Raw genomic sequence first — 144,179 nt, forward strand, 5'->3', positions numbered from 1 at the left:
TGTATCTACCCTTTGCAGGATATTAGTTACTGGTCTTTATTCTTCAGATATCCAGTGGGTTTGAGAAGTTGCAATGCATACAATTTTATTTATCATATAACTTCCCTTCATATCATGGAGATATACACTAGAGCTAAGAGTGGCTGTCATTTGCCAACAAAAGGCTGTTATTTTTGTTGTTATGTGTCTGCATGCTGTTTTGACAATAACTCTTCTGTTTCCTTGTTTCCTCTACTTAAACTTCATAGCACAAACTAGGTAATTTAGAAGATCTTCTGAAGACCACTACTTATCAATATCCCTGTTAGCTCCAACTTGTAACTCCCCTTTGAGGAAGGTGTCATTTGATTCATTCCTTTATTTGGATATTTACTACCCTATAACAGGAGCTCCCAGTCAATGCTCTGGGCTCCACTGACAACCTTTTCAAAATATGCATATAAATAAATAGAATTTCCAGTTGCCACAAGATCCATCAGAGAGTGCAGCAACAAAATAGATATAACAAAAATAATTTGTACCTACAAAGTGACTGATCGTTCCAATGACCCCAGTGGAACAGAACCTGTATATCATTACCACAGCACCATCACCAATCCTTTCCACCTCTATTGTTACGGGATAGGGAGAAAGAATGAGCTGAAGGTGAGAAAACATGATTTTACAAACTGAAGGAAGGCACCTTGTAACAGCTGTAAGAGGGATGCTTCTAGTATCCATAAGACAAAGCAAAAGAAAGGAATCTGGATGCAAGAGATCCTGATTACATTACTTTAATCATCAGTCTTAACCTGGTGCATCAATTTCTGTGGATTTCTCCATAATTTTATAGGTTTAAAAAGAACACAGCCAAGCTCATAATAGGCTTAGTTGGCATTATAGGAATATAACACAGCTACTTGCCAAACAGAATCACATACACACATGTGGTTTTGTGAAATCTGAATTCTGGTATTGTACCACAGTGGAATCCTACTTTTTTCATAAAGTCTGCAACAAAGCTGTAGAGCTCTTGAGAGAGGAACTTTTTTATACAGCCTTTGAATCACCTTCCTTTTAAAATGCTGCTAAGTGTGAAATTAGTGTTGTCCCTCGAAGTGCATGAGAATAATTGTCAGTAATTGAACACAGTTTGGGGGCTAATTATATAAAAATTGATATTAAAAGAATACTACAGGATTGATTGAGTTTTGCAGTTTATATTTAGTTTTCAAATTACTAGAGTTGAAAGGCTGTGGCAAGAAACAATAAAAATCCATTCCAAGCTGCTAAAGCAAATTAAAGTTTACTAGTCCTCTGAAAGGTGAATGATCCAAATGAGGTAATGCAGGGAGGACAGCTAAAATGTTCTTGACATTTACCATAGATTTAAAAAATCAGCTGGTTTAGGATGCCATATGTTGAACACATTTAATTGTTCCACTGAATTTCTGTTTAAATAGTTGGGATTTCTGTTTTGGTTTGTCTGTAAGAAGAGGAAAACTCACAATGTCATGGAAGAAATGCCTTCTTTAGGTGTATCAACTCCAGAATTTTGTGGAGGATCCAATAGAGTGAGTACACGCTGAGATGTGAGAGGAGCACAGCCCATCATGACCTTGATTTATACTTTTGAATGGGAGCAGCAAAATGAGTTTTGGGGAGAATTTTTAACCACCACTTGTTCTAATTATATAGTGTCAGAAATAAATGGGAACTTAACAAAAGTAAAGTAAAGGAACTTACCACTTTTCCTCAGGCTGGAAGGAATTTCGCAACCCCAGAAGCAGTTGAAGCACTTCCAAGTTTTTCTGGAAGAAGAACTGTGAAAAAATAAGACAGAAGGGAGAGAAATTATGTACATTGTATGTTGCTTCTCATAGGCTCAGAGGGTTTCAAAATCTACTGTATATTATGCAACCAGAAACAGCTGAAAATTGCTGAACAATTAAGGAAAAAAAGTCAAATAAACACTTATCTATCCTCAAAAGTTATTGGTACAGAAACATGTCCTTTTTCAATGAGCAGCATGGAGAGACCACTAAGTGATATTTCGAACATGCACATGACAGTGCAGAATGTTTTAGCTGTGAATAGCCAACTAACATTCAAAAGTCTAGACCAAAACAATTGTTTGTAAGGTTTGTAAGAATGATCACTGATGTTTTTCTATCAATGAAAATGGTATCTCTGGAAAAAAGTATTACAATAACAACTTGAGATAAACACAGGCTAGCTAAGTATAAAACAAATATTCTTGTGAAATATTTACAAAAAAATCATACATTTCAGTTTCCATGTAATTGTTTGGAATATCTCGCTATAACTAGTTATAATTTTACATTATTATTGTGTCATGCAATTGGGATGTTACAAAACCAGTGGATATTTACATTGATAACAAAAATATTTCTAAATGAAACAGCAAGTTTGGGAAAAATAACTGAAATGTATCTGAGTAAAAAAATTCAACAAAGACAAAGTTCAATACTAAACAATTAAAAAAATCCAAAGAAAATTAACTACACCAGGATGAACAGATACGAGGGAAGACTGAATATAATGTTTGCAACCTTTAAATGATCAAAAATAAGGAATCAGTGTTTGATGAATCATGAGATTATTTTGGGTGGTGAGGCACCGGCACAGGTTGCCCAAAGAAGAGATAAATGTTCCATCCCTGGCAGTGTTCAAGGCCAGGCTGGACAGAGCCTTGAGCAGCATGGTCTAGTGGAACGTGTTCCTGCCCAGGTTGGAACTGGCTGATCTTAAGGTCCTTTCCAAACCTAACTACTATGACTCTACCATGAAAGTCATTGCTTTAAGGAAAAAACTTCTCCTTCTGTTTTACTATTCGTATAGAGATCACAGACTTTGTGCTTCCAAGGCTCTGCTGAGAGCCACTATTGATTTAAGCTGCTCTCAGCAGCTGAGCCTTTTAAATAGTAGCCATGGTATCAAGTTAACATCTCCAAAACTCTCAGCTTTGGCTGGATATTAGTTATAGCACGAGAGCTTCCATGCTGCAAAAGGTTTATGTCCAGACAAAATGCAATATTTGCAAAACCAAATTACATGCCTGGGCATACGCACTCAAGAGAACAAAGTTTAGATAGTCATGAAGAAACTGAGTTAATTACTCTAGTTCTGTACAAATGTTCAAACCCAGCCTTTCTCAGTAATAGTTTATGGCACCAGAAATAAAGGCAACATGCAGGAGTTTCGCAAATTTTGTGAAATGTAATAGGGTAACAACATATGCAAAAAACCTAACAGCCACCCAATGCTCAAATGCTACTAAATATGATTCATTAGAGAGCAATTAAAACACTAAGCCAAACTGTTCTTTCTGCACAGGAGATGCCACTGGCTAAAGTTATAAGCAGTGGAAGAGGAAACATGCTCAGATATAACAGCCAACTACAAATGTACATGATTAAACAAATTTGTCCACTGAAATGAATGTACAAACTACACTTAATGAATCTGATGAAGTTTTTAATGAATTGGGATGCATTAAATACATATCACATTGCTATAGGCCCCAGTGTGCTTTCTGAAGTAGATGTGCCACATAAAACCCAATTAACTCTCAGAGACATAATACAAACTGAACTTCACCAGATGGCTGAATCATTTGGAGTTTATTCAGACATTACTGACTGGGTTAATAGTATGGTCACTGTACTAAAATAACAAAACAACTTATGAGAACTTTAGAGATAAAGTCATGAGTAAGGTAATCGACCTAACGTAGTTCCCTGGAAGAGCTGGTGAAGAGGTTACATCAAGACTTCAAAATGTAAGAGGACTTTCAGTTTGGGATGTCAGCCAAGGAGCCTGGTAAGTCTAACTCTACAAAGAATTTGTTCCTTCAAGACTTTTCAGAAGAGGTTTGCAAAAACGAATATGTTTCACAATTCCATCAGCACCTGATTTTTAGAAGTGTCTTGTCACAGATTTTGAAGGGTGTGGACAGCATGGAATCAAGTAATTACTACTGACCTGCTGGGAAGTCATGAAGATCAGCTCCCAGACAGAATGTTTAATTTCTATAAAGCTGAAAGAACATCAGACTGAACAGAAACACACTTCTTGGTCTGCCTGGAAGAATCTAGCTCTGTAGAAGAAAATAGCAACGAAAAGCCAGACTCGATCCTGTAAAAATGGATTTAAGTGAATGACTGGAATATCCCTAAACAAGGGGACCTGGCATATACTCGTGGGCTTGTTTCCATATGTGAACATACTCATAAATTCTTACGACTAAGTATTTCCTTCAAGCAATACATAATGACAGCAGGTTGAATGGCTGAAGAAAAGCCTTTGGAATACAGGAGACATTATCCTGCCAAGTACTGGAATATTTTGAGATGAAGCAAGGTCCACAATCTCAACTGTGATATGGACTATTTTATTATTTAGGGACATGTGCTTCTAACCCTATACAACATAATAGAATGCTCACACTTCTTTTAATTCAGAAACAGTCTCTTATCTAGTGCCTATGAAATCAGAATTATTTAGAAAACCATCCCATACACAAATGATTGTGTTCATAAATCCTGCTGCCTTTGCCAAAACTTTATTTTGTACTAACACCTCTGTTTTGAAAAACAGATGAATTATTTTGCTTTTTCTAACTATCATTGCCATTTTAAAACATGCATAAACAAGATTTGAATGTTCTATAGCTAGTAGGAATCTTCACTGCTGTGAATGTTGCCTTCTTTTTAGCTGCCTTCAAAATACAAGTCCAAGGTCAATCTGAAAAGAGATTTTCATTAAAAATAATTCTTCCTTACAAACAACTCACACATATTTCTGAGTAGTACAACATAACCAGAACATTACCCAGTTTCACCATAAAAAAATCTTTCAAGCTTTCAATAGCTTCAAGGCCACGTAGTTTGAAGAAGGAAACTTCAAAGCTCAGCCTCAAATCCTAGTTCTTCTATGACTGCACTCTTAGTAAAGCCTCTCCCTATTTTCTTTGTGATCTTTCATGACTTAATTAGAAACATCTTTCAAAGGCACTTCTTTTATTTTTTACTATAGTAGTATAACATCTGCATTTTCAGCAATATGCTATTTAATCACATTGGGTTATAAAGTGAAATTCTTAGTACTTAGTGTAATATCTTGTAGAACCCATACATTTGGTCTTTTAGTGTCCCTGACTCATCATCTTATATTCTTTCATCAACATTTTAATAGCCACTCTTAAAAATGTAATTTGATGGATAATTCTCTAAACCTGTTTCAGTTTTGTTGTTTCTTTAAAAAGAAACTTCTCTTGCACATGTTTTCTTTCTATGATTACTGCACCTGACACTAATTCCAAGCATTCAAACATACAGACTTAAAACTAGGGCCAGCAGACACTCAGAAGCTCACAAAACTCTGGTAGGTTGTGTTCTGCGGTATTATCATTCCTAGGTAAAAAAATTTTGACAGTGTGAAGACTGTGACTTCCAGTTTTGACTGAAACTTGTTTGTTATGCATCTAATGTAAGGTTTGCAATGTTGTTAGAGTTTAGATACCTAAATTCAGTTTTAACTCTGTTCAGTCCCTACGTACTTGCTGTGTTGGATCAAGCACTTACTGTCTGCAGTTAGTCCCCTTTTCCAGTGTAATTTAAGTCAGGGACTCTCAAAATCAACTGTCTGTGGCTGTTCTGTAGCAGACGAACTGGGCAGAGCATTCATCCAGTTACTTAATCTCCTTCTTGTTAATTTGATGAAAGTAAAACTCCATACGGTGAAGTGGGATATCTATGAATTTCAGGGAATTTTGGATCAAAGCTTCCCTGAGCATAGCACCTACTTAAAACCATACCTGACCAGGACAGCTCCAAAATACATATTTATGTCAAATGTGTAAATATTTTTTTGAATTACTCTTCTTTCTCAAATGTGTGGGTTGAATGGTCATGCTTACTTCAACTGGACTATTTACTGTAAGCAAGCTGCCTATGAGTCTATCTGCTCCTTTCTTCTATACCAATTCATAAGTAGTTAGTGTAGAAAAAAGGGACTAGACTGACTGCGAAAGCCCAAAAAAAAGGCTTCCACTGCAACATCCTTGGTGGTGTTCAAGGCCAGGCTGGACAGAGCCTTGGGTGACATAGTTTAGTGTGAGGTGTCCCTGCCCATGGCAGGGGGATTGAAACTGGATGATTTTAAGGTCCTGTCCAACCCTAACTACTCTATGATTCTATATTTTTCCTTTGACATATGTCTGCTAGCCTTTATAGTACTGGGAAACAGGAAAACTCAAACTTGAAAAGGTGTTTTAAGTTCTGGTTGGAACAGTAGCTGAGCAGTACTGGTGCTTGCTTATTCAATAGCTGTGTGCAGTGTGGAAGTTGTATGTGCCTACTTGGGTTTTAACCCACGTTCTGCACAGTGAGGAAAAAAGAGACTGTATTTTCCTCGTATGTGTTTTTAAAAAAAAGAAATAACTTGTGTACAAATATCTACTACATATTTAATGATGCACATGGAAAACTAATATGTTTCTATAGGAATAAGGGAATGTACTGGAAAAAAAAATTTGAATTTTGTCTATGGAGATTTGCTTCACTAAACTGCACTGGTCATTTCAAACAGACAGGTTCCTCTGGGGACCAATACAGAGCAAAACCCCAATTTTAAGTGCTTTGAATTGCTTTTGAAAAGGTTGAGTTCTTACTACGCAGATACTGCTTGACAACGATCAAGTCAGCATACGTGCACAGCCACTAAAGAATAAGATGGAAGTACTGAAACTCTAGGGCAATATCTCTAGTTTCAATCTGGATGTTGAAAATCAGCCTGCAGATATGTGGTCCTTGCAGATTCTTCGCAGCATACCTCCCTTGGGAGAATTCCACCAAACCTTGCAAACTGAAACCCATAAAAATTCTTAATACTTCTACAGCATGCACAGAAAGAAAACCAACCTTGCCAGTTACTCTGGATAAAGAAAACCCTTTTTGTACTTATATCTTACATCAAGTGACCAGTTCTTTTTTCCTGGGGTTGCCACTGAAGTCTTCATGTCTCAAAATGCCCACCTCTTACTTTCTTAAGCAGAATCTTTAAAGCACTTCAGTCCTTGAAGCACCATTGGACTGAATATAGGCTTTTTGACTCAGGAGTGGTAATTATGAAACCTTGTTTCAAAGGTGGAAGGACTCTGTATTGCAACTTATATTATTAGTTAATTCTTCGGCAAGTCATAATTGGAGCCATAGTACTCAGTTTCATTACCAATGAACAAATCTGGAATGAAGCTCCTGTAGTCAGGTTAAAGTCAATGAACTATATTAGATTTATACTGGCTCAACTGAGATCATAAATTGGTCCTGTAATTGGACCTTTAGTTTTAAATATAACATTTGCAATTGGCAGCTCTGCCCAGGGGACAGTCAACAGTATCTCGACAGAGTTCTGAACCTATTAGAATTAGTTGGGAGAGGGTGACTACATGATGAATGTCCTCTTTTTAGTTCTCTCTCTTTTAGAAAATTAGGTGGTGCTGAATTTGAAGTAGATTATCCTTGATTTTGCATCTGCAACATTTCTAGACCAGAAAGATTGCTAACTTAAAGCAGAACAGGGTGTGATGTCCATGTCAAACTTTTAATTTAAAAAAAGCTGTAGTTGGGTTCAATTGACTGAATGCCCATTTGCAGCTGGAGTGCATTAGATACATTCCAGCATTTTCCACTTCAGTTTAATCCAAAAGGAATTCAGTTCATGTGCTTCAATACCACATCTTGATGTGAATCAAAGCACAGACCATCAGGATAATCAGATTCACTTCAAAAGCACAATACTGATCTGAAGTAAAATGACACTAAAAAGAGAAGAACTCCCAAGTACAGAAAGGTGTTTGTAGGCTTTGCTGAAGACTGTTTATACACTCAGTGGAAATTGTCTTACAAAAAGGCCCTCAGTTGAATCTTATCTGCGTTCTTTCCTGAAGTAACCTTATCTAGGTGTTCCTGCTCTGGCAGGGGGATTGGACTAGATGATCTTTTGAGGTCCCTTCCAATCTCTAACATACTGTGATACTGTGTGATACTGTGAAGTGGGAAGTTAGGGCAAGAAGGCCTGTGAATGAAGTGCTTTTTAAAACAATGAGATAAAATGAACTTGTCAAGATCAAACTCTGATTGCTGTTTTTTAGCCAGCTAAAACTAATCATGTAATATAAGAATGGCATACAAGACATCTCTTAGGACTGAATTGTTCCTAAAAGAAGCTATTTGGAGAGGAGCAAGGACTTACTGAGATGAAATTAACTTTTCTGCTGACCTTTAAGAGATAACTTCAACTGTAGTGTAGACATTTTTAGCCCAAAACGGCGAACCTGGCTGGTTAAGGGCTGAGATACAGGCTTGCTCCCTTTTATATCACATCTTCCATTTTCAGTGCAGATGAAAGCCCTTACGTGTTGATAATCCTTTTAATGCCTTTTCCACAGCTCACCCTCATAAGCAAGACAGCCACCTTGGCTCTGGATTTCTGCTTCTGGATTTTCTGGAAAAGGCAACGTAATATGCTTCAATAGCCTTCATCAAATATTTAAATCAACCTGGATGGCTTTGCTAGAAGCAGGAGGATGTACTGTGCTCCCTCAGTTGGACTGAGCAGCTGAAGAAGCACTTCTTGGCACAGAAGGATCAGTCAGGTCAACAGTTTCTTCAGCATCTCCAAACAGTATTCATAAAAGTAGTATCTGTCCATGGCTTGACATTGGGGTACAAATCTGCAAGTTAACTGCATGCTGCAGACACAGCCTAAATGCAATTAGTTCTTTTGTTTAAGAATAAACTGACTCTAACTGCTTCTTGGGCATGTGGTTCCTTCAAGACAAAAAGGCAAATAACTCAGTTACATTTAGAAAAATGGCTTTAATGAACAGGAAAATGGCATTTAATCTTTTGGTGCATCCTGCATTTTATGAGTAAATTCCATGGGAAACTGTGTAAATGGAACATAATTATTTTTAAAATAGAATCTTTTGTTATTAGCTACATAACTGTCATGTGTACATAAAGCACCCTGCTGTACAGACAAAAGACTGGAAAAGTTTCCTGGAGAGTTTCTGCTATTGAAAGAATAAAAATTGAAGCAGTGGGGTGAACTTTTGGTTCAAACACTGAATGTTAAACCTGGCTGAGAGAAAATCGCTTTATTCTGATAACCGGATTAGTTAGAACAAAAATAGAGAAAATTAAGAACTGAAGAGCAGAAAATTAAGGTGGAATGCAATTTAAAGAGTAAGTAGATGATGTAGGCTTTCATTTTCATCCCCCCCCCAGTGTCCAGCTAATTAAAATTACAATCAAAGTGAAAGTCTAAACTTGTAAATATCTTTAGCTAATGATTTTGTCTTTTTAATCATCTTCACATTCAAAGACTTTATTTTATTCATTTAGAGCTTTACAATAAAATGAAATTGTTTTTCCTGTAGTAAAATCCTTTTAATTTTCGTTATCTGTTTCTTTTTACATCATATATTATGTATTTTTCTTTTTTCTTTCTAATTTCTGCACAGCATTCACTACTTTTATAGTCTGTGCTCCTCTGACGCATTTACTTAAAACTGGTATGAAGCTAAATGTAATAAAGTGCTATAACAAACTTTTTAGCTTAGAGTAAAATCACCAGAGTTGCAACTACTGGCTTGAAAACTGATCTAGACAAATCAGCTTTCTTCATAAGGTGTATGTGCAGAGATAATGAGGTTTTAAAGCCACTGAACACATACACCTTTAAGTTTAGACAGACCAGCAATTCATCTTCATAAGACAAAGAGTGGATGTGCCCCAGTTTATCGACTGCTACCCTTGAATGTCTGGTTTTGCTGTGAGTTTTGAGGCAATTCTTTTAAATGGATCAAGAGTTAAGTTAGACATTCTTAATGTACTGGGCAGCAATGACTCACCTTTCTGACCTTAGTGTTTGAAAATTAGTGTTTGCCGTGAATATACTCTGCACCTCCCACCAACCTGGGAATATGGAGTAATTTTATCATTTAAAGATGCATACAAATGTAGTTCTTTCTTGTTTCACATGCTTATGTCACCCTGAAGCTTATGAAAACATATTTGGGTTTCCTTCAGACTCTTTATTATATAAGCTTTCTAAACTGTGGCAAGGAAACAATGAAAACGTAGAGAAAATAATGCTCATTGCTATGGCTCTGTCTAAATGATTTTCCTCACTTTGGATAACACAGGCATTTTATGTTGTTTTGCTAGACAATATTGCCTTATAAAGGCATGAAGGTTGGAACTCAGCCAGTCATAAGCATATACTTTAACACCATGCAAATACAGCACTTATCTATTAACCAAGTGCATTTATTTCTACTTCAGTTACTTGCATGATCCAACTATGCTGTGAAATCTGAGGATTCTGAACTGGATATTGGGAGTTAGACTGCGCACTCTGAGCTGAGCTTGAGAAATGGTTTTGTATTCCTTCAGCATTTAGAAAATCACACAAGAAGACAGTATCAACACCCAAGTAAAATACCATAAGTTCAAAATACTCAGGTTCAGTGGCTGGCTGATGGACAAAAAAAATCGGTGTGAACACATCTAAAGGTGCTAACTTTAACTTCACAGAAACATTTTTCACATCTGTAATGATTGTCATAGATGCTACAAGTCCTGTGTATACAGGAGACTCCCTTCACATGCAAGCACAGACCAGGTGTTTGCAACTTTGAATAGTTTTCAACCTACCTGGGAAGATTTATACTGTCAGTCATGACTCTGGTATCTGAATTATCTATAGATAAAACTACTAGGAGCACACAAGAGACCCTAAAAGGTATCAGGAAATACCTGACAAATGGTTTATGGGTTATAAAAATTCTAGCTGGAACAAAACAATGTTTTCACTTGTTTGTTATCTTCACTTTGACTTTCTTAGGAATTAAGAGGAAGGAAGATGTTAGCATTATACTCTACCTTGTGAGATAACAATCACTTTCATATTGGTGTACACATCCACTGAAACAGTCTCATTTTACACTAGTAAAAACAAAGCCAGATTTTGGCCCAGCATCTTCTGGAATCTCTAACAACATACATTCCCTGGTTCTGAAAGGCAACCTTCATCTGGCTGCTTGGAAGATCTCCAAGAGTTTGTGCTGTGCAAGGTTTGAAAGGGATTAACTGTGTATTCTTGTGCATTTAGAATCAATATAACATATGGATTGGCTTCATCTTCTTGAGTTGCCACTGACCGCAAAGGGAGTATTTGTACAATTCAGACAGATGTAATTGGGCTCAAAGCCTCCGTGGTTTTTATGTGCAAAAGTTAATTTATGTGAATGTATTAATGTTAATACATCAGTCATTTCACTGGGTCATCTGCCAAAAAGAGTGCCAAGATTTTGCCTGTACATACAGAGATGAACAGGAGCTTTGAGACCCTCTACACCAGAGACATTTTAAAATATCCAATGCTTACTGAAACATTTTATGCTGTTAATAGATCAATCAGTGTTCTTGGTTTCAGTACCAGCATGTGTTCTCTAATATTAAAGTTCTTCAATACAGAAGAACAATTGCATTCCAAATCATCAAACCAGACACATTTGCTGCTTCAGACACTTTTGTTAACAGCTGTGCTGCTTTGTAGTGAGGTATTGTAATAGAGATATCCAGAGTCTACATCTGAGTTTGTGAATTGTTAATGACACAAAATGGTTTGCAAATAGCCAGAAGTAAAAGTACAGTGTAAAACAACTCTATGCAAATCACTAGAAGTATTTTGTAGCAAAAGTTCTTGGGTAAAACCAAGGAAGGGTTGCAGGAACAGGAGCAAGGTGAAGGGAACAGCACGACTGTCGCAGAACAACAGTGAGCCATTCAGTCGGAGCAACAGTACAGTAAAACCTTTTCCAGATGACAAATATGGCCTCTTGGTTTAGTCACAGAAAACTCCATCTAATCCCAACGGCTGTTAGTGTGTCTAAGCTGTCCTTTCAAACAGTGGAAAATTGAAGCTCAAGACAGAGAAACTCCTGAGGAGGTTTAAATGTTACCTTTTTGTCTAGGACCTCAGTTAAGTTTCACTGGCTTTCAGAATGTACTCCTTTGGTGTAGCTTTTAGGCACAAGCAAGCAAATTTACCTTTAGTAAAAAAAGGTACAATTCCATATTACTCAAAGAGTATTCTTTTGCAATATTGAATTTCATGTGCTTTTACCTTTAAGCAGTCATTAGGGCTGGAATTCTTAAACTGTGGTGTATGGTGCGTTTTGTAGAAGCCTGTGAAGTTGTTCTGTGTTTTTAGTTCTGCTTAAAAGACAGCTAAAAGATGCAGCATATTTTTCCTAGTGTGGCTTTCCATTAGATACATCTGCTTTTAACACCAGATTTTGTGGTTGCTAGGTACATGGCAAATCACCTCTGAAGAGGTGCTCTTTGAAATAGAGATGTTCTGTATTAAAAATAATCAACTATGAACATTTAAAACTACTTGATCGATGGGCTCTGAACTCTCAGTAACATTGACCTTCAGTGGCTTGAAATACTATTGTAATTTTTCAATTTGCTATTATAAAATCCAGATTTCATAAACATATTATCTTCCCATTTTGATTACTTATTCCCTTGAAGGTCTACAGTGCTTTTCTCTAACATCTAAATGGAAATGGGATTAGGATGAGATTCTGTCACTCAGGGGATTTTGTGGTGAAAAGGTGGAATATGCACAGAAAAGGTTATTTCTTAGGGGCGAGATGAATAAAATGACACTGAGTTATGAAGGAGGACAGCAATAACAATATTAGCAATTTTGCATGGTTTTAAATTGATTGCTTGTTGGAGATACTAATGTTGGGGAATAACACACTTATTTTCTTGCCTTTCATAATATCCTTAAATAAACTTAAAAATCAAGCTCTTAAGAAAGCTACATTATTTCAATAATGCAGGGTTTTTTTCAGTAACTGAGTGGATTCATGTGAATTGTTTTCTGTGACTGTACTTGCTGTCTGACTACTCATGGGATAATTTTACTAACAAATCTGTTGCTTTCCAGTGCTAGGTCTGCAAACGGTTTTGTCACTCATGACTTTTTTTCATTACTTAGCTGGTTAAATGTGATATTCAAATGGACAGATAATTAATAAGAAAGTCCATTATGATTTTTCTGGCAAACAATGATTGCAATTAAGTTGGCTTGTGGCCAAAAGATCAGGACTCCTTTCCCTTAAGAAGTATACCTGTCAAACCTCCTTGCTTTTACTTTGTTATTGTCCTGTCTTAAAGATGCTGAAGTCTGCTGCCAGATCAAAGTAACATGTTTCAGTTAAATGAATTTTTATACAAAGTTTAAAAGTGTGCAGTATGTACAGTGTAACATAGTGACTAATGTTCTCTGGGCCTCAGTACTAAAGTATTTTATGGTTCTGATATTGCAGTATTTTTATTTAGATAAATTACTCCATAAGGGCACTTGGCTAAAGTGATTTCACATTTATTTTACAGTCAGAGAGTAAGAGAAACACTTCTAAAAGAAGAAGAAAAACTGTCTTGAGTTCTGCATTTGATGTAATTAAAAAATAATCTCTGTACTTTACCAAGTATTTCACAATTCAGTAAGGTAATTTTGAATGTAATGCATATAGAGAGAAAACAGCTCAATAAATGTTTTGAGCAAAATGAAATTAATAGATACAAAGGACACAGTTTACTATGAAGCATTGGATTAACTGCTCAAGATGAGCCCTGATGGGTATTGAAATGCACACCAACAGCTTTAGAGGAGCAAGTCATGGCCATATGTGTTAAATATAGTGATATTTAAGCCCCTTTTGTGCATCTATTTAGAAAATATTTTTTGAACTGGTAACTGTCTTGCATTGTCCAAAGTTCTCTGGAGGACAAAAATGTGACAAGAGCAAAATTCTTGCAAAGACCTCAGCTGCCAGAACATGTCTTTCTCAGGTACACTGAAAATTTAAGTCTGGAAATCATCAGTGATATCTGCAAGGTGTAAAAAAAACCCCAAACAACTCGTTAGCCAGCACTGAGGATATATTGGGTTTTTTAGCATGTATTCCTGCAAATCTTCCTATGATTAAGTGGCAAATCTTAGGACTCCTTCACCTTCCTTTTGACTCTTGTTAGTGCATTGTATGCCAGATGCTTGGGCAAACCACTGGCAGAATTTAGATGCAGGACAGAGGAACTTTGGCAGCACTCAAAACAAGCAGAAAACACTAGAGACTAACACCAAGCTCAAACGAGCAAAGCTTCGTGTTCATTCCCTCATATAGCTGTATTTCTAATAGCCAATACCAAATTGCAAAGGGTTTGAGCCCTTTTGACTCCTATTTCCATGCAATTCCCATGTATAGGTGTCCCAAGCTAAGGGAAGAGGAGGTAGCTGCAGGTTGAAACATTTCATTGGGGTTTTTTGCTTCCCTATCAAGCCATCTCTTGTCTCACAGGTACTGAGCTGCTGTCGGCAGAAACAGTAGTTCTCCAACTGCCTTAAACTTGCAGCTGTTTCTCAGTTTCCTGGATTGGAACAACCGAGCTCCTGCTAATACTGCTTTGTCTATATTTTTCTGAGTCTTCTGCACTCAGTTCCACAATAAGAAGCACTGGTTTAAAGATATGGACAACTCAACAGGTGCTGGGAGGAACAACCTCCTCTGTTCCAAGAGATAATAAAAGTTGTCTAGATTTAGTCACTGCATTCATTCACACCACATCCAACAGCAGAGGCCTTATCAGACGACCTGCAAATATATGACCTTCTAGAACCTTCAGCAATACTGCATGTGTATTGCATCAGGCTGCATTTGTGCCCAAGGGAAGCAGCCTCAGGGTTTCTCTGAGGTTACTCCTCCAAAGCTAATGCAACACCCCAAGTAGGTGACTTTGGTAATCACCTATCACTTTGTAAAAGTTTTTTCTTTCTTAAACATATTTATTTAGGTAGAAGCTGCATCTTACTGTGCTTTATGTGATGCTTAGCCACAAAGTTATGCAAAGTCTTTAGTCCTCGTCAAACACATACCATAAACCCCAATGTTTTGTTTAAGTCCCCTCAGGCTTTCCCAAACACAGTGACTGTCATGGCAGGCCACCCAGAAAAGAGAGGAAGTTTTTCCTTCCAACGCTTTAGTAATAGGGCAGAAGAGCTCTTATTGCTCTAAATGTGTTGCAGCAGAGAACACTGTACGATTCATGGAATGGTTTGGGTTGGAAAGGACCTTAAAGCTCATCCATTCCAACCGCTGCCACAAGCAGGGACCCCTTCCACTGGAGCAGCTTGCTCCAAGACCCTGTGTCCAACCTGGCCTTGAACACTGCCAGGGATGGGGCAGCCACAGCTTCTCTGGGCACCTCAGCACCCTCACAAGGAAGAACTCTGTTATTCCTAGAACCCAGATCCCTAGCAAGCCACTGGACTGACCAAGCCAGCAGTACCCCCTTGCCTTGGCTGGGTGTTAAGGGCCTCGCTCGACGGTGTCCTCGTTACTCCATGGCGCCTGTTTCCTCGCCTCAGGTAACGGCCAGCACGCGCTCGCCCTAACGGCCGTCCCGCGCGACTCTCCCGTCCCCTCAGGCGCATGCGCTGGGAGGGGCGGGGCCTCAGCCGGAGGCGCGTCGGATTCGAACGGCGGTGCCGGGCGGAAAGGAGCCGAGCGGGGTCGGAGCGGCAATGGCGGGTCTGGCGGGGTTGCTACGGCAGTGCCCGCTGCTGCTGCCACAGAACCGCGAGCGGACCGTCTATGAGGGCTTCGTCACCGCGCAGGTACCGCCGGCGGCACTCACTCCGCGTCAGTTATCCCCCCCGCTTCCCTTCCTGCGGGACCGGGTCTGTGTGAGGGAGGGCGCGGAGCTGCCGGGGTTGTGAGGCAGGAGACGCCTCGCGGGGCACTTCAGCAGCACACGGGCCCCTGCTGTGTGGTGACGGTGCTGTGCAGGGAGGGTGCTGTACCAAGGCGCTCATGCCGGGGTCCTCCGGGTTCTCACTGTCTGTGCCCGCCGAACTGCTGCTCTTGTGGCAGCGCGGGCTGGCTGATGGCCTGTGTGCCGGGTTTGTTGTGCTGGCGTATGTGGTTTTTGGGCGGATTCAATGTGCCTGCACTCTAGGCCTAGGGTAAAGCTTGAAGCAAGTTACTGATTGTGTGTATTTTCCTTTCACTTTCTGTGTTTCTGAGGTTTAAGCTTAAGTAGCTGTGTCATCTCACTGAGGGTATAGTAAGTTTCAGTGTGGGGAGAACAGTACCTGCAATACGTTGAGAATGAATGCTCTAAAGCCAACTTTGCTATCAGAGGAATTACGCAGTGATGCTGCAGGCATGGCTTGTTAACATGTCACATATGTGCAGACAGACTACAGAAACAGCTCTTTCAGGTGTGTTTTTATTTAGAAATAGCATGGGATTTTCCTCCTGTAAAGCCAAAAGACATGGTCTGTGTCAAACTTGCATTTCCAAAAACGTAGTTTTTGCAGTCAAAATACAGGAAGGTTTCCTGTTTAACTTGCTCTGGGTGGCCTGCCTTGGCAGGTGGGTTGGACTGGGTGATCTCCAGAGGTCCCTGCCAACCCTAATGATTCTGTGACTCTTGCATCCAACTTTCACAAGACATTTACAAGTGAGTGTTTATGTTTGTATGACTCCAACAGATGCAACTTCCAAACTGCTCTGTGTGCTAGAATGCATCCTGGAGTTAATGGGAAGCTTGAGATGTGAGTGTGAGCATCTGTTCATAGATGTGATTACTTTATTAGAGCTGAGGCCATAGCATAGCCAAGTCTGAGGTTATGCACTTAACTTAAGAGTGCAGTAAACATCAGCTTTGGAGAAGATTGGAAGCAATTGATGTGCCAATGGGCTATATTCAGCTCAGAAACAGATATCTTAAAGTCCTTTCCAACCCTAACTATTCTATGGTTCTGTGATCTTGGTTTTGCTTGTGAGCATAGCAGGAACACTGAGGTTGAAAGGAATGTCTGGAGGTCCTCTAGCAGGATCAGCTGGAGCAGGTTACTCAAGATCATGTCCAGCTGGGTTTTGAATGTCTCCAAGCATGGATACTGCTAATGTCTTGGACAGCCTGTTCCAGTGTTTGACCACCCTCACTGTTACTGAGTTTTTTAAATTGCATTTAGGTAAAATTTCTTATATTTCAACCTGTATCTATTGCCTCTCACTTGGAGTCTTCACTTTCTTTAGTCATAGAATCTTGTTTTGGAATGATTAGGGTTGGAAGGGATCTTAAAGATCATCTAGTTCAAACCCCCTACCATGGGTAGGGACACCTTTTAGTAGAACAGGTTGCTCAAAGCCCCATCTCCAGCAGGTGTTTGTATGCACTGACAAGTTACCCTCTGTGCCTTCTTTTCTCCAGTCTAAGCAGTCTCTCGCCATATGACACGTTTCAAGTTCTTAATCACCCTCGTAGCTCTTTGCAGGTTTAACTCCAGTATAGTCCATGCCTTTCCTGTACTGGGGACCCAGCACCTCAGGTGTGCCTCACGTACACTAACCAGGGGTGAAGGATCACCTGACTCGACCTGTTTGAAATGCTCTGCCTAATCCAGCACGTGAGGCTGTTGGCAGTCTTTGCTGCAAGCATGCTGTTGGCACTTCAGGTCCATGAGGACCATCCGGTCCTTTTCTGAAGAGATTCTCTCTAGCTGATCAGACACCAGTATGTGCTGGTTCATGGTGTGAATTCTCTCCTGGTGCAGGACTTTCCACTCTAAGTTCATGAGGTTCCCATTTTGAGCCCATTTTGAGGTTCTTCTGACTCGTAGCACAGCCGCATAGGCTACCAACCATTCCTCACAGTGTTCTATCTGCCAACTTGCTGAGTGAGAGTCACTAACAAAGGGCGGTGTTGGCCCCAGGACTGACCCCTGGTGTGCACCATTAGTCAGGGACTTCCCGCTGGACTTTGTCCTGCTAACCGCAACCTTTTGAGCCCAGCTCTTTGGCAAGTTTTCAGCCCACCTCACTGTCAGCTTATCTAGTTCATCTTTTTTCAGTTTTGACATTGTGGGAAACAGAAATAAAAGCCTTTCTGAAATTGAGATAAAGCATCCACTCTGTCGGTCATCTAATCACAGGAGGAAATCTGGATTTGTTCTTCATTTCCTGCTGAAAAAATCTCACAATTTGTGGATATAATTGAGGGTATGCTGAGCTGGAAGAGAGTCTGGAATAAAAGTTTTGAGAGGAGTTAACTGCCCTCCTTGCATCAAGGAGGAGTTAAACCTGCTAGCAAACCTTCCTTATTTCAGTTTTATTTTGATCATCCCATAAGGAAATAAGAGTCTCACAAATAGGGACAGTTACTGAGAATACAAGTGGGTGGATTGCACTAACAAGAAAAAATTATTAGATTCATGTATTTGGGACTGGTTTTGTTTCCAGTTTCTAAAAACTTGCAGAATTGTGTTGTGGATCAATGCCCAGGTTCCTTTCAGTGAAGTACTTTTATGGTAAAAGTCTGCTTTGACTGTTACTTGAGTTGAAGACAGACTTTTATGTGCTTCAGTATAACTTGGATTAAATTATATTACTTGGTTTTGCCCAGGTTTAGATAATGTTTACTTTTCTTCTGAAAGGTGTTATTTTTGCTTTCTGAAAGGTGAGGCACTGAAAAGTTTTTGCTAGATACTCTGAGTTAGAGGTCAAGACTGCTTCAACTTCAAAATTAAAATCAGTTTTATTTCTACCTGTCACTCATGCTGGTGGTTTTTTTCCTGAATAAAGAAATCCTGAATAGTATTCCTGAAAGTCACATAAGACAAACTTATTTTCTTAGTAGCTGATCTTATGGGGAATATTTACTACAAGTGTCTACTTTTTTATAGTTTTCCTGACCTTCCTAGTAACTAAATGATTGTTTTCAAGGGTAGAGACTTCCATATCAGGATACTGTTACCAATGGATTTTCAACTGAAAAATGCAAGGTAAGATAGTTTTATGAAAGCAATTTGTAAATGTATGTAACAAAAGTTTATTCTGATAAAAGCAATGATATGAATATGATTAATATGCATACCCATATCAATGTTGGTAATTAATTCTTACTGATTTCAAGTTAACCTTGCAACAAAATTGTTCGGTGTTAGTAAAATCTTGACAATAAACATTGCTTATATCAAAATCTTTTCTTTAATTAACTTTAAAACCCGTTAATTAACTTTGAAACCTGTTGCAATTAATTGGATATATTTATATAGAAAGGGAGGAAAAATGGTCATTTAAATCAGATTATTTGTATCTCACCATTTGGAAAACAGAAAATTCAGTGCAAAGTTGTAAATTTAAGCAATTATGGACTTGATGAACTTTTATTTAAAAGCTCTGTTCTTATTGCTATGTTTATCACAGTAGTACATGGAGATGTGTGTGTGTTGTATGCACACTTTAACAGTCCATAGTTCTTCCTGGGCAAGCCTGCTCTGAATGTGAACAGATGTGGTATTCAAGAGCTTTATTACATTCTAGGTCAGATACTTAAAACCACATTATAGGTAACTTTGACATTTTCACGTTGTAATTTTTGTATATAGGTATATTTTATGAAGTCACACTAGCTTGCAAGAATTATGTTGTTGTTTTCAGCAAAGAACAGGCTTTTGTAGGTAAATGCTTAATTTTTAATGGGCTTTGGGATAGTGACATTTGAAAGTTTTAAATAACTTTGAATGTGAAACTCAAATAATTCTGAAGTATTATTTACTTCCTTTGTTATTTTATATTGCTGTCTGGCAGACTTTCTGATCTCTTATAAAAATCATTTACTGTGAATTTAAAACTTACACAACATACTGTTTGTCTAGGCTAGAGTGTAGCTGGCACCTAAAGAAGATACTGAATCAATATCAGCATATTTTAAAGCAGGTATACAACTTTTATACCCGTTGTTAAGTGCGTACTTGAAAAGCTTATATTCACACACCTATTCTAAAACTGCTAAAGAACTCTCCTTTCATTGTACAGCCAAGATTTATTCTTATGTACTTAAGGATTTGCAGGTCAGTCTAAGGACAGATGAAGAGAATTTAGTAAATACTTAGCTTTATTCAAGCTATTTTGTTTGTTTGAAGATTGAGGTAGAACATTTTAAAAATAAATGGTTGCTGACATTTTACTGGAATTTGTCTTTAATCTCTCAGAAACAGATTTTGTTTTCCACTTTTTATCATTTTTTTTGCAGTGTTCACAGTGCAATGAGAATTCACATTAATTATTGCTGGGTGTAGCACAAATTGTGTTGCAGTTAAAGAGTCTAAGTTAAACCCCTGTATCTAGAAGAAGCTTTCTAAGAAGGCATCTTTGCCAGGTGTGCTAGTTGAGAGACTGTCTTATGGACTGTGCACCCCTTTGTAGAACAGGGCTTATGAGTTGGGAGTAACCAAAAATACAGAGCTGAGGAAAGGGAAGTGTAAATAGGCACAGCATCTGAAGATAAACAGGGATCCTTAATCATGTACAGCATCTAAAAGCAAATGGGTCTGGAGACTAAAGAAAATGTACCCAACTGTGAAACTTTTTTGAGTGATTTTGAAGCTTCTGTTCTCATTGCTGAAGACTGAAGTCTTCATAAATGTCTTTATAAATACATAAAGTCTTTATAAACTATACAGACGTGTCATGTGACGAAGGTGATGGTTCATGTTCACCAGCAGTGATTTTCACTTTTTCAGGAAAGTTTCCTGTACTCTGGGACATTTGTTCTGTCATTGAAATATTTAAACATGTGTTATAAAGTTGGGACCTTTTTGTAAGAGTCAGTTTGACAACACTAGAAAAAGAATTAGACTGCAATTGTTTACCGCTGAAAGTTATGAGTTGAAGAACTCATGCCGTGTTCCCTCCAGAGGCTGCACAGCTGTCCAGATCTCAGCAGCTTTATGGTGGAGCTGAAAACTGTTTTGGTAAGTGACAGAGATGGGATGTTCTCAAAGCTTTGGTTTTCACTTTCAGTTTTTTACAGCTTACTGTTTGATAGATGGATTTCTGTGTTGGGTTTTATTTTTAAGAAAAGGTAATTTTGTATGTACAATGTTCATGTAATATTTGTGTAAATATCCTTTAGGATTTTGAGTGACTCTCAGGAAATTTGAGTGTCATGGGAAAATTAGAATCGAAGCAAGGGATTTCAGTATAGAGCCATCCTTTTTGCAATGATTTTCTTGGAATTCCTGTTATTGTCCAGATGGCAAAAAAAGTTTATAATCATACAAATGATTATACAATCACTGGATTGCTGAAGGTGCTTTCACCTGTGCAACAACTTGACCGGTAAATGCAGAAAGCTTTTTTTTTTTTTTATAGTTCAGAGACTGATTTATTATTACTTTTTTCTAATGTGGGATTGAAGAGTAGCAAAGTCTATGGTTAACTGACCATTTCTTGTCCGTTAGTGAAACGTCACTCTCTGAGGATTTTGGGCAAAGATTACTTGCATACAGCTTACTTAACTTAGATATGAAACACAGTAAGTATTCTTCAAAACAACAGCAAAATACCCTCCTGGTGTTACACTACTGCTCTACACTGGGAATGCCTTTTCTCAGTATTGGTTCAATTCCTGCCAAGCAGGATTACACTAAACCAGGCAAAGGCGCTTGGAATAGGACTGAGTAAGAATGTCTACATGTGGCTATTCTGAATATTTCACAATAGTTAGCCCCTAATCTCTGCCTGGATACACAAGCACTCAGAAGATGAGAATGTAGCCAAAGTATAATTAATTCAAAATAATAAAGTAGTGATCCTCAGTGCAGAGAGTAAAAACAACAGACACCTCAGGAGAACTGGGCAGAAATGACTGTTATACTGTTTTTATGATTAATTTTATTTATTCTTTCTTTTATTTAAATTTCCTTTATTTTCAATTATTAATAATTTTATTATCTGTTTCATTAATTCATGTATTTGTCCTGTAAGCAGGATTTCAACTGAAATAAACCTTTAACGACCAAGTAGCACAATAGAAATGTGGAACATCTGGTTTAGTTTTTCCTCTATAACGTGGCTTTACCTCTTTGATAAAAATCTCTTCTTGAGGCATTACGACATACTTGATGAGTGTCTGTACCAAAACTTACTCTCTGGGTTCCTATGATGCTAAAACTGAGAAACTGATTTTTTGATTTATATTTTTATTGCCATATAAAGTTGTATATAGCTACTTAAAAATAATATGAGGGATTTCATACATGTATCATCTTTTGTTGCTGCGGGGCCCAGGAGACAGCTGTGGGCTTAATAGAACCTTCTTTTGAAATGTTCTTTCAGTTGAGATGCTTGACTTCAAATTTATTAGCTGAAAAAGAGGCGCATTTGATATTTGCATCTGAAGACCAAGTTGTCAACATCTGTGGGGTTGTTTTTTTAAATTGCAGATGTTTTCATTACCAGTATCTGAAGTAATTTACCAGACAGCTTCTTTGTCTGCTTTAGCTGGAGGCTATAACAAAACAAATGCAGTGTACAGTTAATTTTACATAAGCTTAATATTTTTGAATGGATTGCAAAAATCACATGGCTAAATAGATGCAAAAATATTGAAATCTCTCTTAATGATGTTTTAAATGTTTTTTAAACAGGAAATTGCTTTAAAGAATACACAAGACCTGCATATACCACGGCCACCAGAATACTACTCCTGTCTTGTCAGAGATCTAGAAATACTAGGTTGGAATAAGTATGTTTATTTTATTTCTTAACAGACATCTTTAGAATATCTGTTCTTCTTTTGTATGTGTGAGTTGAACATATCAATGTGCTTGTTCTCTTAATTTATCCTGTTCAGAAACTGGCTTTGCTTTCAAATCTCTGCTGCTTTGTTTTTACTTAAAAAAACCCCAAACAAACCTGTATCAACTGAAGGTGTATTTTCAAGTCTCAAATAACTAAGCTGAAAGGTGAGATGCTACTACCAAGAAATCAATTCTTCTTTGACCTATAAACTATTGGCATTGCAACTGTATTTAATACAGCAGTTATAGCTCTCCTTTTTCTTCATTCTCTTTCCTACTTTGTACAGCTTTTCTTTTTTGACTGTTCACATATGCTATCGTTCATCTTCATGTACTTTTATGCTTTTATGAAAACAGTTCACGCATTTCTAGAATAATTGTTCTTAAAGAAACAGTTCTGTCTTGCTCTCCATAGCACAAGGATCTCCTTATACAAAGGAATAAGGTAGTTAATCCATAAAAAGGTAAATCTAGGAGAAAAAACATAAAAAAGTGAGTGAGGGAAGAATTTGGAAAGCTGTAAATCCGCTTCCAAACAGGCAGCAATTTGTGACACCACCTGCAGAGAGAAACTCATATGTATTTTGCTACCCAAATGCATTCAAATGGAGATAAGGGCTGTTGAAAAGCATTCCTTAGTCTCCAAAAACTGCAAGTAGACCATGTTTGGGGGAAAAGTGGGAAAATGTTGGTTACTGCACAAAGGGAGTATAAACTGTGTCACCTGAGGCTGGAGGCTTGGTGCACCTAAGAACTTTGTTTCATGGTGTGCTATAAACTGAGTATCTGTGGAAGAAGAGACAGTTCAATTCATCTTCTGGGAGAAGGAGAGCTGGAAGTGAGTCTTTTCACCCCAAAAAGGGGACATCTTGCTAGAAAACCTCTAAGTAGATAGTTTGTGATGAATAATACTGTAAAGGTGTTGTGGTGTTTAGCTTGAATAGTTATCTTCTACTAATAACTAGTTGTTGATGTCAAATAGAAGTCAGAAGAGTTGGCAGATTGGTTTAGATTGTAGTGGTGCTTCATAGCTGTGATGATCTGCATTTTTTTCCAGTGATTTCCAAGCTCAGTGAAAATTGTATTTGGAACTGGTTTTAAAAGATACTTTACATATGAATTCTGAAACTAAAAGTATGTTAAAAAACGAGTAAGGGACAGAACTTGAAAAATCACTTTATGATGTATCCTTCTATAGATAACTCAATGGGGAGCCATTATCGGTGCTGTCTGCACCTTTTCCAAATGCTTACCTTTTGCTTCTTAAACTTTGTCTAATTTACACTGTCAGTAAAACTGAATGTGAAGGTTTTTTACAAATACGGTTGAACATAATCATATTGTCACTATATTTTTATTATAAGGGTGTGCATATATTTATATTTAAAATCTGTAACTAGGTGCATACATGCATGTATGTTTCTTTTAGAGACTGTCAGGTTGTGAAAGTAATTGTAAAAGTACTAAACCCTTTAGGATTTCAGAAATAAATTTAAAGTTATGTATGTCCATCACTATTTAAGAAATTCACATAATATCTTAATCTTGTTTCCTCCCACCCAATATAGAGTAAGGGAATGAAAACATTATTTTTAAACTAAAATAATCCACACCTTTCTGGCACCTCCAGAGTGAGGTGGTCCAAACATTATGATTGTTGGAACAGATCATTTTAAATCCTAAACAGCTGGACAGCATCCCTTTATTTTTTCCATTCTCTTTTGCAATTTAACCTTTTAGTGCCCTGATGCAGGTGCCGGTTGTACTTTCATTTGGATACTGCTATGTGCTTTATCACAGTAACCGTTCCGTACCTTAGTTGCTGGTTTAGGATTTCCCCATTCTAGGCAACAATAGATGGAGAGGTGAGATATAGGTTTCTTATCTTTGTAAAACTTTGTGATATAATTTTAAGGTGAAGTTTGAACAAAGCAAGAGCAATGATTTTTCTTCCAGTTAGAGGCAGAATGCTCTCATTCTTTTTAAATAAATCGAGTTTAATTGACTACAGTTGAATTACACTTTTAGAAAGACTTGTATTTCTTTCAACTGTTGTGGAGAAAAAGAGTATCAAAGTATTACCAGGACTATTTAATATTGCATTAAAGTTAATCAGCATTAAACATGAAATAATAGATCTCTTTCCCTACTCACCATAAGCACTGCTTTTTCCGTCTGTATTTTTAAGTCCACTCATATTTAAGGCTATATCATTTATGTAGATCATATTCTTTTCGCTTCCTTCCTACGTGCACACCTTTTGCTGTATGTCTGCTTTTCCTTGTGCAGGCTTCTATAGCTCCACTGCTATTTTCACTTGGAAGAGAACGGTTTTTCCCAGCACACTGGCTCAAGAGACTGAACTAGTATGTAATGATTTGAAAAAATAAATGTTACTTAGGCCAGCAAGCAGATGCTTTCTTTGAACTCTGCTAAGGCCTTTCCATCAGTCAGAGGTGATAAGTTGTACAATAATCTTGGGCTGCTTTTTATCTTTCAACAAGAATGACATAGTAAAAATGCCAGAATATCCACGTGCCCAGTTCACTGGGAAATATATGGAGAAGTTTGAACCTTTTTGGCTGTTGTTGAAGCTATTCAGATGAACCTATTTCTAGAGAACAATGTGGTTTGCAATTGTATTCATCTTCATTTTGTGGGAAGTGCAAATCAGTGACGTCTTAAGCAAAGAGTCTGTGATTACGTTAGAAGTTTTAAGACTCATGTTTAGTGTGTACTTGCTACTTGGTTAGGTGCATGTATACTGTGTAAAACTCTCACGAAACAGAGGCAGATCATCATAAATAACTCATTTTGTACCTGTTTGGGTATTATTTTCTGCAGGAAATCAATTCTAGAATATGAGCTAATATCCACCGAATTTTCCACAGTAATAGTATTGATAATAAAAGAAAACTTCATTGAAGAGAAAAGCAAATCAAGGGCATAAAAGTCTCATACAGTAAAGAAACTGCAGAAATGGATCAAAGATTTGACAGGAAGTTTAATGTGTACATAAGTAGAGGCTGACAGGAACATGCTGTGTGTGTCAAAGGTTCCGGTGATGGAAAACTGAAACACAGTGCTCACTGACCACAGCATGAGCCTTGACACACATTGTAAATAACCCAAAGATATATGACTGCATTAAGCAGTTGACTGGTGTATTAACAGCAGTAAATCTAGAACAGCAGAAATGGTTGGCATACAGGGCTTCCTCTGATTAATATTTGTAACAGACTAATAAGAGTAATGCAGCCGTTTCAGACTGGACTTCTCCACAATGCTGTTAGAGTTTTCTTTTCTCTTTCAGAGTTGCATACATGGATACTGGTCTCACCACAATTAAGCTGAAAGCTGAAGAGTCTTGTGGTCGACAGCATCTCATCACTCTAAAGTTCAATGCAAAGGTGAGTTTATGGGGGAGAAAATATCTTAAGGCTTCCTTGTAATAAATGGATGTTTCTTAATTTGAAAGGGTTTTGCAGAGTTGGTTTCTTAGTATATCTGTTCTGCAAGATAATTGGGGGGGGGGGGGGAAGCTGGTGTTAATAGAAAGTAGAGTTTTCAGACTTTATATTTAAAATTAATATTGCATTATGGTTATATGTAAGAATCTTTTCATATGAAACTGTGCATCACATTTTATGCATCAAAGCACTTTATGATATTGCAGTTATTTTACTGGGTTACAGACAAAGCCTCCTGGGAGACTTTGATTCATTATCGCTCCATCCAGAGACCATACATATAACAAGAAAGAGAGGATGGTGGGTTGCTTGTTTAGGAAGTCTTACTGTTAAAGCTATAGATGTAAAGATGTATGAAAAACTGACTATAGAAGTGAACTTCTTACGTTAAAGTTACTTCTTTTTAGTCTAAACAATTGTTTGATTTTGCTAGCTTGCAAAGCTATCAATTGTCTGATTGTGATAGCTTGCAAAGCAAATCCATGGCATTTAGTTCTTCCTGGTACTTAAAACTGAACTCAAATTGCAGTGTTTCTTCATAGAATTTCTCATTTCAAGATCTCTTTATCAGGAGCTATAAATAGCCAGGTATGGTGACAATTGGGTGGTAATAGCTGTTGTCTTCAGAAAATCGGTCTAAGGGGCAAAAATAGATCCAAAAATGTCTAAATATTGTTGTTTGGACTATCCTTGAACTGTCCTCTAGACTAATAATCTTGAAGACATGAGGAGTGGACTGAAGGTTAAATTTCACCTCCACAGACATCCTATATTCCTTTAAATACCTGGAGTTTTGAGTTTATCATAAAGCAATCCAACTTTACCTTAGAGGAGAAAAGCCCATGGAAAAAGGGCTGGTTAGGAATTAAGGTTGCTAAAGTGGATATTAAAAAGAGTATAACTGTCCTACATGCACAGACTAATGGATGCACAATTAATTTGCTATTAAATACATTGATGGAAAAGATATATCCAGAAGTACAATTATGGCTTATTTAGCATGCAGGGAGAGTGACCAGACTGTGTTGTCGTGATTTATAATGGAGCTGCTACCCCAGACTTAGTATGACACAAGCAATTAAGTGCAGCCTGTTGCCCCTAAGTTTTGTCTTGATTTTTATGGTGATGCAAGGAAAGTATTTCAACTATTTGGAAATATAAAACTGTAGGAAAAGTACAGTGCAATAGCCATGTGTACCAAGCAGCAGCTGTGTTCAGGCACTGTTACACTTAAGCATTGGCTGATTCAGTTTAGCCGTAACATCACAGAGAATAGAGAACAGAGATTATAATTTTCTGGGCTTGTGGAAACTTGTGTGTTTTCCTTATAGTAAAGAAATATCTGAATTTGAGACTTCTAATAGCAGAAGAAAACACCATCTAAGGATATAGTGTAAAAAGCGACCAGATTATCCAACGTGTCTGTTGTAACAAGTAACCATCAATCTTTTTCCTTTTCTTTTGTTTTCTTCCCAAGCAACTGTTATGATGAAGGATCAATTGCTTGTCCTTTTTAAACCATGTCTGGCATTTAAACTTGTCACAAGAGAAAATTCCTGTGTGAAATGTGGTTTGGGTGACATGGGGATTTGATTTTCTTTAAAATACGTATCTAAATAATTTGAAAAGACTTTGCTGAAGTGTTTTTTTTCTTTTTTTGAAGGTATTTCTTTTGAGAACCTTCTTTAGTAAAACTACACCCCAAAACGCATCTATTTTTGTTATACTGTTTCTTTGATTAAGGTTAGTATGTGAGCTAAACCTTTCCTCCCTAGCATATATGGCTGGCTCCTGCCTATATTCTGGCAGATGGGTTTGTTCAGCCCTGTCCTCATGGATGCCATGGAGGTAAATGAGTTTCTAAGCCTGTCAACAATGTTTTGGGGAAGAAACTCTTCAGTGATTTAGGAAATTCTTTTTCATAAGCTTATCATGTGTACTGATATAATCCCCATAATATTCCTTTGCCATCATTCTTAGCAGTTTGGGTCTGGTTTGAGGACTTTTCTTGTGTGCATTGGCAATATTTCCACCTGCTATCCATGTCTGAAGGTGCTTTGTGTTAGGAACTATCCTTTCAAAACACTTGCTCTCTGTATACTGTTTGTGAAGTGTCTAGGAAACTTGGGGTCATAATTTAAACTTGGAAGACGTGAGAATGGTCATAGCTAGGTATGTTAGCCAAATCATCTCCTACCCAATTTTGACTTGTATAAGTGATTAAGGTTAAGTCTTGTAAGAGGATATATTGTTTAACGCTCAGATTACATTTTGTGAACTAGTTTTCTGATTTATTTGATCCAGAAATCTTTATCCATTCACAATTTACATACATGACTAGAGAAGATTTGTGAAAACAAAGCGTGCAACTTCAAAAGTGTAAACCCAAATGCAATGGGCCTTATTTCTCAGATTTCATATCAGATCCCAAGGATTCTAACAGACCATTGCAAGAATTTGCATGCCATGTAGTATTCAGGATACTCTGATATTTGTCTGAATGGTTTGGGTTATGGAAATCCTTTTTCTAGATAAAGTTAGATGCATGCTAAAAAATACAATATAAACATTTGGTCTCATAACTGCTTAAGTTCTAAAGAGTAGGATGATTGCCAACATATGCATTTGAATGTAACTGTAGGAAATAGGATGGCACTGATATGTTCTGGTATAGTATATTAAACCACAATAATCTCCTGGGGAATCACTCCCCTTACATAGGATTTCACACTGCAAGGACGAAAACCGTCATGTACATATGTACAGAATCATCACATGGTTCTTGGCACTTACCTGGTGCACAGCACAATATTGTGCTCTTGAAGAAAATGTGACTAAAAATGAAGGGAAAAAGGACTGTAGGTTTTTTGGTTTGGGTTGGTTTTAAAGTAATGCAGAGTTAGTAGAAGCTGTTTGCAAGCACTTGTTCAAAGGCACTCTACAAAAGGCTGCATAAAATGAACTCGCCAGGAAAGTAACCACATAATTGTCTTGTGCTGCTGGGATTTAAATGAGGTAGCCCTAAACCTAATCCTATGGAAAAAATGTTTGTTCTAGGCATACTTTTATACATTGAAAACAAGTGTATTTCTATGCAAGCATTGAAGTATTTAATGCAAAATAATGCCTACAATACAAAACCAGTAACACTGCAGTGCTTACAGTAACACTGCAATAAGAGAAACAGAGCTTTTGTGGCTGTACATCTGCAAGCTGTAACTGCCTCCCCTCCAAATCACTTGTTTCACTTCTCTTGCTCTGTCACTGTTAACTTGTCTGCTACGGATATGATAAAAGGGAAAGGCACAGGATATTGAGGTTTTAGGATGTGTCTTCAAGGAGGAGATACCTAATGCAAACCACAGAGGAAGGCAAATTAAAAAGCATTACTGTAGAATTACGTTTTACATAAAATAAAGACATTTGAAAACTTAGGATCAATTGATTGCCATGTGCCTGATAAATAAGAAAAATATCTATGTGTACACATTTACTTTGGATGGAGAATGATAATGGGAAGCAGCACAGCTGAACTTCACCTCCTTTGCCTTAACTCTCTTTAATTCTGACAGGAAGCTGTGACTTCTTTTCCTGTCTCCCCAGATAAGGTTCTCTGTAACATTTTCGTGTACTAACACGATATAAACCCCAATACAATTTCTGTAAACCTGCTGTGTAAATCATTGGTAGAATTTGAAAGGTTGCACAGGACTAAAGGAGGCAACTTCTCAGGTGAATAAAATTTGGGGTAGATGCTCTTAGCAAGGACACTATTTGTAATTAGAGATTTCATGCCTTTACCAGTTTCCCCCACAGATTTCATACTGGTTGCTGACCAGCAATAGATTTACTGGTGTAATGAATGGCTAAACTGGAGCACCTCCCATATGAAGAGAGGCTGAGAAGGTTGGGGCTGTTCAGCCTGGAGAAGAGAAGGCTGCATGGAGACTTCATAGCAGCTTCCAGTATCTGAAGGGGGGCTATAGGGTTGCTGGGGAAGGACTCTTCATTAGGGACTGTAGTGACAGGACAAGGGGTGATGGGTTCAAACTTAAACAGGGGAAGTTTAGATTGGATCTAAGGAAGAAATTCTTTACTGAGAGGGTGGTGAGGCACTGGAATGGGTTGCCCAGGGAGGTTGTGAATGCTCCATCCCTGGCAGTGTTCAAGGCCAGATTGAACAGAGCCTTGGGTGCCATGGTTTAGTGTGAGGTGTCCCTGCACATGGCAGGGGGGTTGGAACTGGATGATCTTAAGGTCCTTTCCAACCCTGACTATTCTATGATTCTATGGTTTATTGGTGTAATGAATGGTTATTTTTGGAGTTAGCAAACCTTTTATAGCTTTGGATTTTTTTAATACAGCTATTTTTAATCTTCCTCACTGATGCCTTTTAATTTTGGGGGGGGGGGGGGGGGCAGCAAGTTCTTTTAATTTGGAGTATATGTTCATTCATCTCTTTCTAAATAGTTATCAATTGTTAAGGTGGTTTGGGTTTTATTTGTTAACTTTCCAGTACAGGTAAATGAGGAGGAATTTTGAATATCTGATGTTTTTGTCTCAAGTTCTGTTTTAATGCCTTTGTGAACACTGAGCACAGCAAACTGCGATTCTCCTGCCCTTACTGCAAACTGATGTATAAAACCTGTTCACATGTATTTCTTCTTTAAATTACAATGAACATTCATTACTATTCCTGAAAATGCTTGCCATACTGTTTTCTCTAAAAGCCAAGTTCTCAAGGTGCTTGAAGTGCTCATATTTTGTTATCAAATTGGGCATCAGTGTATTGGGCTGATTTTCCATGTTCTTTCTCTCCCTCAGTATCCAGCAGAACCCCCAGATTGCCTTGTGGATTTTCCGGTTCCATTTGCTATTTCTTGGATGCCCCAGGTAAACTGCTGTACTACCCATCTCTTTTGAGTAACTGAGATATATACACAATATGTTGGTGGTAATGAGGGGTTGGACTTTATTATCGAACTCCAGCTTTTTTTCCCTGTGTGCATTTTCCTTTTATACATGCTTATGTGAATCTAATACTACTGAACTCCTTATTCCTTATGAGAGTGGTCTAAATATTTTCCTTGCCATATAGATACATCTTGCAGGCTGTATGCTTTACACTTATACTGGCTGGAGTTTTCTTAAGCTGTTCATAAGGCTGAAATCTCTTTAGGAATGAAATTGGAGAAATATAGGCATGAGAAACAATTGTCTGGTAGTAAAGAAGCACCCTCTAAAGTTGAGAGACATTAAAAAAAGGCAGTCCCACAATTTATCCTATATAGTATTCATAATAAAATAAAACTTTTCCAGTTAAAATCAAAAGAACAACAGGAAAGTACTTAATAGAATCCTGATTTCATAGTTTAACAGATACTGTTAATATAAAGAACCAAGGGCCACTGTCTTAGTCTCTCTTGCATTATTTCATGTATCTTTTTCCCTTAATAGAGCATGTGTACTTGATTAAATGGATTTAAATGTGGCCACTTAGATGTAAGTTAATTTGAATTATCTCTAGAAAATAGTTGATGTTTAATTTCATTTCATTCAGGAAAATAGATTTTACCTAAACGATTACATTTCATAACTCTAACTCTCGCGAGGATTCCTACCCATCCATAAAGCCTGTCTTGATGGCACTAAATCTACATAGATTTAGTAGGGAACATGGGAAAAGGTTGCAGCAGAAGGGTGTGCATATAATTGACTGCAATGCTTAAGGTTCTGCACCTCACCTCACGTCCTCTGAGAACTTTAACAGCAAGAGTGGCCATTGCAAATGAAATATATATATAAATGATATATATATATATATATATATATATATAAAAACCCTAAATATATATAAATAAACGTATAATTAGTTTCACATATAATAGTAGGGTTTGATTCTCTGGTACAGTTTGGAACAATATAAACGGATACTGTTTGTCCCTTAAATTCTACTGGATTTCATACACTACAGGCAGGATTTCAAGTACTGTTCCTAACCTCAAACTCCATCCATACTTTTAATAGTATTTTATTAATTTTACAGCCTTGCAACTTCTGTTGCCTCAAATTAACACCGTTTCAAATATCCTTGACAGCCCTTTCTGCTGTGTTTACTGTTAGTCCGTTGAAAGCTACTAACTGCCCTTATGTTTTAATGAAGTGCTCTCAGAAAACATGATACAAAGCAGCCTTTTTTGACAAGATAAGGATGGGAGTGAGTGTATTAATATTGACACTACAAGTAAAAACCTAATGTTAAAAATATGGCTTTCTAATGCTTGAAGTCTTTATACAGTTGAATTATCTATGGATTATTTCTAAACAGTAGATGTTTGTATGTGACTGAAGACCCTGCTTTGAAATCAAGAGGTCCTAATTCTGGCTGCAAGCAGCCTGTTACAAAACCGAACCAAATACCAGCAGCTTGTGCTTTGTGCTCATAGAAATGCTTTAGTTGCCTGCTCTTTCGGGGAAATCGACCTTATCAGTGTAGGTGGCACAAACCTAAAGCTTCTGCATCAAAATGGGTGTAAGCATTGTGCAAATTGGGTTTACTTTCAAAATGCATTGAAGTCATTGCAGGAAGCAGTCCGCACACCATGGTAAAGTGAGGGTTAAGCTTAGAGAATGCTGGAACACCCTTTGTAGCTGAAGTGCTTAAAAATTAGGTTCTTAAAATGGAAAAAGAACACACTATACCTCTTATGTAGTAAAATAACATGAAGTTTTGATACTGTTAAGTCTTAGTCTTTAATATTTATTGGTATGTAGTGTAAAAGCTGACCAGGCTTAACTAAAATGATGCAATTGCACTATTAGAATATAAGCTCCTATGAAAGAAAATAGAAATAGATTTCAGGTAATTGGTTTGAGCTTGGTTTTCCCCACTTCCCTGTGTGTGCTGTTGCCTATTTCAGGGTCTTTTCAGTGCTCGTGGACTTTAAACTTGAGGGGTTGTTGGGTGGTTGGTTGGGTTTTTTTCTCCCTTTTTTTTCCTCTTTCCCCTCTGTGTAATAATAGATGTGGCATTATGGCATCCATATTAAAAACGGGTAATTTTCCTTATGGTCCCTGTCTTCCTGCTGGGTTGATAATGTTTTGATGTATTTTTCTTTTGCTCTGATGAGAGGTCTGCTGCTGCTGCTCTGACATATTCATTTGGATGAATAATTATAACTTGCACAATGTCAAGCTGAAGATGGTAGGGTTTTGTGCGTCATGACAAGCCTAGTAGCCAGTGCAGGTGTCTCACAGCATGAGCAGCAACAGCCAGTGTATTCTGGCTCAGAGGAGACATTTTACAGTAGTAAGAAATCAGCACCAAGGGCAATGCTGCTGCTGCTGCTACTGTTATAAGTGCCAGATAAATGCAGAGTGCTTCTCAATAACAAGTGCAAGAACATCTACTTATTTCAGTTATATTCTTTTTCTAAATAACCACACAAATGTGCTGTGTCCACATTTCAGCCTCACTAAGTGGGGTTCTGCAGCCTCAGGGCATCTTTATTATGCTGCCCTCGCATCAGGGTGTTGTTTCTGTACTGACCACTGCCCACCTGGTTGGCTACATGAAGGTCATGAGAGTGGGGATTAATGACTAATGAGGTTATGCAGCCGGCCAGCGCTGAAACCAGGATACAAGATTCTGAGGTGTAGCGATGTGAATGGGATCATGCTTTGGTTATCTTGATGAAAGCACAATAAAATGCATCATAATTGTGCTTTTTCTTAGCAAAGGAGCTTCACAGGCTAATACAGAAAATGGAGGTGGGTGACGAGGCTTTAGAAAGGTTTTGGACTGTTGTGTCTCGGGGATTGTTAAACTACTGTTGGGGAGAAAGAAACAGCTCCCAAACAAATCCAAAGAATCATCCATTATGTAGGAGATCCCTTTTCCATGCAGGAACTGTTCCCTTTATTAAATTGCTTTCTGTCAATGAATTCATAAGGGCAAGAAGGTACCAGCACCTGCAGTTGTGGCTGTTTTCCCTTTTCCATTATGCTTTAATTGCTTTAATTTTGGATAAGCAAATTTTGTGTTAGGAAGAATTCTTAGCAAAAAACCCCTCAGAATAAAGACCACATTTCTATCTTTTTATAAAAATATAAACGTGAATCAGTTGTACTGTATTTACCTGGATTAGAACTTATTTAATGCCATTTGATTCAGGTTTAGTTCATCCAGGAGTTGGAGCAGGTGTTTGAAACTGGGCAGCATGGCCATACAGGCGTATAGCGCTTCTTAAAAGCTACTGAGAGGCATCATGGGCTTTATGTATGGCAGGTGCAGACTCAAGTCTTTCTCCTTATTCTCCCCATCTGCTATGGCTCTAGAGATAAGCACCAAGAGTACAGTGATTTTTTTCCCACTTCTTATTCCTTTAATTGAAGAAAACTGCCTGGGCAACAGGGTTGAACTTGGGAAAGTGTTTGAATTGGAATGAACTTAAAGAGGAAAGAATTGGCATGAGAAGCTACCAGTGATGAGATAGAGAATGCAGAGGATAGAAATGGAAACAGAAATGTTGCAAAACTACAGGGTAGAAGGTAGGTTCCCCTCAAACAGATGGGTCCAGAACATCTGATTGTCACTGACCAAAGGAGTGCTGTGCATCCTAGCAGTTGTTGAAGTGAGCAGGGGACACATGTAGTCTGATAGCACAGAGGTGACATTTGGCTCAAAGCTCTCTAAAACTGCTGGAGAATCATCAAAGCTGATGTGTTTGATGTCCTGTTTTCCTGTCAAATAACCATTTCAGCTCCGTCTCTTCAAATACCCATGGTCAGAAGTAAAGATCACAGAATCGCAGCCCTCAAATTCACACTGAATCACTGTTCTGTCCAAGGACTCTGTTGGTATAACTTGTACCAGTATCTATCAGATTCTTGCCTCATAGTGTCTTGAGTAACTAGGACTGAATATACACTTGTGGAGAGGGAAAGCTGTCTGCATGAGTCCCTCACAGTGCCTTTTCACATGGCATCACTGAATGTGTGCTTTGTTGTCTGCGCTCACAACTTGGAAGTTAAGAAATGTGGAGAAGTGTTGAATGGTTGACGCTGTGACTATGGTCACAGGAGGCGATGCTCTAATAGAAACAGTCTCTTAAAGCCAGGTGAAGGGATCTTGAGCCCAGTATTCCAACCGACCCTTATCTCAGTCTGTTCTTTTTCCATATGAAAGCTCAGAATGAGGCCATCTAATCTGAAAATGTGTTTTGTGGTAACCTCAGGAATGGTTTTGGGCTGCTCAGTTGCTGTGGTGGGCACCATAGAGAGCATAAAGGAACTGTTGAAAACTTACCAACCTCACACTTGAAAGTGCTGCAGTGTGTCCTGGGTCTGTAAGGCTTTCTGAGGACCTTGGTGCTGTAATGGAGGGGAAGCCAGCTCTAGGTGCTGATGCAAGGTTTAGATTGTACATTAAAAATGATAGAATCCCAGCCTGGTTTGTGTTGGAAGGGACCTTACAGCTCATCCAGCTCCAACCCTTGCCACGGGCAGGGACACCTTCCACTGGAGCAGCTTGCTCCAAGCCCCTGTGTCCAACCTGGCCTTGAACACTGCCAGGGATGGGGCAGCCACAGCTTCTCTGGGCACCCTGTGCCAGAGTCTCAGCACCCTCACGGAGAACAGCTTCTGCCTAAGAGCTCATCTCAGTCTCTCCTGTTCTGGCAGGTTCAAGCCATTCCCCTTGGCCTGTCCCTACAGGCCCTTGTCCCAAGCCCCTCTCCAGGTTTCCTGCAGCCCCTTTAGGCACTGGAGCTGCTCTAAGGTCTCCCCTTCAGGAGCCTTCTCTTCTCCAGGCTGCCCCAGCCCAGCTCTCTCAGCCTGGCTCCAGAGCAGAGCTGCTCCAGCCCTCGCAGCATCTCCATGGCCTCTCCTGTGTAGTGTCTTCATTTAGTTTTAAGTTGTTGTGAAAGACGAAACTCCATAATGTCCTTTTTCTGTAAGGGATGTTTTGCCCGATGAGCATGGAAACCCAGCAGATACAGAGGTTTGGGTTTGCTCGTGCTCTGTAGAGCCAGGGCAGCCACTGACGATATCTTGGGTGATGGATGCCTTATTTTCCAATCACCATCTGACTTATTTCCTACAAATTCTGATCCATTTATACAAAGGTGACGGAGGAACAAGGAGCTTGTGCTTTTTGACATCGTTCCTGACAACTGTCTTGGTGTAGTGTAGACAAAGAAAAAAGCCTGATGGTCTTTCCTAGAAGCATGGGGCAATGACCAAAAATTAGTTGGTTAATCAAATAAAAAAGGAATGTTAAGAGTTTTCATGGTTTGCATGACAAGCATGCAGTGTATTTAAATAGCTATAGATGCATTGATGTATATAGCAGGAGACAGCTGGCAACATCAATGAAGCATGCAAATAAGATCAAATGAACAGTGCGTTAAGAAAAAAAAAAGAGATTTAACTACCTTTTTAAGGAACATCATTGAAAAATTACAATTAGTATTAAAATTAATTGGATTTTAAAACTTATCTGTGGGTTCTAATCCCTTGATGTTTCTTTTTTCTAGTGAAACCCTTTGAATTCCCAGAAGATAAAGATAAAAATGATTATTAGAGGATTTATCTGGATGTGATAGAGAAAAATGTACAAAATCAAAATGGAAAGCAACTGTTGCAAGGACCAGAAAATTATGCTATTAATTTAAGTGTCATCAGAGCACAAAAGATCACATTTCAGGACTGTGTGAAAATTATTAAAATACTGGAAATAATAGTACTTAAGATGAAGATATTATACCCTAAGATGTGGTTAAGTGACTGACACTACGATATCACTTCAGGTATTATAAAAGTAACAAAATGCTTTTAAAGATAATAAGCGTTACAGTTGGAGATTGGCAGTGTTCACACTCTCCTGCTTAGGTGCTTCCCTACTTTAATATAATCTAATAACAGCAGGGCAAAAAAAAAAAGGAGCATTTTATTTCCAAGCTACGCTGTTTCCTTCTAAAATGTGTGCAGAAAAGCTAAAACCTTGTTCCATACAAAAATCATAGTTCCTCATTGGAGAATGTTCCTATAATTCACTGCTGTTTGTCCAGGTGAGAAAGGAAGAACATCGTCACTAGCGAGTAAGGGAAACCATTCTGTGTTTTGTGTTATTTATGGACAAATACCTCTTCATTACCTATTTAATTTCCTTTTTGTTTTTGACCCCAGCAATTGCTTTCCAGGCTAAAAAATACCTGAAATGTGGCCCTTGCTACCTCTTTTTCGCTTTCAAAGCTTACTTCGCTGTGTCTTTCTCCAAATTGCAGAGATCCTCTCAGTTCTCTCCCATCCTTCCTGCTTTTTTACTCATGTATTCATTTGCTCACTTGTATTCTGTGTAAACCGTTTCAAAACACCCATTGGTGCTCCCAAACAATTCCTCTTTTTCTACTCTCGAGTTTCCCAATCTCGAACAATCAGAGAAAACAAGTTATTGGGGAAGAGTTTGTTCCCAGAACTCTTCACCCCTCCTTGGTCTCCCTTCCCTGCTGCCTTTTCTCCTGTCATAGCTTCACCTCTCCCCACAGAGCCACAGCCTGTGGCTCCTCATTCTGCTGCTGCTCTCCCCATGGCACTTCCCAGCTCCTCCATTGATTCCAAACTGGACTCAAAGCCATATGGGTGTTACTCAAGCACAACTCCCCTTCCTTCTCCTCCTTTTGTGGTCTTCATCTCCCTTCGGTTCCCTAAATTCAGGTTTATACCCTGTGGTCCCTGCCTTTGGCAAGGTGTTAATTTGGCTGCCCAGCATTTGCTTTACTTGCAGAAGCCCTTCCCTGTAGGAACAGTTACTGCTTCTGTGCTCAGTGGTCGCCAGGACACCTCTTTGGCATTGCTGTTCTCTGTGTTGTCCTGTACAATGACAGATCTTTCTGATTCCATCTAATCCACTCTCAAATACTGAAATCCCTCGAGTGTAATCCTCTGATTAGGAGACAGTTTCTCCTTCTCTTACCCTATTTACATGGTTTAAAACCTAATGTTAAGTACCTGTTTCTGTACTGCTTAATTTTGAGCTAATTATGACACTGCTAAGCTGCATTTCAGAGTCTAAAAAATGAATCAGCTACTTTAGTTATGTGGGTATTTCTGTGTATTTATATATGGTACCACCACCCTGTTGCTCACCTGAAGCAGAGAGAGAAGGAGCTGAATGTGAGACGCTTAATAGTAGACAATGAGGATTTTTACTTTCATTTTACTGTAGTTTGTTACAAGTTACAATACAAATCGATAGCTACTGGTTTTCCAAGGAGTATAAACCACTGTCAGTTCCAGGTCTGGTGTATGTGCATCACATTACAACCACCTGGAGTACGTGTTTGTACTTGGAACACAGTATAGTTTCAATTAGAAAACCTGTGAGGTTCCAAGTTGTATGCTGCCACAATACAAATGGATACACCCCTGATCTTAACACTTCTTACATCACCTGCAGTTTGGTTTTCATGGATATAGAATCATGGAATCATAGAACGGTTTGGATGGGGAGGGACCTTAAAGATCACCTAGATCCATACCCATTATAGATATGGCTGTAGGTGAGAACCATATGAAATTAGTTTTAACTTCTTTTCTTAGAGTTCCTTACTGGACATTTATAATCAGTTCCTGGTGGCACTGGAATCACTGAAAGAATTCTGGGATGCCATGGATGAAATAGATGAGAAGACATGGGTGCTGGAGCCAGAAAATCCCACACGGAGTGCTACAAGAAGAAGAATCGCTATAGGTATGGAAAGCTTTAAAGGAATGTGATGGATTTGAGGGGTGAAGCTCGGGATGCTGTTTGCTTTACTGATCTAATCAGATGGTGTTTCTGGGAGTTAGGAAAATGAAAGGAAGCTCTGTCTTCTTTTGTGTGTTAAATGACCCTGCCACAGAATGGCCAACCTGGTTTAGGATATTAATTACAGCTTTATGGTGCTACAGAAAACCTAAGTTTCTACAGGAAAACAGTGTGTGTTTGTAAATTACAAACATGGACCTGTCAGAAACTGAGGCTGTGCAGGAGAACTCTAGAAAAACCTGTATTTGTAAGAAAAATCAGCTCAGATGAAGCCCTTATCTCATTCACAGACCATTGCTTTAGGTTGATCCTGTCCTGGAAGAGAGAAAAGAGTGTCAGAGTGCAGTCAAAAGGGAGAAAAGGGGGTTAAAAGAGGCAAGTGAAAAGGACAAAGAAGTGGGAGAAGAGAGGAGATTGGAGGCTTACACTGTTAACTGTTCGATTCAGATGCTGATGACTGGCATTTAAGGTCTGAGTATCTATGGGATAAGGAGGCTTCTAATGGCAAAGGCGAAGCTTGCTACTGTCAGAGGGTAGAGATGGGAGGGAAATGTTACTTTTGAAAGAAGAGTTCTGATTTTTAGCTTAAATCCAAAACACCAAGAGGATATTGGAGAAATCTGAGAACACACAATGGGCCGAAGCAGACCTGAGCTGTGAGGAAGGAACGGAGCCAACGGGGTGCTGAAGCTGCTCCATCCCCAGGGACAGAAGAAGGGATAGGAAAGGAAAGGTTCAGCAGCCATGGGTTGGACACCGCTTTTCTGTGCCTGGCTTTGTCTTGGATCCATTGTATCTTGACACAGACTAAGGAAAAGCCTCAGGAGGCACCTCAGAGGAATTCAGGAGAGGGCACTATGGACTCTGGGAGCCCTTTGTCATCAGTCACACAGTCTTTGGTTAGGACTGAGCTTGGATTTCATTCATTCCAGTGTCTTCAGGGAGGGGAAGCCTCACGTACCTCTTAATGATAAAAGAACATTGGCCTTCACCTGGTTTTATTGAGAGGAGAATTTGCCGTGAGGTTTTGAACCTGGATCCAGACCATTTTTGAGCTGTTTACCCCTTAGGAATAACAGCCCTTCCGAGGGTGAGGGGACACCTTGTGCAAGAACATTTGCCATTTCAGAAGTAAGCCATTGTTCACTCCATCAATGAGTGCATCACTGAGTGTGTGTGCTGCAGAGGGGACTGACTTCTACTGCTTAAAATTGGTTTTAGGCTTCTCTTTTTGCCTGTAAAAGATAATGAATTAATAACAATTACATCTCTACCAAGATTTCAACAGGATTCTCATCTAGCTTGAGTTTGATCAGTCAGAAACAGGTCAAAGTGCTAAGGTTAAGACCTAAAGAATTTCAAGACTGGCAGGTTTTTTTTTTTTTTGATCGGTTGCTATTTTTAATTACAGCTCATTGAAATGTAAATATCTCCTATAGAGACTGATACTTTGTACAGTTAACTGAGATACCTACCAACTGTTATTATTTAGTGTAACGAAAATGAGTCTGAATTAAAACAATCATAGAATCACAGAATAGTTTGGGTTGAAGGGACCTTACAGCTCATCCAGCTCCAACCCCTGCCACGGGCAGGGACACCTTCTGCTAGAGCAGCTTGCTCCAAGCCCCTGTGTCCAACCTGGCCTTAAACACTGCCAGGGATGGGGCAGCCACAGCTTCTCTGGGCACCCTGTGCCAGCGTCTCAGCACCCTCACAGGGAAGAGCTTCTTCCTTATATCTAACATGAACTTCCCATTTCAGTTTGAACCCATTAAATGAAGCCATTTAAAACTGCTCCTAAAGAAAGGTTATGTTCCCATTTTTGACACGAACACTTGCCTGTCAAGCAAAGCACCCAGTGACTCTTGTGCTGTCTGTAGGGAACAACGTCTCTGTGAGTGTGGAGGTGGATCCTCGGCACCCAGCCATGCTCCCGGAGTGCTACTTCCTCGGAGCAGATCACGGTAAGAACACAGACCTGCACTGCTGGTTTCTCTTCCAGAATCCCATCTCTGCTGAGCACGCACTGGTCTAAGCTGTGGCAGACTCCTGGGGTAGACTGTACTTACACAGAGCTGGGAATTGAGCTGAATGGGTGTGGAGAAGGGTTTTACACAGTGGATGCTGGGGGTTTAACAGCCTAAATCCACAGCACGCTGGTTTGCTCTGCAGGTGATGCTGGTTTTCCAGTGCTTTCCAAGCACAGTTCCCTGTGTCCTACAGATTACCCATCATGTTCATATTGTAACAGCACTGCATATGCCCTAATAGTGTTTGAAAATACTTCAGTCTTTTACTCTGTGTCCCACAGCTTTTTGCCACTTTTAAAGGTAATGCAACCCTATCTTCAGCAGTGTGATATTTAAAATGATAGCGCAATGAATTCCCCAAACTAAAAGCAGTCACTGACTTATGTAGTTTAAGTGATTAAACCCCAGCCCATGCTTTCCCTTCCAGTGCTGGTATCTGAGGGAGGGAAGCAAAAGGGATGCTAAAGGTATGTAATGAGTTATGTATTGTGTTGCAGCGGTTAACCCCTTGAGAACCAAGCTGAACGACAACATGCACTTGTGGTAAGTACTTTTAAATAGCACAGCTTTGAAACCGAAATGGAATTTGCTGTTCCTTGTGTTGACTTTTCTCTCTCTCAATCCTACCTGCAGGGATCCAGAAATCAGTTTATTACAAAACTTGAAAGACCTCTTAGAAATCGATTTCCCCTCTCGTGCTGTGTTAGAGAAAAGTGTAAGTTGCTTTTTGGTAATGATCAGTCGCTATTCCTGAATAGGTAACAGTTAAATGGTCACTTTACAACTGCCAGCAAAAAGAAGAGACTTAAAGGAGAGGTAATTGCATTAATATATTGTCATAAGGACTTCTGGACTTCAAGCAACAACTGTCAGTGCTTGTTAACCTGTGATTAGAGGTGCTCACTTCCCTGTGGCCTTCCTAGCAGTGAGGCCATTAATAACAGGCTTCACTATTAAAAGGGAAGGAGGAAGTTCCAGAGTAGCTAATGAGATGTGGAAAACCCAAACATTCTGTTATGGATGCTGATGACTTAAGTTCTAATGAGGTGGAGCTGCTCAGGGGGGACAAGAGGCCATCCAAATAGCACTGCAACACTGGATTATCAGCTTCACTTCCACTTGTGGAATTCTGACATTAATATCTGACTGAGGGTTATGCCTGATGCTCACATGTAATGACAAATCATTGTGTGTGAGGAAAAAGAAACAACAGAGTATGAAAATGCCTGTCAAAGTAGATGTAATTCAGTGAGGGGATAAAATACAACCTGGCTTTAGATGCACAAGGCTTCAATAGTCTCAGTTTATGCCATAAGGGTATAAACATACCGATTGACAGCAAAATTTGCAAAAGCAGAGACCAATAGATGAACGTGTTGGCTGTGTTACCAGCTCTGTTTCTTCCTTTGGGGGGGCCTGTAAGCTAAACTATGTTGTATTGTAAGGATTTTGCCAAGGACTGTGGAATCTGCTATGCTTATCGCCTCAACGGCACTACTCCAGATCAAGTGTGTGATGACCCCCGCTGTGGACAACCCTTCCACCAGGCTTGTCTGTATGAGGTACAGTAACAGGACAGACTTTGTTCATTGACTGTCAGACTCTGGAAAGCAAGTGTTGCCCACTTGAATTTCAGAAGCAGCAACGTCCTTGAATGAGCGTTACAACCATCACAGCCTCTTTGAATCACAGAGCCACAGAATGGTTTGGGTTGGGACACCTTCCACTAGAGCAGGATGCTCCAAGCCTCATCCAACTTTGCCTTGAGCACTGCCAGGGATGGGGCAGCCACAGCTTCTCTGGGCACCCTGTGCCAGCGCCTCAGCCCCCTCACAGGGAAGAGCTTCTGCCTAGGAGCTCATCTCAGTCTCCCCTCTGTCAGGTTAAAGCCATTTCCCCTTGGCCTGTCCCTACAGGCCCTTGTCCAAAGCCTCTCTCTCATCTTGTAACCCACACATCAGGCATAAGCTGTCTGTGGAGGGGAACCTGCCTCACTTTGTGCTCACACAGACTCTGCCTTGACACACACCATGAACTCTGTTTGGGAGAAATCCCCAGTAATAGGTAGTTCTTAAATTTGATAAGAAACAAATGTGAATTTTAATCCACTTACTTGTGTTGCAGTGGCTACAAGGTCTTCCTTCAAGCAGACAGAGCTTTAATGTCATCTTTGGTGAATGTCCATATTGTAATAAGGTAAGGAAAGCCAAAAAATGAGTGACTGAACTAAACCACGAGTGGTAGCTCAGATACAGGCAAAACCAGTAACAAAGATTTTTCTAAAATGGAATTTGTGGCTATGATCTTCCCTTTATACTGTGGAATAAAGAGAGGAAAACTAAATTCCCACACATTTAATGCATCAGGATTTAACCAAAGGTTTGCTGAAACAGTACAAGTTACCAACACACCGGTGTCAGTAACTGAGCCTCACACCCCGTTGTATTTCATGATACATTTCTAATATTGCTGTAGCAAAGGTCCAGTTTCAAAAATAAAGCAAAAAGGAATCCTACCACTTGTAACACAGAGGAGCCTTGTTCAAATGGTTCAGTGTATGTGTAACTATGGAGTGCAGAACTTACCCGGGAAGGATCTGTATTGACAGGGTTATTTAAACATCTTTTTCAAGCCACTGACATTGAAATCTTCAATGAAGAAACTCTGAGAAGAAACTGTGTGATGGGAGCACCACCACTCGTGCACTGAAGCCCCCAAGATCTTGCCATCAAAGAAAATACAAGGAAAGTACTATCAGTAGCAGGAGTACAAGTATTGCTGTAGCGTAATGGTACGTTCTGTCAGTAAATGCAAGCCTAAATACAGTAGGAAGAGAAGGACAAGTGAAGTCAGAACCAGTTTCTTGCCATGGCAGTGGGTAATCCACAGTTAAGAGTTGATCGTGTTCCTTTCTGGACTCTGAGAATAGTGCTTGGGGGGTGAATGGGGGCAATTCTCTTGCAGGGTCTTTCTGCAGGGAAAAAATAGTAATAATTACATATGATATCAAGATGTGAATCAGAAAAACAAGGATATCAAAGAGGACATCCAGTTATCCTAAAGGAAGCAATACCAGTCTTACAAAGCCTCAGCTCTGGCATTTCTAGGTAGAAGTATATTGTATATTAAGTGTATAACATCAGGTATGATTGAACACCTTCTCCAGAGCCATCCTCTATATTTTACTGAAGTCAACAGCTGAAATCCTTCTCTAACTTGTTCCCAAAACAGTGAATATTTAAGTCTTTAGTGTTTAAATATGTAATGTAAAACTACACTTTTTATTAGTGTTCCTGCCTAATAAAGCTTTAGCCTGGAAACCTTCAACCTGAGTTTGAAGTCTGATTTGCTGTTTTAGTTTGTGTAGGTTTTGCCTTTCATGGTGAAGCCAAGCCTGTGATTTATACAGACAGCATGACTATGTAGTATTTATGTGGGGTCAGTTCTAGTTGGTTGAGGGGCGGCTGGGGGATTTTAGGTCTCCAGAAGTAATGTCATCCTTAGCTTACCCTTTTAGATCTCCTTTCTGGGAGGAAAGGAAATCTACCAGAAAGGAATGTGTCCCTCACACATCCCAGACTTAACCATTTTTTCCTCTGTCCCTCAGCAAAACTTTCAGCTTTGATTTCCTTTCCCATTCACAATAGGGTATTTTTTAGCAATACAGCCCACAATTTCAACCTCAGCAATAGGATTTTCTTCAATTCATAACCTAAATTGCATCTTTCTAATATAAAATTTCCTGCCTTCCTGTTTTATTCCTCTTTCAAATTACTGACAGACATATCTGTTCTTTTTCTTTTAATTAAATATGGGCCCCATCTGATAGACACTAGTACACCCACCGTAAAGGCAGCTCATAGGTTATTTTTCTTCTCTGCTTTATGTTGTTTCCATATTGTTTTAATTAATAGATGTTAATTATAAAGATATATCATTATAATAGATATTACTTGTCTTCCTCATTCTGTCTTTCCCAGTTCATCTCACAAGTGTCCTACCCTTCTTGTCCTCCTCCTCCTCGCAGTCAAGTGTTCCCCTTCCAGAAACAATATTTCTTGTTTTAATTTATACCTAGACTATAACTGCTTTCCAGCAGCCCCAGCTATGTGGAATTTGCCTGTTCTTCCCCAGAGATAAACCAGGGAGGAAGAGAACTCCCCCTCCACGTTCTCTATTCATACCTTTAGTTGCACCAGGGGCACCATCCCATCTTGGTGTCTGAGTCAGAGCATGGTAGCTACAGTTACCTGCTCCACAGCTGCCTGGCAGAGGTGTGTGGCATTGCTCTCTGCAGGACACTTGTCAGCTTCACCCTCCAGCTCCTGCATGAACTGGTGGGTTTTTCCCTGCTTTGTAGCTGAATCCTGAATTTTCCCAACCTCAGTTCTCTACACTGTCCTATATAGCCCTGCTTTACCAATCTCCTCAATTATGAAAGGAAGGGAGAGGAGTCTGCAAAACATAACTAATGCAATCCTGCCTTTTTTCCTTCCCCATTTGAATATCTTAAATGTTACCTGACATCCATTTTAACTCTCCTATCTTATTCATAATATTCAGTACCACAGAACGGCTCTACACAGATGCAGCTTTATTAATCAGATTGGAACAGCAGCTTTTCCTTCATAAAGACTAAATAAAGCTACAAATACAATATAAATACCAAACCCTATGGGGGAAACCCAAAGCCTGGAGTTACTCATTGGAGTCAAGATCTACAACCCATACTTACTATATGCTTGCTATTGTACTGAACAGGGGAAGTTACACCAGCTCTTTTTCTTCCCTATGTCATGCTGGAAACCTAGATCTGGCTCCTTTTCCGTATCTACATCTTTCTTAGGACTATAGTCCACTTGAGGACTGGGAAGTAGCACTGGAATATCTATTGCAAAGCTGTATGTGTTAACTCTGAGTCACTGCTGTGTCAGGTCTCTTGGCTACCTTGCTGTCAGCACATCTCCAGACCCCGCTCTGCTCACCACTTGACTGCCTGACGCTCTCGGGTACAGCTGGGCTTTTCCTGCTTCCCTCTCCCAGCTTGTACTGGAGACTCCAGGCAGTGACCAGCAAACTGCTTGAAGCAAAGAATTGTGCATTAATCATAAAGCTCTCTTTAAAGGTGCATTTTTGTGCTTATCAGCAATCGGCTGCATTTCACAAGCTATTTTTCTGTCTGAAAGAACCCCAGAGGAGCATCCCTTTGTTACAACACACATTTAACTCCACAGAAGCAGCACAGGGTGATTACCAACACATGCTTCGTTCTGCATTAGTTTTACTAAACCTTGATTAACTTCTTTCATCAACTTTTTCATGTACAGCTGCAGAGTAAGACTGAACACATCCATTCAACTCTTCCTTTTATGTGGTAAATTACCAGGAATATATGAGGTGAGTTAGTTAACTGCTAAAATCCTCAGCTTAAGAAGTGAGAATTTAAGAACATACTTGAAGAGTGCTATGAAGTTTTCCACTATGAAGGAAACTGCTGCAGTAAGATTCTACCAAGAAAACAAAGGGAGGCTCTCATTTCCCAACACTTCTATCTGCACACTACTCACAGGGCAGCACTTTACAACCAAACTATAGAGAAACTAGAATATTAAGTTTCCTTATAGCAGGACCAAGCAACTGTACCCAAACTTTGAGTGTTTGTAGCCAATGTCTACTTTGTACACATTGAGTTTGGGCTCAGTTTGAGTGGTGTGAGGTTAGTTTTGTCTGAAACTCCTCATGTTCAGGGTGCTGTGCCTGTTGTCAGGGACCATCAAACCCTCACCTTCTGTGCCCGGCTGGGCTCCTGAATCGTGAGTGGCCTCTCCTCAGGCTGGAAGTGCTGGCGGGTCACCCGAGCACGGGGCCTGCTCAGCCCGTTGGGTTCTTCCTCCTTCACCTTGTTTTGCTTCTGTGGCACCGGTTCCAGGGAAGGCTTCAGTAAGGGACCCTGTTGAAGCACACGCAGCAATTCTGTATGCTGGGTTCAGTAATGTTCAGCTACCACAGGTACCATCCTGCTACTTGGACCTGTCAGGTGTGAGCAGTGCTCTGACTGCACTTACTCTTTGTGCTCACAAGAAACTCAGAGTTTTATGTTTGGACTAACAGGAGCCAGGAAGCAGTTGCCACCTTCTGGAGCCTAGGACAGAGCACGTGGCTCTTTTCAAGCACTCCTCTTCCTTGCCCACCCCAAAAGGTAGACATGTTGCTAAAGGAGCTCCAGGAGGTGCCACACATCACTGCAGTGCCCAAATCCTCACCTGCTGAGGCTCTGTTTGGTGAAGCATCCTGTTTAATCTACTTGGCTTTTCTTCACTGTGGGGGTGTTTGTTTGTTGCCCCAGCACAGGCTTTGTTTTGGCAGACGTATTCCTCATATTCCTCACCTTCCATCTTCTTTTGCTTCTGCTGAACTGGTTTTGGTTTAGGCTTTGGTAAGCGAACCTGCTGATGGACAGTAAACAGGTTTGTATGTTACAAAAGTCAGTGTTTCAGAAGGAAAAGTGTTCCAGCTTTAGTACTGAGAACAGAGAATAGGAGAAAGCTTTCATCTCTCAAAAGAATTGTTTTCGGCATTTTCATTATCAATAAATGCCTTCTTTGAACAGCACAAAGTTGGAATTTGGAAAGGATGCTCTAAAATAAACCTCAGGTATGGATTTCAGACCATTCACTAGCAACCTTCACTGGGGATGAAGTCAGGAGGCTACTGATTCATTGACAAGTAGAGCTGGAGGCATTTCATGCCACTGGACTGAGTGGCCAAAGCCCTCAAAGCAAGATAACCATGAAGTCTTCTGACTCTGGTAATCTAATTTCAGAGTGAAGGGTTATATTCCCAAAGATGTAAGTGAGGAACACGCAGTAAATAGTTGCTTGGGTTAACACAAGCTTTTTCCAGCGTTGCTTGAAGCAGTAAGTATCAAATGATGCCTGGTTTGGCTTTTGTGTCTTGGAAGACAAACGTAGCCAAAACACAGGCTGTATGTCACATGCCTTTGGTACTTCTGGCACACCAACAACCCTCTAACTGTAACGTTTGCGTATGGGCCTCTGCAGCAGCTGGATCCGAATACAGCACTTGAAATAATGAGCTGCTTTTCTGTACTGCAAATGAAATACATGCAGGAGACAGAACCTGCACAAACAGAGCACCATTAGAAGTGCCAGTAGGCACTTCTTGTATTGCTTAATCCAAAACACCTTTTAAGAACATAAACCATAGTTCTGCTCTGTGAAAATCACTCGTGTTCAGTGACATGAAGGTGTATCTGAACAACAACTCACGCTAGTTTTGGGCTACCTCAGGACCTAACACTGCAGCTGGCCTCAGAAATGGAGATGCCAGGGGAGTCTCAGTGCCACACTGACCCCTACCTGAATGCAGGGACCCAAGCTGCTTGTGTCACTGCACCGAGCCGGAACAGCTCATCTTGCTGACAGCTCTGGTGTCTTCACAATGTACACACATACCCCAAGTGACAGCATCACTTTCAGAGCAGGGCTTACAGCACTAGTGAAAATACATATGTTTTATCCCTAAAAATTGCCATATTCCCATCTAATATAAATGACAAGCCATTAATTTTCACTATCAGATCTACAAACTGCAGCAAGCACTCAGCTGGCCTCACCACACTTCAGCTGGCCCTAATGCCAACGCTTCCACTGCAGGTGAAAATGCTGAAAATATTTATCCAGTGCCAAAAACTGGGGAAAACAAGTTTGATAATTAATGCAATTAATATTTTATCACCTATGTTTGCTGTATGATTGGAACAAAGAGCCAGGACGTAGGCGCTGCTACCCTTTTTATGTCACCTCGAGATTAGATTCATGTGCTATATACAGGGAGCTGCATCTGAAGACTCATGTTCTGTAGCAATTCCTATTCACATCTCCTTCAAGCAGCTTGTGCTACAAGATCCCCTTATTGGTATTTATGGGTGTTTACTGGTGTTCAGAAGGGAATTAACCCCAAATCACCTCTTCCCTGTGTACCACACTGGTACAGGTGGATTTGACAGGTCACCTGGAGGCAGATTCTGCTCATAAGCAAGAAGTGAGGAGACAGGGGATTGTTTGTAGTGGCTCCCACTATTCTGAGGTTGCTTCTTTAATGGGAGAAGTGTTTGGTGAATAAAAGGAGAGGTGGAAAGGGAACGCAGAGATGAAAAGAGTCAGACCAAGGATAACTACAGACAGTGCTGAGAAGAGAGGCAGTGGGAAGTGCCTGCCTGTCATCGAACACTTTGTCAGGGCTGCAGTGCCAGAGTGTACCAGGCCTTGGCTATCCTCGACAGCCTGAAAAACAGGATTTTCTGCACACAGTAGTAAATTTAGACAAAGTTCAGTTCTCTGCTCTCCCTACTTGTATTTAAGTACTCCTGAAGTCCTTGGAATAACCCTAGAAATCTCTCTGCAGCTGTTTTGCAGTGGATGTTACAGGAAACGTGTGCACATAAGTGGCAGAACTGGCTGAAGAAACACACTCAAGTGAAAAATAGGTGATGGCTGGAGCAGCACTACTGTGCTGAGGAGCAAGACACTCAGCATTAAACGTTGCTCTGAAGCAGTGATGACAGGTGCCAGGATTTAGTAATATGCAGACACACTCTGTCTCTGATCTTGTTCTTGGCCATCAAAACCAATTCCGCTTAGTCCTACAGTGCAAGAGCGCTGATCGCTGACACTCCGCATGCACGGGTTTTGTAGTGGGGTTGTGCACTTGCAAATAGCAAGAGCTACAGCAGCTTTTACAGGCTGGAAGGTCAGGATCATCTTTTCTGAAAGCACTGTCACGTCTTAGGGCAGGCAATAAGAAGAAAACAGATTGACTATTCAGCATCTGACTAAGAAATCAAAGCCTCCTATGAAGCGGAGATCCAGGAGGATCAGCTGGGGATGGGGTCACTGCTGGCTGATACCTCAGTTCTGTTCAGAAAACAGCGCAAACTTTATTTAAAGCTTCTCAAATCAGTGAGGACAAAGTGGTCACCATCAGAACAAGAGAAATAATGTCCCTGAAACAGCTTTTGGGCTTGTTAAAAGTAAACCTACAAGTGATAAACCCAGAAAAGTCAATAAAATTGCTCAAATAAGTCTGTGTAATTACCAAGATCAAAACCCGGTGGCTTTTTATTAAACATGAACTTTTGTTCTGCCTCCCATCATACGTAAATAGTGCTGACAATTGGTTTGTGAGGCACTTGCTACAATAAAATGTAATTGTATCATGAGAGAAAGGTGACAATCAGGAGATCATGAAAAAATTACATATTCTCACTGGTGGTTAATTAGCCATGCAAAACCCCCTCAAACAGATATTCTCTTCTATTAGGAATGATTACTATGCAGGCCTACAGATGTCAATACCACAGTCATTCAAATACTTCTTTCCCTACTAATTGAAGGTTGTAAAGCTCTGGTGCCAAGGTTTTGCTTCCAAAGAGCTAATTTATGACTAGAAGGATATTTTATGTCTTCAGTTGCAGCAGCTACAAAACTCAGCAAATCAGAACCATCTGTGCACTGATACTTGAATCACCATTCATCTTGCAGCCGATCAGTCACATTAGTTTGCATCCTGCATTCTTGGCTCACGTACGCTTGTGATGGTCCAAAGTTCATCAGAAATATTAAGAAGGAACAGGACCCTGACCCTGCCTTATCGCCCACGTAGCTGAGACAGGAGCAGGGCTCTTGCATACAGGGGGTTTCCAGGCAGAGGTATGACGGGACTGACATTTCACAGCAAGTCCAGTAAGATTGTTAATTACCTCTATCTCCCTTTATTAAAGCACAGCTTTATTAACCACATAGTTTCAGACTTAAAAGCACAAGAGGAAAATAGAACACGATAGCTGCCACTTTCCAATTCAGTGTCAGCGCATCACGTAGCGCTGCATACCAATAGCACAGTTAAACCCTAGGATAATGCCTCCTCCCCATCAGTGGCTGCAGGAGGGTGAAGGCAAATGACAAAGAACGGTTTGAAAGGGAGAAAATGAATTAAATGCTTTCACTAATAAAGGTAACTTTGCTTTTAATCTGGAGCGAAGGAAAAACCTGGCATTCGGGCTCGTCTTCAAGATGTTAGCGAACAAAGTCCTTGACTTCCCCATTATCCTGAAAGTAAATCATTCTCCACAGACCTACCGCTTTGAAGCAAGAGGCTGTAGGTCAAAAGGACTCATGACAGTTCTTCCTCCTTAAGGGTTGCCATCCCACATTTTAGCAAAGCCAGGGGAAACAGGAATTAACAAACATGGTGTATTTAAGGCAAAAGAACTGCTGTGTCAGTCTCATTTTGAGACCTTAACCTATTTCCTCTCCTACAAAAGAAAAGGCAACAATCAAACAGGAGATGTCAGAAATAATCCCAGACCTGCCTGCCTTACTTTGGACACTTTAGGAGCACTGTGATTCCTTGTGCACGCTGCAGCGGAAAATTCCAGAGGGCCATCGTAGCGAATTCCACTTGACTCCAGTCCATCCAGCAGGATTTTCTTGAGCACTTGATACTTTGGCTTCTCATCATATGCTAAGCTATAAACACATGCCAAGAACTTGGAGAGTTCACCTGTGGAGCATATTTTAATGTACAGTTCACTTGGTGTGGACATAGAACTTCAGAAAGAATTTCATGCCAAAATGGATGCAAATCCTACACTGGAAATGGGATGACACCACTCAGAACACAGACCTGACAACATCTGATCTTGTTTGGATGAGAAAGGAAAAGATAGACTTGGATAAACAAGGTAACCCTTATGGATAAACAAGGAAACCCTTAAGGCCTGTGTCTTGTCATGTATTAATTCATGTAGCACCAAAAGTTATCCAAGGATAAAAATTAATCAAAATACTTTATCAATATTGATAGTTGTGTGTAAAATAGAAGCATTTTATATTTGATAGATCGTAATACTCCTTTAAATATTAACTACTGTCAACAGCACTTTTAATCTGCATAGATATTGTACTTCAAATGCTTTGGAAAAAAAACAGGTTTTGGTTTTTACTTCTGATACTTGGAAAAACACTGGTTTTGACACTGCATCCTAAAGCAGCAGCATTATCTTGCTGTCATTACCAAATGGCTCTAGAAGCGGAGGCCATTCAGGTTACAGATAAGGGAGAACTTCTTTACTGAGAGTCGTGAGGCACTGGCACAGATTGCCCAGAGAAGTGGTAAATGCTCCAACCCTGCCAGTGTTCAAGGCCAGGATGGACAGAGCCTTGGGTGACATGGTCTAGTGTGAGGTGTCCCTGCCCATAGCAGGGGGGTTGGAACTGGATGATCTTAAAGTCCTTTCCAACCCAAACCAGTCTGGGATTCTGTGATTCTATGAATGGGCAGAAATAATGCTGGTAGGAGAAACATACCGGGAGGAAGCAAACTTGTCTTTCAGTTGAAGACCCACATGTATCCTAAGACTGGAGAACTACACCAGGCATTAGCATCTGGTAAATCCCAGAAGTAAAGATTTATTAAATACATATGCACATCATGGATATATTTTATGTGATAGATGATGTGTTCCAATAATTCCAATACAGAAATGCTGAGAAAATAAGTGAATAAATCACAAAGAGACAGTGACCTTTGAAGGAAGTTGGGGATTTTCCCTGAAATACTTCTGTATTTCAGTGAAGGAAGAACAAGACAAACCATCCATCCACTTGCTTTTTCAAACTCTGAATACTGAGCAACCAACCTTTTGTAGACAGTTGCTTACTATTTCCATACTAACATACTAACATATTAACAGCTACTTCTGCTTCTAAGATAGGCACTGCTCCCTCACATCTGGAATTACACATGGCTGAGGTCCCTTTTAGAATCATAGAATAGTTAGGGTTGGAAAGGACCTTAAGATCATCCAGTTCCAACCCCCTTGTCATGGGCAGGGACACCTCACACTAAACCATGACACACAAGGCCTCATCCAACCTGGCCTTGAACACCACCAGGGATGGAGCATTCACAACCTCCCTGGGCAACCCATTCCAGTGCCTCACCACCCTCTCAGTAAAGAACTTCCTCCTTATATCCAATCTAAACTTTCCCTGTTTAAGTTTGAACCCGTTACCCCTTGTCCTGTCACTACAGTCCCTAGTGAAAAGTCCATCCCCAGCATCCATGTAGGCCCCCTCCAGATACTGGAAGGCTGCTCTGAGGTCTCCACGCAGCCTTCTCTTCTCCAGGCTGAACAGCCCCAACTCTCTCAGCCTATCTTCATACGGGAGGTGCTCCAGCCTCTGATCATCCTCGTGGCCTCCTCTGGACTTGTTCCAACAGTTCCATGTCCTTTTTATGTTGAGGACACCAGAACTGCACACAATGCTCCAAGTGAGGTCTCAAGTTACGTCACTCTATGGCACACACCACAGATGAGACTGATGAAGCTTTTTATACGACCTCACACTAGGGTTGAAAACACAGCCCTCAATGCCTATTTCATCTCCTTAGTGCTTGTTTATGGGATAATGCGGGGAAGCAGCAGAAAAAGTTCCTGTGAAGCATTCCAAGCATCTCCTACCAGCAAGCTAAATATAGATAGTGCAGGCTGAATCCTTCTCTTGGCTAGGTATGGGTAAGAGTGGTGCACACAGGCTTGATGGGAAGAGGTTGGTTCAAGGATGACTTCTGCTTGCACACGACAGTTTGCCCTATGACTGGTCATACTGCACCAACTCAGGCTTTAAGATGCAAACCTTTGCAATTGATATAAGTGAGGACTTTGTTAACTTTGTGTTACTTTTACTCTACTTAAGTCTTCATCCCCCAAACACAGGAAGACCCTGAAGTACTTTCTGTAACAGGCTAAAGAGCTATGTGGTACATAGTGCAAGTATACTTACGACAGCTGCTTCCAGAAGAATCCCATTCCATCACTGAATCTGGGAGCTCATCCATAAGTCTGAAACAACAGGAGAGTGCAACAATTTAATGTGGTTTTGGAGCAGGTGATTCTTCATTTGGGATTTAGGAAGACAGCAAGTCTCAATTCCAAGCGGAGTGGACCTCCGGGATAGCTAATGATTCACAGTGCTGCTTTTAAAACAAAAATCTCCTTTTACCAGCTATAGCTTTAACTCTTTGGAGACTGCTGATTTCACCGAGATGGGCTTACAGTCTGCACTTTAACATGAAGTTTTTCTTTGCAGCTGTTTTAAGCTTTCTAAACAGATAAAGCAGCATCCTTGGAGCTGAAATGGCTTGTTCTGATTTCAGCTCAGTGATTAATGTCTGTATCTTGGAATTTAAGAGGCAGTACCGGTCTGCCTACAAGTCATTTGGCATCAGCTCCTTTCTGCCACGCAGCTCCTGGGTGATGGCTGTCAAAATTACAAGCAGGCCTGACAGGGCTGAAAGGGGAGAGGGATGTTAACTGACCTCAAGCTCCATGCTCTTAATAAAGCAAAGGGCATGGCCACTGGTATACTTTCCATCTACCTAGGAACAGCAATAGCCAAGAACGATGGTGCTAAGAATCAATCACACCCTAAAAGCAAATGAAGTAACAGCAGCTCTCATCTTTCTGTATGCATGAACCAGGAGCATCTCCTAGGCCTCTGGCCACCTCAAGAAACCCCACTGCCCTGAGAAAGTGAAATTGTCACCTCAGTCTGGCTGCTAATCCTATTAAAGGATTTGTTTAAAGTTTGTTTAAAGGAGCCATAAAGCTCCACCAATAAGTAACAGGGTGCATTCTCTAATGCATGAAGTGGGGGTACACTGGGTAATAACCTTCCCGTCAGTGATCTGTTGTTTAGTATCAGCAATAGTGGATTCTATTTTGGGGAAATGAAGCATTTAAACGTTTTCCTGTAACCTAGCCTGAATTTCCATTTGAACAGAGCCTCTCCTCTAACTATTGCATAGCACAAACATTTCTATATTCAAATATACCAGCAGACCTTAAATATCCCCTGAGCAATGCCCAAAGCTTTGTCACCATTGCCTCATTGCCCCAGCAGTACCTGGAGGAGACTAAGAACTTGCAGCGAAGGGATGAGGAGATGAGACAACTGGTGAACAGCAGTTGGAGGCTCTGCCCTGGCTCCTGCCTTTCACTGCATCCTATCTGCCAGGCCCAGCTCCTCTTCCTCACCATCACACAGACTCCACAGCAAAGGTCTGGCATGCTCAGAAGCAACTCAGCTGTGTTGCTTAATGTACTTACTAACTTAGGAGCGACTCGATAACACACACATATATATCCAGGTATCTACTTCTGGCCTTTAAAAACAGCATTGGCATTAAAAATTATGATAAATAAAATGGGATGGCCTGGGCAAATGACCTAATACCAAACCCATAACGCATTAGATTAACTGGGTACTTCTGATAAACAGAATCTCTATCATTTTGTGTACATCTCCTGGAATCATTTGTTTGCCCAGCATCCTGAAAACAATAGGAACTTAAGGGTTAACCACAAGGGAAGAATTAGTGAAGCAGCTTGATTGATTAAATAGATTTAACATTGAATTGTGTAAGTGTTACCTTGCAGGGGGTTGTGTAATGATCAGAACTTCTAAAGAAGAAATATTAAGCATAACATGCGATGTCAACATTTACAGATGCAATCTGTATTATCCACCGTCTGCAGGCTAACCTTTCTCTCTGCTGAGAGCCAGTGCCACACTGAATTTGCAGATTGATTTCTGTGGATCAGCTATCCCTATTGTGTACCTCTGTTGTGACTTGCCCTACTTAAAAGTTTGCTGCCTTCTCCAGTTGTGATGTTACATTTACGGGTAACTACCCTTCTGTGTTGCGTTCTACAGGCTGCACTGTACCACATGCAAGTAACTCTCTCGAGTCCCAACTGTGAAAGCAGATAAAAGAAAAACTACTATACTCCATTGCTTTAGTAAGCTCTAAATAAGTCATGCTGGGACAAGGGAAAGATTTTAATCAAGTTCTTTAGTATTTTGGTATTAAATTGTTTCTAATGGCAGCATGCTTATGTAACATGACAAACCTACATAAAACCAGCTGAAAAATAGTATCATATAGAAAGTTAAATAAATTGGATGCACATGTGGAAAAACTTCCAAGCGATGCCTGTGCTATAGTCTCTACAAAGTACCCATGAAGTTCAATGGGAACGCACAACCACCCTCTGGATGTGCAGTAAGGCCTGCGCTGATTCACAAATGTTGCTTTAAAAAAGGAGCATTATAAAATACACAGCAGACAAAATGAGTGTGTGCTGTGCATTTGAATTTATCGTCTCTCCATAGCAGTGCACGCAGGAACATGTGGAAGAGGGTATAACACACACAGAGGTCACATTTTTAACTGCTTCTAACATCTCTCTGAACTAAGGAATACTGTTTCAGCTTTCATATATTGTTCAGCATGTAAAGGTGTCTTTTTCTGGCCTGTCCTGTTAAGTGATGAGGATGCTGCAGGATTCTAGGGTGATGTGTGTGTATATGCACATATGTGTACATGCGTGTGCTATTTAGTTTTACCTTGTTTTGGCAGTCTGGACAGCCACAGGGTCCTTCAGGTTCTGTTCCCAGGGCAGCTTCCCACACAACCATTGCAGCATGCAGTAGCCAAGGATTTCAAGATCACCTCGTCTGGATGGGGCTAAAATATGGGAAGGGTTGGGGGGAGGAAAGGAAAAAAAAAACCCAGAAAAAGCCAAAAAAGATGAAGAATAAGAACCTCTTCTTAGGAAATAGAAAATACTTTGATTGAACTTGTGTTGATGAAATATGAAAAGCCAAATGGGCAAAGTGTTTTGTTTATTCAGCTGTATTAGACCTAAACCACCCCGGCATTTGGCCACAGGCCACAGACAGGCAGTGACTTGTTGCTGTTGAAGTAAGGGTCAGTTTCCTCACCTCCTCCAACTTCATCCTTCCTCGGTCTGGCCTGTCACATGGACTTGATCCCCATGGCCTCTGACATGATCCAGACAGCCCATAACTGAGTACCAACACTTTCTCAAAGAGCCAAGCAGTAAAACAAAGAAATAAATGTCTGCTGCTAAATTGCTAACACATGTTCCAGGAAGTCCATGGGGTCCACATTGGTCATGCAGGGACCCTGTGAGTGCAGACTAAACACTGATGGCCTTTCCTGTTCTCCTACAGAGCTATTTGAACTTGGAAGATATGACAAAACTGCCATCTAGTGTACATTTACACACCAGAGTAGTCTGCTTACAAGCACCACGAACCGTTTAGTCGGAGCACAAGCTAAAGTTCACTTGCTGTTTAGCAAGTCCTGTGTAAACTTACTACTACACTTCCAAAAAGGAACTTATTTCAGGAACAACTTACTCTCATTTTGCACACCCCAAACAGATAACACCAACTACAGAACAGATATACAGTAGGTATCATTCAATCCCAAATTAACCCCATCCACAAACACCATCTGTGCAGAAAACCAGGTCACCGAGTTAATCTATAGATTAACTTTTCCAAGAGAAAAAAGTGTGATACCAAAAGAATTGCTATTCCTTGCTGCTACTCACAGGAAACCAACTTGAAAGACCTGAGCAAGCAGGATTGCTGCTCTATTTCTCTGTACACATCTGACTTGCAGCCTGTAGTGTGCAAGTCAAGACCACATGGAATCTGCCAAACCAGAGGCCGTTCATCGTGATTAAAACCAGACAGAGGCAGAAGTTCAATTTATGCTTTTCCAAACTGGATTTGCACTTTCCAGGAAGGAAAGAAGATTTCAGATTCGTTCAGTACTTTTTGTCTAGTGTAAAGACTAGTAGTTTAGCACAGTGCTGTTAATCCAGCTGTAAACAGATATCGTATTTTATGGGCCTTCATTAAATACATTCCGAAAAGTCACTCAGCAAACTTATCTTTTAATTTAAGGAGTCATCTGCTAAAAGCTATGGGGCCAACACATCATAACTGCTTCTTGTTACCATACACACATTATTGTAAAAGCAGATTAGTTCTTCTATATTCTCTATCTTAACTGCTATTAGACGATGGGATTATTAAAGGCCCTTCAATTTAACAGAATGCTGCACTGTCCCTTGGGTGTGATCTGTTTTCTGCACTAGATTCAGCAACATCCTAATGCAAGACTTGGCTCTTGTATTAAAATAAAAACACAATCTCTACCACTTGCTGTTCTGTAGTGATTTCTTCAGCCATAAATCTCCTGTTAACTGTGGAACAATTCCATTCATACACAGGTGTTCACAACTCCCTTTTTGAGCATGGCAATTAGAGATTATAACCCTATCAGCCAGCATTTTTGACTGCAGATCCACTACTTTTCACACAAGGCTTTTCTGGTACCTGTTTGTGCAGGACAGGCTACAGAAAGTGGCCTTTTGAAATCCAAGACAGTGGACCACCTTTTTCGCCACTGAGGCACTAACTGATAGGAATCTGTAACTGATGCTAAGTCCATTATTTTTCAGAAGCTCACCCAAGGTACCTCATTTTCTGACAAAACAGTCCCCAGAGAGTAAAGTTTCCTTCACAGTCAATAGTTTGGATGTGACTAATTTACTTCCTCACTCTTGTGCAGTCCTTCTAGCCATTTCCTGACTAACGCCAGGGCAAATCCACTGCAAACAGGGAGATGTGCGCAACTATGACTTTACTAATACCTTTACCTAAAGCCACAGTAGTCAGCTGGGGGAAAAGAAATAAAAGGTACATGTAACTAAGCCATACATCACTAAAAAAACAAAAGGGGAAATGTTTTACAGAGAGATGGAGAAATCCCGTGTCACTTCATCTCCCAGGTCACTGCAAGTGTTACTATACACAGACATTCACATGTGGTTTTCATAGATAGAACCACATGAAAATGTCAGTGTTTGATGATTTGACTGTACTAGCTTAGTCTTTCTCCCTGCTTCTTTGTCAGCTTGCTGTTAGAGATGCTACTTCCTCGACTTATGAAATCATTTAGATCCTTATTATAGAAGTATTCAACTAACTAATATCCAATGAATTAATATTATTTATGAACAATAGAATCATTCAATTTTCACCCCAAATAAAGCACTAATACATAGGTTTCAACTGTAAGTTCACTTGCAGAAAGAGATCTGCTAATACAATTGGAGAGTACAGAACTCCTGATAAACATTAAGCGAGGGAAGTCAGTCTGGTTTCATTTTACATGCCATACAGAAATGAAACGATTCTGCTTTATAACTTGTCACCACTAGAAGAATAAACACTCAAAATAGAACTTATTTAAATCAAATTCTCTTACTTTGCTGTGGGTTAAAACCTTGTTGGTTTTCTTTGTTTCTTTTTTAATAGATTTTTGATTTCTGCTTTTGTATTCACCAGGAATTTATTATTATTTTAGTCTCATATGAAATCCTATTTAATGGGAGCACATTGGTGATATTTTATTCCACAATATTTTTATAGTTTAATTTTTTAATTTGAAGATTTAAGGCCTGATTCTGCCCTCACTCCTGCCAAGATAAATTAGGAACAGCTCCACTGAAGTTAATGAATTAACAACCACGTCAATGAAATCAGAGTTGGGCCATAACTAGTTTTATGTATATCACAACCATACACTCAACGTGCAGGAATGGGGATCAGCAGTAACTCAGAACCATGCAACTGAAGCAATTCACCCTGAGAAGAAAATATATTATGTATCCCCATATAGTGGATTTGGCTGCTCTCTGAGCCCTAATTTGGATTCAGATTACTAGAGATGAAGAATGAGATATCCCCCCGACCACAATATGTTCTCAAAAGTACCCTGCTCCCAAAAACTCATCTGAAACCCACATGAAAATGGGAGTTTTCCTCTCCAGCCCTTATTAAACTAACTTTCTCAAGCCTTTTGTAAGGATCTAATGAGAGACAGATGAAATGTTCTTCTATTATTTTTAATTAGCACTGTTACATTATAATTTCACCATTAGTGTTGCTTTAGATTGGAAGCTTTTCATAAAAAGGATCATTTCAGTTGCTCATATTGCATCTACATGCAGTGGAGCCTCCAATTCTCCCTGGCATTACAGCATACAAATTCATGTTAATTCACAAACAAATATAACTCATACCCATAGCCATTAATCCAAAAGCCCATAAAGGAAAGGAGTGTTAACATGACCATGGAGAAATACCATTATGTTAAAAATGCATCACCACAATGTTTTAACAAACGAACTGAAAGTGATATAATTTCTTTACTCAAGGTTGAGGTTGTTATAAAAACAAATACAAGACTATCAAAAATCAGTGTCTGTATTAGGGGCAGGAGAAAGGAAAGGACCCAAAAAGTTAAAGAAGTACTGTTTCCCCAAGCAACTGGTCAGTCTGAGGAGTTCATTGCAGCAGGATAGTGGCTAATTGAATAGAATGACCGGAAACAGGGAAAAGGTTAGATAAATATAGTTAAATTTACGATGAATTTTAGTGCTTGGATGCCATTCTGTGCAGTGTTATCCCTTCTCAGGCAGGGCAGCTGCCAGCAGGGATGGGAATAACCTCTCCTCCCCTCATGTACAGTTCTGCACCATTAGCTTGGCACGCTGCTGGAGTACTCACTGACAATAACCAACCCAGCCTGGGATGTGTCAATGAGTCACTTTTCCTGTGCCAGCTGTGGTCTCCCTCCTAAACTTGGGTCCCATAGATGTACACTCAACTGGTCACACAGCTGGTGGGCAGGAGTTCCTATGGAGGATATAACCGTGACTCCCTAGCACTGACCTCGCCTTGTTGGTCACAGAAGTGACCTGCTGACAATATCAGCCTCACAGTCCTGAGGGGTCATTCCTCTCAGGTAGCATCAAAGCTGGAAACCAGCCTGCACATCAGCACTGGCCTGTCAGACACAGGATGCAGTGTCAGCACAGGAGCTGGATAACTCATTTCAAGAGCCACAAAAGCTGCAACACTATTGCTGCTGTCCTGCCTTGACCAGGCTCATGAGCACAGCCAGACCTCAGCAGGTCTTGCAAGCCACAAGTTCCCAAACTGTGACTCTCAAACCTCCCCAAAACAGCAGAGCTTTCCTGGACAACCATAACAGCCTAATGTGCAGACATGTCCCCAGCAACCTCCAACCAAGCAGTTATACACATCCACTGACCAGCAGATCTAACTGTAGAGCCTCCTTGGTCTTGCATTTGCTCTGCTGCAGCCGTAACAGGAGAGTGCAGCCAGAAGCAGGATTCTTCTCTGAACATGGACAGAGAGTGAACAACAATCAGGATTAGTGGAATGGGATCCTGAAAGGAAGAGGGCTGAGATCCTGGTTTGGTGAGAAGCTTATGTAGAGGGAAGGTTGAGAGATGCAAGGGAACTTCACCATGACATATGGATGGGAGATAAAATGGTGGTGGCAAGAGATGCAGGTACCTGGTTGGAAGCAAAAGGTTCCAAGCTTGCAGTAAGGAGAACATGGGGCAGGAGAGTGGGGACAGGAAGTTTTACTCTTCTCTCACGTTTGTGTGGCAGAAAAGAAATCACAAAGGTAAGGGGCTGACAGGTTGGGGCTGGCAAGCAGCTGTGAGATTCCCAAGGTTTCTGAATTTCTGGTGTAGAGAGTGAGAGGCAAATTCAAACAGCCGATTCCCAGCCACACACCTCAGTTGTGCTAGAAGCTGTGATGGTCAGCATCTTATTTTTGCTGCTTCTGGACATCCTGGGCAGGACAGAAAAAGCTTACACAGGTGGGTATAGGAGCCTATTCAATCGTCTCCCTGCTAAAGCCTGGCTCTTCTTTCCCTTATAATGACCTCCTGCTCCCTCGTTTGCTGGGCACACATTTCTGATCCCACACTCAGAAACTAAAATATCTGTGTATTTAGTCCACACTGCAAAGTTCTACCCATGTTTTTTTGCAAGACCAATGATATTTTCCTTTTATTTTTAGGATTTACAGTTTGTCCTGCGCACAGTCTTTGGGAAGCACACCCTAAACTGCAGCAAATCAATAATTCATTTGACCAACAGAAAAATCCAGCAGGCTCCCTCTGAATCCAAACTATACATGGAAAGATGCCAAATAAACCTCTTGATCCAGAGCCATTTAGAGCTCTGTTCTCTGGAAGCTATGCAGGGTTAGAAATAATACGTTTCCAGGCATAGGTGTTTATATTCTTGCACATCCTTCCTCACAAAATGAACTCTGAATATATTCTAGTCAACCCCTGCATGTAAAAGAAAAGGAAAAATGGACAAGCATCAAGCTATGTTTTTCATATCAAACAGCAACAGTTCTGTCAGACCAGTGGGGAAAACAAGAACAAGCACTGCAGAGTTTTCCCTACCATCAGCCTGATGCCTGCATTGCCCTGTTCAAACACAGTGTACAAGCGTTTGGATGAACCTCAAGGAGTGTGTGCTGCAATAACCCAGTGTGAGGAGCATAAAGAACTGGCTAAACTATGGCATCAGATATAGCTGCAACTGCCTTCCCCAACACGGGAGATGAAAATACACTTTTGCTCAATGAAATCAGCCCACACAAAACATATTCACCAGCTCTGAAGAAGTGAGAACCAGCGGTCCTAATAGAGGCAAACATGATCAGACATTCTAATTACCCTTTAAGCTTATCAAGTCACCACTACTGTCTTAAGCAGCTTTTATTATATAAGATATAGTAACTTATATAGGTATAAGTTCTGCAAGGATTTGAGCAGATCCATCTACCCAATGTGAGAGGTAGCACAAGTGCTATGAGTTACCGTGAGACATTGTGAAAAGGAAGAAGAGAGTCATCTTGCAATCGATGGCAAACACAAATATATGCTGGAGGGAATTCAACATAGACAGTTCATACTCTTATGTTCATCAATGATAGCAAATTAAAACTGGTCTTACACACTCAATGCACAGGACTGGAGTATTTAAAAAACCTCAATATGTTAAGCGCAGTATATCTCCAGAGAAATTAGGTATTGACTGCATGCCTCACTGAGTAGAAAATCTACAAAAATCCATAGGAGGCATTGATCCAAATATTACTTTTTAACACTAACTATGTAACAATTTTTTATATCTGTACCCAGTGTACATTTAATTCTCTTTAAGTATCAATCAACAAACAAAAATGTAATATTGTTTATACAGTATGGTCATTTAAAATGAATATGATGAATACACTCAAATACTGCACTAAAACTCACAGTGCAGTTGGGCCATATGGAATTTGCAGCAAAATAAAAAGGTTTTACGTTTGAAATCCTCACATGTTGGTTGCAATGACATCTAGCCACCAAATACAGGAATGCTGGTGGTGTGGGGCAAATCCTGTGGCAGAGCCCAACTCGGCCCTGACTTGGTGCAAAGCGAGCTGCAGACATAGGGATGTAACTGATGCAATGAATACTTGTACTTCCACAAGTCTGGAAGCCCCCAGACAGTGGTACAGAGGAGCCAGTTTGTGAAGCCCACACTCACTGTGCAGAGCCCTGCAAAACTAAAGCCAAAACCAGCATGAAGAGCTGAGACACAAGGCAGGGCTGCTGCTCCCAGCCTGTCCCAGCTCAGGGGAATTCCTCTTCAGCTGCAGCACAAAGTCAAGGACACCAACACCGTCAGTGCGTACCAGCACACACTACAGCGACTTCTTTGAAGGCAGCAATTTGCTATCAGTCACCACAGGAATGGCACATTCAATGCAGTCCTTACCAGAGATTGCTAGAAAAATATGGACTACTTCTGCCACCCAAAAGTGCTACCATGCAGTGGGTGCTGGCAGGAAACTGTCTGGATCTCACAGGACTGCATATCCTCTACACCTGATGAACTCCCTGGAGAGCTTGGGGAATAAATAGACATGCAGCTGAGTTAAACTCTCAATTCAGCTAGGGAAACACCAGCGCTGATTTAAATTAGTGGGAAGTGGTTGCATTTGATTGGCTTTATGCAAGGAGGTTATCAGCTTCAAGCATTGCCAAGAGGCACTTTTGAAAGCAACAAATTCATAATTTTCTTTTAGGTTTCAGCATGTACCTCAAATTGCTGCATTCAGGTAGGTACTTCATGAGCAAGTCAAATGTTCTCATTTGTCTAGCTCAGTACAGCAACTGGCACTCTTCAGGGGTTTTGAGGCTTGAGATATTTATACTACTACTTACATTCAGGAAATGCCCTCCAGAGAGGATCTCATTTATATAAAATTACATTTAAAAATTAGAACTACATTGAAATAAAAGAATACTCCACTCTGAAAAACTGGGTAACACCAGGATGAAGGCTGTCTATGCACTTGAATTTGCCAGTCTTTAAACACCTTTGAGAAGAGCACCCCACCTCACTTGGTAGCTGAGATTGTGCTGAGACTCAATCCCAAGTCAGGAGTACAGGAGGTTGTTGAGCCATGAAACCCTTGTCCCAGCTGCTGGATGTGGTTTAGAATCCTGAAACATCTCTGCAACTCTAAACCTCCTGATAAGAGATAAGATGAGGGAAACTAGCCTCTGTGTTCTGCCATCTGGACCTGTGCAATCTGCTCGGGGATGCTGAGAGACCTGCTGTAAATGGGGAACAGGTAATTTGACCTTAATGGATTCAGGCTGTTACAAGGGCAAAGCTGAGGTATTCCATGTGAATAGTTTGGATTCTCTGCAACTTGCCAGATAACACATAATGTTCTGCAGGCTCTTCCAGAAGGAGCATCACACAAATCTGCAGTCTTCTGTTTGCAGCTATTAACAAGCAAAAGAACTTCATGTGTAAGATGGGGGTTAGCTCCTTCAAGCCGTCTTTCTGAATGTTTTATTTTCTGGAATCTTACACTTTTCACCAATTCCATCATGGTTTTAGCTACTTGAGGGTGTATTCTAACCCACAGATTACAAAAGACAACAACTTAATCACACTTGCATGTACACACCTTTTGTCACCCATCTCCCTACTCTTTGAAATTAAAGGAACTATCTGTCCCATCAACAGACACCTGTCCTCGAGCAGCTACAAGTATCCAACTGCAAATCCCAAATATTCCAGCTTCCACCTATTGGTCAAACAACATCCACATCAAATACTGATAACACAGCCATGTCGCCCACACTACCAAGGAAACCAGCCAGTCACACCTCCAGGAAATCCAGGAAATGTGTGCTTGGGAGGGCACAAAATGTCCAAAACAGATGTCTTCTTCACAGAATGGTTTGTGTTGGAAAGGACCATCCACTTCCAACCCCTGCCACGGGCAGGGACACCTTCTGCTAGAGCAGCTTGCTCCAAGCCCCTGTGTCCAACCTGGCCTTGAACACTGCCAGGGATGGGGCAGCCACAGCTTCTCTGGGCACCCTGTGCCAGCGCCTCAGCACCCTCACAGGGAAGAGCTTCTGCCTAAGAGCTCATCTCAATCTCCCCTCCGTCAGTTTAAAGCCATTCCCCTGTGTTATCACTACATGCCCTTGTAAATGGACCCTCTCCACCACAAAATATTTTGTAGCAGGTGAAATGATGAAATTGTCTCAGCAACAAATACTTGACAGTCTTATTTCATTTTTCCTAATGACCAGAGTTAAACGATTGCAGGTTTTAACAGCGCCGGCAAATTATCAAGACCCTCTACATTACATGGTCAATGGTCCTTTTAATAGAAAAAGCAATAATACACAGTTGTTTGTGCCAACTAAAACTCGTTAGAAAGTATTAGTTTAAGGTAACAGTTCAGCAGCTATTAACAAGCACAAATTTCTACAGTTATCACTTGTGACATTATGATCCTGGCCAAGCTGGCAGCACAAACCCATTCCTTTTGTTTCAGGAGATGTTCGGGGTAAGGAGGCGGGGAACAGGGAGAAGAAAAGTTAACAAAAACACCGTTTCATAGCAAGAGTCAAAGTTTTTCAATAATCACCATTTTTTTCACTAGCATAACATTAGAATTGACTTTTTGTCTTGCTGACATAGCAACTAAGAAAGTTGTGTTGCATTGACCATATTGATTGTGAACAATGCAGCCATCAGTGGGACTTTGCACCATATACATTTTCGATATTGACCTCCCATTCCCTTTTCCATGGCTCTATGGGTCTGCTATTGGATTTGGACTGCAGTGTAATAAACAGCTAAGGTTTAATTAATGGTAAATGAATACAAGACATAGGTTATGACTTTAACTAATTAGGGAATTGTTGAATTAAGTCTGCCTTGGAATGCAAGGCAGTCCAATCAATATCCAATAAAAGGACTATGTATGTAATTTACCTGCAAATGTGTTTCCAATACCATCAAAGTGAGTTTAAATAAGTAAGATATATGAAAGGCTACTGGAAAAAGATTTCAAAAAGTTAACACTTTATGGCTTCAAACCAGGTTTTTCTCCTTGCAGAAGGAATGTCATCGTGAAATATCCTCTCATAACACAGATGGTGACACTCAGACACAGCTCTCCCTAAAGGACAGTGCAGGCTCGGAACATTTTTTCTTGACAATGCAACATTAGCTAACGTCTCTGCCTTTACAGCACGTAGCAAACCAGTACTCCCAACATGAACCAATTAGGTTTACTGGCAAGCTCTTCTTGGGGCATTTTTGTCCACCTCCCCATACCATGCATTCTGCAGCCTTTCAATTGTACTCATGCTGCTCCCCTTCCCCCAGCAGCCCTGCAGAAAGCATTCCCAGGTACAGGAAGAGGTCACCACACAAGGGTCTGATCAACCCTGAGCAATCCCCAGGACTCCTTGTACTGTATACATCAGCTCACACAGCCTGATTACTCATTCTGTAATCACTCCTCTAGAATAAAAAAAAGAAACCTACCTACTCCCTTGTGGGCATCTACGCTGGTAAACTCTATTGTCCCATTATGGCCCTTCCTAGGATTTTCCTGATACTCTTTGTGGTTCCCATTGGGACAATATCTGTAGGAAAGTCCATAATCTGCAAGATAAACCTGGAAGACATGAACAGACAAATGAATAATGCTTTTGTCCTTTGAAAGTATAACCTTTATAATTAAGTCTTAAGACACTGATAGGTTAAGGACAGCCTTAGATCTAAATTTTATTAAACCAAATGGTGCCTCAGAATAAAATATGTACAACTGGGGGCTATAACAGCTGCCCTCCCCATTTAAATCCTTCCACTACTATACTCTTATCTTATTTCAGAGTCGAGCTGAATTTCAGTCTTTTTATTTTGTTCATAAGCTCTCTCCTCTCCAGGTGGGCATCTAGACATCATAAAGTGCAATATGCCTTTTATGTACCCTCACATTGCTTATAGGACCCCTTCCCCTCCTTACTTAAACAGGCACATACCCACCCCCGTTCACATTTCCCATCAGCTGAGACTGTGCAATTTCAGAACAGCAGTGACACTTGAAAGCCAGAGGAAGGGAGAGGCAGCAGCTTCCCCCAGCAGTGCTACACACAGGGCCTCAGCACTGACAGGGACCATGGACACAGGGCTACTGAGCTTTAGCCTGACTGCAGCCTCCTCTTTTTGCATGTCACTGTCAGTAACTTTGTACTGGCAACAACTATTTAAACATAAAGCATAAGATAAAGTGTAACAAACTACACCCTCCACCCCAGAAAGCAATCTTAGTAAATCATCTATAATAAGTTTTAAAAAAGCCACAGAGACAGACTTCACTCAAAGTTACTCTGAAGGAAATCTATGGAGCTGAATCAGTGTAAAGAGTTAAAAATTTGGGCTCCCACTGTGTATACTGCAGCATGTTCATGCATTCTGCCACATGGCTTTAAACTGAAAGAGGAGAGATTTAGATTAGATACTAGGGAAGAAATCTTCCCTGTGAGGGTGCCGAGGCACTGGCACAGGGTGCCCAGAGAAGCTGTGCCTGCCCCATCCCTGGCAGTGTTCAAGGCCAGGTTGGACACAGGGGCTTGGAGCAAGCTGCTCTAGTGGAAGGTGTCCCTGCCCGTGGCAAGGGTTGGAACTGGATGAGCTTTAAGGTCCATTCCATCTCAAACCATTCTGTGACTCTAGGATTTACCTTTCCATCCTGGCATAGGTAATTTTTGTTTCTCAAGATGCTTCACTACCTAAATAACCAGGGGGAGGAAACCCCTCAGTTCTGAACAACGTATCTTGGAGATGCACTTGCGTATTCCTGGGAATTAATTGTGAAAGATGTGAATAATGGAAGTAAAGTAAAACACTATAATCAGTAATAATAATGGGGAAAAAAACAAGCAATAAAACCCAGGACAATCAAGTAATGCACAATACAATTACCCACCACCCACTGACGGATGAGCAGCCTAACCCCAAGCAGCGATCAGGCACTCCTGACCAACTCGCAGCAGTTTCTATACTGAGCCTGACATTCCAAGCTCTGGAATACCCCTTTGGTTAGTGTGGGTCAGGTATCCTGGCTCTGCTCCCTCCTGGCTTCCTGTGCCTCTCCTCACTGGCAGAGCATGGCAAAATGAAAAGTTCTTGACTCAGGGCAAGCACTGCTCAGCAAGAGCTAAAAACATCAGTGCGTTATCAACCTGTTATCTCATCCTAAGTCCAGAACACAGCATTTGTCTAGCTACGAGGAAGAAAATTTGCTTTTTCCCAGACAAAACCAGGGTAGTTCTGCTGCTGCCAGTCAAGACAAACCCAAACACCCCATCTGATCCCTACACCTCTATTTCTCTGCAGACATAGTGCAGGCAGTCCTGCAGCCATGGCAGTTCTGCCACTCACATAATTTAGATCACTCCAGTCTATGAAGTTGAGATTAACCATTAAGTTGATGTTATACCCTCCAGCAGGGGTGGACTTAATACATGCACATGGGCAATTACTGCAGCGCCGCTGACAAGCACTAACTTGTTGAAAGCAGCTGGAATTTAATCACAGTCTGTCCACCCCTCAATATCCCAGAGGTTATTTTCTCCCTCTGTCATTCTCACACTCCTCTCTGGCCTTTGCCCCCTACATTGACCACTTCTCACATTAGGTAATTGCTTTTTTTATAAATATCCAAGTATGGTACTTTCACTTGGGAAAAAAGTAAATGCTACAGACTGCTATTATATTGCCGGTGGAAGTGATCTCTGGGGCAAAAGCTACATCATCTGAAGGCACATAGAGATCATTTCTACTAAATCACATTGTATTAGAAAGAAAAACTTCTTATTTGAACCTTAGTTTTGTTTCCTCTTTAGCTAAAGAACAGTTTATCCTACAAGTCTCAAATAAACTCTTATGGCACTCACTTGTAATTGAATTATGTCACTCGTGGTAGAAAACAAATAAATGAACAAAAAAACCCTCAAGAAAACTTAACACATTATTTTGAAGCACATTCTGTTGAACTACTGATTCCTGTTAGTGCTCGAGGCAGCTTCAAATCCTGGGATGGCTGGTCTCTTGGTTTTACCGTTTCTGCTGCAGGATCTGTGCTTATCTGGAGCGTGTAAGCTGGGATGCAGAACTAGCTTCCTGCAGGGTGATAGCTTTTAAGATTACAGATGATGTTTTTCACCTGACAGACTGTACAAACTGTGATACAAGATTAAAGACCATAGGCATGTTTAAAAAATCTGGGACAAGGCATACTTTGTCGGGTTGACCGATTTGATTTTCTCCTGCATCCGTTCTCCTGTATATTCTTGATGCTCTGGTACCTGTTGTAATTAAGCCCACAGTCAGCATCAGAGAACTAATTTAAACTAGCCTAATATCAAGTTTTGAGAGGCTTCAGCACCCTTTGTGGGCTGGGAAGGAAAGAGTAGGCTAGAAGGTGCAGCCTTCCCAGGCTAAGTGGTACATTTTGGGTTTTGCTTGACTTCAGATTTCCAACAGGTACAGTTGACCAGATGCAATAAGATGAAATAAAACGGATTTCAACTTCTACAAATTCAGGCTATGCCTGTTAGAAAAACCAATACAACCAAAGCTCTCTGGTTGTGTCTGCCTGGAAATGCTAGTTTAGGTGATAGACACTCCCATATGGCAACCCAGCCTTGGAGTCTTTCAGACTAAATAGCAGGGCATCTAGAAAGTAGCCACAAACATTTGAGAGTCAAACTGAACTATGTAAAAGAGCCATCAGTTATCCTACAGATAAATCACAGTTACTGTGTACTCTTAATCTATGTTTAAGCAACAGATCTGCTTTAAATACTTTCAGTGGTAGCATCAGCAGAGCATTTTTAAGTTTATACTGAAAAACCCCTTTAAAGTGTGAATTAGCTTTAGGTCATCCTGCCTTGGCTGGTGGTGGCAAGACCTGAAAATCAAGAAGTAATTTCCTTTTAAAGCCAGTCATACACAATTGCAACACCATCTACGACAGCACCGCAGTTTGCTCCAGAAGTTGGTCACAAGTGTCATTGCCCAGTTTCCTTCTAGTTGAGTCATTTATCACTTCCATAACTTTCACATCAGATCTGTGCCACAAACCTCTCAAAGGCAAAGCTTCTTGCCCACCAACAAAAATCAATCCCCCTCAGCCTGTACAAAACCAGCAACGCACTGTTACAACCTTGCCACAACCATTATCAGAACAACTACGTTCTTTTAAATTACCATTAATTTCATTTCATCAATTCTCATTATAACCCTTTCATCATTAAAGAGATATATAGTTCTTTATAGCTAGTTGTCACTTTTTGATGATGTAACATAGCATATCCTTCCAAATTTGCTCAGAACATGGTGGGTAGAGGTAGTAATGAAGTTGTAGGTTGTTGCAGGTTTTTTAAGGGTATGGGGAAGGGGGAAAAGAAGATTAATAATAAAGCATACAGAGAAAAATTAAGTCAGTGTTAGTATGTGTTTCAATAACAAATATTTTTCATCTGCGTGCCTTTTTTTAGGAACAACAAAACAAGAACAAAAAAAACGGGACAAAACATATGCAGAGTCAGATAAACAAGACACTTGAAACAAGAAGTGGTAACATAGATGATGAAGGTGCGATAGTGACATAAGCCTGGAACAGCTGGGTTTAGCTGTGTTACCCTGTACACTTCCCTCCCACACACTGACTTATTTTAACTCCTGTTTTTGTTCAAGTTTCTCTGTTTTACACATCCCAGCTTGCATTAGACTCAGCTGTGCTTAACACAGTCTGTTATTAATAGATTTTATTACAGATCAGGAGCCAGATTTCTAAAGTCTTCACACTTAATTCCATGCAAACAGCCACACAGGCACAAGTAATTATTGATGTGCATGAGCACCCAGTCATAGATTCAGCATCCTCTCGTCCTTCCTGGGCAGGACTCCCTCATGGTGCTCTGCATCTGAAGTGCTAAATATCTGCTAAATTTATAAAACTCTTACAAATTGCATATGTTTTGATATATCCGTAAACTCCACTGATCTGGGAAGCCATAAGCCTGGCACTTGGTATTCTCATGGCATTCTCGAAGTACACATAACAGGAATTTATTGCTGAAAGGATAACAATACAGTGATTTTTTTTGTACATTTGCTTTCCAGTGGTTCCATTACTCAGCTTATGTAATGTGCTGTAAATAATTAAGCAGATACCTACTAACAAGAGCCAGATTGGTTGCTAATGGCCATAGCGCTGTCAGCTTCAGTTGGACACTGCACTACAAAAAGCGTAAAGGCAAACTGAAGTCTGTCCTGGGAGAGGAAGTCTGAAGTATAGTGTTTGGGACAGAAATAGCATCTTCCACAAAACAGAAGTCAAAGAGGAGAGCAGATTAAACAAAGGGAAGTGGCAAAGAAATCTGTGACATGTCAGTGGCAAATCCTGATGCTAGGATCAACTGAACTTCAAGTTATTTGGGGCATTACTACCTAAAGAAGTCAGATGAGTATAAACTGTTCTATCCAAATGTAGCAGTTAGACTGACGAAAGAACATTAAAGCCATCTGATTGTGAAGCTACATCTCAGATCAGAGGTGTAGCCATGAGTTACACCTCAACTGTTTCTGTATGGTGTCTCTGCACACTGCATCCTTCCTAAAAACATGTGGAGGAGAACAGAAGATTTTCATTTTTCTCAATTCATCTTCCCTTTAGCAAATCTGTCATATCTGTCATACTGGACTAAAGAGCAGGAATCACAATGATTCATCTCACAATGAGAAACAGCTTAAAGTTGGAATTATTTTCATGCATGTTTTTCCCCTATGATCAATGTGTGAGCTCTGTATCTTCTATGCCAGTCCACTGAAAGCTGCTGTTGAAAGTTAACATTTTTGTATTCTTTTTTACTTTTCAGTTAGGGCTATCTATGGTAATCAAGTCTGGGAGCTTTATTCTGTAACTATCTTGTCTAAGAAATGTTTAAAATCAAAACTAGAACTGAGGTGCAAATGTAATTTAAATTTACAGCTTAAAAATCCAAATAAGCAATGTCTGGTGCAGACTGGAGCCTGCAGTACGTCTGCCCATATATTCCATAGGGGAAGAAAAGGAAAATACAACAAGGCAATTGTTTTGAAGGGACATCATTCCAAGCCTGATTTGATGAATTAAAAATTCTGATTTTAAGAGCTTCTCTGGTGACAGTTTGTCCCTTCTAATAATACCACAATTTAAACGAGTTTAATGGATTTGAATTTCTCTTTTAGAGCCCGTATCGACATTGCTCATTCTGCTTGATCATACAAACAGCTACTGCTACACACCAAGTTATCTTTAACTCGCTGTAATACTGAGACAGTGCTTCGCTTGTTCTGTAATTTAGAGGTCTGATGGCTTCAAGTTTCCTTTCAGGCCTCTCCGAGATTCATGGGCTGTGCACTTCCCTCAGTACATCATTCCTGCTCTGCCAGTCATTGTGCCGGGTCCATGTTCAGAAACATATTGACTACAGAATTGATCTTTTGACCTGTAACTCACTGAATGGCCTCGCTCCCTTCTGCTGAATAGATCTGCAGCAAGCTGCTCTTTGAGGTCAGTTGATTCTGATCTTACAACCATTTCTAAACATCATTTGGAGGTCAGCGAGTGACAGGACCTTTACTTTATTTGTTTCTTTGCTTTGCCACAGAAGATAGGGGAAAGCAGTATGGATTTCACACATTCTTTCAAAAAGGGAGCTATGCTAGTTATTGGCTGTGGTGTAAATTTACCAGGTTAATTTAAAGAAAGAGAGAAAGTAGCAGCAGAAAGTCTAACATGGAAAAATGATCTTTCGGGGAACTGCAGAAGTCAGAGACAAATTCACACATCACAGTGCGCATGAACAGTCACTAAACGACAAAAAGCATGTAAAGGTACACATGGTTTTTGGAGCAGATTTCTCTCCACCAAAACAGAACATGGAAATATATTTTGAATATATATATCTTAAAGAGATTAGTTATGGGTTTCTTTTAAAAGCAAATTTCTGGAATTAAAGAACACTTCCAATTTATTTTCTCTTAAAATCCTAGAACCTAAAGACAACCCACTAACATAAAATTCCTTAAAAGACCTCACCACATAAATGGTTAGGTCAGACAGCTTTATTATGCCAACTGCTGCTGGAGCTATAGGTCTCTCAGCTTACATTCCTGAGTTTGAGTTTGCCACTGGCTGGATGTTCTTGCTCCCTATTTGTGAGATTAGGTTGATCATGTTACCTCCCAGTTCCATTGTTGTAATAAAACAAGACCAAGGCAATCTAGCTACGCACAATTTTAGCAGAGAGAGAAGGTTGGTCAAAACACTTTACAGGCATTTGGTAGCAGTAACAGTGTCTGAGGTTTTATCTGAAGTGTCTAAGGGTAGTATGAGATTGCCAACTTAAAATACAGCATCTCTGACAACAGTTTGAACGATACGATATATTGTATTCCATACTGTTGTCATATTTAATCGGTAGTAATGCTCCACTGATACTATTCTGGTAAAAACAGATAATACATTCAGCTCACCCACAAGTTATAAAGACATCTTGATTTGCAGAAAAGGCTGTCACAACATCATGAAGACTTACATAGGAACTGGACAAGTTTGGAATAGGAAGCAGCAACTTCCATGGCAAAATTACATGCAAATTGCCAGGACATGACAAGTGAAAAAATCATCTGTGCAAGTAGACATGTCCTGTTCTGAATACCCGAATCCATGTGAGAATATTGTCTAGTACTGCTCCTAATCCAGATAAAGAACATTCACTGAAGTACGGGGCAGACAGCACATGGAAGTCAGCAATTCCAGAGGAGGGATATTCAATTAGTGGCATATGTAGATCTGCCAGTTTGAAAGTCTTTGCTCTGGTGTTGGTGAGCTTAGTCCTTCTTTTCATGCCCCACAAGCCGCAAGGCGTACGTGTTTCAAGATATTGTCAAAGCTGTGTCTGTAAAAGAATTTACTTGACCAGAGACAGTCCCATTAAGCCATCTGCCCTGCTGTGTAAGCTAAATATAGTGCACATCACCTTAAAATACATTTAGAATCATCACTCTCTACTTAGCTGTAGACTGGCATGGTATAGTTCTCATAGCTTCAGTGAAATCAGCAGATCTTTGGCCACTTGCAGAATTTCTGGGGCCCATGACTGGGAGCTTTATCTGAGTAACAGCTGAACAGCTCTGAGTTTTCTTAAGCACACAGAAATGAAACTTTAATTCATATCTTACAAACGCAAGCAAATATTAGTAATTCTCTCCTGTGAGCTCTTCTGAATCAGAATGTGAACTTCTTAAAACGTTTCATAGAATAATCTCAATGGAAAAGAAATTGTACTGAAACAAAATTCTACACAAAACCTCTCAGCAGTAACATATGCTTTGTATGTGTTCAGCTAGGCAGTACTTAAACTGGAATATGTATTGATTTATTTAATATAACAAGTTTCCACCTAAAATATCTGTCCAGCAACTTGCAAGTACCTTATTTTTAATCTGTCAACGAATTCATGAAAACAAAATACTTGTATAGCACGATCTTCATGCAGAAAAGATAAGAAGCAAATCAGAATATCACCCCACAATGTGGCTAATACAAAAGCAGCAGATCAAAGTCAGCTACATATCTTAAAATTTTATGATTACTGTAAATGGACCCTTCCAAAATGACTTCAACATGAAAAATGGCAGCATATCCTGCTGTCATAAAAATATACAATAGCTAAGACAAAAAAAGTCATTTGACTATGTTAATGGGTTTGGGTAGCAGATCATTTTGCCTCTAAACAGCCGCCTCCTTTGGATTCAGTAGGCTGGTAAAGACCATAAACTGAGATTATGTACTGGCTGCTACTACTTTTTAAAACCCTCGTTGTTTTAAACAGCCATCATGGTTTTCAAACTATGGGGTTTAGAAAGCTGAAAAGTTAATTTTGACTTCAACATCTAACTTGAAACTTGTAAAAAAACAGCTATAGTTCAATCATTCAACTTCCAGTGGCAGGGAGCTGTTTTGCAAGATCTGCTTCTTCATCACTGCAGCAGAAAACACAAATATTGAAAGAACAGGAGAAGTATTGCTTACAACTCATTATATTTAAGTGAAGTTAGAGATGTCCTCTCTTCCTAAATGATATTTTTTCCAAGAAAAAAAGCATACTTAGATTTTATTAATACAAGAATTAAAAAAAAAAAAAAAAAAAGATTTGTTTCAAAAACATTTCACCAAAATACTTCAATTTCAAGGCTGGCTTTAGGCTTTAGAGTGTTGGAGAGCAGCAATCTTAATCCTACTTACCTGTTATATCGTTAGGGTTGGAAAGGACCTTAAGATCATCCAGTTCCGGCCCCTCTGCCATGGGCAGGGACACCTCACACTAAACCATGTCACTCAAGGCTCTGTCCAACCTGGCCTTGAACACTGCCAGGCCAGGTGTTGTAATATCCATTACAATAAGCAGGACATGAGTTAGCAAGCATGGAAACATATGACAATATTAGACAGGTAGACCTCCCCAAGAATGACAACGCGAAGAGCCACATCCTTAAACTTTACTAATATGTTCAAACTGGCACAACCTAGAACACCAATTAGATCTTTGGCTTACCCTCTTGTTTAGCTGACCCATGTATACCAGCACCCCAGTCAGCAGAGCACAAAGCAGAGGTTTGTCCTGCTTCTTTCTCAGACCTTAAGCTCCTCAGAGCCCCTTTCAGATTTGTTGTGAGAGGTTGTGAGTGTTCATGCATAAATTTCTTTTAATATGTGAATTGGTAATGCTGAATATACATGACTTAAAACTATCAAACTGTTATAAACACATTAAAGGAACAGTGTAGATAAGTAAACATATTTACCTCGTGTGGATTGGTGTAGCCCAAAAGTAGATTTGCTGCTTTAATATCACCATGAACATACTCATTTTCATGTATATATTCCAAAGTATCCAACTAGGAAAGGATTTAGAACAGAAAACAAAACATCATCATCATCTTCTCCACTCTGTCCTAACCCCACCACCAAATATTTCTCACTTACACAATGAAATCAAGGCTACACAGACTGAGCTGGCAAACTGTTTTTGTGTTAGAGGACAAGGATTATCCACTCTGTCCTCAGGGTCTGTTCCCACCACACACATAGGTGTATGGCAAATCAAAAACAAGCCGTGCTTTGCCATGAGGTATCCCTCTGTAACTACAAGTACCAGCTTAAGGTCACAAAGCAAGAATGAATCTAGTACTTTATAAACACTGGAGGAAATTTTGAGAACACAAAGCTCTCAGAAAGAAGATACTCAATCAAACCTTAAGGTTTATAATATATTTGATCCTGACAGTTATTGTGCGACCTGCATTTCACGTCACCATCCCCCTGCATCATCATCATCCTCCTTCAGCTCTTTACTGAGGTACAAAATAGCTCTAATTGTTATTCAAAAACACGTTTGCACTTGGAAACTCATGCAAAGAACATTCTAATCCTGGTGTTTGGAAGGTACAGAGAGTGTCAAGTTTGTCAACCATGTGGCTACTTTGTAAAAAGCCTTTCACCTCTTTTTAATAATTATTATTATTCAGGTTAAAAGGAAATTTTGGAGGTGTCCAGCTTAAACCCCCTGCTTCAAGCAGGACTAATGTAAGCTAGATCAGGCTGTAAAAGAGATTTAGATAGTCAGGTTTTAAAGTTCCCAAGGAGGGACATTTCACAGCCTCTGGGAAGCATGTTCCAGTGCTAAGACACTCTTTCTGTAAAAACTTATCCTTATACTCAGATTAAAACCAAGAACATACATAGCATTTACACATGTTTCATTCTAAACTCAAGAGCCACCTAAAGGAACAACATCAGAAAGAATTTTCCAGTTGAACTCAGCAAGTTCAAGACACAGCAATTTCTTCTCTCTCTGTACACACCATTCGTGCCCCAAGTTGCAGAACAGTCTCCTTCTTAAATCTGCTTCCACAGCCTTCAAAGATTTGCTGAAGGTCTTGCCCCAGTCTTTCCATGACCATGAATCTATAGCTACCAGGAAATAAACAAGAGGGAGGAATCCTTTAAGACAGTACTGCAAGTTTGTGTCAAATTGAAAAGACTTATCTCCATTTTCTTGAAAACGGATCTTCAATCAATTTGAGGCTTAATTACAATTCATCTTTTATTACCTTTTTCCCTTGTACTCAGCCAAGCCTGATCCCCAAAACACTGGAATTCCTAAACATCTTATTTTTTTGAGATTCAGCCATTTTCTTACTGTAATAATAATAAAGAGATAACATTGGGTTAAAGAAAACCGGAGAATTCCAGGTTTGGAGTGAGGTTTACTTGCTGGTTTTGTTTTAGCTATCAAGCCAAGACATTGAAAGAAACAATGAAAAAAGTAATGATTTGGCAGTTTGTGTAGCAAACAAGTCAGCCCATAACTTTAAAGTTCTCTGCATTCTGCAAAACAAGAAGCAGTTTTTGTTCTATCAGCGTGGTACTTGGCTCCCTTAGAAGGCAGATAAACTATTATCAATAGCTGGAGAAATAATTCCTTCAGAAACTCTGCTTCATTCAATACACAACGATTCAAGGTATCAGAAGTGCTTATGTCTACCAGCAAGCTAAGTCATCTAAAGTCTTTAGGACATTTCCTGTGAATCAATCACATCCATGCTTAAGTGTCTGCAGAATCAAGTGCCTTGATTACTACTAAATCCTGTGATGATTACACACACTCTTAGCTCTGCACATGGAAATTGTTACTAGCACAAATACACTCAGCAACTAGTCCGTGTAGTACCTCTGTTCTAAGGCTGGCCTCTCTCTTGAGTCCATTCATCGTGCACTCTGCAGTGAGCACAGAATACATTTGGCACGCTTCTACTCTCCCTTCTGAGCAGAAAGGAGAAGGATAACATCCAAGCAAAGAAACATAACAGCAATCTAAAATTATTACAGCACCAACAGTATTAGGTCAGTGGATACGAAACGAGTTCACTATCAACAACAGTTCCTACTAGAAGTAGTTAAACCCAAACTTGCTCTTAAATCTACCAGAATCAGAACTGATATATTACTTACTCTGTTCTTGTTTTGCAGCCCTCTGGTAAAATTTCAGTTCAGAAAATAAGGGGCCATTTTCAAGATATTCCTATTGAGAAATAAGCAAATTCAGTATCATAAAACACATTAGAAAGGCAATGGTTTCTCAAGAAAAGCATATGAGAAATTCAAGAGAACGAAACCCCCTTTTTTCCCCCCCACCTCCCATACATCATGCCATCTGAGATGTCATTTCAATAAGTTGTTTGGCCACACATTTTCTTAAATAATTCCTGGACCAATTTTCAAAAATACTGTAAATGAGGTGTGCTTAACTTCATATCCTGATTTTCCTTACTAAACTGTTGAGGGCAGTAATCAAGAAAAGGAAAGAATCAACTCAAGGAAACATTGTGTGTCATAGAAATGCCAAAAATATCCCCAAGCAGGGAAAGTAATTCAAGATATAAAAAACAAAAAGCACAAGCATGCAGTACAGACCCAATGCTGACAATAAGGATAGACAATAAAGAGAAGGAACTGTGTGCACAAGTTAATAATTTAGTAATGAGATGTACACATTACCACTTTAATTACATGCACTGCATCGTCTTCTACAGGAACATGAGTATGAGGGGAAGCTGCAAAATGAGAAAGAGAAGGGATCAAGTAGTATGCAACAAAATATGATTACAAATAAAAACCAAGCTAACACTGCATAAGGTGACCAACAAAATACATGACAAAGATAACCAACATTTTGTCTGAATTCCTGCTTTCAGAGGTCAGAGGTTTGCAGAGTTCAAAGAGAACCAAAACGAATCCCACACACACGCGTGGAAGCTTTAATCAACAAGTACTGAGGCAATTTTAACCCACATTTTCAGAACTCTCTCCCTAGATGCTAATTAAGGAGTAAGCAGGATGTGCCCACTACACCTTTGCACCACAATGAGGTAATCCATTATAACACACTATGTTGAAGTCATTCCACCCAATTGGATAACCTCTGTATTTGGTTGCTGTCAATTCACTGTCGTGACAAAGACACCACTTAAAAGTTGTGACCTACATTATGCCTCTAGAGAGGATTGTCTGCTTTTCTCTATTACAAATTAATTTGGCCCTAGAACCGTGATTTCTATTCTGACATTATTTAGACACTGGCCTAAGTTGGGGATAGCACAGCCACCACCTGCCTAAAGGGGAGACAAGTGATTGTGCCTCTAACTGCAAGTACAGATTTCAAAACAATAATTGACCACATGTGCCAATTACAGCCCAGGAGACAGAACCTCTCTGCACAGACAATGCAATCCTATTTTCTTCTGACCCTGAGAGAACTATCAGTTCTCTCTGATACTACTGAAGCTACATGGAGCTACACTGGGATTAAAATTTAATGAGACTAAATCATCTTTTAGAATCATCACTGAAAAGAAAACTAAAAAAGAATACAGTTCCTAGGAAATAAATGTCCCTTTCAAACTTCTTGTAATGATCAAATACCAACAACAGCCCAGGTGTGAAACACTTCAACTATCAGCACACACAAAAATAGACTCCTTTTATCCACGTAATAAAAACGAAGTAAACTTGGATCTCACCAAACCATCAAAGCTTATATTTTTTGGTGGTCAGGGCACAAAAATATTTTGAACAGCCTCCTTCAGCTGCCATCTTCCTTTAATTCTGTTCGGCAACTGGGTTGAATCTGGCAGCATATACACCCCAAACACCCATAGGGTCCCCACTGCCTTCTGCTTGACGCTCCTCTGCGTGAATGCTTCTGTACTAGTAGTAACACATTAAGATAAAATGAACATATCCTAAAACAGTAGCTCTGGAAGGTGTGAACTGTCCATGGACTGGAACAATAACTGGTCATATTCAAAAGACAATTTAAAACTATCATACAACCAGGAAGGAAGTTTTGGTAAACTTTATTCTTACCATATTACTGTACTGAACTGGGAATTAAGACACAAGTGCTTGAGAGTCTCTGACACATGCAGACTACGTGTTAATAGCTGAAGACATTACTTTAAAGGAACACATCCCATGTGTTTTCATGGTATTCAACATCACATTACCCAAACAACTGGATGTGCTCCGTGACACAGATCACCTGTGTATAAGCAAATGTATTTTAATACCAAATTACTTAACAGAGGTTTGATAGCTATAGAGAAGAACCAAATTTAAATGTATTTGAAAGAGTCTGATCTAACTTCCCTGTAGACATCCTGACATTTTCTAAAGAGAGGCCTCATTCATGGTAATCTGGAACAGATAGAAACAGCTGTCAGGGTAATGAAGAAGAGCAATTAACAGGAGGTAGCCCAGCTAAAGGGCCTGACCCTCATGGTTCTTCCACTGTGCCAGCACGGATGAGTTTTGGAGTCACACTGAAAGAACGTCCTGAAGAAAAATACAACCAAAACTAACTGGCAGTCGTTACAACGTGAACAGGGAGAAAAGTCAGGCAAAGCTCAACAAGATCCAGGAACAGATGCTCCTCAAAATGAGTAACATGACATTCAAATCTACAAAAGGAGAAATTGTATTATTGGTTTTACTGCACATCCATGAAACAAGGTGTAACATTCACAATGAATAATACTCTAAACTTCACACAGATAAGGCTGTGACAATTAATCTCATACATACAGCTAAGCAGGAGCTGCATGTGTAGCTTGTGTTGCATCATTTTAATTAACCATTCAGATATCAGGCAGCAACACTTTAGTGCAGCTCAGAAATAAGACAGACTAATTTTTTTGTGTCCATAAATAAACATAAATGGTTTTTAAAAAATTGTCTCATTACTATGTATAGTTACTTAACAGACTGGAAAGGCTCCCAAGGTTTAACAAACAGTCTGATTACATACCTCATAGACCACCACCACATACTCTCCTGCGAGTTTAGCTCATAGTTAATTACTGTATACTCGTAATTAGCCATGTGCTAGCCTCGTTCTGTGTGGTAGCACATGGCTATTTATAATATTACAAGCAGTTAAATGCTAGACTGCAGGACAGTAAGCAGAGACCCTGCAGGAAAGCAATGCTGATAGGCAGGAGGTCTCTGATGGCATATAAGTACATATATAGAGTACCAGGAGCACTATATGGCAACATTATGTTTGCAAAGTATATCTTGAAATAGCATAACAAGTGTAAGAGCTCCCAGTTTACAGTTCACATTATTTTTATCAACTAGAGATGCACAATCTCCTTATAAGTGGGAGTGGGGGTTTGTAGGTGGTGCTGTTGATGTATGCACACAATCAAAACCATTGTCTACATAATTGTTAACTGGAAACACTGGTGCAAGATGAACCTGTGTAGGGGGCTGTGGCTGTTTCTATCTCATGCCAAGATGAGTCTCACCAAACACTTGCAAAGGGCAAAGGACAGCTCTATTTTTCCTTCCTCCCCTTCATCCCACAGTCACAGCTACCACGCCACTGAAAAGCATACAAATTTAACATGCACTCCAAAATGAAGCTGTGCAGTAAGATTCACATTCTTTGCCATCATTTCCAACTGTTGTGCCTACACAACACAGCAAATAACTCACCTCAAATTATCCAATGTCCAGAATTCCCTAGGTTCACCCAGGGACAGCAGTTCCAGTCTCATCATCCACTTTAATGGTAAATTCCATCCGTTTTGTTGCTAAGTGCCACAACTTTAATTAATGGAGATTTCTAAATGTTAATAAGACATGTTTAACAAAAGGGTGTTTCTGGATGAGCTGGTTTCCTACAACCACACAGCACAATTGCATGCAGTTTGACAAAGAACAGTGCCAATTCTATTTGCCAGTTCAAATGTGCTTGTTGCAGTTTTAGCAGTTCATTTGTGGCAGTCGCATTTGGAATATGGTGAAATATTTTCAATGGCTCTCCCAGAACCAGTTTTGTTGACAAAGTTTACACAGTGGAAAAGAAAACAGCACTGATTTGGCAGTTTGGAAAAACATCCCTGCTCCTGTCCGCAGCTGGTGTCTTTGCCACTGCTGGCTATTTTGAAGATATATGTGTTTAGGAAATGTGTAAAATTCGTTTCAGAAGTTCTTGGGTTGCTAGCTGGGTTTTTGCTTTGTTTCATTGGTTAACTAATCCCAAAGAGTTATATGGGCACTTGAATTTTTTTGCAAGAATAAAAACTAACCTCCAGAATATCACACTTGGAAGTTACAGGCTACCTGTTAAAAAGCTGGAAAAATTCTGACCTTGTTTAAGTCAAGCCAAGAGCTGTTCAATTCAATGGCTAACAAACCGAGGGGGGAGGGAGGGGGGGGGTGTTGCTCAAAGCATCTAACAATAAAAACCAATCCAAGCTGCAGGAATACAGTTACCAAAATCAAAATGTACACATGTAAATAAAACCTCGTACCTACTATTTAACACATGACTTTGAATATTTCCTGCCTATGGAGGGAAATACCAATACTGGGAAATACTGGTACTAAGGAGAACAAAGGACATCACTTTGTCCTCTCTGCCTTCACAATATCCAGTATTTCCCAACAGTGCTTGAAGGGTGTTTGCAGTCTGTTTTTAATGTAGCCCAAGGAACACCCACTTCTCTGCTTATACTGTTACTTTATCGTGCATCATAATTTCCTGGACAGATTCTTTTCTGAGCAGTGTTTACATGACATGGTTTTTGCATAGATTCTTCTTCTAGGTAGCTTTATGAATATAGGGGTTTATTTACACAAGTTACATGTACCTCTGTACCACGCTTGTGAAACCACCTCCCACCAGCCCTAACTGATTTTGGTAGAAAATTGTGCTCAACTACTGAACTGTTTTGCAGATAACTGCAAATGCCTCCCAAGTTAAGAACATTCAGTACTGTAGGAAATTTCACTACATTTCTTACTCATCTTCTAATGAACTCTTAATCATGATTCACTAGAGCCAAAGTTTTGTATTCCACTGCAATGGAAGCCACTATTTGACTTTCAGAATTACTAACTTTAAGCTGGAATAGGTATGACACATCCTTTAACCCCAGGCAAAAAAGGTATCCACAATCTGCTCTTACGGCACCCTCAAATGGGAGTCCAGGAATCCTAGAATGGTTGGGATTGAACGGGACCTTAAAGCCCATCCAGTTCCAACTCCCTGCTATGGGGAGGGACACCTTCCACTAGACCAGGTTGCTCCAAGCCCCGTCCAACCTGGCCTTCCAGCCCTCTAATATTTAAAACTAGATGTACAAGCTGCAATCTGGCAAGATTCTGCTCCAGCCCATTCACTAGTCTGACTAGTGGACTAGTGCGGTGGACTAATGAAGAGCATGATAATGGCTCCCAAATCACAGGTCCATACATATGGAACAAACAAAACAAACCAACACATTGTGTGGCAGAACACTCAAATACCATAGTAATATAATACAAATATAATAAAATACAAATATAATACAAATAAAATACAATAAAATACAAATATAATTCAAATATAATAGTAATGATTTCTGCAGACTTTGTAAGAGGCTTTAGACTACTGTGTCAAAATGAGTTATGCTTTCCAAGTTAAGACTTCTAGCCTACACAGGACAAAAAGAGAAGAAAGAGAGAAGATTCAAGGGGAAGCAGCCATCAGCAAGAACTAGTTGACGTAAGGAGTATTTCCTCTTTAACAGATGGTGCAGGCTGATCCTGCACCATGTGGTCAGCTCGAAGTAACCACTAAGTAACAAAATCAGGCTAAATATATGATTTGGTTGCCTATAGACACGGTGAACAATTAGATCATCTATTTGCTATCTCTATATTTATACAGTTTTATATTACTAACAAGATATAAAGCCTCTTTCCTGAAGCAGTGTTTGTCTACCAATGAATTTATTTTCACACTAAGCTTCACACCTGCAGGTACAATGAGACCTTTGCTGAAACGCTTTCTAACATCTGAAGGTTAAGAAAAATCCAACCCTAACCAGACAGTTATCTGATATTGCTATTAATTACAGGGGCTTGCTATTAATATTCTTCTCTCCATTGAGTTTATAAAAATCCTGCTGAACATATATCTTTTGGTGTCATTTTATTGCATTTTTGTAAATTGCTGCACTGTTGTAAATATTTTCAGTGAAGTTAATTTAATCAACTGCTGAAGTTTCTTGAGAACCAATTACTAAAGCAATTCCTAACGTAAACCAGGGGTTGGAACTAGATGATCTTAAGGTCCTTTCCAACCCTAACTATTCTATGACCCTATGAACGACCAGCATGCCGATGACAGAATGTGCTCCCATCAAGGCTTCTCTCCCCTGACAGATGCACACCCCTGCTCACAGCTATACAAACTATCCACGGAAATTACTCTTTCTGTAACAGAAGCAGTTTCTTTCACACCTCAGCCTGGTTCCCAGAACACCAGGCCTCAGAACATCAACAGCAGAGTATACTATGGTCCAAACTTTACACCAGAACAAGCCACAGCCAGACTTCTTCCCCAGCCGCAGATCTCCCTGTGCTGCTAGTATCAAAAGGCAATATTCACCCGTTTAATCACCGGTTGCTGCTCAAGTGGATATTCTTTGCCTCTTCTGGAAAATAATGGGGAGAGGGAAGAAAATGCCAGTGTGCTGGCTATAGTGGTGACTGATCTCCAAGTAGGGCTGAATTTGATTATGACTTTATCAGTACATACTTTCCTGAGCTTCCCATATTCTAACAACACATGCAAAAATAGCAGACAAACAGCATCATCTGAATACCTGCTGCAAAGCAGCTCAAACAATGGTTTCAAAACTGTTAGTGTTCATCTACCACTTAGTGCTAATACACACATAATACAATAAAAACACTTTAATCATGGAATAAGTTCTATTGTGAAAGATCCCATCTAATAAAACATGCGTATATAAATGTAAAAAATTAATATTTTGCAGAACCATCAGCTTCCATGAGAAAGAAGCCTGTAGGCAGGTAGTGCTGTATGCAGCACATTTCACTGTTAACACTGGAATCTTAACAAAACTTTATGTGACCTTTCTGCATTTAAATTTTCAGTCCAAATTGTGCATTAATAGAGTGCTTGCAGCAGGACTAGAGAATGATTTATATAAAGACTGGTGTTAATTACTGACTGCGATCAGGAAGATAAATGAGGAAATGTAAGGATCTCAGTAGCACCCGCCTCAACTCTTGCTTCGTTTTCCAGTGTACTGCCACTGTTCTCCACAGGGCTACAAACCAGTCATGAGACCACCAATATGCCATGCTCTTCCTCAGTTGCTCTTCAATTTGCTCTATCAAAGGGCTAACAGTTCTGTCTGAGATGCCTGACAGAAAATGAGCACCAGTAACAGAGATAAAATAAACCTTCTAACAAACAAAGGCATAGTTAATTTCTGCTTATGATCCATCTTGCCCTTGTTATGGCAAAAACAGTGTTTGAGAGAACATCATTAGGCAGCTTCTACAGCTTCTGGCAGCAGAGGAAACTGGTCTCTTCAGGAGCATTGGGAAGAATCAGTATTTGTAAGCCTTCTGCTGCTGGATTTGCTCTGATCAAGATAAAAATGCAAAAAAGGAATCCAAGGGAAGGAATGAGTCAATAAAGAAAAGACAAGATGGCACAGATGAAAAAGAAAAAGAATAAATCAGAAAATCAAGGAAAAAGTTAAATTAGGCAGGACTGAACTTGCAGTTAGCAGTGACTTTCATGTATGTAATTAGAAATTTGGAAGCCCCGCTCCCGAAGAGACTACTTGCATCCTAGGACTCAGGGCCAGTAAATGCCTTTCAGCAGCTTTGATTTAGTGAATAGGACCTTCCATGGAATGCATTCCTTGTAAACAGATTTTGCAAAGATACTGTAAAGTTTCTCAAAAACATGATTATTATAATATAGATTAATGGAGTATGAAGTAGCTTTAATGGGAAATTAAGCTATAACAATGCACATCAAAATCTTCACACCACTACTGTAAAAAGACTTATTAAAAGATATAGCCAGCAAAGTTAACCTTTACTTTTATAAACGGGCTGTAATGTTCATATCTGGCAGGCAGTCAAACCTGTCTCCACTCCCCTGTCTTTCCCACCTCCCTACTGCTCTTTCTGGGGTAGCATCTCACTAAAAGTTTAGTGGTCCTCTCACATCTTGCTGTATATGCACTAAAAACTAGTCTGAACAGCACAGAGGAAGAAGGTACCTCTCAGCACCAAGCATCCATACCTTACTCTCAAAGTTTTGTCATCTACTTCATTCCCCTTGACTCTCAAAGATAGCTGAACTCTTTCATATGATCAAGCATAAACAAAAAAGAAAAGCTACTGAATGGTATTTACATAATATATAATGTATCAGAGATAAAGAGGTGGACAAAATGAGAAAGCTCCAGTGTCAATATCTGGGGATAAATCTAGCCCATGTCTCCTTTTAACTGTAGGATGAGCTATGCAGGGAACTGAGCCTTCAGTTATCATTCACGTATCATGTATCATTCAGTACCCCTTCTGAAAGAAGAGATTAAATGAATGCAAATACCATTACAAAAGTGGCAGCTGCATTTCTTCAGCCATGCTGCCGCTTACAAAAAAATCGCACAGAATAGTAACACCAAGGGTCCCGGGTTGTATTCTCATTCCCAACTAATCCACTGACTGCTTTACACCTCGGTTCAGTGGGAGCCAAACTCCAACAAACACCACAATGTGAAATCATCTCAGCAGTCTGTGTGATCAGGCAGAAAACTAACCAAATCTGCATGAGACTGCCCAGATCCTATGTGCTGTACAACCACAAGGCCTGGTGTGGTTTGACTGCAACAGAAAATGACAGAGCTATATTCCAAGTGATTCAGGAACACAACATTTTCTGTCTTACACATGGAGAGCTATATTCAGTACAACCTTGCTTTCTGCACTGCATTCCCTCTGTTCTTTCTCTCTGTAGGAGCTTTCTGCAAGTTTCCATCTTCCTGTCATTTATTCTTGAATGACAATATCCAGAGACACCTTAACATCATTTTTTAGCTCACGCTAAGCTCTATTTTCTTATGGTAACATCTCAAACATGCTCTATGCACAGCATCTGTCAAACATAACCCACTGATCATAGAATCACAGAATCAACTAGATAGTTGAGGAAAGGTCATAAAAAGCTATCAGATATATCAAAAAGAAAAGACTCCAAAAATTCTAAAACTGCCCTAACCTTTGGCTCCTCTATAACTATTAGTTGAAGCCTCTGGTTCAGCCTGTTGAGCAGTTAGGAATGTCTCAATTATATGAATTCCATAGGAAGCCAAGCCAGAAACTCCACTACAGGAACCCATCAGATGCACTCCAACTACTAACAGCAACATAAAGATTCAAACCAGTTTCTTCAGACAGCCTCAAACATGCACTTTTTGAGGAACCACACCAAATCTAGTCCAGAGCAGACCACACCAAATCCAGTCCAAAGTAAAACAAACCCTCCACTTTATTTGAGTGTAGGTGTAGGGCCATACCCACCAACTGTTGCCATTTACTCATTCATTTCTGTTACACCAAACTATTTGCAAACTTATACACAACCTTAGTTTTCTCTAGGTTTTTCAGTGACTGTGCTTACTTTGTAGAAAAGCAGAAGCAGTGGCATTTAAGTTGTTACTGAAATCTTTTCGCTTCATCTACACGTGCATTCAGTAGAATGAAGTGTAAGTTTACACCCTTTTCCCCCTCCCAGAAGGTTCCTCCACTCAAACCTGAAGTCCAGATGAACTTAGTCCAGATGCACAAGTAAAATTATCCATCCTCCTGTAGTTTACAGTCACACACAAATAGCTGGAAGAACAGCACAACTGGGCAACCACTTTAGAGAAGCAACATCTGAACATACATGGGACTATGGCACCATGAAATAAAATATGAGTCTTCAGTTGCCATTCAGTTCTTTGTGATTAACCATAATGGACATGGGGGGGGGGGGGGGGGGGGGGAAAGGGGAAAGGAATAACACTTCAGTGCAATATAAAATGTTCCCGAACAGCTGAAAGCAGACAAGCACCACGAGATAGCCAGGCAGATGTAACAAAGATCACAGTCAATCTGTCACCAAGAGACCAGTGGCACCCAAGTGCTACATTTATGTTTGCAAATACCAAAACAGCAAACATGCTAACCCTTCTACAGAAAAAGCATACTTTTTCTCTCTACTGTAGGTGCCTGATGCTACAGTTTGACACTGATGGACAACTCCTTCACCTCCATGAAACGACATTAAATCCAGCACAGCTCTGCATATTTGAAAGGAGTTACTAAAGACAATTGGTAACGCACATGGCACATGATGCCTGTTCTAATGAACACTTGTCTCATTATAAAGATCTGGAAATCACACTAAGTGGAAAGCTCATGCTGCATAACAGTGTAAGAACAGATTATTTTCCAACAAATCACTCAATATGAAGGAATCATCATTAAGAAATCAACTGAAAAAGAAAACCAAGCTCAGGAGTAGGAAACAATCAAAAAGAGTTTCCCAGGAGTAGGAAACAATCAAAACTATTTTCCATGGCAAAAACACACAAAAAGGAAAACCTTAAACAAAGAAGGTTTAGCTGGTTTATGCGTAAAGGGAAGTTGATTTATGTATAGGAGTGACTTGCTTATGAAGTTTTAAACATTAATACTCTAAATAGAGAGATAACATATCTCTAACTTAAACAGATCATGTTTGGCTCCAGAGGTGATGTACTAAACTGCTTCTAGATAACTCTTTACTGCTGTCTTATACAAGCTCAGTTTAGTCCCTAACAGTCACTGTGGACTACTTTGCCTGTACGTGTTTGCCACGGGGAAAAACAAACAAAGCACACCCCCCTCCCAAAAAATCCCAAACTCAATATTGCCTTGCAAACAGGATTTGCTGTTTCATACAGACCAGCAATAGTAACATACATTATATGCTCTCCAGTGACCCAGAATGCTTTACAAACTGCCTTTCAGAACCATTCATTCCTCATAAAACACCAACTGAGTGAAATGCAACAGCTTCTTCTGAAGGAAACACAGAAAGTTAGCTAGGACAGAGCAAATAAAGAACAGCTTTTCCACCTCAGAGGCAACACCTGGCTGTTACTGTTACGCGTCCTGGATGGAAACTAACGTAGTCTTGGCCAGAAGAGAACATTTCCAGTAAGCGGAAACCCAAAGAGTGCTCCAGAGCACAGGACTGGCGTAAGTCCAAAGCAGCAGCTAAGGAAAGCATCACCATTAGCTGAAGCCTCACTTGATCTTTGACAGCAGCAGCACCTTGCCTACCCCACCTGAGCTTCACACCAAAGTGCACAAGAAGCCAGTAAACTGGGCATGGAGAACACACTGCACCATCAACATTAGACCAAGGCAGACACCCAACAGGGTGTTGCAAGCGTCAGAAAACCACACTTCAACACAGCTGACCGCAAGCATGCAAACAACAGTAACTTTTAAAGACCATTCTGATTTATGTTAAGAAGTGCAAAGACTTTTACAAGTTACCCTCTTAACTACCACCACTATTTTACCTAAATAGATCAAGCCAAATCCTCCCTGGCCGATCTGACTGCCCAGCCGCCACACTTTCCCCCCGGTGTCTTTCAGGATCATGTCTCTGGGGAGAGGAACCGGCAGCTTGCCTTTGCCGCGATCCTTTGGCGGCATCGCACCTTGAGAGAGGGAAAAACGAAATCAAAAGCTGACTTTGGTCAGAAGAAACAACATCCCTCCAAGTCCTTCGCCCAACGGGCCCAGCTCGCTCCCCTTCAGGGCCGCTTTTCCCAGTCCCGGGCCTTTCAGCGGAGCGGAAGCCGGGGAGGCTCACCCGCTGCGGCCTCCGTTACACCGGGACAGGGCAGTGAGCGCTGGGCGCCGCCGCCCGCTCCCCCCCCCCCCACCTCCACAGGAGCCCCTCGGGTTCTCACCGCCGTCGGCCGCAAACTTCCCAGCCGGGAACTTCCCGCAGGGCGGGCCCAGGAGGCAGAGGAGGCGGTGAGCGGCCGTCTTCCCGCTGGAAACCCCGGGGCGGGGCACAGGGAACGGGGCGGGCCTCCCTCCGCCGCTCGGCTCCCCCTCAGCAGCTCGGAGCTCGCCTTGTGGAGGCGCGCGCCGTTTCCCGCCTCCCGGTCGTGTGGCGCTGCCTGCTGAGGCAGCGGCGGGACATGGAGGAGGTCGACGGAACAACGGACATGCCCCATCCCTTCGTCTGTCCCGCTTTTAAAGGTGCGCTTCGCGAGTGAGGAACTTATTTATTTGTTTGGTTGTTTTTTTTCTTTCCTTTTTAAGCTGTTTTGGTGCATATAGGTGTGTTTGACCAGGGTGTTCCGTGCCTGGGGTTAAAATAAAATATGAAAGTCATGTTGTAGTTTGGGAAAGGACCTTAAAGCTCATCCAGCTCCAACCCCTGCCACAGGCAGCGACACCTTCCACTAGAGCAGCTTGCTCCAAGCCCCTGTGTCCAACCTGGCCTTGAACACTGCCAGGGATGGGGCAGCCACAGCTTCTCTGGGCACCCTGTGCCAGCGCCTCAGCACCCTCACAGGGAAGAGCTTCTGCCTAAGAGCTCATCTCAGTCTCCCATTTTAAGTTTGAACCTGGTGGTTTCACGGTGCAGCAAGGACTTCAGGAGCTGTAATGAAGTCATAGAGCCGTCATGGTGCCACCCCTCAGTGTGGCCACCTCACTTTGGCCTCAGGATCTTCCTGGCATAGGTGAAGGATCAGTTCTACACATACAAACACTTTCCCAGGGCAGTGCTGGAGCCACCATTTCTGGAAGTGTTCACACACTGTGTAGACAAGGCCCTCAGTGCCATGGGTTAGTGAAGGCCTTGGCAGTGCTGGGGCAAAGGTTGGACTTCATGATTTTGAAGGTCTTTTCCAACCTTGTTGGTTCTTTGTTTCCTAAACTTACCCCAAAGCCATCATGCGGCACCTCTCGTGTTCGAACTGGGTGACATGGCAGAGGCTGGCGCTGCCTGGAGCCATCCGCAGCCCCAGAGTGCAGTGAGAAGAGCAATGGCCGAATCACAGGCTGGTCAGCCATTGCTCCACAGAGGTAGAGGAGAGATGGAGCTGAACCAGGAGTGCTGGATCAGTCATATCACTGCCATTAGCTTGTGAGCTGGTAATTAGAACGAACAACAAACCCTCAGTTTTAGCTCCCCAGGCTCATAGAGCATACCTCTGATCATAAGCCACCATCTTGTGTGATCTTTGATTTACTAACAGGGTCCACTCACTTAGCCAGCACACTACACTTAGATAAAGCGCACTAGGGACCACCACATCTTCCCGCCAGTGACTACAAGTTCTTATACAATAAATAAATTTCGAAAACAATGGAAGTCCAGAACGTATTCAGCAACCACAATTTGCAAATGAACTTAAAATCGTAGAATCACAGAATGGTTTGGGTTGGAAAGGATCTTAAGATCTAGTTCCAACCCCCTGCCACGGGCAGGGACACCTTCCTCTAGAGCAGGTTGCTCCAAGCCCCGTTCAGCCTGGACTTGAACACTGCCAGGGATGGGGCTGCAATAGCTTCTCTGGGCATCCTGTTTCAGTTCCTCATCACCCTCACAGTAAAGAACTTCCTCCTTATATCTAACCCAAACTTTCCCTGCTTAAGCTTAAAAGAATTACTCCTTATCTCTACAGTTAATATTAACACAAATTGTGACTGAAAGTACATAATGCCATCAGTAGAGTAGGCCTTAACATAATAACCTTTTCTGCTTCATCAGTCTTGCAGGCTTTGTGGTTTTAGCATCACTGAAAGGACCAGCTAAAGAATTGCCAGTAGAAAACTCATCCATAAAAAAAGTCAAGATTCATTTGCTTTATGCCATAAAACTTTTCGTAGGGTTTCTTTCTCCTCTTTGGAACAGCTGTCAAAATGGGCTGTAGGAGGGTAGTGTTGGGATAGTTTTGTTTGTGTGTCGGGGTTTTTTGTTGTGTTTCCCCTGCAAAAACCACCCAAACAACCCCGAGATGCCTAGTGCTGCATCAAAGAAACCATTACCATTCTCTAGAGAGAGCTAGCATGTTTATTCACAGAAAGCATTTGGACAATGCTGTCAGGGTGTCTCACTTGGGATGAGAGCCACTCTTCTCAAAGAAAATTGTCTTAAAATAATTGCCTGGGAATCAGAGAACTTGCTTGTGTTGAAGGAGAAAGCTTTTTTGCTCAACTGTTGCAAAAAGGAATTCACATTAAACCGAAAAGGATGCATTAGAGAGCTTACTGCTTCTGAGCTATCTTACCCTGCCCTTGGAAGTACATCAGGATAAGAAAGTGAAACAAATCAGGTGAGGTTTGCATCTGTCTTCTAGACATTTAGCAGACACCAGTGATAGCATTAGGTTGCTAGCAGAGACCTACATTGTTGCGTAGTTTAAGGCTTCTTTTTTGGGGAACCAGGAGAAAACACCTATAAATTAAGAGACTCAAAATGTGTAGAAATTGTGATGGTTTTTTTTCCCACACATTAAGTTTGAATGAATAAAAAGGTACATGTTCCTAAAGAAACAAAAATTGATTAGATACTCCTATTTTTATTTCTAAGTACACAAGGCCTGCAGTTCATTTACATTTTGTTCCCCCCAAACCATTGAGAGTACTTTTGACATCAGGAAGTTAGTAGAATACATTGATTTAATGAAAGGTTGGTGTTGAGTAAAAAACTTCTCAGTTCAGAAGTGTAAGTTGTTTTACGCTTCCTTAGTGCTTTTTATTCCTGAGCAAGGATGAGATCACCAAAAGAAAACAAGTTCATGCAGTTCTGATACATAATGAAGTCATCAGAAAAGGCTATTTCAAAAATACTCATTACAAGCTAATAGCAAAACTAAAAGTAGAAACCAATACACCAGGCTCTATTTAACTGTTAATGAATATAGTGGCATAATGCAATCTATTACTGTTTGAAGTTAGGCTGCATAACACCCTTTTTACTCATGCAACACTGATACTTCCATAGGTAGCTGAGGTTTAAGGTCTTCAATTTTCAACTGAAGTTTTCCTTTCCTAAAAGAAAAGAAACAACAACTCTACAGCTTGAGCTCTACTCAAAAGCAAATGTATCTGAAGTCTTAGTCCTCTTTAATATCATGCAGCTCTTTCACAGCTTGTACAACTTAACAATGTCATGTAGCATAAAAAGGTTTAAAATATATATTCTGTAAGTCACAGAAAACAGTTATCAGTTTGTTGACATTTGTTTGGGATTTGGGTTTATTTTTATTTGAAGGAGAATTTACATAAAATTGAAGGCTTAAAAACTGTTATTGTTTGTTGCGAGAGTTAAAAATCCCTCAGACAGGTGTACAGGAATGTGATAAGGACTAATAATACTACTTAGATTAAAAAACAAAAAAGATTTATTAAAAAGAGAAGCTTCCTGCATATTTCAGACTCCTTCTGAAGGATGAGTTAATTTGTCACTTAAAATCAGTTCTTTATTAGTAAATATAAGGCTGACAGATGTATATACAAATGTCTAGAATGTATTTCATACAACTCTGTTCTAGGCAATGCTAAACAAGAAATTAACACATGGACCTACTTAAAAATCAATAAAGACCAAAAACTTTACTTGACAAAAGCTCTAATCAGATTAGACCTTGGTACTAGGTCCTTTGGGCCTATACATAGCACATCCCTGTGCTTTGTGGGTGGACTAAGGAAATCTCTTGTCCTGCTGGACTGAAGTGGAAATAAGGTTGGTTTCTTTTTTTCCTGCTTACTGTCAGCCAGTTAACAACTCTCCCAACAAACATGAGCTTCATTTAGTCAGGTTAAAGCCTCTATTGCCTCTTCACAGTTGCTTCAAATTAGCAGTTAGCTGTTGTGATATAAGGAGTGGTGAATGGCCAAAATAATGACAGGTACAGGTGTGGGCTTTTATTTGGTATTTGGGTGCGTTGGGTTTTAGTTTTGTTGGGGTTTTTTTTCAGAAAAGCCTAATTATGGTGGAAGCAATTTCCCTTTAAGGTGGTATACACCATTAGTGCCAAATTCAAGAATCCTCATAGGAGAGAGGTGTGTATGTAATAAGAGTAAAAATACACAAATCCTGCCTGCATCAAACTGGAAGTGCTACCAAATTACTATTATTGCACTTCCTCAGAGCACATTGCTTCAAACAGATGGGGGCCACAGGCCCTTCTCATGAAACACCTATCCTTCATGCAGCTCAGGTGGGCATTTTCTTGCTACTCAGAGCTATATATTAGAAGTGGTAGAAACACCTGTCCTGGGTTCACTAGTAGCAGTCATTTTTTTTTTTTCTTGGTAGCTGGTGTAGGGCTGTGTTTTTGACTTTCAGCATGGGAACAGCACTGATAACACCGATGTTTTCAGTTGCCTCTTAGTAATGTTTAGTCTGGCCAAGACCTTTCCGAGTCTCATGCTCTGACAGGAAGGAGAGGAAGCCAGGAGGAAGCAGAGACAGAACGCCTGACCCAAACTAACCAAAGAGGTATTCCATACCACAGCACATCATGCTCAGTATATGAACTGGGGGCAGTTAGCCAGAAGAGCTAGATCACTGATTGAGTTGGGCTGGGTATTGGTTGGTGGGTAGTGAGCAGTTGTAGTCTCTTCCCTTGTTATTTCCCTTATCATCATTATTACTGGTGGTAGCAGTAGTGGTTTGTGTTATACCTTAGTTACTGGACTGTTATCTCAGTCCATGGGAGTTATATTCTTTCAATTCTCCTCCCCATTGCTCCAGGAGTCAGGGGGAGTGAGAGAGCGGGCTGCGTGGTACTGAGTTACTGACTGGACTTAAACCATGACAACACCTCTATCTGGATGTTTGTTTTAGTGCTCCTGACATCTTCAGGGGTTTATTCATTTGCTTTGCTTGGTATGCATTTACTATTATACTGATATTACATTGATACACAGTGACTGAGGAAATCTGAGCTTCTCTGCAGAGTTGGTACAAGTATGTTTGCTGTTGTATTACTGAGAAAGATAATGGTGGTGTGATACTTTTTATGCTAATCTGTGATCTGTTAATGGCCTGAGCTGTGTTTTCTGCAAGTACAGGAATCTAGTTTTAGAGTGAAGACCTATCTAACTAAAGTGTAGATAACTTTAGTTCATACAATGGTTCAAAGTTATATACCCAAGTAGCATTTCAGTACAAGGTTCTGCTATTTCATTATATATTCAGGTGCCTGGTGCTACTTAATATCTGGCTTTCTGGATCTGTAGGTGCCCTAAAGGCACTTTGAAAGTTGTAAGTGAGCCTGTGAGGTTTAAACTTTGAAAGTTCTATCCACACCTGTGGTTCAGAAGCAGCACCCTACTTCTAATTGTCTTTCCAGAATAAGGTCTAGAAGGTGATAAAAAGTTATGCTGTATTACCATGGGTTGCATTTAAAAAGTGTGGTAGGATTCTCAGGGAGTGAATGCTTTCTTTAAGTGTTTAAAAACATAGCAAGCCATTTTTATTTCAGGTCTGAGGCTATATTTGTTTTTGACTTTGTTTTAAAACACTATACATTAAGTACTCGGTCCATTTTCCATTTATTTCAATCCTTTTTTCTTTTTCTTACTCAAACCTAAGCTTGAGGATACAAGGTCTTACTCAATTATATGAAATCTTGCAGTATCATGTAACAAAGATCCTTAAATTTGCTGCAATAGGTGAGCAACTCGTTGGTTTGCTCACTGCTGCATTGTGATGCTTTTGTGGTATTTAACACTGTCATCTTAGCACTTCCACATTTAATTCCCCCCACCCCTCCAGAACTCCTTGTTGCTTAAAATATCATGGCTAAATTTACCCAACAGATGTAACATCTCTGTATTAAGACCATTGACAACAAGGCATCAAGTTTCAGAGCTGCTTCCCAGCTTCTGCTGAGAAATCTATTTGTGTTGGTGCATCTGTGTGGAGTCCCATGCACGTGCTGTGTTAATTCACTGTGCTCCCTGTCACTTTCATAGAACTTTTGAAGTAATTATTTCTTGCAGTACCAAGGGATCTCCAACATCCAGAGTGCATGTTGCTCAACTCAGTCATTGTCTGGGTGCATTGACACCCATTTTAAAGACCCTTGACTCTATTTTGTATGACTGGCCCCATGATTGAGATCACATAATTACAATAATTAGGAAGCTCACCTCAGGATATTATCAGAGCAACCCACCCAAACCTAAGTCCATATGGTTTGAAATAGCTAATGAGTCAGTTAATGTGCTATGTCCAGGAGTAATGGACACTCAATGCGGGTGGCATGAAGACATCATTTACCAACTTCCTGACTGATTAAGGTTTTCCATGCAGACAGTTCTCATATTTTGCATCTCACAGTAAGTTTAAAGTATTAAAGGCTTTTACGTGTTAAACAGAGCAGAAGAAAACAGATGAGACTTTTAAAAGGCAGGCAAGAAATTAGTTGTCTCTTCAAAGAAAATGCAAAAAAAATTGAGATCTTGGAGCTTTCATCTTAAATATAATACTGCAAACAAATTATTTGAAGAGCTCTATTAAAGTACAGGCAATGACAATGGCAATAGGTGACATTTGCTTTAATGCCAAGTAGCCTAAATGAATGAATGGTGCTATACGTAGAGGGGCTGTTTTAGCCACTGTAACTTTTCTGTCCAGTCTCTTTAACATTCACCTTGCTACCGATACTGTGGAAATTTGTAATCAGTTCTGCATATGGAACTGACCAGAACAGGGGATTAATACCATGAGGTCAAACCTTCCGGAGAGGAAAGCACCAAAAGCCCTGAAACAGAGAAGAAATTATGTTTTGTTTTTGAACGAGGTGCAGAATCCATCTGTCCAGTTAGGATTCCTCTCTCCTAATGTGTTCCTGCTCTTGCGTCATTTTAATGGCTATTGGGATGAGATGTTACTCCCAGTTCCTTCTACTATAGCTGAAGGGTGTCTTCTTATCTCTTGTATGTCAGAGGTTTTATTGCTCATACCTTTAAGAAAGCAGTTATTTATGAGCACTAAAGAGAAAGGGTTTTCTTACCCATGTTTATTTACTTTCAGAAAAGCACAAAGACATAATGTAAGTTTATTGTTGCTGTGGGAATGAATTGAATTTACAGGGAGAGCAGAATGTCTAGTGGTTAGAGCAGAGAAAGGGATCAGAAATTATATTCTTTATGGGAGTAATTCCACGAATCATAATCCTGGCTTTGCTACAGACTGACCATATACAAATTATTTCTTATTTGTTTCATTTAATCTATCTGAAGCAGTCTGGATGGCTTGTTTTAAGGTGCTGTTATTCTCAGGTGAGAGCTACTGTGTATGTGCTATTGCCATGGCTATTATCTGATGGTGAGCATTAGCCCTACCTTCTTGTGGGACAGGTGATGTGTTAGAAATGGTTTCCCATATAGTCTGCTCAAATGTACATTTGTGTTTGTCATTGTTTCTGTTGTTGTTTGAAGCTTTCTTTTCTAATTTAGGCTTTTCCCCTCCAAAACCAAACACAGAACACAAGATTTATATGAAGTTGGTTATTACAGCCTTGCAAAGAAAATAAGTATTTTGCCTCCACTGGTGGTATTGTACATTTTATCCTAGGCATAAAAGCAGGGGGAAGGTTGCTAAGTTTCTATGGTGGTTAATGCTTAGACACCAGGCCTTTTCAAAGGATATCTAGAAATGGAAATGAAGAAATTACAGGAATGTTAGCAGGATCTCACTAGTGTTCTTGATTTACAGGAAACAGTGACTTTTTTTCCCCCCTATAGAGCAGTGATGTGAAAAGGTTTAGAGAAACGGAGAGGAATGAATTTGGCAAAGCACTTGGAGAGAATGTCTTTCCATTTCTGAGATTATCCACATAAAGTTGTTTGAGAAGGGAAACTCATCTGTTATAACATTAATTATTCACCTATCAATGCTACTTTTTATGTATAAAGTTAATTACGATGATAGGATATGTTAAATATGACACATTTCACTGCAAGACTGATTTCTTTTTTCCCTGACCTCAGTATAAATATTGATTTTCACGATCTTTAAATGTAGTGCAAAGGTCATTTTATTAATGGCATATTAATAGAAAGTAGCCCTGACCATGCAATATTAATATATTTGCATTGTTATTTCTCAGATCCCATCCAGAAGGAAAGAGGCAAGGTGCCAATGCCTTCTTTTCCAGGAGAAATCAGAAAGCTATTGATTCTAATGACTGTTCAAACTCCTTTAAATGTGATGTTGTGCTTTGTTTTAGGGTTTGGTTTTATTTGTTTTTAAAGTTAAAAACAGTAGTGAAGTGGCAAATAGGTTGTGTAATGCATCTAATAAGATAGCTATGTGTTGCTTTTCCAGCATGCCCAAGAAAGCAAGGTGCTGTCATTACCTGATAGTCATGTGGTCAATTCCATGAACAGAATCGCACTTGTGAAAGAAGACTGATGGGATAATTTGATGGGTTTTTTTCCCCCTTTTTTTACATTTATGGTAATTCTTGAAAATCCAGGTTTAGAACTGCTGTTCTGCTGGTGGCTGAACCAAGGCAGATCTGGTGGGTTTAAATATTCCTCAGAGAGTAATTGTGTATGAATTTTCTATCAAGTCTGCTTTGTAAAGCACAGGGAGAAGAGAGCTCACATTGAAATAACCTTTAAATAATACTGGATAGTGGTCCTGGGAAAACTGTGCTTACTTAGAGGAGGAATATTTGTATGCCTTTTATGAACAGTTTTATGAGTGGTCTTTCTTTTTAGTGTGTGTTTTGAGTGCTTTGTGTCAGGTGATGTAAGTCAAGAGGGAAGATGACAACTTCCATAGTTTACAGACAGCAAGGGAAAGAAATGTCTAGTATGACATATTGCCATGCAGAAAATAATTACAATTAAGTAAAGAAAGTGATCTGAGCAACTAAGTATCTGGTGGCCTGACTTCAACAGTTTGCACCTTTAGAACTTTGATTTTGGAAGAAGAGTCCATGATGATAAATGGAAACTGAGATAAAATGCAGTATTGCTTTGTGTCATGTCAAACTAACTTGTATCTATGTTTAAGATAACGGTTTACTGGGCAAGAGGAGTGTGATAAAACCAATTCATTTGGGCTTCCAGGCATTTAATGCAGAATCATATAGGAAATGATTAATTAAGCTGGAGAATGTGTAAGTGTAAAAAGTGTGAAACTGGTGAAATGGGCAAGTAATAAACTGAATGGGGAAACAGTGAATGACAAATAAGTTACTGGTTTCCTAAGGATCAACTTCAGCACCTATTTAATGGCTTAAACCACACATTGAGTATTACTGATTTCACAAACAACAAAACCAAAACAGAAGTGTCCTTACACAATTCGCTGCTGAATATGAAGTTGTGAGGCATTGGAGTATCAGTGGAGGAGAAACAACAGTATTTCATAATTCAACATTTGAGGCTATGCTTCTTTAAGAGTGCTGGTTTGAAAGAAATAGAGAATCACAGAATGGCCATGAGCTGATAATGTGACTTAAGGAGTCCAAAAGTCAGGCCTGCTTCTAGGTTGTATCAATACTTTTATTATGAGATTCAGAAGACTTATTTGGTAGTGTTTCATTGAGAATTCATCTCTATTGTCCTATATGTTCCTTGAGTGTGAAATCATGAATGTTATCCAGTGCATGCAGAGAGCAATGACTATATTCAGTTCTGCAGTGGAAAGCAGAGCTAAATTATGACTGTGGATTGAATTGGAAGAGGACCTCTTCTGCTGGAAAGTGGCTCTTGTAAGAAATGGATTTGAAGAGAAGTTGTGAAGAAATTTCTTTCCAGGGATAGATTAAGCAAAGCGATACAGTTTTTCATATTATGTGTGTTGAGGTAGTAGGAACACACAGAAGCACCTTTACATAAACAGTAAGTGGCAGGAATTATTTAACTGGATAGATGAATTATCATAGCTGTCAGAGAATAGTTAGGGTTGGAAAGGACCTTAAGATCTTCTAGTTCCAACCCCCTGCCATGGGCAGGGACACCTCACACTAAACCATGTCACCCAAGGCTTTGTCCAACCTGGCCTTGAACACCACCAGGGATAATTGGGAGCTGGGCAGAAGACAGCAAGGGGATATTTGTTTTGTACCTTGAGAAATAGCATCAGAAATATCGTGAAAGGTAATAGTGAGGCTGAGGATGATATAAAGTGAATTATTTTAGGATATGCAAGGCTATATTTTGGAATCAGCCCATTCCTCTCTTTCTCTGCTTCATGATGTGAAGGCCTATTGGGTATACTTTCATCCCTGGTACAGGAAAAAAGGCAAGAACTTTTGAGTTTTTATATAATTTTGGGGCTTTTTCCCCATGGAAATTTTGAGGAAAAAGTAGAGATTTTAGGTCATTTAAGCACCATTAGTAGTTTGCTTCCAAAGTACAGCAATACAATACTGATTTACTATTTGAGTAAATTAAGACAACAGAAGTTAAGTAACCTCCTGGGCTTGGTTTGTCCCAGATATTTTCAAGGGAAAATCAGACCTGTTTACTTGCTGACTTAATATTTTGATGGAAAATGTACCTTTTTGCATTTTTCTAAAATTTTAAAAATCGGTAGTTACATTTATATGAGAGATATCAACAGAAACAGTCCAGGTATGTTACCATTGTGCAAAAAATGCTGCATCTGGTACTGTTAATTTGCTTGCTTGTACGTCTGCTCTTTACATATCTGCTTCTGTATGTGTGTGGTATTTTATTGGAGTATGTATGATTTGAAGACCCTGATTGCCTGCTGTGGTATTTATCCTATATAAAGTCAACATTAAATGACACATTTTAGACCCATCAGAGACAGAAGACTAAGTCCATCCATTGAATTCCTATTTGTATTATTACTTTCTAATGAATTCTGTACTACAGCAGGTGTCAAATAATATCTGTTGTTTTGCAATCGAGTATGAATAGAAGATGTATTGCTATTGCAAATGAATCTAATATGAATCTAATGAGCAGTAATGAGCAACTGTTTTGTCATTATTGAGGCAACCACTGTGATGCTAATAAACTCTCATTTCTGCTCTTTAGAAAAAAAGCACTGACCAGGATTTATAACATGGCCTTAATGTCCCAAAAGCCTGAGGCAAGAGAAAAGTGGAACCCCTAAACTGAGCATAATCTAGTAATTTTCTGTGTGGCAGGCTCCTTATTTTCTCTTATTAAACTAAACCTGGTTTAAGTCTTTCAAGCTTTCTTACATTTGAAAGGAAAAAGATGAAGAATGAGTGTCTATTAAAGGAACATAGACTTAAGGAGATGGGCATTCTGCCTTAATTTTCTTTAATGTAAGTACACTAATTCTGTACTTCTACACTTGACAATGCTTTTGTAATAATAAAAGCAACTATGTGCAGCTCTCTGAAAAGCAGTCACTTTAAAAGTAACAGGCCATTAAATCAATATAGAACTATAATATATTTGGGGGGAACTGTCACAACTGTTTCTGAATTGAAACTTCATTTTTGTGGGGTTTTTAATTTCTTTGTCTGTGGATCATAAGACTAATAAACAAAAAACCTTTGACACAACTGCATCAATAGCTTGCTACATAACTGATACATAACCAAGTTCTGACTCCTGTGAGGCTCTGTCTTTTCCAAGTATAAATAATACATAGAATGATACACAAAGCTGTGTAAAAGGGACAGCTGGGTACATGGTACTTACAAGTGGAGCACAGGAAAACCAGTCAGTGCTGCTTTTCTAAAACCTAAGTACTATACTTCCATCAAAAAATACTGCTTCTGTGTATATAGTCTTCATAGACTCATCTCTCTCTGCAATAAAGCTAGATGTACTGTAGAGATTCATTTCAGTATTCCATTTGGAGGTTTGAACTGTTCTGTGTAGGGTACAGCTGTTTGTTTTACTACAGCACACACCATACTTGCTTTAACTGCTGAATGGAGACCATATCACCAATATTTAAGGTATTATATAGACACAGCAGTGAAACTGTGCATTCATGAGCAAGCCAGAGGATGAGCATTAGGACAAATTACAGCAGTCATCCCTCAAAGTTGCAAATAGGGTGTCAAAGGTTGTATGAAAGCCGTAAACTGTTCCTTTTGTGCTGGGGCATTAAAAGGACTTTTGGCCTACTGAGCAGTAGCTTGCAATAGTTCTCATTTACTGACATTCCAGTTTCATCTCAATGCCTAAGAATGGAGGACAGCAGGAATTCAGGGTGCTGCTGGCCTTCTAATAGTCAATCTGCCAATGCTGTGGTGTTAGCTGGGTAGGCCATTACCATCACTGCTAATATATGAATCATATTTACTCACCTTTTAGGTGTATCCCAGGATTAGCTTTTAGTAATGCTTGATGTGCACAGTGGAAAAAGGCAATGCAGCTCTACAGCATCAGTATCCTAGAACTCCCCAGGAAATACCTGTCCAGCTATAGTCACATTCACTCCAAAATTTACACAGCTTCATTCATTCTAAAAGGGGTCAAGTCTCATTCTGCACTACTATCCAATAACACAGACCAGTGCATGACAAGGGGAGACAACCAGGACCTGAACTAAAACTTTATGCTTTAGTGGTGGTCTTGGCAGTCCTGGGGTAATGGTTGGACTTGATTATCTTAAGTCTTTCCCAACCTAGTTGCTTCCATGAAAACAGATGTAGGTGCATCCATAGTTTAGAGGAAAAGGTGAAGCAAGTACAGATCCAGGTCTCAAGCATTACTGTTAAACCACCACATTTAGACAGGAGAGTCTGCAAGTTAAACTTGATGGTAAAAGGACTGTGGTAATAGCTTCTGCGCAAAATATCTGATTTCTCTTTGTGCATTATGGTGTTATGTACCATATTAATTTCTTTATTGAGTATTTGATTCCTTGGGTGATACATAAATTCTCATGATACATCACGTCTGATGAAGGCTTTTAGATTGCTCATGGAATTAATTGTACCATACATACAAGTTACAGTTTGAAGGTGTAAATTAATATTGTGTAAAATTTTGAGACTGTATTTCACTTTGGTAACTATAATTTCACAAAAATTGTAATTTAGACCAAAAAGGACCTCTTGAGGTCACCTGGTCCCATGCCAGTACGCAAAGCAGGACCAATTCTGAAGTTGTATCAATCTTTGAAATTAAATTGCTCAGGGCCAGAGCTTCCCTGTCATTTGAAAGCTGTATTAGTTTGTTACTGTGTGTCTGGCAGTTTTATGACAATTTGCATTTTTTTCTGATTGCTTTCATCTGCACTAATAACAGCTGTATATTACAGTGGCATCCACAGGCCTTTGTTAGGATCTTTCTCATAGCAAACATGGTAGAAATAAAGAGGTGGTGAAGCTACAGGGGCCCAAGGGGAGTTGAGCAACTGAGTACTTGGAGAGGATTTTGCTCTGTTAGAGTTCAAGTGGCAGGAACATTCCCAAAGGTTGGAAGATGAGAATGGAGAAAAAGTTGGCAGGAAGGGAGCCAAGGAGGGGTCATTGTAGTTTTATAAATCAGAAGAGACTCATCACTAGTGTGTAGATTACAAGACTCTCCCTTTAGTGGGAGCATGAGGAGTCAGCAGAGGGTCAAGGCTTTGTGCCATCCCCCTTGCAGCCAGTGTTCTGGAGTTGCTTATGGCTGGAGAGGCTTGGGTAGGAAGAAGACTGCTCCTGAAATCTGAGGCAGGCAGGTCTGGAAACAGTTGTTTAGACCATCTTAGAATGCTTTAGTTACACAGGGAACTTTGTTTGCAAACTGTGTTAAGCCCCACTTGAAAAATTGCACCATGAGGACAAAAGTAACTCTAAAATAAAGCACTGTAACTGAAATAACCAGAAATTCAGCTGAGATGACTACAATTTTTCTACTTCTATAAGATAAATCTGCCTTACTGCCTTGTGTGTCTGTCCCTAACACTGTTGTTACATCACTGCAGTGACCTACTGTAGTTGAGTGGTTCATCAGATTGAGGCTTTATGGAAAGTAAATTGCTATGAGAAGGCATTTGACAAAATTCCTTAAGGATATAAACATCACTTGCAGGAATCCAGAGGCGTGTCTTTAGGAAAAAAAAAAAAAAAAAACCAAACACATTTCTTCCAAGAATCCAAATCTTAATATGTTTCTACTTTTTACATAAATAATGGAACAACTGTTTAGCATAACCAGTGAAAGCATACACTAACTTTGCTTACACACACACACCAAACCCTAGACAATCTCCTTGCCTTTGCTTATAGCTGGCTTGTCTGTTCTGCTGCCTCCTCTGAGTAAATGTCAACAACAGATTAAGGGGACATAAAGACCTAATAATTTAACCCAGTCTATCTCCTTGTTCATGTAGAATAGAATGGGAGAATCATTTAGATTGGAAAAGACACTTAAAAATAGACATTAAAAATATTATTAATAATAATATTAAAAATATAATTAAAAATAGACATAAAAAAAGACACTTAAAATCATAAACCTAACACTGCTAAATCCACCACTAACCCTTCTCTGTAAGTGCCACGTCTGCATGTCTTTTAAAAAACTCTGGTGATTCAACCACTTCCCTGGGCAACCTGTTCCAGTGCTTGACAACCCTTTCAATGAAGTCATTTTTCCTAATATGCCTAATATTTCCTAAGCCTCCCTAGCATATCTTGAGGCTGTTTCCTCTTGTCCTATCACTTTTTATGTGGGAAAAGATATACACATGGCTCTCTTCCTGTCTCTGGGGCTGGAGCTGGGGGAAAAAGCTCACACCTTCCATTCTCCTCTGCTATACCACTGCCTGTGTACACACACAGTAAGTCAGTAAATCTTATCTCTTGTATCTGTTCCATCAGTGTGGCTCAGTTCAGCACCTAATGGAGTTAATGATTGTGAACACAGTACTAGAAACTGATATCCCAGCAATTTTGGTGAGAGGTCTTGGTAGGAATGTGGCTAAATTTCTGGAAGGGGCTGGAGTTGAACATTATAAGGTGGAAGTATAGTTTTAGCTATACAACAGTTGTAAGCAGCACAGCTTTATAAAGTTATTTTGAATTGTATTTGCATTCTTATATGCCCATTATAAACATTACAAGAGCCACGTGCAAACCAGTAGCATTATCGCCATATAGAGAACATCCTGTTTGGACTGAGAAAGTCTTGCACTTTTTCTCTGTTAAAGACCTGACCCTACTCTTAAGGAGTGAAGGGCACCTGAATCCTAATGACAGGCAATACACATAAAGAAAAGGGAGTTATATTCCCTATTCTAATAGGTGGCAGAATATCTGTAAAGAAGGTCTTTGTAAATTTGTACACAAGGCGTGTAAAGAAAGCAATAATGCAGCCAAGGTAAATGTCACCCATACAGAAGATGAGGCCACTGTGTACTAATGTTATAGGGTGGGTATATGTGCTGCACAGTATGGTCAGAACACATGTATGAGAAGCACCTCAATAAAAAGGCCTTCACGGAATCCTTGCCATCAGCTTTAATTCAACACCAATCCAGGCATCAAAACCTCTGCTTTGCTGCTGAGCCTTCTTTATCATTCCTAGAATCACAGATTTTAAAGCATGCTGTATGGCTTCCCGATGCATCATCCATATGATATGTATTTGGCTACAGGCCCACCTTTCTCTTCCAGAAGGGAAAGGTAGCCAGTTACAAAGTAGAGATGTTTTCAGATGTATGGTTACACACAATGCATATTGACAAATAGATTCCTTTTATCCATGGAAAATGGCCAGATTATTTTAAAAGAGGCTTGATGGCACAAAGCCAAAAGCTCCCAGCCAACTGTTATAAGATTAAGTTAATGATCAAGTCACAGTGTTGACAGAGGAAGTAAATCCATACCTCAGCTTCCCAAAACTGGATTTACTCTAAAATGTCTAGAAACCTTTTTGGTTTGCCTTGTGTACTGGCTGCAGATTATAAAGTATGGAAGAGAGGAAGCATTGGCAGGTGTCTTGTGAGATTTCTTGCTTACATGCTATAACAGTAACGTCTCAGATTAAATCTCTATCAGCTCTTCTATCCTACCAAGTTATGACAGACCACAGGTTTAGCCCCATTACCTAGGTTGGGTGGAGAAATTAAGGGGTGAAGATTTATAGCTTGTGATCCTTTGAACAGATGATCACAGTGGCTGTCACAGTCTTCACATCTGAAATCTCTAGGCCTTTCAGCTGTATGCACTGTCAGGCAAAGGTGTGCCCACTGTATAGTTGTAACCCTGGTTGCCTCTCCTGTTATTAAAGGGAAGCTCTGTTCCTCACCTCTGTATAGTTGCTCCTAACTTGAAAATAGATGCCATCATTCAGTGATGTTTTAGCATATTGTTAATCAGATATAAGCATTGTTTCTGGTTTCATAGCAATTGTGTGCTTAACATAAGTTTGTAATCCCAATAGAAATCAGTTCAGACTGGTTTACTGCCCTGCAGAAGGCACTTGTTCCCTACAACTAGAGGAATTGGAATTACTTCATTTTCAGAATAGTTTGTTTCCAGGTTCTCAAAGTTTCCCTCAAGCTATCAGAGATCTTGTAATTCTTTAGTTTTCAAGTGCTTTGTTCTTGACTCTATAGTGGAGTTTCACTGTGACCTTTAAAACTCTTTTCTAATAGCTAAATGCACAAGGGAGTGAGGTTCATTTCTAGTTCATGGAGGATATTTCTTGTCCCCAGTTCTTCTGTACTATTAGGGACTTATTTTTTGGGGAAAGGAAGAGTAAGATAATTCCAAACAGTTTGGGCGTTACTCTGTTTCTTGACTCCTCAATACTGTGATGCTTTTGTATTTGTCTAATAAGAGGCTTTAATCTCATCGGTGTTCTTCTACAGGCTTCCTGATTAAATAAGTGTATGCTTGGTGACTGCCCAGATCACCTTTGATCTGCTTGGAGAATGGCCTCTCCTGAGGGTCTTCCTAACACTGAGCAGAATCTTCGTGTCAGTCCATGGCAGAGAAGTTACCTTGCCCTGTGTAAACCTTCCTGCTCCCATGTTTTAGCTCATCTCCTTTAGTGAGCAGTTACTGTCATGAACAACCTGCTGCTTAGTGCAGAGAGCCTAAATGCAGCTCTGCTTGTGATTCCTGATGAGCTTCATGAGGGACTCACTGGAGCCCTCAAAGGAATTTGCTTCTTCAGTTCAGGTTTATCCTCCACAGCCCCACGCTGCCCTGGATGACACTGTGCTGCTGATGTTGAGCATTGCTGTAATGCAACTGTGTGAGGCAGGTTGATGAAAAAGCCATTAGAATTTTCAGTTAGAAAAGGTAGAACTTAAGCAAGTTTAAGTTTTAAAAGGTGTGTTCTTTTTATCAGAAACTCTGGAATGTTTTGTATGAGGCCATTTGGAAAAGTTCAAGGGTAGCATGAGTCTTAGATTTTTGTTGTTATAGAAAGGAGAGATTATTTGTTATGGTTTTTATTTTTTATGGCAAAATAAGAATTGCTGGTGTAATGTAGCTTTTTTAAAAACAATATTTAAGGAAAGAAGAATGTTTGTGGATTTGACAGAGGTAATTTCTAAACAGAGAAGGCATAAAAACCATCTCCCTGTTGAACTCTGTAGCTGGGGGCAAAACAGTTTAATGAGACTATTGCAAATAATAATCACTCTGATACAAAGACTCAGGCTCAGCCTCTGCTGGAAGGTTCTGGTGGTACTCCTCCAGCGTGTGATTCTATAGTGAAATCCAGAAAGCAGAAGGCAAATGACGTCCAAGTGTATTAAGTGGAAAAGGGTAATAGATGTTTTACATTCCAGGGTTAAAGAGATTGTAAAAGGAGAAGTAAAAGAGAATAAGGAAAGAACTTAGATTTTCATTCCATAGGGCAGGAATGTTGGGAACTTCTGTAACTTCAAGGAACTTTGTTCTGAATGTCTGGAATGAGTTTTTTCATTGATTTTCCTGAGGGTTCCCCAAAATGCAGTTTTAAGGTGCAATGAATTAACGTATTATTTACAGCTCCTCTTTCTAGCTTTACAGTGAAACCATTGTAATAACTGCAGCACATCTGCATGCAAAACATCTGTCAGAACCTGACATAATTTCCTCTTTATAGCTCAGAGTGGTTTTTCATTAATTGCTTGTAAAATGAATATCAGAAAGGTTGTTTGAAATGCACAGTAAATGCTTAGAGGCCTGTGTTCATAAGTGGGATTTTCACACTGACATTTGAATGAGTCAAGGAACACAAGCAGAAGAAACAGAAACGTACACAAGCATGGAAAAGTATTAAAGTTCAGTGCATTATTCTTCTGTTTCACTAGTTACTGTTAAGGCATGCAACATGCTTTCAAGTTTGGTTTTGTTTTTCAGTCTTATGATATGCTGTGAGCTTGTACACGATGAACTGTCACAAGTGATTTATGATGCTTACATACAAGGTTATTTGAGGATTTTGCAGTTTTGCAAAGACAGCACAGGCTTTGTAGTTTATGCATCAAACTACTAACTTACAAGTGCGAGTCTCTTGTCTGCACCAAGCTCGAGACTATGGGCTATCATAAAAGGGAGGGGAAAAAAGCCTGTTAAAGAACTTGTGCTGCTTTGAAAAGCAAAGCAGTTGAAAATAGAGTCAAAGCAGGTGCTTTTACTGGGGTGATCACAGCACTGAAGTTGCTCTGAAGTTTAAATGGAATCCAAACAAATCTCAGGTCTCTGCTTTGGTGAGGTACAATGGGCAATTAGTCTGATGATGTAATTAATGGCTATTTGGCAGAAGCCTGAGGCACCAAAAGGAACCAAACTCACCTCGTCAGTGTTAAGTTTTTTGTGGAACTTGGGTCTCTTTGGCAGATGCCAGTGCAAGGTGTATAACACACATTCAGAAGAACTTGGAGGGTTTTATTTCACAAAACATCTGTATCTGCATGGGAGTTTTGTTAATTTGTTTGTGGAAGTTGTTGTGTTGTTGTGTAATTAAACCACTGACTTCCAAGGAAAGTGGCACATTAGCAAGCCTGTATGAAAGTGCATTTGTGTAGTGTTACTGAATTGCACTACAGTGCTGTTGGTAGCCTATGAAAGCAGTGACATAATAGTGGATTTCCAGAATACAAAGAATGTATTTAAAACATATTTAAATATTATATTTTTATCTTGTGTGACAGATATATAATCATAGAATCATGGAACAGTTAGGGTTGGAAAGGACCTTAAGATCATCCAGTTCCAAGCCGCCTACCGTGGGCAGAGACACCTCACACTATATCATGTCACCCAATGCTCTGTCCAGCCTGGCCTTGAACACCACCAGGGATGGAGCATTCACAACTTCCCTGGGCAACCCATTCCAGTGCCTCACCACCCTCACAGTAAAAATCTTTTTTCTTTTAATTTTCCACCCCACTACAAACACAACTTTTCACAGATATATACAGAGTAATTTCAATTATTTTTTCAATCAAGTGAAAAGTCTTTTCAACTATTTTGCTTTCTCCTCTATTTTTTTACCACTTGTTAAAATTGTTTAAGAAATATAATTATTAATGGTTTGTTCTTTTTCTGTTATTCTGAACAAATCCACTGAGTCAACTGTAATATAGAACAAAATATCTAGAATAATTTGAATTTAATCAAGGCCTATACAACATCAGAAAGTCCTCTTTGGTCTGTGGCATGAAAATTCAGCTTATTAAATAAAGGGAAGGTTTCCTTTATTTCTTCACAATTTCTACTTTCAGAAGGCTTTCAAGAATCTGAAATGTCTTATTAACTATCTAATGGCTAAATTACCTCAGTTCCTTTTAATCTTTTTGTGTTGTATACTCACAATGTATATTAGAAGCCTAAATATTGTGTTATTTTCTTTTCCTTCTCTCCACTTGAAGCAAAATCCCAGCTCAGTGAAGTTAATGGCAAACTCCTTGTGTTCTGTGGGAACACAAGAGGCTTAGAGTAGAATCATAGAATAGTTAGTGTTGGAAAGGACCTTAAGATCGAGTTCCAGTCCTTTGCCACAGGCAGGGACAACTCACACTAGACCATGTACTTGGTTCTTCCTTCTTACATTTCTGCTTTCTCTCTTTTTTCCTGTTTATCATGCAATTCTCATGTGAAAATGGAAATTGGATTCAAAGATGGTATTTTTAATTAGGTCAGCACAGGAAGAAAAGATTAAGCTAGTTATGTGGCCACTCGTCTATAGACTGAATAGGGTGCTTCTCCCAAAAATACCATTTCTAGCATGCTGATATTTGGACAGAACACTTTGTGAACCTACTTGAGTTAAGGTGATGAAAAGCCAGTTACTGTGTTTCATCTTTTTTTGTCTTACTGGAAATGTTTAGAGTTCTTCAGATATAAAGGTAAATCATAGAATGGTTTGGGTTGGAAAGGACCTTAAGATCTTCTAGTTCCAACCCCCTGCCATGGGCAGGGACACCTCACACTAGACCATGTCGCCCAAGGCTCTGTCCAACCTGGCCTTGAACACTGCCAGGCATGGAGCATTTACCACTTCTTTGGGCACCCTGTGCCAGCCCCTCACTACCCACACAGTGAAGAACTTCTTCCTTATATCTAACTTGAACTTTTGCTGTTTAAGTTTAAACCCATTATGTTTGAAAAGTTTTTGTAAGATTTTATGCAAAACCTATAACTAGAACTTCAGAAGTCTTCTTGGAAGCCCTGTTGCTTAAAGTATGTTTGGCAGGATGTAATGTTATAGCACATTATGGGGAGCATTTGCTCCGTATGCTCAGTCATGTTTTCCTAATAGATTGCAATGCCAGACTCAACGGACTGCTTTGTTCTTACCAGTATCTGTTCTCTTCTACAGCCATCTCCTATAAATGTGGCCCCAAAGATTCATTTTTGCTGATTTGGTGTTTATCCCAGTCTTTCAGGAGATCCTTCCAAGCAATTCTGTCAAGAAGACCTTTGTCATGATACATAAACATCACAAAATATGGTCTATATATCCCTTCTCCTTACAGTATTTGGCTGTTCAGATGAATTCAGAAGGAACCTCATCTGAGTCCCAGACACAATTCTTTCAATAGGATTATCTTTCCTGCAATGGGGATATTCTCAGTCTGGTTTTCTTTCAGGCTCTACAAGATTGCAGTGTTTTCATTCTCTTGTGTCTAATGGCAACTAGAGATCACATCCACATTTCTGTATTTTTCTGCTGGCTTTAGCAGGTGATTGCAGCCAGTTTTTTGCTATCCATCCCCATGCAGTATTGTAAACCCTGAACAGGCAGAGAGTTGTGCATCTGTAAAGTAAGCCATTGATTTGACTGATTTCACTGAAAGTAACTGGCAAAAACCTTTACTTAGTGATATGAGCCTTTTTTAACCATTCAAATTTTGACCTGAAATGTTCACAAGATATTTGTGATCTGATAAAAATACAAACATCTTCCTATTCAGAAACCTACTGAATTTCCAAATTCTTGCAAGTACTCAGAACATCCCATTTTATTTTAAACAATAAGTTTGTGTGTATTCCCCCCTTGTAGGCCCCCTTCAGGTATTGGAAGGCTCCAAGGATGCTGGAGAGGGAGTCTTCACTGGGGACTGTAGTGATAGGACAAGGGGTGATGGGTTCAAACTGAAACAGGGGAAGTTCAGGTTAGATATAAGGCCAGAAGTTCTTCTCTGTGAGAGTACTGAGGCGCTGGCACAGAGTGCCCAGAGAAGCTGTGGCTGCCCCATCCCTGACTGTTCAAGGCCATGTTGGATGGGGCTTGGAGCAAGCTGCTCTAGTGGAAGGTGTCCCTGCCCATGGCAGGGGCTTGGAACTGGATGAGCTTTAAGGTCCTTTCCAACCCAAACCATCTTATGATTCTATGATTCTGTAATTTTTTTTAGGGGGCTGTGGTGGTGTTGGTTTGGTTGAGGTTTTTTGCTTTAAAGAAATGTTAATTTCTGAAAGCAACTTACCCTGTAACACTTATTAATATTTCACATGACAGGCAGTCATTCTAATCCTGACAAAAGTGCAGGCTGAAGGTATATTTATGTATTATGTATATTTTCTAGTTTAAATAAGATTATCTATAAGGACCCTATTGTAAGACTTTTTACCTATCTTATGGACTTGTGATAACGTCATACGATTTTCATTTCAAGTAGGTAGAGATAAACATCACTGAAGCTTTCTGACAGTCATGGACACAGCTCCTGCATACATGGATCTGCTTTTGCTGGGAAGTGGCTGTGTCTCATCTGTCATGTGAATTCTATGTATCTTGAAAATTCAGTTTTTAAAGCTGCAGAATTGTCAGTCTCAAGTGTTCAAACTTGTACACCCACCTCTACAAAATTTCAGCATTGACTAGAACTGATTGAGTACAAATTTGTCAAGTTTTTTAGTGTTTTTTTTAGTGTATCTTCTGGGTTTCTAGGATTTTGTGTTTTCCAACTTTTCTTTTTAATGGCAAAGTTCACAGTCTTTTAGAATGAGCTGGAATTTTTATTGACTCAGAATACCCCAAGAAACTCAGGCCTTTCAGATACTTCAAGTATCAGAGGACAACAATGAAAGAATAAAAAAGGTCCTTAATGTGACACAACTGATACAACATAATTTGCTCATTTTTGAGGCTGATACCATGCACAAACAGCTGCAGGTGGTGCATTGCTCTACCATCTGGTAAGTACAAAGCAGTCTGTTGTTGGAGCAAGTCCAGAGGAGGCCATGAGGATGATCAGGGGTTGGAGCACCTTCCATATGAAAAAGGCTGAGAAAGCTGGGGCTGTTCAGCCTGGAGAAAAGTTGCGTAGAGACCTCAGAGCAGCTTCCAGTGTGTGAAGGGGGCCTACAGAGAGGCTGGAGAGGGGCTCTTCATCAGGGACTGTAGTGATAGGACAAGGGATGATGGGTTCAAACTGAAACAGGGGAAGTTCAGGTTAAATATAACGGGAAAGTTCTTTACTGTGAGGGTGGTGAGGTGCTGAAACAGGTTGCCCAGAGAAGTGGTAAATGTTCCATCTCTGGCAGTGCTCAAAGCCAGGTTGGACCTTGGGTGGCATGGTCTAATGTGAAGTGTCCCTGCCCATGGCAGGGGATTGGAACTGGATGATCTTAGGGTCCTTTCCAACCCAAACCATTCTGTGATTCTAAGATCTAAGATTCAGAGGGGGTAAAACTTGTTTTAGTTTTGATTCAAATCTGACACTCTATATTTTAATCTGTCAAAAGAAGACAAAAGTGAGGACAAATAGCACTAAGATGTATTTCCAGGGACTGATACATCTGCCATGGCAGGAGGGTTGGAACTAGATGATCTTAAGGTCCTTTCCAATCCTAACTATTCTATGATTCTAAGTGGAATTAACTAAGTGCATGTATCTGCATTCCTGAGTGTAGGAGAGAGAAGAAAAACAAGGCCAAGTGTTTGGGTCACAGAAAGATCCTAGTGAGGATGAGTACAGACTTAGGAACTGGCTGAGAAGGGGTCTTGGAATTTGAGCAGAAAAAGTGCTTCTTGTTAAGTCCTGGCACCTTCAGGGAAATAGAGCTTCGTATGCTCTTTACAGATGAACAGAATTGCTGGAAGGGGATACGCAGCTCCATTGCCAGTTCTGCCTTCTAACTGGAATAAACTCACAAGACTCTTGAATTTTTGGCTTGGAGAGGAAAAGATAGAATTTTGTGTATTGTTCCTCAGCCTGGTTTACCACAATAAACTACTTAAGATTTTGCGCTGATTATTTTCACTACCTGCTTTTAATACAAACCCAGTAGTAGTTCTGCTATAGCCTATATAAGCAGCAGTATTTCCTTCCAAGTAGCTGGAGCTACTGCCACTTTCTTGTGAGGTGGAAGTGTCTGTATCTTCATGTTACATATGCGCATGAGAAAGTCACACCTTCTCTAAGGTCCCACAGGAAGGCAGTATCAAAGATCAAAATAGATGTGTATGTATATACATAAATATATAGAAACATAGAATCAGCAGGGTTGGAAAAGACTTTTAAGATTGAGTCCAACCATTACTCCAGGACTGCCAAGACCACCACTAAAGCATATCATTGGGGGCCTCATCTACACACTTTTTGGACACATAGTTGTGAGACCTTTCCTTCCTTGAATATTTTTCTGCTAGTGTTTTCACCCTGTTCCTCCTGTTGATCCCTTTCCTTTTGCTTTGCTTTTCCCTTCCCATTGCACACCCCTCTTCTTGGAAAAGACCAGCCTTCCCCCTCAGCTCTTCTTTTCTAGACCACTGCACACTCCTTTCTCTTTCACTTCTTGGCAGGAAATCTTTTCAGCACTCCTGTCCAGCTGTAATGCTGCTTTATTGCGATGTGAGATCCAACTGGGGTGAGAATTGTAGGGGACAGCTACGCTGCTCCTCTTCTCAGATGCTGCTCCTCTGCTCAGAAATGCAAAGCATCATCTGTTGCTGGAGTAGAGCTGCAGGGGAAACAGGGCTCAGTGTATGCAGTCAGGCTGAGGAGCCTTGCATCAGCAGCAGAAACAGAGTGACAGCAGTGGCAAGTGGTATGACAATGCAGCATGAAGGTTTGAAATGCTGTAAAGACAGCAATGACTATGCCCGTGTTTGGGGCTTCTCTGAAGTTAAAAAGAAAACACAAATAAAACCTCAGCTGAACAAAAGCTGAGCATGTAAGTGTGTGTTAGTTCCAGGCTCTGTAGAAAGAAGCTGCTTTGGAATAAATCTGACCTGACAGTGACCTTCAGAATAGGCTGATCTTCCCAAAGGAGCTTCCTAATTTGTACCTATAATGAACACATCATCTATATAACCGATTCCTCTATTTGAACTATGCCATGTTTGTTCCATTATATGATGAAATACAGATGTATTTCCAGACACACCAGGAAGCTATTTCTAAATCATCTTTTGCCCCACTGCTGACTAAATAAAGTGGTTCCAGGCTTTCAGGATTTAAAACAGGTTCCTATCTAAACAGTTGTTGAGGGTTGCTTTATAGTCCCTGTAACCGCAGAGAGAGTCCTGCTATTTCACAGGATACTTGCCCAGCACATGTAGAAAATTACAGAGTTAATGGCTTACGCTAACCATTTTCTCCCACAGTTTTCAGAAGCTTTATTCTGTGCTGTAGTGTGCACAGTCCTCATGCTGACAAAGAAACTGAAGCTTGTCCCTTTCTAACCGTATGGTTCTTTCTAGTGCGGCAAAAAACCCTCCTCTATATGCTTGTTTCCCACGATTGCTTTCAGAGGGGTGGCCCTTAAAAATATCAGAGAATGGAGCCACACCACCTCTAAAGAGAAAACTGGGAGTAACTTCACGTTTAGGTAGTTACCCAGAGCAACAGATTTCTATGGTTAGTGAAGGCTTCTTGCTTTGTGAGCGGTTGTGTCTATACAGTAATGTATCAGTATCTGGGACTGTAGCCATCATGTTAGGGGCTGACCATTGATCGTCCCATTATTATTCTTCCTTCCTTCACCCTTATGAAAGAGACTGCCATGAGTCACCCAGTTGCACTGAAGTGGTGCCTGATGAGAACTTTCTGCACAATAAGAGATGTAATAGTCTTAGTATTTTTAATATTTAACTAATATTTATGTATTGCATCAGTGCTGATAGAAATGCATGTATTATCACCTGTGTGGCTACACAGTAGTGTGCCTCTTCTGTGTTCCTACCATTTAGATCTTGCTTTTATGAACAGCGTTGCTAGGATAATTGCAAAGATCTGTTTCACCATATTTACCCTGTGCATTTGAATGGTGTCTATTTCTCAAGACCCTGAATCCATCCCTCTGCTATTACATTACTACTTATAGGAAAATCCTTTGCTATCAGGAAAATCATTAACCCTTACACTGCTCAGGAATGCGGCAGGACTGATCTCAGCTACATTTGAAAAGCAAATTAGTTCTCCTGGAACTAGGTAGTTAGGCGTGGTGTCTGAAACTCCTGCTTTGCTGATCTTTTCTGATGACACCTAATGTTTTTCCCCGGTTGTTGGGCCATCTTGCTCAATCTAATTCTATTATGATCTGTTTAGGAATGGAGAAAATGCAACTATTGGTTCACATAGTAAATTCAACTCTGTATTAAGTGTGTACAATGATGAGAAGCTGACTTTCCTCATGATGGGCAGCATCAGTGTCAGGTACACTTCTGTCTGCCGCTTAGTATTGAGTGTCTTTATGCCACCTGCTTCCCCTTCTCACTCCCTATACACCAACCTGGAGCAACAGCTCTGACCTCCAGCATGGTCTCAGCAATATGCTCTGGACATCTGTGGTTTGAGCTGGCTGCTGCTACAGGGACATGATTTGTGCTCATGTTCACAAGACAGGCTTCTGCAGTGCTATCTCCCTGGCTTCTATAAACATTTTTCTTGTGTATAATGAATGGCACATACCTGCAGACTCAAATGCCTGAATGCTGTAACAGGCATATGTATGTTAAACTACAAGAAGGACAAAACCAGCAACCAGCTTCCTTGTAATGTGATCAGAAGGGAACAATACATGTTTCAGAGTACACGGGGCACATTCTGAAAGAAGGCAGTAGCTTGGGGTTGTTTTTTTTTAGGGGACTTTGATATGCTATAACTGCATTTCCTCTTTTACTTCTCAAGGCTCAGATCTTGGCTGATGAAAAGGTTTCATGTCCTGGCTGAGCACCTCCAGGAAACCCTAATCCAGCAATTTTGTGAGTCTGACACCGTTAGATATGGTGCCAGGAGGCGTATGTGTTTCAGCAGCAGATGGGCCAGCAGCTCTGCTGTGGCATTCTTACAGGAGATCTAACAAAAGTTTCTTGTACTGCAGCCTTACAAAAGGCTCCTTCTACCTCTTGTTGATGCTGTTCTATCTTTCCTTCATAGAGCAGTTTTTGTAAGCTTTACCTGGTGCCTTTTAGCTTTCCAGAATCATTTGGCCTCATGTGAATGAAAGTTTAGAAGTGAACTTAAGAAAGACGAAACGTGGAAGAATTAAGTTATGGCTTTATAAGCTTGTATTTTGCTTTACTTTTGTGTGATGCATTTGGGAAATATGTGATGAAATATTAAAAATCAAGGACAAGCAGAATGGCTTTAACCTGACAGAACAGGAGAGACTGAGATGAGCTCTTAGGCAGAAGCTCTTCCCTGTGAGGGTGCTGAGGCACTGGCACAGGGTGCCCAGAGAAGCTGTGGCTGCCCCATCCCTGGCAGTGTTCAAGGCCACGTTGGACACAGGGGCTTGGAGCAAGCTGCTGTAGTGGAAGGTGTCCCTGCCTGTGGCAGGGGTTGGAGCTGGATGAGCTTTAAGGTCCCTTGCAACACAAACCAGCCTGAGATTCTAATTAGATTCAATCCAAGAGGTTATATACCTGGTTTTCAAAATCTGTCTGTTCTCTGAAGCAATGACAGCACAACCTCAAATGACCGATTTCTGGTGCTACCCAAATTTCCTCTTGGAAATTTCTTATTGTGGTATTTTCTCTTCAAGTACTCTTTTTCACCTGGATCTTCTAATTCAATTCAGCCTAACTACAGTAACAGTTTGGGGATGTTTTAAACCACATTTTATTGAGAAAATTTCTATTCAGAACACCTTACTGACTAATACACAACCGTAGCACATACACAGATGTCCCATTCCACAGATATAATATTATACAAATTCTGCATTTGTTTTTTTTGTGGCAACATTAACCCCCAAATTTAACATGCCAAAAATGTATAGGCATGTTAAAGTGGAAAAGGAGGAGCCAGTGGTACTGGACTATACAGGACTCTTTCAAACTGTCGCTGTCAAAGCTCTCAGTCAAAACAAATAGATCAGTTTGGAGTGTGAACGAAGCATGTAGCTTTATATATGTAGGGACATGCATGAGTTTGACTTTTTGAACTTAAACAGCATTAAAGCTCAACTTCAGTTTCTCCTTATAAGGCTGACACCACATGCCCTTAGCTGAGGCAACCCCTCAACAAATCATTGCAGGGAAATCACTAAGCGTATGGTCATCAGCTCATGCCATATTTTCCTCACAACACCATCAGCAAGCAGATGCTTTATGTAATCAGAAATTCCTGCTTACTAACAGAGAAATCATAAATATGACACATTGCCCAACATTTGGGCTTTTTTTTTTTTTTTTAATTATGGGATGGCTACAGGAATTTTAAATATGTAGCATTAAACTAATGACTGAGTCTGTCTTCTATAATTTTCCTAAAAACATAGAGCCTCACTGGTCACCATTTCCAGGCTCTTTCTTCTGTCTCATTAAGCCAGAAATAAGGTCATAAGATTCCTTTTCTTTGTATGCTGATGACTTCTTGTTCCCCCACCTCTGTGGCCTTGTTACCTGGGCCTTTGTCCAAGTGACCAGTGAGGGCTGGTCCATTCCATCATCCCATTCCTACAGAGAGGTGGCAGGTAACTTATTTTGAGTGTCCTGGTTTGCTCTTCCTTGCATGTGGACAGGACACACTTCTGGACACCCATCCTTTCTTCCCCAAGGAACAGGATTTCCCAGGACCTGATGTAATTGTGAAGGAGCCTCTGAACCTCCTGAAACACACATAAGATGGGTGAAAAAGAGCATGAATTGCTCACCCCCTTCCTCCCTGGTGTCCTCAAGCTCTTGCAGAGTCTGGTGACCTTCCTGTCTGTCTCTCCACTGCCCGTCAAATGCTCTTCCTTGGTCTCCTCACTGTTCATTAGTTCCCCTGTCCTCCAAAGCAAGAATCCATACATGTAACTTGCTTTCTTTTTCAGAAATATTTGAACTGTATTGACCTCAATAACAAAATATTTTTCAAGGGTTTTTGCATTCCTAATATCTGCTCAGCTGGCTTTCACAATTCCTTCTGAGGATTAAATGCAAACTGCCTCTAGGTATAGAGTGAGTTAATATTATACATCCCCTTGTACCACCCACCTCATTTTTAGGTTGGTCAGTAAGGTAGAAGCCATTCTTGATTTCAGAATCCTAATACGTTCTATAATCTCTTAGGATCAGGCATTTAAATGCTTACCTGTTCAGGGTGCCAAATGTTGAATGCTAACACTTGGAACATTGTGTAAAGCTCTGGTTTGATCCACTATGGATATTCAGGAAAATAACAACAACAGTTTACCATAATTTTATGACTTAGGAAAAGCTAGGTTTTTTTTCAGGCTGTATCTTCAGAAGCTGATGACTGTAACCTTGCCTTGGTGTGCCATGAGGCACACTAAATTTCAAGGCAATTTGAGCAAGTATGTGGATTTTAGAACACTTAGTGTTGACCTGTAAACGGAAATAGGTACTCAGCCTTGGAGAGCCTGCATTCCCTCGTAATTAAACAGGAGGATTTTGCTTCTAAACTGTATTGTGGGAATGTAAAAGCTCTTTGTTGACAATATTAAAATGGAATTTTTGAGGTCCAACAAATTTAGGTTGTACTTTTCGGTTCTAATGAATAACACTGCTTAAAATATGCCAGAGCAGAGCTCTCCTTAAGGATCTTTATCTGCTGTATTCTGGAATAAAATGCTAAAATGCACTTTGGTATGTGTCTTCAGAAACTATTTGCCTTTCCTGAAGGAAATGTTTGTACCAAGTGGTGGCTTTGGTTTGGTTTTGTTTTTCAAAGTTGATTGCAAGCAGTGGCAGATGAAAGCAAGCAGTGTAACCAGCATGGACACTAGCATAGAATCATAGGGTTAGGGTTGGAAAAGACCTTAAGATCACTCAGTTCCAATCCCCTGCCAATGGGCAGGGATGCCTCACACTAGATCATGTGGCCCAAGGCTCTGTCCAAGGCCCACACTAGACCAAGGCCCAAGGCTCCTTTGAACACTGCCAGGGATGGAGCATTCACAACTTCTCTGGGCAGCCTGTGCCAGTGCCTCACCACCCATACAGTAAAGAACTTCTTCCTTATGTCTAACCTGAACTTTCCCTGTTTCAGTTTGAACCCATCACCCCTTGTACTATGTATCCTATGGCTACAATAAGCATGCCTCTCAAGAAGGTGGCATGTTACAAATGCTTGATTTGTTAAGCACAAGAGCATATTTTGGCATTAACTACAAGTTTTGTGGTTGTTCTCACACACATCCCAATTAGTCGGATGTTGCTGTGTGCTCTGGTAGCACCAAGTGGTTCCAGTAGAGATCAAGTCCTTACAGGGTAAATATGAAAAAATCCCCACAAAGAAAGAATAAAAACCAACCCAAAACAGTAGAACCAAACCTAAGGGTGTGGATAAAGGTATAGTGACAGGAAACACAGAGACAGCAAGGGGATCAGTAGCAGAGGTAGAAAGAGAATTCAGCTCTTTATTTCATACCTGTGTGCCTCATCTTTCCATGGACATACATTTGTACTCTGGAGTCAAAGTTGCCTTATTTAATTGATATTCCAGCTATAATTATAAATCTTTGCCTTAGTACTGTCTAATATTTTGTGTTTTTTTCAGTCCGACTTTGAGCTTTCCTAAGAACTGGGACAACATGTTTAGCAATGCTGCTTTTATCCCTCTTGATCTCACAAATCTTAGATAACCAGCTGGATTCTGTGGTCTTTTGAATCATGTTCTGGTTGTAGTCCAAACTGTAAGTAAAGACTTTAAAACAGTAGGATGTTTTCTCAAATGCAGACAGACTTACAGTTGGTGTAAGCGGCCATAAAACTTCTTTTCTGTCAGCTACTTATGTCTTTTCTTTGTTGCCAATTCATCTGCAAAAGCCTCTCCTCATGGACTGTGCTGTGTACTTGTGTTTAAGATGGTTTTGCTCATGTGAAACTAGATTTTACAGGAGTAAGTCCAAGTTCTTCATCCACAATACATCTTCTGTATTTGCACACCGATGTTGGGCACAGTCCAGCCCTTTCTCACTTCCACATTTGTCATTCAAGCCCTGTTTTATTTTCTTGCCTGTCATTAATACAACTGTCAAAGGAGAGTGGGTCTACCCCAGAACCTTCTGGCTCCCCAGCAGGTAGCAATATACCAGGTTGAAATGTGTCAAATATCTATCATTACCCTTTGCTTGCAGACCTTCAAGCAGCATCTTTCACTACCCCTGGCAGACTGTTTCCTACAAGCTATCCTGAAAAATTAATATCTACTTGCTTGGCTAAGGGCGACTATGACATAGATGTATTAAATAATTCTATCAAGTGCTCTTTGTGTGCTGGTTTTCTGAGTGTGTTAATACAAGAATCACAGGTGTCGTCTGGCTGCTTTTGCCTTCTTTTAGGATCCTGGTTTCTTATTTTTCAGTGCTTTTTGTATTTCATCACAAACTCTTATGCCTTTAATGATCATTAAAGGCAGATTCAAAGTTGCATAGTAAATGCCTCAAGTCTTCACATCTACGTGTGAGTTCATATGATGATATGCATGCACACATATAACAATTCTTTGTAACTTGATTTTATCTACTTCATTCTAGTCATTGAGAGAGTCTTTTACCATCAGAAACAGTAACAAACCAGTGATGTATGTATCCACCTTGCTTACTCCAGTGAGAGCACTGCTCTGGAAGGAAAGCAGCATGTTTTCGTTCACTAAAGGAAGTAAATATAAACTGCACAAGAGACATTTACATGATTTAATTGAAAATATACACATTAGAAATGTAACTGGTGGCAGTATAAGTAGTTCATATTTTAAATAATTGAACTGAATTCAGATTTCTATGTTAAACTGCTAAGCCTCAGTAACTTGAGTCATTTTTTTCTCTCTTAGTTGTTCTACGCATGTCATCTTAGAAGATTTCCTTAGCTTGAAAAGAGCTGTGGAAGGAAAAACCCTTTGGCTTGTTGGCCTGACATTGGAGACACAAATTTGAATATCACATCCGACAAGCTGACTTCTTACTGGTCTGTCACCCCTGGCGAGTTCTTTGTCTGCTAAAATGTAGGTGTTTTGGGATGTGGAAAATTACCTTGTCTGTACTTTTCATGGCCATATGGTATTAAAAGACAGTAAAAATAGACAACTAACAAGCGAACATCTTTACAAGAGGGCAAAGAAGCATTTAGACCTGTGGGAGATGACTGTTCCCCCTCTCTCTTTTTCTGTCTCACACACACATACACACATATACAACCCAAGAAGTGAGTGATCAATGCCTCTGCTGGGCCAGGCTCCTGCTGGAATCACAGTGAGTTCTAACAAACCAGCCACCTCTGTGCCCTCCTGTAGCATGATCTCAGGACAAGGCGAACCCATCCACCTAAAATCATGTGTTGTTTGCATCCTAACCTGAACAGCATTAAAGGGGAAATGGGAATTCAGAGCTGCCAGCTACAGTATCTCTGCTATCAGTTCACCAATAAGGCCTCGTACAGACCTGCAGAGCCTCTGGATAAATTGTATTTTCCAAGGGTTAATTAAGCTGTCTTGAGCTTCTGCATGAAGGGGAACAAACTGGCACTTGCAGCGCTTTCTGAAACCTGCTGTCGACATTACAGTCCCTGCTGCTTTTAGCTGTATTGATCCAATGCCTGACCTGTGAAATCCTTGATGGCTGCTAACACTAGAAGCTTACTGGAGCTTTCCAAGGGAGCTTCAGGACAGCTTGTGTAGTCAAGTACAATTACCTGTCCCTCCAGGAGAGCCAATTAGTTCACAAAGAGCTGGAGCAGAACAAATGTTTTGTGTGTGATTTAGAATCTTTGAAAAAAGCTTTGTTCTGTCTGATTCTTTTGTTTCTAATGTGATGATGATTGCTCCGTTCATGACAATCCACATTGCCCTTCCTCACGTGTCTCATAAAGGACAACTTGGGCAGGAGAAAACAGATTTACAGTTATGTTTTTAACAGGGGAAAAAAAAAAGAGGCTTCTTGTGATTCAAAACTAACATCAGTAATCTTAAATATCATGGACTAAAAGTAGAATGCTCACATATTGAGTATTTTCAGAGCTTTAGAGTAATGCAGTTAAAACTGACAGGATATGTAGATATTTGTGCTGTAATTTCTCTAGCACATATATGTATATATGTATATATAGTTAGACACAGATCTCACTTGAAATTCTGGGTCTTGCTTTTCTGAAAGTGAAAAGACAGCAGCTTTTGTACAACAGGAAAAATAGCTAGAAAAAGTGCAAAATAGAGATCGCCATGTGTATTGTAACCCAGTTAATGCAGTCTTTTTAACTTTTTAAAGTAGAAATAAAGGCTAGTGAACCAAAACTTAATCTCTGTTATTCAAACAACCTTTACTGCTTGGCTCAAGCTGCACGGGAGTAAGAGAGCAGCATTGGCTCAGTAGCAAACCTCTTCAATTAATCTCAACTAATAACTCAAATAAGGACCTAGTAATTTAAGTGGTCAGTTACAGTGGACTGAGTCCAAAACTGTGCAGTCCTCTACATCTAAATCAGACTATGGCAGAAGTGGTGGCAATAGGAGAATGCTGGAGGTTATCAGCGGGTTGTGAGGTGTATCCAGAGGTCAGCAATTATGTGTGTTGGTACTGCACAGTACGTAGCCCATTGCTGGAAATGAGATCTTTCGGTCTTGCGGGGGTTTGTTTGGGGTTTTCTTTAATCTTCCCTTAAAAGAAGGATAAAGAATAGATCTCACTGGCTTCCAGTTTAGGGCTCAGGGTTTGATGACATATCCATTACACTTGGATTCCTTCCAATCCTAAGAACTCTTGGCATTGCCATTCCGCTTGAGAAATGAGAGGAAGGGGAGTGGGACACAGACCTTTTCATTTCAAGGTCACTGGTTTGATGAGGTCTGGGTTAGCAGTGACCAAAAGTTATTACTGCTTGCTGACTGTTTTGGTTGCCAGTGTGAAACGAGACGATGGTCTTTTAGTCCAATTCCCAGTTGAAGAATGTTCCTAGTACAGAAACCACCGTTACAACTGACACTAATTGGCATTCTGCTTAGCAGTGATAGCAGATAGACCAAGGATGGAATGGGCATTAGAAAGGATTTATATTCTAATTCTTTGTGGCTGTCCTTCCAAAGGAGGCTTGAAACACGGCAGTACAGCAGTGGGGAGACATAACTTGCTGTTTCATTTACTAGCTAGGTGTGTCTTGTGGGGGATGCAGACTTCCACGCTGTCAAGTTAGCAACTCTCACATGTAAGAGAAAAGAAAAGTTAATCCATGGGGCATATGACTAACTCTTTTTACCACAGAATACGGTAGAAAGTTCTTACCATTTTTTAACCATGAAATTTCTGTTAGAAAATTGGGAGCGCTTAAACTCACAGCTCAAAACCAATCCTGAGTCAGTCCTTACGCGTAGTTAAAAAAGGCTTTCATGCTCAGGCACTGGTGAGGACTTTGTGGAAGCGGGACTTTCCAAGCCTTTCCCTTAAGCACCAGCATATGCAGGAACTGACTTTTGTTTACTCACTTCCAGAGTTTGCTTTTATTGTTACTCAGAGTGTCACTAAATCACAGGCATCGATTTGGGAGAAAATTCAAGTTCGGCTTAAGTGCTTTTGTCAGCTCCTTTTCATCAGCTTTGGGAGCTTGTCTTACCTGTTGGACTGGATGTGTTATGAGACAATAGGACATGGAAGAGATGTTAGGAGAGAAATCCACTGCAGGAGCTGCTACAGTAACATTTGCTGTGTTGAGGGGAGACAGCTATTTCACTGATGATGCTTGAGGGCACTGAAGTTCTCTTTAGCATGTGGAGGTCAGCATGTGGTGATTGTTTTTTGTTGCATCTGTGTGCATGCATCCATACTTCACAAGCAGAGCTGTTTCTGCATTTGAGAGCTATCTTCGTGCTTGAGATGGAACATCTTGAAGAAGAGATCCAGGAATGTCTCTTGCTGAGGAACATTATTCCTACATTAATCAGGCTAAGCCAAAGATATCCATAGCAGGAAGGATTATTGCAGTGTGTCCTCTAGTTGTGCTTCTTCCAGGTTCTCTTATTCCTAGATGCCTCAGGGCAGATGAAATACGGACTGTGGCAGAGATCAGTGGATTGGATTGACCAAGTGACACTGCATAGAATCTGGAGGACTAAGACTTACAAATGTGCCTGATTAACCTTTAGGATGATGAGACAAGGTGCTTACTGTTAGAAAGGACACACATTGACTTTCAGAGGCTTCCAAGAAAGCTACTGTCCATGTTGGAGCAAGATGATCCAGCAAAGTGTGAGGTGTTATGCTCTACAGGTGCTTTTTGTTTCAACTAGTAGTTCCCACAACTACACTCAGCCTATGGTCTTATCAAACAGTGAGTGAAGGATGGAGCTACCTGAATAAATCTTGTCTGGCTTCTACTGGATTACATATAGACAGTGCTAAGCATTGACAAATGCCTGATCCACTGAGCATTACATGCTCTCATAGTAACTGTGCTGAGCTATAAAATCATCAATTATTTATATGGGAGCACAGCAAGTCTGAGTGGCATTTCTGTAACCTGGAGCTTCTCAATTAATAAGTAAAACCATTTCTTCTACTGTCAGTGGCCTGTAGCCTTGCATGCTGAGCTGCGGGCTGGGCAGCCAGAGGAGGCATCGTAGGGGCACAATGCCATACATTTGGTTTTTTGCTGTAATTATATGACAACATTGTCAATATTATCTACCTTGCTTAGAAGAAAAAAGATGTTACTATGAAATAATATTAAACAAAGCCTTACTTAGCCATTTGCTAAGGAAGCACCATAAATTAATCCAGCAAGCCTTCAGAACAATTCCTTTATTTGGATTTCTCTTTTTTCTCCTGCTACTTCCTACTTGAGCCTGCAAAAGCTCCATGATGTGGTGGGCAGAAAACACAAGGTTAGCAGTAAGGACTAAGGAAGTGTTAACCACCACAAAAGCTGTGGTGTTCCTCGCAGCACAGTAATTCTTTGTCCTTTGGGTCAGGGTTAAGCACAGTACAGCAGCACTTTCAAACTGCCTCACGAGAATGAGAAGCTGCAAAGGAGGTCATCTTGTGAAGGGTCAGCAAAAGCAAAGTAACAAGGTATGTGTGTGCACGGGAGGGAAACATTTGATGTGCTGGTGGTACATGTAAGAGACCATGGGAAATCTTCTGAAGAGTAACATTCAGGGTCCGGTCCTGGAAGTTCATTTGTGCCTCTCCAGGTTTCTGATTCAGGTATCCCTTAAAGGAGGGCAACTTGTCAAGGAAAACTGAGAAGCAGTTCATACCACCAAAGGTTTGCAAATTTTCACTTACCGCGCTTTATCCCCAGATGCCTTTGTCCAGAGCAGTCTCAGGGGATTCGTTCATGGAAGCTGAGCCCCTCTTGCATGGCCTAGCTGTAGGCAGGAAGGGAGAAGAGTGGCAGCAGGCCAGGAGACTCATGAAAAGCGTGTGCAGAAATGCTTTCTGTGGCTTCCAGGTGCAAACAGCTGCCTGTCCCCCAGTGTGCTCCAGTACAGTGATAAAGCACATTGGGTTTATTCAGGAATGCAGACTGCTGAGCCTGCCATTTTCTCCTGTACTGAGAGAGTCATGGACTCAAGCAGATCCTGCACTCCTATGAAACTAAGCATTTAGTCAGGCTAGAGCACAGAATTGAAGGATTCTGGCACCAAGAGGTGCAAAAAGCCAAATTTTGGTTGGTTGACTGATTGTAGCCTGTTGGTATGGACTCATTCCCATGCCAAGTCATGGGAAATGGGTGTGCAGTCAAGCCTGGAGCCTTAGCATTTCATATAGGGATGCCATCCAGAGGGACCTCGACACGCTTGTGAGGTGGGCTGATGCCAACCTGATGGAGTTTAACCATGCCAAGTGCAAGGTCCTACACCTGGGTCGGAGCAATCCCAGGCACAGCTACAGGTTGGGCAGAGAAGAGATTCAGAGCAGCCCTGCAGAGAAGGACTTGGGGGTGTTGGTCAATGAGAAAATGAACATGAGCCGGCTGCAGTGTGCGCTCGCAGCCCAGAAAGCAACCGTATCCTGGGCTGCATCAAGAGGAGCGTGACCAGCAGGTCGAAGGAGGTGATCCTGCCCCTCTACTCTGCTCTCGTGAGACCTCACTTGGAGCATTGTGTGCAGTTCTGGTGTCCTCAACATAAAAAGGACATGGAACTGTTGGAACAAGTCCAGAGGAGGCCACGAGGACGATCAGGGGCTGGAGCACCTCCTGTATGGAGACAGGCTGAGAAAGTTGGGGCTGTTCAGCCTGGAGAAGAGAAGGCTGCGTGGAGACCTCAGAGCAGCTTCCAGTATCTGAAGGGGGCCTATAAGGATGCTGGGGAGGGACTCTTCATCAGGGACTGTAGTGACAGGACAAGGGGTAATGGGTTCAAACTGAAACAGGGGAAGTTTAGATTGGATCTAAGGAAGAAATTCTTTACTGAGAGGGTGGTGAGGCACTGGAATGGGTTGCCTAGGGAGGTTGTGGATGCTCCATCCTTGGCGGTGTTCAAGGCCAGGTTGGATGAGGCCTTGTGTGGCATGGTTTAGTGTGAGGTGTCCCTGCCCATGGCAGGGGGGTTGGAACTGGATGGTCTTAAGGTCCTTTCCAACCCTAACTATTCTATGATTCTATGATCTTGGAATTCCTCCCCTCCATCCCCAATTTTGTTTTTACCTGCACCTTATACTTTCTTCTTTGAGCATTTAAGGAGTTCAGTCACCTTTTTATTCTTTTTACTATAAGAAAAACACAGAAAAAACCCCAAGCAAGCCCAAACTTCTGTTTTTCTAGAATTACAGCAGCAAGTTTTCAGTTGAATATGTAACAGGATCCCCAACTGAGGAGATTTAACATGGTGCTGGAGAGCTCTCATGGTACTTGCGCTCCACAGCTCTGCTGGGCTACCAGTAAAAGTACTTGAGGCATGTACTATCCACTTGGTAGAGTCTTGCATTAGATTTGTAAAGCATGCAACTGAAAGTCCTTGTATGTGGTGAGCTAAGTTAGCTGTGTAAGAGAAAGACTGCTTAAGGTGTAAGCCTAATATAAGCCAAGACGCTTACTAATGAATTAAACTCCTTTTTTCGTCTCTCAGCTTTAAAACAGTTTGAGCTTTTCCAGTGTAGAGATTTCATTCCACTTATCCACAATAATCTTGTGTTCCATGGCCAGAGAGGTGATCACATAAACAACAAAAAATTCCTGTTGCTTAGCCTACAGTGCTAAGCTACCCATCCCACTGCAGCAACTTTCCAGTGGTCTTCATAAAAGAAAGGATTTGACACATTATAACCGTTCTTCAAGCATCTGTGAAATATCACTATCCACAAAACACTTGGGCTTTAATTGTTTGAAATGCTTGTCTTAAACTGATCCTTCTAAAAACAAGTTTGACTTTTCCTTTTCAATGTAAGCAACATTTTTATGTCCTTAAAAAAACCTCCTCCAGCATTGCCAGAAGTGCTGTGTTCCACTTTATGAACCCTGAAGTAATGGCTCTGCAGAACTATACGCAGAAGTCTGTTATTGACTGCAGAGACATTCGGTACTGCTTGACTGTGAACTAAAGCATCATTTTCACTCTCATCCCAGCAACGAGATAATCTTCCATTGGAACCTCTGATTTGATTGATACATCTCAGCAGCAGGACACTTTAGACTTTTATGTCGTAAAATGAAAATGAAATATTTCATGTCACTAAACACAGCAGCCTGGCATGCAGTAGTTAAAATCCAATGAAGTTCCAATCAATCCTGTAGTTACTAAAATACCTCGGAATTTGCATTTTTGTTCTGAGAAGGGCTTCCAGGAAAATGCCATAAAGTTAAAATGGTGACTAGTCACTATTTGTGCTTCCAAGCTTCTAAAACTTCCCAGCTTGCAATATAGACAAGTAGTTGCTTAAACAGCAGCTTGGAATCGAGGATGTCCAACACCCATTCTGCAAACTGAAGACTCCGTATTTTACAACCATACTAGTGCTCAAGCAGATATATTTTGTTCTTTGCTCAACTCAGGGACTAGTTTTGAAAACTTTTTTCTAAAACTTCTTTTAATAACATATTTTTTGTAAAACACAGGTGATTTTCTAAGGCAAAACCAAGTTTTGTAAGGCAAATACCTGCTCATTTAATCTAGAAAATACTGAACTTGAATCTATCCTCTCAGCATTGAGGTAATCCATTGCATGCATTATTCTTAAAGATAAAAAAATATAAAGGTTGTTTCAACTTTTTCTATGATTTGCCCATCTTGACAAGTTCATAACTTCATTATATTGTGCCTCATTAGTACTTTAAAACCTGCTGAAGCTAAACTGCATCTTACTTGCCTATTAGTTCAACCTTAGGCCCATCAGAAGAGCATTACCCAATGTCTAGGGAACAATTAAGGCATGCCTTCTCTACCAAACAGTTTCTAAGTGGACAAAACATATTTAACAGTAGAGTTTGTGGCACACAGAATGGAAATGCAATGAAAACTACTGGGAATATGCATTAATCCTAATGCTGAACAAGTTCCTAATAACTCACTTGAAACTCCTGGGGATATAATATCAAGTATGTACACTCTAAATGCTACTAATGAAACATTTACAGTCTACAGTGATAAAAGGAAAAGAGGGGAGTCTGTGGGCAGTTAAAGGGCTACTTGAACAACACCCAGAATGCAAACTTAAGATGTACGTGGGTATTGATCTTTTCAGCAAAAAGACTTTATGAATAATATTCATACCATGCCATTAGAAGCTAAAGTAGCCTGGGAATTAAGAATCAGCAGGAGAGCAATTGATGGATTTAGACAGGTCAGACAATGTCATTCTAAAAGCAGCTAATCAATATGGACAAATGTGTCAGAAAGGTGATTTGAAAAATGACTTTATAATAAGGGAGGGGGAAAAAAAGCCAGGTTCCTTAGGCCCTAAATTTCTCCTCCTTCAGGATTCTATGTTATTGAAACAAGGATGTTAACTGTTTCACATATCCACAAGCAGCAAAAAGAAATTGAACTTAACCCCACAAGGGCAAAGCAGGATTTTCACCCCACTGAAGATGAGTCAATAGACTGAATTTTGCCTGGTGTAGCTACTGTGGTCTCCCTGCTGTCCCGTTTTAAAGCTGGGCCATACATTATCCCACCACGTTTTGAATCCTCTTTGAAATTGCAAACTTGGCACCAGGATTTGTGTCACATTTGGTTGTAAAGGGTTGCTGCAGCACTCCTGAGGAGGCAAAACCTTTCTGAACTGGATTCTTACTGCAACAAAAGAGCTTTAACTTGCTGGCTTGAAAAGGTGGCTTCCCAGCTGCTTTGTTCTCCTTCAAGGGGTGTGAAGTGGTCAGAGAGATGCCACTTGATTTCCAGTTGGACTTTTTCAGGAGTCACTGCCAGCCAGTGTCTGTCAGGTTAAAAAGTGAGCTATGTTAAAGCCTGATGTTATTTGCTCTTGCAAACCTGTGAGCTGCCTGAACAGCACGTGCTTATCAGAGCTTATATCATAGAATCAGACTGGTTTGGGTTGCAGGGGACCTTAAAGATCATCCAGTTCCAACCCTGCACTCACTCCGCCGAACTTCTCACTGCCATCTGCTCTCACAGAGAAAACCTAGTGATTTAGGGCTCCAGGTTAATGTGAAGTAACTGTTTCTACTTGTGACAAAAACTTCCTATGTGACCTTTGGGCACATACCAAATCTGTCCTTTGCTGCTGTTTCCCCACCAGTTAACTAAGTAGAATAGCACTTCACCACTTGAAGTTCATACTTACAAACTTTCCTGAGATATTCCAATGGAAGGTATAAAATAAAAGGTTTATGAGCGCTTAGAAGATTGCTGTTATTTCTGCTTTTGTCAAACACATGGCTATCTTCAATTTACTTCAATCTCAAAAAGCAGGAAAACCAGATCATTGGAAAGCAATGTACGTGGAAGTTTGGAACAGATTTCTTGCCATTTCAGTCTCTGCTGTCCCAGAAACCACTGTTAATTGTATCAGTCCCTCTGAAATTGTCCATCATCACTCCCTGTGTGATTCCCTGCTCTCTGATGCAGTAGTTAAATGTGCCAGCTGAGAGCCGAGGTTTTCTTCCTTAAAATGGCCTTTCTTTGAGGCTCATCTGTGACATGTCACTTGAGCAGGAATTTCAGTTTCAATCTCCTGTGAGTACTGTACCAATCCTGAGATGATTCCCACCGTGTCCCTGGAAGAAGAAATGTGAACTTGGGCATCATCAGGAACTTCTTGGCAGAGTTTTTTATTACTCTCTGAAAACATTCTCATGTCATGTCTGTGGATGGATGTCGTACCTTCTCTGCCTGCAGAAAGGAGGGCTCTTGGGGCAGGTTGTCCATTGCCACCCTCTGGGCCTTCTAGGGAGGAATGAATAGAGTCATTGTAAAGGTACCATCTGGAAGCAATCGGAGGCAGGGTAAATAATGAGGAACAATGCAGGCAGATTCAAAAGGCTTTGCCTTGTCTAGGTACTAGGTCAAGAGATGGCAAATAGATTTCAGTGTAAGAAATAACACAGGGCCAAGAAGTACAGTTGGGGATTATTTACCAACCAGGACATTTATATAGCACGCTGATGAGGAAAAGGATTTTGTGGGTTGCAGTGGGGCAGTAAATAAAACTCAGCCAAGATGTAATGTATGTGAACGCTGATGCCATTGTACAGGAATGGAGACTTGTTCAAAACTATCATGCTCTAGCCTTTTGCTGCTGGTTACATGTTTATTAGACATATACATGTTAATTCTGAGTCTTGGTTTAAGGACTGAAAAAGGTGTACCTGTGGTGAAGTGCAGCCTTGATTTCATCCTGGATTTCAGCCTTTCAGCCCTGGATCTGAGCAGGTGCTAAACCTTGGGGACAGTCAAAGAGCTTATAACCAAAACCTGATGTCTTCTCCTCCTCCTTTTCTCCCCCGAGTGTCATAGTTCAAGAGGTTTTGGCTTTAAGGTTCCTATTTCTCCTGTTGCTGTTGGTGTTTATATAAATTACACAAAATCCTTAGAACATGCAGTATATACCTTATTTACTATGAGACCATCAGTTGCTGGTTGCATTAGTTCTGTGATCAAGTTCAGAGGAAAAGCCTTTAAGAATATTAGTTTTCACTTTCCTCCATAGTCCTGCCTCTTTGCCATGGGTGCCCACAGCAATTCCCACCAGAAGCAACAGGTATTTGAACAGGGTTTTTTTTCCCCTTGATGCTACTTCAGCAGCGCAAGGTCAATGCTTCTTTCCCTCTGGTTTTCCCACCTCAAGAGAGTAGCACTGTTGAACAGCAATCCCCAGTGTTTAGAGTATCCCCCAATCCTAAAGCTCATCTTTTCCAAGAACAAAACCGTATCCTCCATAGTGCAACGTACCCATGATATTAACCCCATAACCCTCTGAGCTCTTGTCACCATCTGCAAAAATAGATCTGGAGTCTGTTTACAAATCCTAGTGATATTCCCAGCAACGCTGTGTTGTAAAACAACAGTTTGTCTTGAATGTATTTGATTTTACAAAACAGCTTTATCTTGAAAGCTTCTCGAGCAAAGCCTCAGTTCCAATATGCCCGTTTGCTGAATTAAACAGTGCTAAACGTGTAACATTCTAAATGAATTAGGCTGGGAGATGTGAAGAAAGCTGAGCTTTAAGATGAAATGTAGGACAAACTCCAAAGGATGTTTTGCCTGTTTCAGTCAGCATTAGGATCTTGCCTATAGGCCTCCCTTTGAAACCTGGTTACCATGTCATTAGCCGAGCAGTAACTTAGGTGTTTCAAAACATTTTTTCAGGTGCTTTTTTGTATTCATGCTAGCTTCTCAACACCAAAAATCAATCTCAATCAAAGCTGCTACTGAGTTTATCATAAATTATCATGAAAGGTTTTCTACTGAGTAGATGGTTAATTACTATCTAATTTGAATAATTTTGCATATTAATGGGGAATGAATGAAAATCATTTTTAGATTTTTAACTTCAGCTGAGAAACCCATGGAGATAATGGCCCCCTTTTAAGATGCATGTGATCCTCTTACTAAAGGAGACTGAGGCTTTTTTTTCATTTCCCAACTTGTTTTAAATTGATTAATGGATTAGTGTTTTTGTCATTAATAAACTATATCCCTATGAAAGACAAGTTCATTATTTGACTGTGTGGCCTTATATCTGCTGCCAGGAAAAAAAGTGTAACTGACTGAAACCAGATTAAGGCTTTGCTTAGGGAGGATGTAGCCTCGCACAAGCCTTTGCTTGCTGCCAGGAAGGCAGAAAACTGCCAAGTTATGCAGAGCTGATTGGAGGAGGTAGCAATTCATGTGTTTTGCTGGATGAAACAGGACAAGGTATTGCAAACACAACCCTCTTTCTTCTCCTCTGCACCCACACCTGAGTGGGGAGAGCCCAGCCTGTGGAAAAGGTGGGATGCAGCCCTCCATGCTGCACACAGTAATAGAGCTGTTTTGCCAGCAGCTTTTGTGCTTTCAGTGGGCTCTTGTGAAAGAAGGAAGGGACCAAAGCAGCCTCGTTTGGAAGCTCATCCTTCATTGCTCTGCCTTCAGGCTTCCTCGTACACCCATTTACAGGGAAATGAGCTGACTTACTGCTGCCTTGTTGCCTCACTGGATCGAAGGAGTTCTACATCTGCAGGGAGAGGTGTGAGGCTCAAAATATGAATTCACGCAGCAACGGGAACTGGCTATTGGAAGTTGGGAAGTAGAAATGGCAGTAGATCTGGGTGCTCTGCAAGCCTTCGCTATGTTATGTTGTCCTTCACATAAGGCTTTTAGAGAGGTGACAGTCTCTTTCCAGAGTCCCCAGAATAACGTAGCCCTGATTCAGTTCTGTGTTTCCCTGCGTGCTGCAGCCATACAAATAGTAAATAAAGATAAAATACACCCCCCACTGTATGGAACCACGTGCTTGTTCAGGGCTGATGAGTTAGCACTGCATCTATTAGGACTTGGGATTACTCCTTTCTGCTTTTCACCCATGCAGTGTTTCTAGTACAAGCAAAAGGAAGGTACAATGAAACTGAAAGGATGTAAAATGAATATACAGTGCACTCTTAGAATAAATAATTAATTGCCAGAAGATATCAGTGAAGCCCAAGGAGTGACATTTATATAAATATAACAAGACTACCCAGATTTCTAATGGCAAATATTTAAAGACAGGAGAAGAATTTTTTTTGTAGGGAAATAAACCTTCCTGCTTCAAAGCATGTGCCAGATATCACCTAATGCAAGCTGAGGAGCAGCCATGCATGCTTCTTATGGTAGACGTGTGACTGCTCCTCTTCCTGCAGCAATTGGTAATACCCTGTGTCAATAACAGGTTACTGATATTAAAGTCATATATAAATGTTTCTTAACTGCTTTTCTTCTCTTTGATGAAATAGGAAGGAAAAATGTTGGGTTTTTTAATACAAGGATTCATCTACAAGGATGCTGGAGAGGGACTCTTCGTCAGGGACCGTAGCAATAGAACAAGGGGGAATGGATTCAGACTTAAACATGGGAAGTTCAGGTTAGATATAAGGAAGAAGTTCTTCACTGTGAGGGTGGTGAGGTGCTGGCACAGCGTGCCCAAAGCAGTGGTAAATGCTCCATCCCTGGTAGTGTTCAAGGCCAGGCTGGACAGAGCCTTCAGCAACATGGTCTAGTGTGAGGCATCCCTGCAATGGCAGGGGGTTGGAACTGGATAATCTTAAGATCATTTCCAACCCAAACCATTCTGTGATTCTATTTTCAGAGGATCTTCAGGTGTAGTTTGCAAATCATACCAATGGGTTTGGTCAGAGGGTTGGCAAGAAATAATGAAGCTGGGAGATCAGCAGATGTGTTAGCACCTTTAAGTCACTGTACCTGTATGCACAGAACCCAGTGCCTACCACTGGCACTGAAGTATCTAATGAACTATTATTTTCAGGCTTCTTACATTGTAGAAGAGGCTCTACAGCTTGTACGTTTTCTGGTGACTAAAGTATTTGCCATCATCAGAAACATCAGCAGAAGGTCAGAGTGACGGCGGGAGAATTGTGTGAATATTTTTGCAGCTTTCATTAGGAAAATTATTTTAATTAGTGAAACCCAAAGTAATTGAAGGAGAAGGTCACTTTATTTGTTTAGGATCAATGCCTCCATCACCATCCTGGTAGAATAGATTTCTCCAGTTGTGAGGACTAATTCTAACCTGATGTAAATCAAGAATAACTCCACTGAGATAAAATAGAGCCCCTCCACTATAAAACTCGTGTCTTAAACACTGCTTTAATGGTGAAGTGTAAAGCTGGGTGTCACAGAATCACAGAGTGGTTTAGGTTGGAAGGAAAAGGAACCCTAAAGCTCATCCAGTTCCAACCCCTGCCATGGCAGGGACACCTTCCACTAGGGCAGCTTGCTCCAAGCTCCTGTGTCCAACCTGGCCTTGAACACTGCCAGGGATGGGGCAGCCACAGCTTCTCTGGGCATCCTCTGCCAGCACCCTCACAGGGAAAAACCTTCTTCCTAATGTCTAACCTAAATCTCCCCTCTGTCAGTTTAAAGCCACTACACACATCTGTTCACATCTGGTCCTTTTCAAAGGCACTTTGGTTCTCAAGTAGTCTTTGGACTATTTGGACCTAATAGGATCATCTGCAAAAATATAGTATACTTTTAAGTATATCATGGTATGAGATGTATGTCCACTGTATTCAAGGTATCATATGAATGCAGTAGGGTACTGAGCTTGTTCAAGGGATGATCTGCTTACCCCGTGGCCACAAACAGGCTAATTTATTTCCAGCACGATTACAACAAGTTGTAGTAAGGAGAAAGGTATTGCAGGCTCCTTCATGCCACACCTGAATATAAGGATTTGATTGTATGTTTTCCACATAGCAGGTTATTTTTTCAAGGAGACCACATGAGAATGAGAATGAGAATGAGAGCAGTAAAGGCAGCCAAAAGTTAAGAGCTCTGTTAGCATTAAGTTTTCTTGAAGTCTGTGGTGTTTTCACCTCTCCACCATGTCCATAGGTTCATGCACAGATTCCTGGCGCACCTTTTCTGAACCTCTTTCTTCTATGGCACAGCTCTAACTTCAGAATCAGCCATAGGAAATGTGCTATTCTTAGAAGCCGGTGAGATTTTAAAGAGCCAAATGCTTCAAATGCCATTTGAAATGATCAAGGGCAGGGACCACTCATTGGAATTACCATGTGCCAAGAAGTCATGGAAAATAAAACCACCACAAAGAACTGCTGGGCTTGTTCTGTGTCATATGAATTCATAATGACCAAACTGTGGCACAGCTCCACTCTCACATCAAGTGTAAATTTATAGTAGTTGCAAGTGAAGTCAATAGCATTTCTTTGGACTTACAAAGGTTACTGAATGTCAAATTCTGCTTCAGACTACAACAAAATCATTCTAAAGATATACTGAGAGCATGATCCTAATTTGCTTCAGCAGCCTTTGGCCTCTTTGTCATACAGAAACCCAGGAAACTATAGAAACTTTGGATTTGTCTCCCTTTTAAAGACTGGATTATTTTCCAGAGACCATCTGATGAAGCAGAACATGCACCAGTTAGGCACTGGCCTGGTTTTGGAGGCCTTGTGGATATGTGTGCCCTCAACCAGAACCAGGAGCGTTCACTTACTCAACTGGAACTGGGTGATTTTCATTTCCTACACTAGAACTGCCTACCTCAGGGCAGGCAAAACGCTCCCTCTGCTTCCTGCTGTGCCCTGAAGTGCACAGCCCTGACATACTTTACAATGATAGAAACTTCCTGAACTCCGAACATGACTGAGCCCAGGGCTCTGTTGAGACAAGCCATGGAGATGTTCCGCCTCATTTCAGCAATTAGTGGATTATCCTTATGCTGTTTGATTATCTTTGTTATAGCCTTGTGTGTGTTACTGGAGTCTAATTCCCACTGATTTCAATGTGTGAGATGCGCTTTTTGTTTTAATGATAACTCTGGAATCTGGAATTAACTGTGCCAAATGAGGTTGCATATGGAGGTCCATGTTAATTTCTGTTTAACAGAAATAAATACAGGTGACTCTCCCTGAGGAAAACAGGGTTTGTAAGGTCATTTGGCTTGCTGAGGCATGTGGATGATGCTTTTATGCCAAGCCTAAATGGTGGGAAGTATTAGAGAAGTTTCAGAAGGGCATATTGAATTTGCATCTGTGCCTAAAAACAAATGTCTTGAGAAATGAGAGTCACGTAAAGGAAGTGTGGAAGGATATCCTTGTGTCTCTTCAAGTTGAAGTCAAATATCCTATCTGTGCTCTTAGGGCCAAAAAATAGGCTGCTATTTAAACCATATGCTGGTATAAGTGTGTTTTGGGGTGACCCTGCTGGATAATCCTTCAGATGCACCCACAGCTTTGAAATCCCCTGTAGCATGTGCTTCAATGCATCGTGGGCACTCTCACACCTCCAGCTATTCTGTTTGCCTTTGCAGCAACAAGGCCAAGCAGAGAACACCTTGTCCCTTGTCCCCTGCTGCAAGGACAGATTGGAGTTTTACTTGTCTCCAGCTGATGGAGCCAGGCAACGCAGGCACTAGCAACAAGATCCCAGTGGCAACTTTGAATTTAGAGCATTCCAGGGGCAATTGTGGCATAAATAAGGTAACCCCTACTGTTTTCTGCACACACATAAAGGAGGTGATGTGTTGTAACACTGGTTACAGAACAGATCCCATAGCTAGAGCTGCAAAGCTTTATGCTTTCAGCCCCAGTCTAACCCATGAAGTCTCAGCCAGAATGTCAGCCATTACAAATGGTACTTCTGATGGTCCTGTGCTTCTGAAATGAGGTTGCTTTTATGGAAATGCAGTGACCAGTAACATGACTTTATTGCATGAATTATGTCTTGACACTCTTCCAGGTAAAGCAGCAGAGATGACAGTTTGGCAGAAGAGATAGAGTTAGCATATGAAAGGATATCTATAACATATGGGCATCAGGATATATTTGTGGGTGAATGCATAGCCATTCTTCTGAAAAAAAATAGGTTTAAAAAGTGTCCTTTCCTCTTACAAAGTCAATGAAGATTTAATTATGAACCCAAACATACCTAATACATATGTAAGAGATCCTGGGGAACAGAATTTAGAGGGGACAGAATGAATATAAAGCTGAAACTTGTCAGCGTAACCATTAACTGCAGTGGCTCAGTGCCAGTTTACACCACTGAGAATGTAGCCAGTAATATCTATTTAGCACACACTGTCCTGTGTCTCTTGTGATAGTTATTTTCAGTCATTAGGATTCCTTTAGCAAAATAAGGTCCTGCTTTATCCCAGGGGCAAGACTTAAACTAATTCTAGTGCCTAAAGTTCTTTTCAGTTTTCTTTCATGTATGTAGAATAAGCCAGCTCTGTACAGTACCTTGCACACTATATATTTCCACAGGTTATAGGTTGTCTTCTGTATTTCTATACTAATTATATAACTAGTTTTGTAAACTTGTTCTTCTTAGGTAAGATGTTCCAGAAATCAAACTAGTCACCATTAAACACCACAAGTACAGCTGCAGGTTTAAATATTTTATAATCCAATCAAATTGTTTGAGTAGTAATGCATTTAAATGTTGTTATGGAATCCCCTCTAGACTTTTTAAAATGGTTACTCTGTTCTTGGCTTTGCTATTTATGAAATTCATATGGGATGACATTTTTAATAATAGAGCATTTGACTTACAGAGTAGCAATTCCTGCAGTGTCTCACTATAATCTATAATTTTCTGACTGAACTTTCAGAGGGACACAAACACATATCACACTTTTATTAATGAACATATACATCTGTTGATGTTGCCATAATTGAAATGACCTTAAGTGAGAAGCCCTACATAAGTCATTTAGCATTTTTTATGATGCTTGGGTGAAGATGCTCTACAGATGCAGCTTTAGGAAGCTAAAGCAGGAGTACAGAAGCTCTGCTAAAATGGTGAAGGGAGGTTTAATTTGGAAAATGAAGCAAAGCACAGCCCACATATAACTGAGCAACATCCAGTACTACAGAGTTAGACAGAAGACAGCTATCAGGGAGTTGATATTACCTCTCCTCCCTAGAGAGGATGGCACTGTCAGGTCAGGGCTGTGCTAAATGCTGGGTAACATGAGGGTATTTGATTGCAGTTGCTTTCACTGTACAGAGGTTGTGGATAAACTGAGGACATCATTTCTGAGAGGCAAAAGTTCCTTAACCTCCTCAAGCACACAGATGTGTCACAAGGGCATTTATAAAACAACCATCAGGGCTTTGGGAGGGAAAATAGACCCAAACAAAATAGCAAGGACTTGCTCCTTTGCCGTTCACCCAAGGCTCTTTTCCACTGAAAGGCATGGTCAGAATCGAAACAACTGCATGAATCTGGGGCAGAAAGTTGTGAAAAGACTGGTGAGAATCAGTACTCTCCTGGGCCTGTGGCAGCACTGCCGCATTCACCATGTCCTGTCCCCCAGCCACTGGTGCCAGGAGTAAAGGAAGACCACGGGTAGGGAGCCTTCTGTTTCCCTCCCCTTATCTGCATGTACAACGTGTGGTTTCAGGCAGAGGTGCAATGTCAGCTTCCCCTTCCTTGAAGTCTCTGAAGTGCTTGCTGTGCTCCTGCCTGAGAGGGTGTGCTGTGAAACCCCCAGCTGGGCTGCAGCATTTCCTGGCCAGTCCTATGGTGAAGGAAAAGTGTTCTAGGACATACAAGCCTCCTGCATGAACATCCTGGGAGGCACAGACATGCGGCCAGGGTTCCAAGGGGGTTGTCTTTTGTTTTAGCAATGAGTTTTTCTGCCCTTCGTGTATTTTGTTATCTGTTTAAGAGCATAGAATGATTTTTCTACTGATATGGCCAAACCAGATGCCCACATGGCAAAAATTAGCATATGTAGTTCCACTGGCTTCAGAAGCACAAGCTAAGGTAGTGCTTCTGGTATGCTGATAGCTTTGATTTGCTCAGTACCGTGGGAGGGTTTGATTTAGAGTTTAAACCAGAAAAGCTTTGAAGAGAGAGCCTACAGGTGGAGGGATAGAACCTGCTCCCGGATGCACAGTTGTAAATCTCACTCTGGAGCTACTCCAGATTAACGTCACTAAAAATGAGCCTGGAATCAGGCCCTGTATGCCTGAGTTACTTCAGACTGTTATTAATTTGAAGAGAGAAAATGAATTCTTGTGAAGGGGAAATAAGCAATCTTTATTAATAATAATTAGAGAGGGAAGACATTTTTTGATATATTGCCTTAATTTGGTATCTAGACAGATCAGTAAAATATAGAATTAATAATTTTATAAGCTAGTAAACATTTTGTGTAGTTTAATATTAATTGTGTTTAAATGTTTCCTTAAAGCAGTATTGCAGTCGCAGCTACACACAGTGAATTCTCTGAGCACCTCTGCTTAGTTGTAAAGTCCTTAGTGATGGGGTGGGATCACCAAAAGTGACCAAGTCTTGTGATGGGAGAGGCAGCAACACCGTGTGTGTGTGTGTCACCAGCAGTTAGCTTGCAAGCCACTGCACTTCCTATGAACTCTTGCTCAGGGTTTGCTCCTCTCTATGCTTCTTGCTCTGGTTTCAAGGCACGTAAATGATGTTTATTATAGCTGCTGTTAATGCAGCACCACTCCAAGGCATCTTGTGCTAAGGTGTGAGTCCCATTACTCTAGGGCCTGAAGATTTGGGTGGTATGTCTATTGAGATGTCAGAATTTGGGGGTGCGGGGGGGGACGGGGAATAGGTTTGGGATATGTGTCTCAAGAGCACATCCAAGTCCATATCCTGTTGTTAAATCACATCTCCAAAGCACCAAGGTAAATGTTTTTTCACTGTATGAAAGGGAGCTGTGCCACCATCACCACCATCACTTCCTGAAGATCTCACTGGTGCTTTCCTTTCCCTTTTAGACACCCTCATCTTCTTACTCTTGACTTTTGGTGGTATCACAGCACAGAGTAAGGAATGGCTGCAGCCCAAATTCTTATTTGACTCAAGCTAAGTGGAAGAAACACCAGTATCAGATTTTACCAGAAGCCACACACTGATGTACTGGGATTATTGTGTTCTTCATGGAGTGATTGTATGTAATTTTACATGTAATGTTCTTTGAACATATGGTTCATAACATAAAATCCCTTCATTTTAATTGACACAATAGGCTGGAATGGCTTTTTTTCCCTTGCCAAAGTACTTGTTATGGTCTGTATCACCTATAATATGCATTCTGTACAGCTCCTAACTAGGTATTTGGATGCTGGAATGCAAAAGATTGCTATTTATGAGACCATGAGACCACCTAGTGGGTCAACGATTTGCATTTTAAAAGTTCATTAATATGTACTAGGATCATAATAATGCCAGTGCTTCATCACACCAACCTTCATCTCATTCCAGTAATAAATACCTTTCAAAAACTGCTTTTAACATGAAACGGGAGCAAAACCCCATGTATTTTGTGACTCTCAAGTTGCCCTAATTGAAAGTTTAAAGGATATTGGGCGAAGTATTTTTACCCTAGTAGTAGCTAAAGGCATTCTTTCCTTCTTGTTGTTTTTAAGAATCCACCAGAGGCTTGAAAGTGAAAAATCTGTTTTCTTATCTAATCCCTTTTTCTTCCTGGACACACACTGCTTTGCTATTGTGAAGCTGCTGATGAGTGCCAGTCTGCTGGCATTGATTTCTTTTTCTTCTTAGTTAGGAATAGCACTGTTGTGTATTTGTTTAGGAGAATGTACAAAAGCTAAGGAATTATGTGGGGTTTCCACACAAATTACAAAGAAATACAAACTTTCTTCTGGCAGCTGTGTACAAGTGCTCGTGCTCTGCCCCCATCCACATTTCACATCTAACTGGTTTACATCTCTGTACCTGTCTTCAGTTGAAGAGCCTTTGTTCAGTGTAATCAGAAACACCCTTTTCTCCCAACCCTGTATTCATTCTGATCCATATTCTTTTCCCTTTTGCAAAGCAAATTCATAATAATAATAATTCTTCTGACAAATATTATGTTTTGATTTTTTTTTTGCTGTTTCAAAACCGCAGCACAGAGGAATTTACTTTAGACTCCCTTTCATTAAAGTTTAATCCCAAAGGCATAGACAGAGGTAGGTGAGCGTCTGCATGACTTGTCTGAAATATAGGTTAATTAAGCAAGCTAAATATACTTTACAGAACAGAACAATAGAGCGCTCCGTTCTGCAATTGAATTCAGGAGATTTGGAGACAAAAGTGATCATCAACATTGGCGCTGAGCTTCCCCGGGCCTTGTGCTGAACTTTATACAACAGCATAGACTAGTGGCAAGAGGGAAGATTGTAAGCGGGACGCTGTTCACAGCGTGCTGTGTCTGGGCTGCGACCCTTCTCAGACTTCACTTGCAGCGAAGCCTGGTGACCCGTAGGTGTGTAAACAGGTTCATAAAACTCAACTGTAACTGATAACTACCTTACTTATCTAAAGCTGCTTTCTGTTGACCAGGTAAGTGGAAAACCATCTCGCAGCTAATGAAACGCATAACGTGATAGCAGTTACATCAGCTCGGAGACAGAAGTAGGGGCACTTCCCTTTTGTTTGATCATGGAGCACTCAGTTATCTGCAGTTCAGCATAGTCTCTTACCTTTTCATTTTGGTATGGTGTTTTTGTGACTCTATCAGCATAGTTGTCCTTTCGTGTGAGCTGTGAGGTGGAGAGCACACAGTAAACTTCTTTTTCCTTAGTTCTCTTTGATTCCATCTACCTCCACTTATTTCCACCTCTCAGTGGGTGCACTTTGTCAGTGCCTCCAAACCCACAGGATAAGCAGACTGGACAGAAAGAGCATTTGCCTGTTGTGAATGGGACTGGCTGCCTCTTCTCTTGCCTGTGTTATTTAGCTGTGTTTAGTGCAATAGGTTTTCTTTTCAGTATCTGCCTTGAAACCTAGGGCTCTGGTGAAGCAAAATTCCCACTCATATCAAGAGGGGCTTGTCAGTGACAGAACGTTTGGCCAAAGGAGTGCAACAACAGCTTCTTATCCTCAGTACAAAGGAGATCCCTGCCAGATTTCTCCTGGAAATAGAGCAAGGCCACACAGGGGATGCTAGAAGGAGATCAGCTTGTTTTGCACAGTCTGCATTATGGACTTTGGCATTTTGCTTATCCATTCCTGCCTACCTTATGTAGTCATTCACACTTAGGCAAAGTGGATGTAAAATGTGAAGGAAAACTGTCAGTCACTTTCCACACCTTTTCTACAGTTACTGATGACTAAACGAGGTGCAAAACAATGAGAAATCTCAGTGTGAAAAAAGACCAACTTGACACACCAAGAATAAACCTGCGACTGGTTTTGAGTAAACCTGATGGACTTTTCTACTGCTCAGTAGCTAAACCAGACAGTTTCGCACAGAGACCTGATGTTACCTGATCCACCTCTGGACTTCAGAAAAATTCAGTCTAGCCAATTAGTAAAGTATGTCCTGCCCTTAGACCAGCCTCAGATAAACTAGTGTTCCAGGTCCCTTCCTTCCATGTAAGCACATAGTGTGTGTGTGATAGGGCACAGCGTGCACTGCTGGTCTTCTGCTGGCCCTGGAATGGCCAGTTGGGCTGGCAGTGGGCTGAGTTGCTGGAACTGGGTAGTGTGGAGATGACTATTTACAGCTCTGAATGGTATCTCCAGGTTTAATAACTTGGGCTCTGTCTGATGCAAACTTCATATAGAGTGGGGCTTGTGTTGGTGAGATAAGTCAGGTGCCAGGCTGTGAGAAGAGGAACAGAAGTGGTTCATAATGTTGGCAAGAGGCAGATGAGGCACATGAGGACACGATCGTGGTAACCTTTGGTTAAGAGAGAAGTAAGGCAGCAGTTGAAGCAGCAGAGACGGAGGAAGATGTGGACTCAGAGAGGTACAGGATACAGACAATGTTCCCCTGCTTGGTTGCAGAAAAGCTGCAGTAGGAGGCAGCTGAGTGGGCAAAGTGTTGTTTTCATTTTGGATTTTGTTTTTTTCTGCTCATAGGAGTAGAATCTGACTGATTTAACTAAAAGGACTATAACTCATCAGTGATGAATTACATCAACTGGTAGATCTTTGCTAAATTTTTACACAGCTGCTCTGAATTAGAACTCCAGAGAATCTGACCCAGAAGGTAAGCA

General features: G+C 40.4%; 2 protein-coding genes across 2 annotated transcripts; one reads left to right on the forward strand and one right to left on the reverse strand.

The window, feature by feature from the left end:
• Nucleotides 1-15,672: 15,672 nt before the first annotated feature.
• On the forward strand, nt 15,673-43,819 carry FANCL (FA complementation group L; the record flags this gene model as incomplete). The annotated part of the gene is made up of 14 exons (XM_080615325.1): nt 15,673-15,765; nt 18,881-18,939; nt 19,816-19,876; nt 20,857-20,913; nt 22,591-22,688; nt 26,057-26,153; nt 31,038-31,106; nt 38,814-38,964; nt 40,905-40,988; nt 41,552-41,597; nt 41,688-41,769; nt 42,500-42,616; nt 43,179-43,250; nt 43,687-43,819. The coding sequence occupies 14 exons, from the start codon at nt 15,673-15,675 to the stop codon at nt 43,720-43,722; spliced, it is 1,122 nt and encodes a 373-aa protein (XP_080471451.1). The 3' UTR covers nt 43,723-43,819.
• On the reverse strand, nt 43,783-90,002 carry VRK2 (VRK serine/threonine kinase 2; the record flags this gene model as incomplete). Its single annotated transcript, XM_080615324.1, has 13 exons — nt 43,783-44,025; nt 46,840-47,004; nt 47,318-47,500; nt 51,457-51,638; nt 53,924-53,982; nt 56,549-56,669; nt 66,785-66,917; nt 76,166-76,258; nt 77,225-77,333; nt 77,474-77,561; nt 78,375-78,444; nt 78,921-78,976; nt 89,867-90,002. The coding sequence occupies 13 exons, from the start codon at nt 90,000-90,002 to the stop codon at nt 43,783-43,785; spliced, it is 1,638 nt and encodes a 545-aa protein (XP_080471450.1).
• Nucleotides 90,003-144,179: the final 54,177 nt, after the last annotated feature.

This window comes from Psittacula echo (genome assembly GCF_963264785.1).
Source record: "Psittacula echo genome assembly, chromosome: 4".
Classification (NCBI taxonomy): domain Eukaryota; kingdom Metazoa; phylum Chordata; class Aves; order Psittaciformes; family Psittacidae; genus Psittacula; species Psittacula echo.